A 127,100-nucleotide genomic window follows, 5' to 3' on the forward strand; every position below is an offset into this window, starting at 1 on the left:
CTCTCCCTCAAAAATAAATAAAAACATTTTTAAAAATCTTTAAAAAAGAAGTATCTGATTTTATTTATTTTTTAAAATGTTTGAAAACATCTTTTTAAACATTTTTAATGGTTATTTATTTATGTTTGAGAGGAAGAGAGAGAGGGAGAGAACAGGGGAAGGGCAGAGAGCAGAGAGAGAGAGAATCCCAGGCAGGCTCCGTCCGTCAGTGCAGAGCACTGTGAGATCGTGATCTCAAACCGTGAGATCATGACCTGAGCCAAAATCAAGAGTTGGACGCTTAACTGACTGAGCTACCCAGGCGCCCCAAGAAGTATCCGATTTTAAAACCTGGATAAAAACAGTACTTGTTTCTACTAGTCTTCTCCAAATAAAGAAGAGTATCCACACACTTTCCAAAAGGGTTACAACAATTCTCAGTAACCAGTTTATAAACATAGCAGTCCCATAACAATCTTCCTAAACCTATGATATTAGTATTCTTAAAAAAAAAAAAAAAAATGAGCCAGCATGAACACGTATAATCTAAACAGGAAAACTGAGAGGTAACTCAAGAACTCACCATCTGTTTCAGAGTTCAGTAACACCTCAGGTTTTTCTTCCTTTAAAGGTTTCTCCAGGCCCTCCAACGCAGATAAAAGGTCTTTAACTTCAACTTTCCTATCAAAGACACTATTAACAACGTTACATGCATCTTCTATTCCTAAACAGAGACATGACAAAATACAAAGATATCTAGTTGGTCAGTCTATCCAGAGAAGCACATAACAACTTGATTTGGGTGAGATGTATTCATTTTCTAGAATACCCAGTCTTGAGAGATTTTGCCTCTCTGAAATATTCTCCAAACTGAAAGCTCTACAACATTTATAGGTTTACAATGCTTATATCAGAAAACAAGACACACTGAAATAGTTTACCTTACTAGTTCAACACAGGAAGGTAAACAAAACAACAAAATACCAAAATTATCTCTAAGAAAATAGTGCCATGATGGGGAAACAAAAGGGGGCACTTGGGTGGCTCAGTCAGTTAAGTGTCTGACTTTGGCTCAGGTCTTGATCTCACGGTTTGTGAGCTCGAGCCCCACATCAGGCTCTGTGCTGTCAGCGCAGAGCCAGCTTCAGATCTTCTGGCACTCTCTCTCTCTGCCCCTTCCCTACTCATGCTCGCTCACTCTCTCTCTCTCAAAAATAAATAAACAAACATTTAAAAAAAGGCAGCCCTTTCTGTCTTTATCTAAACATTTGGAAAGAATGACAGTGTTGTTGATGACATGCCAATAATTTGTTGCTTTACTAACTTAAGTGTTATTCATTTATATCTTTTTTTTTTTTTTCAACGTTTTATTTATTTTTGGGACAGAGAGAGACAGAGCATGAACGGGGGAGGGACAGAGAGAGAGGGAGACACAGAATCGGAAACAGGCTCCAGGCTCTGAGCCATCAGCCCAGAGCCTGACGCGGGGCTCGAACTCACGGACCGTGAGATCGTGACCTGGCTGAAGTCGGACGCTTAACCGACTGCGCCACCCAGGCGCCCCCATTTATATCTTTTAATCTCCCTTGTATCCAAGTTACAACTGTCTTATTATGTCCTCCTTACTTTTTCCCCTTCATCATACTTCCTAAAGAGTTCTTTATTAGTCTTTTGAAAGAACCAACTTTTGGTTATATGGATAAGTGCGTGTGTGTGTGTGTGTGTGTGTGTGTGTGTGTGTGTGTGTGTGTTCTATTTCACTAACTTCAACTTTCCACTTTGTTAGCTCCTGACTAGCACTTTTCAGGGGGATTGTACTGCTCTTTTGTTGTTTATGCTGCTGGTTAGCTCTGTAAACTGAACGTTTAAGATAAATTGTTCTGGAGGCGCCTGGGTGTCTCAGTCGGTTAAGCGTCCCACTCTTCATTTTGGCCCAGGTCATGATCATGTCAGCTGCGCTGACAGCAAGGAGCCTGCTTGGGATTCTGTCCTTCTCTCTCTCTGCTCTTCCCCCCCCGTCATACGCACTCTCTCTCCGAAAATAAATAAACTTAAAAAAAGATAAATTATTTTTGATATTTCTTATTTTCTAATAAAAGCATTTAATGCTATAAAATATCCTGTAAGATTGTTTTGGTCACACTCTACACGATTTGATACATAGTGCTTTCACTGTCATCATTTCTAAAATCTTTCAGGTTTCTTTTATTCTTCCACCAAGGAATTACTTACAAGGCAATTTGTTTTTCATCTTAAAAGCAACACTTTTCCTTTCTTTCACAAATAATTTTAATGTCACAACATCATGGTCAGACTATGTGGTCTGAATGCCTTCTGATTTTTAGAATTCACTGAAATTTTTATTTGTGGCTTAAATACATCATCTATTTTTGTGGATATTCCATAAGTATTTGAAAAGAATGTGTATGTTTTTAGGATATAGAGTACTCTAATCTGTTTCTGAAGTCAACTTTGTTAATATTGTCACTTCAATCTCAATCTCTTTCTCAATTTCTTTCAATCCGTCTATTTCAATCTCATCTTTCTATTTAGAATTCAGTGTTTACCTGGAAATAGATATAAATATGGTTGTGTTTTATGGGCATTAGTAGAAATCCAACTTATATAAAGCATTCTTTGTTATACACTTATTCCATTTTTTCCTTTCTTCATGGAACCGTATTATTACTGAGGTCTCTCTCTGATGAAAATGTAAATCTAGTTTACTATTATGACGTGTATGTATGGACCATATTTTATTCAACCATTTCCCCAATCATGGACTCATAGATTGTTTTCATTTCTTCCCTCCCATAATGTTGCAGGGAGCATCCCTGTACATGTCTCTACAAGAAACTTCTCTGGGCTATTTATCTGAGAATAGAATTATTGGATCATAAGAAATATGCATACTGAATTTGACAAGTACTGCTAGATTGCAATCTGGAATGCTGTACCATTTTACCTACTCACTAACAATTTGTGAGTATTGCTAACTCTCTTCATACACATATTTAGCTATGTGGGTTTCTCCTCCTGTATACTAAGTCTTATATCCTTACTTATTTTTCCAATTGATTTCTTTCTTTCTACTGCTGATTTGCAAAATTCCCTTATATTTGAGATATTAATTTTTTGTTAGTTATCTTGTAATTATCTTCTTCCAGTCTGTTACATGTTTTAGAGTCCTTCATTTACCAGAAATCCTTAATTTTGATGTGATCAAATCCTTTTTTACCCCATGGTTGTGCTTTTGGGGAGTAACATCTTTAAGAAGGCATCCATAACCACAAGGCACAATAGTTTTTCTTACATTTTCTTCCAACAGCTTTATAGTTTAATCTTTGAGATCCATTTTAACATTCATTTGATTCTTTGAAGGTTATTTTTGTATATGGTATGACATAGGGATTCTACTTCATTTTCTCTGCATTGTAAGGCAATTTTCTCAAATCAGAAGCGAAATAATACATCTTTTCCCCCACTAACTGATGATGTCATTTCTATCACATTCCGAGTTCCCATTAATAGAAGTCTCTACTGGGTTCCATATTGTGATGCACTGGTCTATTTTCACAGGTCTATATTAAAACAGCATTATGCTATGTACTAACATGTGACAAAGCAAGATCTTTATCTTTTTTTTCCCAAAAGGGTCTTAGCTATTCATAGATCTATAATCTTCTATAATGAATATAGCATTAATTTGTCAAGGTTCCCACCAAACTTATCCTGAGATAGTGAGTGGAACTGCATTCCAAGTACAGATTATTTAGAGAGAATCCACTTATTTCAATACTTCTTTTAAAACCCCAGTTTTAGGACTACAGTTCTCAATCTCAATGTCTGTGGTCCAAGGCTGTTTTAGTGTCCCCATGATAGAACTGTGCTGAAATTTCAAAACAAACCGAAAAAAGTTAAGCATTTAGCCAATGTTTTTCACAAGGAGATAGAGAGCAAATGTAAAAAAATATATATATGAAGAAATAAACAAGAAAGATAAGAATACAGAGGGGAAAAGTCATTAGATGTGATTTAAAAAACCAAACCTGTTACTTTGATTATAAGATGGATAACCCCATCAGCATTAGTGAGGACAAAAGAAAGAATATAGCAATAAAACACATGACAAGGAAGAAAGAGAGACAACAGAAATTTTTTTAAATAATTCAAGAATATTACAGTATGGAAAATATGCATCTATGTGTGAAAACCTAGAGTTTACAACATCAACTGAGTTTAAATGAGAAAATGCATAAAAGGGGGGTTTGGTAGAGTATATATAAAGTCTATATACACACATACCTATACATACACCAACCCCCAAAAATGAAGTTTCTGTTCATATGCATTTTGAATTTCATACTTACTGTGGCACTCGATAAATTCATCACTGTTGTTCAATTCTCTGATGAAATCCTTAAAACTCACCACTTCATCTTTTTTTAAAGAAGAAAAAAAGAAAGAATTTAGGTATTATTGTAAAAAGGACCATTTGATGTTATAACACCAGAGCTATAAACACAAAAATAATGGAGAGGACTGGTAATCCTATTGTGACACATGTGATATGCAGAATAGACCTAAAATAAAGCTGTCAGAGATGCACTTTGAACATCAATTCCTCTGATAAAAACCCATAAATTGATAGACAAGAAACAACTTTTAATTTCTCTTTTAAAAGATATATGGCAGTATATTTCCTTTGGCATTTAGAGTGAAACTTCTGAAATATGCAAAATTTGTTATTTTAAATTGAAATAATTACTCACCGTTAGGATTAGTGTTATCCAAAGTCTCCTTTATTTTATCATCTGTTAGATAGATTCCAATGGCATTTAAATTTTGCTGAAGTACAGGAATGTCTTTAAGTTCATTTTTGTAAATGTTGATGTTGTAAAATTGATTTTTATTTCCTGGGAAGAGATAATCACCTTCAGTTAGAAAGGAATTTTCATGTTTCTCCTTTATATTTTAATTTTTTTAAATGTTTATTTATTTTTGACAGAGAGAGAGAGAAAGACAGAGCATGAGCTGGAGAGAGGCAGAGACAGAGGGAGACACAGAATCTGAAGCAGGCTCCAGGCTCTGAGCTGTCAGCACAGAGCCTGACACGGGGCTCGAACTCACAGACCGCGAGATCATGACCTGAGTTGAAGTCAGACGCTCAACCGACTGAGCCACCCAGACACCCGTCTCCTTTATATTTAAAAAAAAGTGGGGAAAAAAATCTCCCAAGATATAAAATTATACTTAAGAGAAAAGGCAGTATTTGTATTTATTTATGTACCTAAAATAATTTAAAATAGGTGACAATAGGTACACAGAAATGTATAAATATAAGTAAGGAAACTGGGGGAAAGAAACAGAAGAGCAGCAAAAATAAGACAAAAGAGAGCAACAGACAAAGTACATTTCATAAGGTCATATACATTAAATTTTGCAACAATATCAAATGTGTATGCATCTAACAAGAGCCTTCCAAATATAGCAAAAACTTGCAGAATTAAAGGGAGGAATGCATGAACCCATAATCAGAACTGCAGATTTGAAAATCTCGCACTTAGTAATTAATAGAACAACTAGAATAAACATCAGGAAGAATTAAGGGCGCCTGGGTGGCTCAGTCAGTTAAGTGTCTGACTTTGGCTTAGGTCACGATCTCACAGTTCATGAGTTAGAGCCCTGTGTTGGGCTCTGTGCTGACAGCTCAGAGCCTGGAGCCTGCTTTGGATTCTGTGTTTCCCTCTCTCTCTGCCCTTCCCCTGCTCGTTCTCTCTCTCTCTCTCTCTCTCTCTCTCTCTCTCTCTCTCTCTCCCTCCCTCCCTCTCTCTCTCAAAAATAAATATTAAAACAAAAAAAATTTTAATGTTTAAAAAGAATCAGAAATTAGAATATCCAACAAAACTAGCAAACAATCTAACCAAATGATATTTATAGAACACTACCCAACAACTACAGAATATACATTCTTTCAAGTGCACATGGAATATTCACCTAGGTAGACCACATGCTAGTCTTTGAACCAAATCTTAATGAATTTAAAAGAATTTAAATTGTACGAAATAAATTCTCTGACCAAGGTGTATTACATTAGAAATCAGTAACAAGATCCCTAGCACATGTCCAAATATTTGGAAATTAAATAATATAGTTCTTTAATTTTTTTAATGTTGATTTATTTTTGAGAGACAGAGAGAGGCAGAGCGTGGGTGGGAGAGGGGCAGACAGAGAGGGAGACACAGAATCCGAAGCAGCTCCAGGCTCTGAGCTGTCAGCACAGAGCCCGACACGAGGCTCCGACCCAGGAACCATGAGATCATGACCTGAGCCGAAGTCGGACACTTAACCAACTGAGCCACCCAGGTGCCCCTAAATAGTACATTTCTAAATAACTCATGTTTCAAATGAGATATCACAAGGTAAATTAGAAAATATTTTAGGGGCGCCTGGGTGGCGCAGTCGGTTAAGCGTCCGACTTCAGCCAGGTCACGATCTCGCGGTCCGTGAGTTCGAGCCCCGCGTCGGGCTCTGGGCTGATGGCTCAGAGCCTGGAGCCTGTTTCCGATTCTGTGTCTCCCTCTCTCTGCCCCTCCCCCGTTCATGCTCTGTCTGTCTCTCTCTGTCCCAAAAATAAATAAATAAATAAATAAAAAGTTGGAAAAAAGAAAATATTTTAAATAAGTGATTATCAAATCACAACATATAAAATTTTGTGAGATGCTGTGAAAGTGCTCAGAGGGAAATTTGTAGTTTTAAATGCTGGAAAGGTATAAAATCAGTAGTACAAAAAGTAGTGGTATGAAATTCTTTTTTCTTTTTTCTTTTTTTTTTTTTTTTTATTTTTGGGACAGAGAGAGAGACAGAGCATGAACGGGGGAGGGGCAGAGAGAGAGGGAGACACAGAGTCGGAAACAGGCTCCAGGCTCCGAGCCATCAGCCCAGAGCCTGACGCGGGGCTCGAACTCACGGACCGCGAGATCGTGACCTGGCTGAAGTCGGACGCTTAACCGACTGCGCCACCCAGGCGCCCCTGAAATTCTTTTTTCTTAATGTTTATTTTTGAAAAAGAGAGAGAGCGCCCGCGAGCATGAGTAGGGGAGGGGCAGAGAGAGATGGAGACACAGAATCCAAGGCAGACTCCAGGCTGGCACGGGGCTTGAACTCACGAGCCGTGAGATCATGACCTGAGCCAAAGTCGGACGCCTAACCGACTAAGTCATGCAGGCACCCCTGAAACTCCTTTTTAAAAAATTCTTTTTTATAGTTGTATAATACTCTACTGTACATAGAAACTAAAGTTTATTCAACTAACCTCCAATGTTTACACATTAAGTATTTTCATTCTTTTGCCATCTCAAATAATTCTGTAATGAATAGTCTTATGTATCTATATTTTCACATTGTTGGAAGGTATCTTCAGGGAAAATTCCTAGAAGCAGGATTGCTGGGTCCAAAGGTAAAGGCATATGTAGTTCTGTTAGACATTGCCAAATTCCCTCCATTAGACTGGTAGCATGTTAAATGCCCACCAGCTATAGGTAAACGTCTTTTTCTCTACAACCTAACGGAGTATGCTGTGAAGGTTTTCAATTTTTGCCAATCTAATGGGTGAGAAATTGTATCTCCATTTAAATTTGCATATTTCTTATTATGAGTAAAATCAAACATCTCTTAATATGTTCATAAGCCATTTAAGATCTTTTTTATGATTTATATATCCATGACTTTTGCCCATTTTTCTATTTTTCTTCTGTGATATACATTATAGTTTCTACCATATTGTTATTTGTTCTTTGATTTTACCTATGATATTGTATTAATAGATAAAATTTTTTTTTTCAATTTTTCCCAAGATGGATGTCAGAGAGCTTACTGCCTATGTTTTTTCCTAGATTTTTTTTTAAACGTTAAAAAAATTTTTTTTTAACATTTTTCATTTGTTTTTGTGAGACAGAGAGAGAGAAAGAGAGAGAGAGCGAGCATGAGCCGGGGAGGGGAGGAGAGAGAGGGAGACACAGAATCCGAAGCAGGCTCCAGGCCCCGAGCTGTCAGCACAGAGCCCGATGCCCACAGACCGCGAGATCATGACCTGAGCCAAGCCAGACACTTACCTGAGTCACCCAGGCGCCCTTCCAGGAGTTTTATGGTTTCAGGTCTTACAAGTGCAAGTATTTAATCATAGTCTAAGATAGGAATCCAGTTTCATTCTTTTGCATGTGGTTGTCTGGTTTTCCCAACACCACTTATTGAAGAGTCTGTCCTTTCCCCACTATATATTCTTGCCTCGTTTGTCATAAATGAATTGACTGTATATGCAAGGGTTTATTTCTGAGCTCTCTGTTCTGTTCCACTGATGTCTGTTTTTATGCCAATACCATAGAGTTTTGATTACTATACTTTTGTAATAAAGTTTGGAATCAGAAAGTATGATGGCTCCAGCTTTGTTCTTTCTCAAGACTGCTTTGGCTATCAGGGTTTTCTATGGCTCCATACAAATTTTAGGATTGTTTGTTCTAGGTGTGAAAAATGCCATTGGAATTTTGATAGGGATTGCACTGAGCCTGTATATCGCTTTGGGTAGTATGGACATTTTAACATTATTAATTCTTTGACTCCACAAGCATGGAATATCTTTCCATTCATTTGCATCATCTTCAATTTCTTTCTTCAATGTCATAGTTTTCAGTGTACAGGTCTTTCACCTCCTTGGTTAAATTTATTCTTAGGTATTTTATTCTTTTCAATGCAATTGTAATGGGATAGTTTTCTTAATTTCTTTCTGATAGTTTATTAGCAAATAGAAATGCAACTGGTTTTTCTATTTGATTTCATATCGTGCAACTTTACTGAATTTATTAGTTCTAACAGTTTTTTTTTTAATAGGGCCTTTAGGGTTTTCTACATATAATGTTGTGTTATGTGCAAATAGTAACAGTTTTACTTCTTTCTTTCCAATTTGGATGACTTTTGTTTCCTTTTCTTGCCTAATTGTTCTCAGTAGGACTTCCAACACTATGAATACAAGTTGAGTAAAAGTAGTGAGAAAAATTACGGCATAGGGAATATAGTCAATAACACTGTAATAACATTTTATTGTGACAGATGATAACTACACTTATCATGGTGAGAAGTGAGCAATACATAGAATTATTGAACCACTATGTTGTATGCCTGAAACTAATATAACATTTTATGTAAACTATATTTTAGTAAACAAAACAAAACAAAAAAACTGGCAAGAATAGGCATCCTTGTCTTGTTCCTGATCTTAGAAGAAAAGCTTTCAGTTTTTCCCCATTGAGCATATATGTGGCCTTTCATATATGGCCTTCATTAAGCTGAGGTATGTTTCTTCTGTACACACTTTGTTGAGAGGTTTTTTTTAATCATAAATGGATGTTATCTATCATAAATTGATGTTTGGCAGTTTCTATCAATTTAAATATGTATCCCAGCAATCCCATTTCTAGGTATTCAACTAGGAGAAATGAAAATATATGTCCACACAAATACCTGTACATAAATATTTATAGAAGCTTCACTCATAATCACCAAAACCCAGGAAACTTCAATAGTTTATCAATTGGTAAATATACAAACATTACATTCATGTAATGGAATAATACTCATCAATAAAAATAAACACACTGCATGCAAAAAGTTGATGAATGTAAAGTATAATATGCTATGTGAAAGAAGCCAGACTCAAATGAGCTTCATATGTTATGATTCCATTTACATGACATCCTAGAAAAGGCAAAACTTCAGAGTCAAAGAATAGATCAGGGGTCACCAGGAATGAGGGTTAGCGAAATGGATGGGCTACAAAAGGACACAAAGAAACTTCTGTGGGGATACAGTCTATGTGCTGTTTAGTAATGGTTACATGACATTATTTTTAAGAATTCAAAAAACGATATACCTAAAAAAAGGTGAATTTTACTACATGCAAGTTATACTGCAATAAATATAAATTTGCTCCTCAAAAATATAGTCAAGAGAGTAGTTGGGAATACATAAAAACAGAAAAGATAGGTATAAAATCCACTTTGCTAGGTTGGTCAAAAGTTTTAAAGTTGTCTTCTTTTCATTTTTCAATTTTTTATTTAAATTCTAGTTAGTTAACATATAGTGTACTACTGGTTTCAGTAGAATTTAGTGATTCATCACTTACATATGACACCCAGTGTTCAACGTAACAAATGCCCTCCTTAATACCCATCATCCTTTTAGCCCATCCCCCGCCCACCTCCTTCCACCAACCCTCAGTTTGTTCACTATAGTTAAGACTCTTCATATGGTTTGCTCCTCTCTTTCCCCCACCTTCCCCTATGTTCATCCGTTTTGTTTCTTAAATTCCACATGTGTGAAATCATATGGTATTTGTCTTTCTCTGCCTGACTCATCTCGCTTAGCATAATCCAGTCTGGTTCCATCCACATTGTTGCAAATGGCAAGATTTCATTCTTTTGATGGCTGAGTAATATTCCATTACATATACATATACATATACCATAACTTCTTTATTCATTCATCAGTCCTTGGACATTTGGGTTTTTTCCATAATTTGGCAGTTGTTGACAATGCTGCTATAAACATCAGGGTGCATGTGGCCCTTCAAATTAGTATTTGTGTACCTTTTGTGTAAATACCTAGTAGTGAAATTGCTGGGTCATAGGGTAGTTCTATTTTTAACTTTTTGAGGAAACTCCATATTGTCTTCCACAGTGGCTGCACCTATTTGCATTCTAAAAATTATTTTCTCATCGTTTATAATATTCTAATAAATTCAGGTCAGATATACCTAGTGAATAATCTCAGAGAACAGTATATAATCTAATATTTTTCTAGCACTATCAAAGTAAAACCACCCATAACTTTGAGTTTGGGGTAAACTTAGCAGTCTTTGCCATATAATTCAAACACAAGTTATATAAACTAATACTGTATTGATTTATCTTTAAAAAAATTTAATGTTTGTTTATTTTTGAGAAAGAGAGAGACAGGGAAACCAAGAGCGAGTGGGGGAGGAGCAGTGAGGGAGGGAGACACAGAATCTGAAGCAGGCTCCAGGCTCTGAGCTGTCAGCACAGACCCTGATGGGGGGCTCCAACTCACAGACCACAAGATCATGACCTGAGCCGAAGTCTGACGCTTAAACAACTGAGCCACCAAGGTGCCCCTATATTGTTTTATCTTTATATTGTTTCTTACTTACCTGTGCTTTATCTAATCCTGTGTGTTTTTTTAAAGATTTTGTTTGTTTGTTTGTTTACTATTTTAGGGAGAGAGAGAGCACAAGCTGGGGAGAAGGATGAAGGGAGAGAGGAAATCTTAAGCAGGCCTCATAATCAGCGCGAATGGATGCAGGTTGAGCCCATGACCCTGGAATCATGACCTGAGCCGAAGTCAAGAGTCAGTTGCTCAACCAACTGAGGGACGCAGACGCCCCAATCCTGTGTTGTTTTAACATGAAAACCACTGCCTGTCCTTCCACACAGAGCCAGTAGATACATATTAAGTGGAACTCACCTGAGGCTTTAGGCATGTTCAATGTATCACAGAACTTAATAAAAAATTCTTCATAGGTAATCTTGCCATTTTCTGTAATGCAAAGTAAAATGTAGATGAAGGAATTACTGCTTCTGAATTAATCTGTCAGCAGTTAATAGTCAAGTTATAACAAAGGTGAAAAGCCCGGGGGTCAGCCTGTACTGTTCCTTCTTCCTTAACTTCTGCATACATATGATTATCAATTTCTATTCAATTATTTCCAAATACTGCTTGAATATATCACTATATTAGTTAATGCCTATGCTATTACAATAGCATTGCTAAAAATCTATCGCATCAGTCTCATTTCTCTCCATTTATTTTAAACAATGCAGCAAGAGAGGTCTTTCTCTTTAAAAAAAAAAATCTGGTTACTCCTCTGAATAAAACCCTTCAGTAGCTCCTACTTGTCCAAAAACTACAAAAGCAAAACAAAACAAACACATGGTGGGCAGGCAAAGAGGCTATAGGCCAATATTCCTTACAAATGTGTTAACATCTAAGTGAAATTCTAGAAAATAGGGTTTAGCAGTATAAGCAGAAACTAAAGTTCTAGATACCTTTAGGACATGCATTTTCACTGAGGGTGATAGGCTTTCAGGAAGGAAAACAGGTTCTTGGAGGGGAAAAAATCTTAGCCATTACAATGGTTTGTGGCCACAGTACATAAGCAAATATTTATTTTTGGCATTAAACATTCATAGCGTGTGGGATGGTGAAAAAGACAAAAATGTCTAAAAAGTCTCCTTAGGGGAGTGATATTTTTTTTTAAAGGTTAAGAAACACTACTTTTAGGATAATGGTAACCACCTAAATTTACTCTGGAGAAATCTAAGAAAAAGGCTTAGAAATCCATAGGACCAAAGATGGCATCTTGATGTGGAACTCAGTGCATAGGATTTGGTGGTGAAGGAAAAGAAAGAAGCAGTTAAAGATGAAGTCCCTACTAAACAGTATCAAAATGTCAGAAGGCTCACTACCCCCACCTCCCACCCTCTGCCCCAAAGGTGCCATTACAGTAAACGGACTTCATTTACTTCAGTAGAAACTGAAGACAGAGCTCCACACTGAATGTGCCACCCAACACCCTCAACTCTTTCAACAAATCAGGATAGAAATGGACAAAGGAAGATTTGAGATGGGAGCCAACAACTCAGAAAATAGATTGTGTAGAAAGACCAAGTCAGCTCCAAAATAAAGACTCAAGTAAAGTAAAGGTACACAAGGTAGAATGGATATGACAAACTATAGTAAGGGACATAAAGGATAGACATGAAAAGAACCAAAAGGAAAAAAAAAAAAGGAGGGGGAGAGAGAAAAGGAAGAAAAAAAAAAAAAAAAAAACAACCCAATGCAAAAAAAAAAAAAAAAAAGTAGAAAAGTTTACAGCAGAAGTGACAGAGCCCAGAAATAAACCCCACATATGCTCAACTAATATTTGACGAGGCAGCCAAGAACATTCAATGGAGAAAGGATGGTCTCTTCAACAAATGGTGTTGGGAAACTGAATAACCACTTGAGATACTCCCCAAAATTACCTCAAAATGAATTAAAGATTTAATTGTAAGATCTGATACCGTAAAGAAAACATAAGGAAACACCTTTCAGACATTGGTCTTGGCAATGATTTTTTGGACATGACACCAAAAGCACAAACAACAAAAGCAGAAATCAACCAGTAGAACTAGATGCAATTTAAGATTTTTCTTTTTTTTAATGTTTATTTATTTGTGAGAGAGAAAGACACAGAGCATGAGCGGGGGAGGGGCAGAGAGAGAGGGAGACATAGAAACTGAAGCAAGCTCCAAGCTGTCAGCACAGAGCCTGACATGGTGCTTGAACTCAAGAATCATGAGATCAAGACCTGAAGTCGAATGCTTAACTGGCTGTAGTCGGATGCTTAACCGACTGAGCCACCCAGGCACCCCAGAACTACATTCAACTTAAAAACTTCTGTACAGCAAAAGAAACAATCGGCAAAATGAAAAGGCAACCTACAGAATGAGAGAAAATATTTGCAAACCATATATCTGATAAAGGATTATTATCCAAAATATATAACAAAGAATTCACACAGCTCAATAACAAACAAGCAAATGAACTATTTTAAAAATGGGCAGAGCAATAGAATAGGCATTTTCCCAAAGAAGACATCCAAATGACCAACAGGTGCATGAAAAGGTGTTCAACATCACTAATCATCAGGGAAATGCAAATCATAACCACAATGAGATATTGCTCAAACCTGTTAGAATGGCTATCATCAAGAAGACAGGAGATAAGGATTTGTGATGATGTGGAGAAAGGGAACCCTCATACACTGTTGGTGGCAATGTAAATTGGTGCAGCCACTATGGACAATAGTATAGAAATTCCCCTCAAAATTAAAAATAGAACTACAATATGAACCATCAATTCCCCTTATAAGTGTATATTCAAAGGAAACGAAAACAGGATCTTGAAGACATACTCCTGTGTCTATTGCAGCATTATTCACAATGGCTAAAATATGGAAACAATCTAAGTGCTCATCAACAGATGAATAAACAGAGGTAGTGTGAAAATATACAACAGAATATTTTTCAGCCATGAGAAAGAGAGAAATCCTGTCATTTGCAACAAGATGGTAGGATCTTGAAGTCCTTATGCTTAGAGGAGATAAGCCAAAGACAAATGTTGTATATATCGCTAATATGTGGAATCTAAAAAAGCCGATCTCACAGAAAGAGAGCAGAATGGTGGTTACCAAGGCCTTAGGGGGTGGGGTGATTGGGGAGATACTGTTAAAAAGTACAAATTTGCAGTTAAAATGAATAAATTCTGGAAATCTAATGCTGTGCTGATCTAATACTGTATTACATAATTGAAAGTTGCTAAGAGACTAGATCTTAAATGTTCTCACCACAAAAAAAGAAATTGTGATAATTATGTGATGTGATAGAGGTGTTAGATAACATTACAGTGATAATTATATTGCAATATATAAATGTATCAAATCAACACATTGGACACTCTAAACTTACATAATGTTATTATATGCCCATTATATCTCAATTTTACAAAAAGGAAAAGAAAAACTCTGTGGAGGTGGAGTGGTGGGAAAAAAAAGCTCTAAGTCACTAATATTGAGGATGAAAATGAAGGTATCATTACAGATGAAGCAGAAATCAAAAAAGATAAAAAGCAGATGTCAAGGACAACTTTATCCAATACATTTGAAAAGTCAGACGAAATGGACAAATTCCTATAAAGACACAGCCTGCCAAAATTGACAGGAAAATAGAATATTTTCTTGGTAATACCATACAATTTCAGAAATTAAATCAATAATCCAGAATTTTTCCATAAATAAAACTCTAGGCCCATAAGGCTTCACCTGTGAGTTCTGCTTAACATTTGAGGAAGAAAAAAATCTCTTACAGAGAATAGGAAAGTAAAGAATATTCCCCAACTCTTTTGAAAACATAGCAAAAATGATATTCAACAATACCAGTCATTAAAATAACGCAGCTATTTTGTACATTTATAAACATCTGCTTCCTTGAGCCAATGCCACAGGCAACACCCCCTGAGGTATTCCTGGATATCAGCATAGTTTACCTTTCAAAGGGTTAACACGTGGCGAAGGGCCTCACGGACTCTGTTGTACTCTGTGCATGGCATTCTGATTGAATACTGCCCGTGCCAGTCAGTTCACAAAGTGACCTCATCTCCCAAGTACCACCACCCACAGGGATAAAGTAGGCCCAGACTCACCCATCTGTTCAGTTTCACAGAGCTCAGGCTTGGCACACTATGATGGCACTGGTGCTCACCAGTCATCTCACTGCAGCCCCCCCCCAGGGTGCCCTCCATTGCTGTATACCCCATCCATACATCTCCCATCCCCACTGGTAGATGATGGCCTTTACAACTAGATGCGTTCAGACTACTAACCATGTTCAGGTCCATGTCTTAATACTTCATCAAGTAAAACATTAGCTGCATGAAAGTCATTGTTCATCAATAATGCCTTGAGGCTAGAGACATCAATTAGATCATTCTGGAGAATTTGAATAGTAATGAAGAGTAGCTGTGTAACTGAGAAAAAAAAAAAGAGCAAAAACATGCTTCAACAGCAGAAATAAGAGTACATTGTTCACTTTCACTTAATGGGCTTGAGTTGCATAAAAGAACTTTACATGAAATTACTAGTAGTTTTAAAAACCATTGTGTATTATAAAAGCCAGCAGTTACTGAACACTAAGTGCTGGAGACTCTTCTGAGTACTTCTACTTTACCTATTTAAGTCTATTATTACCTATAATAATTCCAAGATAGGCATTATTATCCCCATTTTTCAGATGAAGGAATTGAGGTTAGTGAGATTTAAAAAAAAAATTTTAATATTTATTTTTGAGACAGACAGACAGACAGACAGACAGACCATGAGCGGGGAAGGGTCAGAGAGAGACAAAGATGCAGAATCTGAAGCAGGCTCCGGGTTCTGAGCTGTCAGCACAGACTCCAACGTGGGGCTCAAACTCACTAACCGCGAAATCATGACCTGAGCTGAAGTTGGGCGCTTAACCAACTGAGCCACCCAGGCGCCCCGAGGTTTGTGAGATTAAGTGATTTACTAAAGAATATACTGGTATTAAGTGGCAGGGCCAGGATTCAAATCCAGGCACGATATTTCCAAAGCCCATGCTCTTAACTACTGTGCCTTTCAAGTAGACGTATGTAACTGGTCAACCATGATGCCTACAGCTACATAATACTTCATATGTGGACCCTGAAATAATTGTGAAGCATTACAAAGAAGTTTACATCAAAACTTTATTGCCTTATTTCACTTAAAGTTATGTTACAGAGACAAAATAAGAAGAAGAAGAAGAAGGTGCTGTTTCTGTAAGTCGTGCTCTTTATATTTATCTTATAGCCCCACAAATCTTGACAGCCTTTGTCACTTTCCAATGCCTTCAAACAGTTGTGGTTGTTGATGCTGTTTAATTTAGTCCACATTTTACTAGTTGTTCTCAGCAGGAGTGTTGGTTTCACATAAGCTACTCCATCACAGTCAGAAGTAGAACCAGGTAACTCAAGCTTTATAGGTAAATTTGATGCCCTGCTCTGGTTGAAAATTACTGTTTAGGTTATTACTTTACTACAAAGCTATAGTGATTAAGACCATGTGGCATAAGAATAAATAAAAATCAATGGAATGGAACTGGGAGTCTAGAAATAAATCCATACATTTCTGATCAATTGATTTTTTACAAGGATGGCAAAACCATTTATTTAAGGGGGAAAAGAATGATCTTGTCAACAAATGATGCTGGGGTAACTGGCCATCTGCATGCAAAAGAATTAAAGTGGACTCCCATCTCACACCACATACAAACATTAACTCAAAATGAATCAAAGATTGAAATTAAAAGTCTAAAACTATAGGGGCGCCTGGGTGGCGCAGTCAGTTAAGCGTCCGACTTCAGCCAGGTCACGATCTCGCGGCCCGTGAGTTCGAGCCCCGCGTCAGGCTCTGGGCTGATGGCTCGGAGCCTGGAGCCTGTTTCCGATTCTGTGTCTCCCTCTCTCTCTGCCCCTCCCCCGTTCATGCTCTGTCTCTCTCTGTCCCAAAAATAAAATAAAAAAAACAAAACAAAACAAAACAAAACAAAAACGTTGAAAAAAAAAAAAGTCTAAAACTATAAAATTCTTAGAAGAAACATTAGTATAAATCTTAATGATCTTGGATTATGTTTAGACATGATATCAAAAGAAGTGACAAAAGAAAATATAAACTGGATTTCACCCAATTTAAAAACGTTTGTGCTTCAAAGGACACCACCAAGAAAGAGAAAAGACCCATAAAATTGGAGAAAAGATTTGCAAATCATCTATCTGATAAAGCTATAGTATCCAGGATATAAGAACCCTAACAACTTGACAAATAACCCAATTTTAAAATAAGCAAAGGGTATATATCTCTAAATGGCCAGTAAACACATGTAAAGATGTTCAAAGTTATTAGCCATCAGGGAAATGCAAAACAAAACCACGGTGAGATACTTGTGAGACTAGGCTAGAATAAAAAAGACAGACAATGTAACAAGTACTGACAAGGATTTAAAAACTTTTTTTAAATTTTTTTAATGTTTTTATTTATTTTTGAGACAGAGACAGAGCATGAACGGGGGAGGGGCAGAGAGAGAGGGAGACACAGAATCGGAAGCAGGCTCCAGGCTCTGAGCCATCAGCCCAGAGCCTGACGCGGGGCTCGAACTCACGGACCGCGAGATCGTGACCTGAGCCGAAGTCGGACACTTAACAACTGAGCCACCCAGGCGCCCCAGTACTGACAAGGATTTAAAGAAATGTACAATGCTGTTGGGAATGTAAAATGGGGCAGCTGCTTTGGAAAACGTTCCAGCAGCTCCTCAAGTTGAATGTAAAGTTACCACGTGACCCAGCAGTTCCATTCCTAGGTAGGTACCTGAGAGAAATGTAAATGTACGTCCACACAAAAACCTGTACTCAAAAAAAATGTACACATGTTCATAGCAGCATTATTCTTAGTGGCCAAAAAAGGGAAACAACCCCAATGTCTATGAACTGATAAATGGCCAAAGAAAATGTGGTATAACCACAGAATATTATTCTACCACGAAAAGGAATAAAGTACTCATTTATATTATAATACAGGTGAACCTTAAAAACAGTATGCTGGGGCACCTGGGTGGCTCAGTCGGTTGAGCGGCCGACTTCAGCTCAGGTCATGATCTCATGGTTTCGTGGGTTCGAGCCCCACATCGTGCTGACAGCTCAGAGCCTGGAGGCTGCTTCGGATTCTTTGTCTCCCTCTCTCTCTGTCCCTCCCCCGCTCTCTCTCCCTCAAAAATAAACATTAAAAATTAAAAAAAAAAACCAAAACAACAGTATGCCAAATGAAAGAAGCCAGACACAAAAAACCACAAATTATATGATTCTAGTTATATGATGTTCAAAAATCAACACAGATAGAAAGCAGACTAGTGGTTGTCAGTGGCTGGGGAGAGTGGGGAAATAAGCACTACAGGGTATAGGGGTTTTTTTGACGTGATGAAAATGTCCCAGAATTAGAGTGTGATGGTTGCACAACTTTGTGAATATACCAAAAACCACTGAATTGAACACCTTAAAAGGATGAGATTTGGGGCTCCTGGGTGGCTCAGTCGGTTAAGCGGCCGACTTCGGCTCAGGTCATGATCTCGCGGTCCGTGAGTTCGAGCCCTGCATCGGGCTCTGTGCTAACCGCTCAGAGCCTGGAGCCTGTTTCAGATTCTGTGTCTCCCTCTCTCTCTGACCCTCCCCCGTTCATGCTGTCTCTCCCTGTCTCAAAAATAAACATTAAAAAAAATTTTTTTTTTAAAAAAGGATGAGATTTTATGGTACGTGATTTATATCTCAGTAAAAATGTACATTTGATAAATAATGCCATTGATTATAAAGGTGTTCTAATTTTAGAGATATTCAAACGTGAAGAAAAAAAGACATTTGTTTCCCCAACGCATTTAGAAATACATTGTTGGCAGGGGTGTCTGCATTTGCGGAGAGTTCTTTGGTAGGTGTTCTCTGTAGACATGAGCGTTTAGGGAAAGATGCTGGTGTTGAAATGGTTTCCCTAATTTCAAGGAGCACGAGAGGAACTTTGGGGACAAAGACCAAGCAATTGTCTTTATGCAGCAGGGGCAAAATGATGTGGTTAGGCCACAGAAATGACCTGGTAGTAAGAATGATACAGGGATTAATGGCCCAAGCATTTAAAGAAACTAGATAGATGAAGCTAAGATTTCTATAAATGAAATCAATGGCCAGTCCATTTGGGTAAACCTGAAAACTCCAAAGGCCTGTCTTGAGACAGCACAGAGGGTAGTGGTCCTTCACCCAATTTCCACACCTGATTTAATTCATAGATCCAGAACCCCTTGAGTGAAGAAAAAATTATCTCCTCTTGAGGAAGGACTTTATATTAACAGCAAAGGTATTTACTGTGTATCTTCTTCAACCCTGTTTTATTTCTTTTCCCTCCTTTATAACTTTGCCCCATTTTCACTTGTTTTTTTTTTATATCGCATAAGCTGCTTGAAATCCTTTTTGACACTATAGAGACTACAAATTAAACACTTGAAATCCATTTAGTGATTTTTTTTTAAATGTGATTTCATTATCTTTATTTTACAGTCACTTCTTTAAACTGGAAGTATTCACTTACCTACGGACTCTTTGAAAGGTGGACTTCCTTTAATTCTTTCAAAGAAATCTTTTAAATTCACCTCATTATTATCTGGAAATATCAAAATCAAGCATATTGTCATTAAAACCCTGATACTCAGTCAGTACACAAAATAAAGGCTCTGATTAACAATACCTAAAATCTCATTCTACCTTATTTTCTCTCTCAAATGGCTGAAACTATTTCAATGTAATTTTTCATACTTTCAGGAACCACACCTATTGATCAGTTAATGATATTAATAGTTCACTTTTTTTGACTTCTTACTCAAAAGTAAGAACTTAAAATAACTTTTGAGTTCCTTATGTATACTAAGTATCCTTTTATGATGCTTCACATTTATTAACTAAAATATGCACAAGAATTCTATAACATGCTTGATGTGCCTATCCTTAAAAGATGAAAGCAAAGAGAAATTAAATAACTTGTCTAGGTCACAAGAGCCAGAAAGTGCTCGAGGCTGTATTTGAACTAAGGCAGTCTAAGGCCAGAGGTGACAATGTTAACTATTGGGACACACACACACACACACACACACACACACACACACACAGGAAATAAAATGCAGTAATGTAACCACAGCAGAAAATATAGGGCTATACCTACAACGAAAAGACTTTAACTTATAACAAAATGGCAAGCTGGGTAGCACAGGAATGATTACAAATTCCTAAAGATGCTGTATGAAATACTTTATTCTATAAATGCATTATCAAGTTGTATGAAAAGGAAATAATAAAACGTTAAGTGGGCACAGAGATCCAGAGGGGAAAACCAAGTGAATACTAAGCCTACAGCTATTTGGGGATACATATTAGATCCAAAAGCAGCAAGGTGCTTGATTTAAATGTTCATGCATATTCATAAAAGAAAACTTGGGTCCTGCTACACGGAGAGTTTGAATTTAGATACCAAATGAAACTGGGATGCTTAAAGAATTTCAATCCAGTGAAAGGGAGATTAAAATATTATATTCACTGGCCCATGTAAACACCAGGGTGACCTAAATCTTCCCAATTTTGAGAGGCAGTGGGTAAAAAAGATCACCTGTGAAAAATCTCCTGCAACTCATGTGGGCTTAGGGTCTAAATTTATACCACTCTCATGATATGAAAAACTCCAGGTCAAAACATAAAAATTGATTGAGGTCAATAATAATCTATGGCAAAAGCAATAACCAATCAATGCTGGGGAGGTACTCTTAAACCTAAGACATGCTCATGGGATTCCCATAGAAAAAACAAGCTGGTTAAGATAAACCCCAAATAAAAAGCCACCTAAAACTGGTAAAACTCACCAGCTTCTAGAAGTATTCCCACACGATTTGACACTTAAGAGTGGATGTAAATAGGAAAGGAGATCAAGTTCACAATACATGAAGTCAAAGATGGAAAACAAAGATAAATATGTGACCACTTGGAAACAATGATCAAGACTAAATAATTATTCTTCTGAGATGTAATGAAACTTTGGGTATTTCCTTTGGTTAAAAAAGCAGAATGGGACAAGCAAAATAAAAGGTGAAATTGGGTCTCCTCTGAAGAAAGACTGCAGATCAAAATGAAGCTGCTGATGTCATGTCTTTGTTTTATTACATAATGGTATTTTCCCACCCATGCTTACAAGAAATGAATGCTAATTATCTAAATAAGCATATGTAGAGTATGAACAGATAGATATGGTCAGTAAATAAATTAGCAGACTATTTTGGCTCTAATTTATATCAACCTAAGCCTCACTGCGACTGCCTTTAGCATTTTACCTCCATATAAAACACTCTAAAACTGGTTCCTATAAACAGGGAAAAATGAGCAGAATCTCAAGCCAAAAAAAATGCTCACCACCGATGTCACAATATTTAAGGGCTTCACTGACGTCCTCCTCAGCTAAATTAACATTCAAACTTTTCAGGGCATGCTCCAAGTTACGTATGCCAATCTTGCCATTATCAACACTTGTCAAGATATAAGCAGCTTCTTTAAATGCTACAAAGATAAATATATATAAGATACTATTATTTTAAAAAATGCAAAATAGTTTGTCCAGAGTCCACTATAGGTGAACTCTCAATTTAAGTATATATATTTAACTAAAATCTCTGCAGAAAAAAAGCAAAGTATTTTCTACTTGTAACTGACAACCTATTTATTTCAAGCAGCATTTAAAAAAATTAAGGGCGCCTAGGTGGCTCAGTCGGTTAGGCATCCAACTTCAGCTCAGGTCATGATCTCATGGTTCCTGGGTTTAAGCCCGCATTGGGCTCTGGGCTGAAAACTCAGAGCCTAGAGCCTGCTTCAGATTCTGTGTCTCTCTCTCTGCCCCTCTTCCACTTGTTCTCTCTCTCTCTGTCTCTTAAAACTAAACATTTTAAGAAAAGAAAAAAATTAAACCAAAAAATTATGCAGAATATGATGGGTTATCTGAATCCATTAAATACTGAGTAAGCTGTGACCCTTTCTTAAATAATAGTAACGTCCTGTACATGTAGATCTAAAGACTTCTATCAACTGATGAAATAAACGCAAAAAAAATGCTAAAATTTGAGATTAAGGCTCTTGATCTCCAGGGCCACTACCAGTCTATATTGTGCTTTTGTGTGAATTGAAAAAAGGTACCCCTTTCTATGTATCAATTACAAAGAGGCATACCTTGCTCTAGGTAGCTGCAATCTAGCATTGGTGGTCCCAGCCTGGAGAGCACAGTGGAATGTAGAATGCATTTCAGTCTCTACTTGTACCCTCTCAACCAGGCATCTTTGTGCAAGCACAACCCATACAACCAAATGTAGTCCTGTTGATACCACACCAATTTAAAATATAAAACATGATCATTACTGGGAGTTTCAATTTTTTGTCAATACCATTTCTCACCCCATTTCTCTCTCAACCCCAAAATGAAGTTGTCATGTAAGTTTCCATAGTCTGAAAATCGTTGCATTATACTAACAGATCTAAACCTTCAGTTGGAAAGAATACCATAATACCATTTTAGACCTATATTCATTTTTACTAACATTTATTTTATAGCTACTAAGACCAACAATTCAGCCCTCTTAAAGAGTTTCCTTTAAATTCCTTGAAGACAGGGACTGAATTTGTCATGTCTGTAAATAAAATTATAATACATTATATAGTTGGTACTATGAGAAAAATGTGTGCCAGATATGAGCACTGAGCACTCAGATATAAAGCACTGAGACAGTTCACCTAACCTATAACTCTGAAAAGTCTTATGGGTTGAGGAGTGATGTTTGAGCTGAGTTTGGGGGAAAAATGTGAATTTGTTTGACAGAAAATATACAGAAAGGAAACAGCACATGCAAATATATGGAACCAAAAGCACATGGAAGATATGGAACCAATTTAAATTATAATAAGTAATATGGCTACAGAATAAATACAAATGCAGAAGTGATGAGAGATGAGGCTAATGAGATAAGACAGATTTATTGTCATTCTTTAATTCCATAAATATTCACAATTATATAAGTCAATAATATAAAAGATTTGAAACAATGCCTAGCACAGTAAATATCATATAATATTAGCTATTAAATTAGCTATTAATAAGGGGCTTCTGAAAGCCAAAACTGTGCTAGGATCTGGAGAAACAATGCTAGGACTTGTAGCAAAATGAAAACATGGTTCTTGGCCCAATGATGCTTCCAGGCACGTAAGAAAAAGAATCATTAACCAAATAATCAAAAATATGACTAGAAAACAACCATATTTTAACATGGGCAGAAGACCTAAATAGACATTTTTCTGAAGAAGACATACAGATGGCCAACAGACACACGAAAAGATATTCATCACCAATCTCAGGGAAATGCAAATCAAAATAACAATGAGATATCACCTTACACGTGTCAGAATGACTAAAATCAAAAACATAAGAAGTAACAAGTGCTGGCGAGGACGTGGAGAAAAAGCAGCCCTTGTGCAATGTTGGTGGAATGTAAATTGGTACAGCTGATGTGGAAACAGTATGGAGGTTCCTCAAAAAGTAAAAACAGAAATACTATTTGACCCAATAATTCCACTACTGGGTATTTACCCAAAGAGAACAAAAACACTAATTCAAAAAGGTATATGCACCCCTATATGTTTATTGCAGCATTATTTACAACAGCCATGATATGGAAGTATCTCAACTATCTATCAATAGGTGAATGAATAAAGATGTGGTATATTATGGAATTTGACAAAACCATGGAAAAGAATGAGATTTTTTTTGCCATTTGCAACAACATGGATGGACCTAGAGGGTATTATACTAAGTGAAATATGTCAGACTGAGAAAGACAAACACCATATGATTGCACTCATATGTGGAATCTAAAAAACAAATAAAAAAAAGAAAAGCAAAATCAGACCTATAAATACAGGAACAAACTGATGGTGGCCGGAGAGAAAGGGGGATAATGGGTAAAATGGGTAAAGGAGAGTAGGAGATACAGGTTTCCAGGAATGTAATGACTATGTCATGGGAATAAAAGGCACAGGAAAGGGAATATAGTCAGTGATATTGTAATATTGTTGTATGGTGACAAATAGCTATGTTTGTGGTGAGCATAGCGAAATGTATAGAGAATCACTACACCTGAAATGAATATAACATTGTGTGTCCACCGTACTCAAAAAAAAATTTAATGAGAAATTATATTATTTTGGTCTTAATGAATTAAGATAATTCAAAGTTCTCTAATATTTTTGCTACTTTTTTTCCTAAGTAAGCTCTACACCCAACATGGGGCTTGAACTCATGACCCTGAGGTTAAGAGTTGCATGTTCTACCAACTGAACCAGTCAGATGCTCCTACTTTTGTCACTTTATAAGCTAAAATATATTGAGCATTTCTAGTGTCATTTAAAAAAATATTAATGGGTATTTATAGTATGAAGTAAATGCTATGAAAAAGACATAGTTTAATGAAAGCTTATAATAAAAGAAGCTGACCTCGACTAGCAGATAATGACAGGCTCCCTAGAGGAAATTGACATTCATTCAATTTTTTTTTTAATGTCTATTTTTGAGACAGAGAAGGAGACACAGAATCTGAAGCAGGCTCCATGCTCTGAGCTGTCAGCACAAAGCTCAGCACAGGGCTCAAACTCACAGACTACGACATCATGACCTGAGCCAAAGTGAGACACTTAACCAACTGAGTCACCCAGGCACCCCATCACTCATTTGAAAGATGAGTAAACATTAACTAGGCAAAGAGTGTCAGGGAAAACTATTCCAGGGAACAAAATACGCAAAAGCTTTGTAGTTGGAGTTCTAAGGAAATGAAAGAAAGCCAATGTACTTGAAAATGCAGAAAGCAAGGGTAATGGTACAAAATTATGCCAGAGAGCTAGGACATGCAGGATTTTGATCTTTAACAACAATGAAAAATGTTTAAAGAGTTGAAAATAGGGGGACATCACACAATCAGATTACTTTTTTGAAAAAAAAAAATTACTCTGGCTGGAGTGGGAAGAATGGACTAGGAATCCATTGGCACCTGGCAATGATCCTAAAAAATAACTCTTTCATAGGGAATGCTTTCTTGTATACATATATAAAGTCCTTACCATCTGCTGTTGGTAGTTTCAGATTTGAAGACAAAGCCTCTTTCCTAAAGTCTGCAAATTTAAATAGAGAGATTATGCCATAAGGAACGGCATCCTGATTTTACCCAGTTTGGAAGAAAACCAATGGATAAATTACATACTTCATTTCTCAATAACATTTAGCATTGACCATCCCCTTCTTCTCAAAATCCTCCACTAGCTTCCAGAATAACGTTCTCTACTCATCTTCCTCTTACTTCTTAGACTCCATGGATTCGTCAAGCTCCACCAAGCTTCTTAAATGTGGCTGAGATTCTAATGTTACAAATGCTTCCTTTATCCCTAAGAGAACAGCTTAATCCCCAGGCTCATATATTCAATAACATGTTTAATTATTATTCTGAATTGTCCTTCTTTAGTCCTGCCTGCCTACCTATCTATCTAATTCTGGAGCTTTTCCTAAGGACAAGGTGCAGTTATACCCTTCATCCTATACATTTTCCACAAAAATGCAAATTGATACAGAGATCTATTTGAGGGACAAGTGATAGAAACAAAATATGTCCATTTGCATAGATGGACCACATCGCAGTTAGAGAGCAGTTTAGAATAACTCACAACTAGTACAGGTATTACCTTGAAGCAAAAGGAGGTTAGAATCAAGATACATTATATTTACATTAATTTTTAAAATGTGATCCAAGCAGGATTAAAAAAATATAACTAACCTATTAAAAAGTACTTTCAAAATAGTAGGTTTGGCACTTTTACAAGATAACTCTAAAACAGAAGTTCTCAACCTGAGCAAAATTACATTTGGGGCCAGCTAATTATGTGGGGGAGTGCTGTCCTATACATTATAGGGTGGTTAGTAGCATCCCTCACCTCTACTCACCAGATCCCAGCATTCCTCCCCCATCAGTTTTGACAATCGAAACTGTCTTTGCAGATTGCCAGTTTTCCCTGAGACACACATCTGATCTCATTTTTTAGCTGAAGTTAAATTTAAAGGCAGGAGATGGCTTTCCAAGTATTGATAAAACCCATCTGGGTATATCCCAGATAAGAATATGGATGGATCAGGTAAATTCTTTGTAAATAGAGCAAATAGCCAGATCAACACTTACACAGAATGTTATATAGACCAATGGTTTAATTGTTCAACAATAACTTGTATTTTTCAAAGAGCCTTTCACCTAAAAGAAAAAGAAAGCTAGACAACTATTAGGACCTTTCTAAAATTCATAAAAGGAAAGGGATTAACTTTGAAATGAAATTACTCTAGAAAGAAACATTTTAAAGCCATATGACAACATATATAAATACTTTCAGACCAAGTTTACAATGCAGTCCAAGAGATCATCCAGGAATTTGATATTGTAATAACTAAATCTCCGTGAATATAGAATATAAGATATATCTCTAAATCTGATCTGTAGTAAATTGCATTTCAATACATTTACAGTAGTATTTAGGAACTAAGTATTAAGATTTAATTAATTAGTATTTGGTAAAATATTTTAAAACCTTGGATAAAATTTTAGAAGAAATTTTTATTACAAGTTGCTGGTTATCTGCTCAATCAACTCACCGTCGAGCAAGGAATCATCCAACACTTCTTGAAAACTATTATCAGTGAAGTAAATTCTATTGGTGTTTCCAAGTACATCTGCATAGTTGTCCTTGCCAGACTGATCACTTTCTTCCATACATTCCAATGTACTGATGATGTCATTCAATGCTACAAACACAGAGAATATACATACAACATGTAATTCAGTCCATGGATCTAAATTTTTGGAACATAACAGTAAAACTGATGGATTCTTCCAGTTTTGCACTGTCCAAAATGGCAGCCACTACCCACATGTGGCCATTTAAAAAGGTAGAGCAATCCGTTCTCCACTATAGTTTTCTATAGCCCCTTATCTTTATTCTTAAAATTATTTTGTTAAAACTCTGGGTTCTGCGTGGGCTATTCCTTTATGAACAAAAAAGTATGCCAAAGTTTCTCTAGTGATTCTATTAACGAGCTCACCATTTCATAAAAAATACCCTCCGTTCGTCACAACTGCTCCCAAACTCCAATCCTTCCCTTTCTACTTTCTTTCCCTACACCCCTTGCTCCTGTCAGCTCACTTTACCCAATTTAGAGAATCAGCAAAGCCTATTATGTTTAGCATGATAATATCAAACATCTGAACTAGGAAATCCATGACTGACCACCCCCCCCTTAATTAAAACAAACAAACAAAAACCTCTTCACATTTCTAAAGTACATGTCTAAAAAAATAATCTTTCAGAATTCATTAAGAGAAATATATAATAAATTACTTTAAAATTAGCTAATTTATGTGAAAGTATAATTTAATATATTATGTTGTTCCATGAGTTAGTCATTAGTCATTGGTAAGAAGTTTCAAAAATAGGCCATGTGAGGAATGGTTGAAAGGAAATCTGAGTCCAGAGAAAAGATGATTCAACGTAAAAGAAAGAAAATATAAGAGCTCTCCTCCCATCCCTGGAGGGCTACTGACGGGGAAGAGTCCAAATGTTAAGTTTGGGAATGGAATTATAAGGCAGGATTTCCATCAAATATGTGGAACAATTGACTAGTTCTACAGCTGTCCAAAAATTATGGAATGGGCTGCTTCAAAAAGTCATAAGGATTTCCAAGACAAACAGTAGGATGAGTGTACATTACGATTAGCCTGTCCCTGAAGCCCACTAATGTGTTTTTTAAATTTTTTTTTAATGTTTATTTCTGAGACAGAGAGAGACAGAGCATGAGTGGGAGAGGGGCAGAGAGAGAGAGGGAGACCCAGAATCTGAAGCAGGCTCCAGGCTCTGAGTGGTCAGCACAGAGCCCCACGAGGGGCTCGAACTCACAAACCGCGAGATCATGACCTGAGCCAAAGTCGGACGCTCAACCAACTGAGCCACCCAGGCACCCCTAATGCGGTTTTTAAATAAACATGTAAAAATCGAAAAAACTCCGTATCTAATTAACACAGAAACTATCAAATCCTCTACTATAGACCTCATTCTCTGACCACAGTAAACTAAAAATAAACAACAAAGAGAGGACAATAATGAAATTCAAATTCAAATTTAAAATTTTTAAATTCATTTAAAATTTTTCAAATAATTGCTTTAAAATTTAAGGTTTTTCTCTTAGGCAACTCTTACATCAAGGAGAAAATCAAAATACAACTGAATATGCTTAGAAAAAAACAAGAATAAAGACTTTGATAAACCAAAGTCTTACTGAAATGAAAATTGATAGTCTTAAACATTTATTTCTCAGTAAGAAGAAAAAAAGTAAGTTCATAATTTAAACAACTTAGAAAAACTACAAAATGGACAAAAGGGAACAATAGAAAGGACATCCTAAAGATAAAAGCAGAATTTTTTTTTTACTACAAATAGAAACACTAAAGATAAATCTAAGATGTAGAGCTTTAAAAAGAGAGATAATTAAAAGATCTGCTAGGAAATCTAGAAGAAGATATATATATATATATGTATATATATATGTGTATATATGTGTGTATATATACACACATACACACACACACACACACACACACACAAATATATATACAAATTTAAGAATGAGAAAATAACCAGACACAAAAAAATCAAAAGACTTATCACTGCATAGGATTGTACTAATATTCCCAAAAAACACTTGAATAAAATAAATTTCCTAGGAGAATAAAAATTACCAAAACTGACAAAATAAAACAGAGGATGGCAATAAGCAGTCCACCAAAATCAAAGTCAAAGATGAATAATAAACTAGAAAAAAAATGGCAATAGACAAGACAGAACATTAATGTCCCTTATATATAAAGAGCTATTTAAAAAAAAAAAAGAGCTATTTATAAATTCATATGAAAAAGACAATCTAATTAAAATAAAAGAAAAGCATATTCGACAATCATATGAAAAATGTTTTACCTCACTAGTCATTAAAGACATGCATATTAAAACAATAATAGAATTCTTTTACCAGCAGAATTTTCAATAAATAATATCCATTACTGATAAAAGTGTGAATTTTTACAAACTTTTTGGAGGATAATTAAGCAGTAGCTGTTAACATCTCACATCTGCATATATTTCAGTCTAGCAGTGTGACTTCTGAGGGTTTTATCCCCCAGGAGAACTTTATGCACATATATACATACAACAATGCTCATCAAAATGTTTCAGTGGTGAAAATTGGCAAATTTTCAGATTTTTAATTGGCAAATATCATCAAAAGTGTTGTGGATAAAATGACAGTACATGCCCCAAATGGAATATTATTGCAGTCTTTAAAAAGAATGAGGTTGTAAAAAAAAAAAAAAAAAAGAATGAGGTTGTTTATGATACAATGGAACATGGAACAATATCTAAGATACACTGTTAATTTCTTTAAACCTGCAAGTCGTGGAATATTATGGACATGGTAATTTTATTTTAAATTTTTTTTTTAACGTTTTATTTATTTTTGAGACAGAGAGAGACAGAGCATGAATGGGGGAGGGGCAGAGAGAGAGGGAGACACAGAATCGGAAGCAGGCTCCAGGCTCTGAGCCATCAGCCCAGAGCCTGACGCGGGGCTCGAACTCACGGACCGCGAGATCGTGACCCGGGCTGAAGTCGGACGCTTAACCGACTGAGCCACCCAGGCGCCCCCATGGTAATTTTATTTTAATTAATTATTAATTAATTGATTGATTTATTTAGAGAACAAGCAGGGGCAGAGAGAGAAGGAAACAGAGGATCTGAAGTGGGCTCTGTGCTGACAGCAGAGAGCCCAATGTGGGGCTTGAACTCACAAACCATGAGATCATAACCTGAGCCAAAATCAGACATTTAACCAACTGAGCCACCCAAGTGCGTCTAATTTTTAAATAATATCAGAATACACAAATATTCATAGATTCAAATAAAAAAGGCTAAAGGGATATTTACCACACTTTAACAGGGATATTTCCAGAAGGTGACATTACATGAGCCTTGCACTTTATATCTCTTACATTTCTGGTCACTAAATTTTTTTATAACAGTTTCAAAATTACCATTATTGTATAATAAAATGTCCTTACTTTAGCTATTGGAAAACATCATAACCTTGTGATTTTCCCAATCTTTTCCATTCAAATACAAATTCTTAAATGAAAAACAAATGTAATCAAGTTTGCCATAACTGGAAGAGTTCAAATGTAGATGAAACAAACATTTGGCACAGATACTACAAAGAAGATCTGAGCACCAAATATAATGTTTGGCTACGTGACCTCTGGATGAGTCCTGTGTTATTTGCCATTCAACAGTTTTACCATAAAGTTCTTACCAACAAAAGTGGAAAATTTCTGAGTGTCCTTCAAAGCCTTCATACAGTCTTTAACATTCACCATGTTGTCATCTGTAAGAGAGAGAGGGGGGGGGGGGAACAGACAAGAATCCCTGGAAAACGTAATATTAAAAAGCTCATATGAAAATCAAAACCAGCATACAATTTCTTTACTTTACATACAAGATACTTGGGATTCATTTTCACCCACTGTGCCTTGCAATTAACCTTACAAGATTGTAGACATACTAGTTCTGATTCTACCTGTAAGGCAACTAACCTACTAAGAAAGTTGTAAGTCCAATAACTTTACTTGGTACAAACCAGCAAAGCTAGGTTTTCTATTCACAGAGCTGGAATTTCCAAACTATGTGTTAGTCACTACATCAAGATCTATCTAAAGAGAGTGGATACCAATGAGCCCACTCCCCCACAAAATTTCTACCTGCTTGCTAAGAGTATTCTCATTAACTGTAAAAAAGGACTTTAAAAGAAAGTCTCCTCTTTAAGGACATTTACAGCAATACAAGCAAATACCTATAGATATTAGCTCAAAGGAGCCCTATTCGCTTGAACAAAAACCTTGCACACTTTCTTCAGTTACTCCTACCCAAAACAAAAAAATGGATAATAATATTTAAATGCTTACCAGAAACAAGATCTGACTGAAGAATTTTCTCTACCTCTTCTTCAGGTGACTTAATCCCAATATTGCCTAGAAAGCTCTCCAAGTTCTTCCCAGATATCACGTCACCTTCAAGCCCATCAAGAGCTAAGACAATGTCTTGTAACTCTAGAAACAGAAAAAAAGTGATTCGGTAATTGAACTAACCTCTGACTTAAAAAACAACAGTAGCCATCACTCAAGACTTTTGTCAGTGGTAGTCCATGATTTATGACCACCTCTTGAATAAGAAATCTCAGTGAAGAATCCAGCCCTCAGGAAATTCTAAGTCCAGCAAAACAATATGCTTGGTCTGCCATGTTTCTTTGGTGCTAATATAAAATTGGCACAACCAAAATGGTTGCTATGGCTGAATTTTTCACTGCAATGACACAAAGTAGTTATTTTACACTAGAGCTCTAATGGTAGCAAACAAAATTAACTCATCCTGGTGGAAGTGAAATAGATTTCAGAATCATGAGAAATGTAAAATTGTAAACACAAGTATCACAAAGACTCACTCACCTTTTCTTTTCAATTCTACCAAGATCCGGTTGTACTCTGGCATCTGGAATTTTGCTTTATTTCCAGCCCTTTCAAAGGAGGCAGTGTTAAGTACATTCAAATCCTGGCTCCAGGATTTGTGACCTGAAACTATCTGACCTTGAGCAAATTATTACTATTTAACCCCTCTATCAAATTCAGTAGTCTTATATCTAAAATAATTTAATAATACTATCTACCTCACACAGTTAATATGGAGATTAAATATATGATGTATGAAAAACACTTAAAACAACATTAGGTATATAGCAAACACTAAGTGTCATATTAATAGCAATAAAGTTACTATTATTATTATTATTATTAAGCCATCAGGAATAGCTGCAAACAGTAATCACAGCTTCTTAGTACCTTCGATCCCGCTTCACTTTCTGTCCCCCTAACATCTCAGCGAGGCAACTGCAAATGACAGTCACCTAAAAACCTGTATCAGCTCTGCTTGTTTTACCTAAAGCTTGGTTCCCTTTAAAATATGGTTTCTTTGCACAGACACCTTAAGAGGAGTCTGCTCATCCTCCCATGCTCCACATAGGACCAGGAAGCAGAGAAACACTCCTAAGATTCTGCTGTCTGGCTATTTTAGTTCCACCTTCAATCAAACCTATCCCTCCCCTGAGATTCAGGCCTGTCATTGACCTACACTACCCTCCGGACACCATCATCTACTGACTTTCTGATCACTCTTTCACCGTCTTGGAGGATCTTTGGTCACCCTGCTCATAATCCTCCCTCAGCCCCATTTCCCATTATCATCTGATGACAATAAGAATGACCTTGACCTCTCAACTCCAAAAACTTTCACTTCCTTTCCAAAGTCATCCAAATCAATGGCTATCCTTAATCCTCATCAATACCTAGAACTGCCTGCCCAACCTCTAAAATCTTCAACTACAAGATCAGACACTGACCATAATCCCTTAAAACTGTGTGTATACTGAAGGAAAGCATAGAACTTGATCCACAATATGCCTATTTTCTCAGCCCCTCCAAGTTTGTCAACAAATAGTCCAGGCACAGTGAACTTACCTTATCAGTCAGTAATGAAGGGAACATTCTGAGCATATGACAGTCAACCTTGCAAGCAGACTTTTCTAAAAAGAGCAGTTTCAGGCCTGCTATGTTAACACTTTTCTTCCAGGGTGGCCCTTCCTAACTCTTCCCTGTAATTATTGGCCTTTTCTTGCACTGGCTGACAGATTCCAGTGTCAACCCCCAATCATTATGACCAGCTCCCAGATTCAGGTACCTAAACTACACCTTTCTCCTTTTTCACTGTTCTCCTTTCTCAATGGTTTAGTTTCCATTTTTTTTTCCTTCCTCCACATAAAGAGTTATCTGTCCTGAATACCAGTCTTTCTGAACTCTGTTTTCTGATTTAAAAATTAACTACCATTTACCAAGTATATAGTATGTGCCTAATAATTAGATTATGTGCTTTATATGTGTTTTTGCAGTTGATCCTGACAACTCTAGGAGAAACGTGATTTTATTAGCTTCCTTGTTTTAAAGATGAGGAAACCAGAATGACCTACAGAGACTACCCAGCTGGTAAGTCAAAAACCCACAAACCACCATGTATCAAACTCCATAGCCCATGTTCTTTTCTACCTGTATGCATTGTTTCCTATAGCACAGCTAATCTATTTCACTATACTATATTGATGCTAATTATGTTATGTGACCCAGGTAACATATTTATATGTCAACAGGGAATTATTAAGTACTTTTCTTAACCTAAAAGAGAAACAATGATGTTAAAAATTTTATACCAGGGCAGAGTGGTTATGAAAAATCTGAAAAGTATCTATCTACTTCTTTACACCCAGAAATGACTCTGCTTCCGTTTTCCTAAACATATACCTATGTTGTTATTCTTCTCCTGACAGCGCTCATTGACCAAATAGTCATTTGAATGTTATTCAAATAAATTACCAGTGATAATTAAGTTTTAAACTTATGTTCCAAATAGAAAAGTACACAAACTCCATGAGTATGATCTCCATTGGTTTTAGGTCTATGATTTTAACTTTTAAGCAAAAATGGAAGTCAAGTGGTAGGAAATAGCCATGGTACCAAAATGCACATGGTCACTCTTGTATGTTAACAAAATCCAAAGAAAGGAACATGAGGAATGTCTACTAAAGGAAGAGGTAGAAGATTTCTGAGAAATTCTATCATATATAAGCCTTTACACAGGGTAGAGTCCTAAGTCTGAGGCTAAAAATGGTATAGAAAATTTTCATATCTGAAAAATTGTAAAGCTAGTATCTGACTTTACATAAAGTCCAGAACAAAACACACACACACACACACACACACACACACACACACACACACACACAAATAACAACAACAACAAAAGGGATTTAAAATAGGTTTACACAGGCCCCATTCCAGAAAAAGACATTTTTCTTTCATCATGGATGCTGCCAACTTTTAATCAAAATCAAGTTTTGCCTGCCTTAAAACAGATCAATGCCAACATGGTAAGCAGAAATTAACAGAACTAGAAATTCTAAAAAACAAAACACAAAGACATCCATTCAATAAAAGTAAATTTAACAGTCACAAATAATTTACTAGTTACCTTTTAACCTGGAGGCATCACGAATATCCTTTACCACTTGTCCAAATTCTTCTATTTGTACTTCATCATCTTCTGCAAGAAAAACATTTTTTTTCAGTTTATTTATTTATTTTGAGAGAGGGGGGGAGGGGAAGAGAGAGAGGGAGAGAGAGAGAATCCCAAGCAGGCTCCATCCTGTCAGCACAGAGCCAGACAAGGGGCTCGAGTCCACGACTGTGAGATCATGACCTGAGCTGAAATCAAGAGTTGGACAGTTAACTGATTGAGCCATTCAGGCACACCCCCACCCCCCCCAGCCTTTTTCCTTTTTTAACATACACCATGGTCAAAAAGAGGATCCTAGGTCGGGAATGCTTACGTTCTTTCTCACGTTTCTAAAGCTCTGTTGAAATACTTAAGCAGTTCACTTGGTCATTTCCCCCACTTTATTCAGAGAAACTCAACTTTTATGATTTATATATTGAGGGACTGTGTAAGATTTCATTTAGAAGAAAAGGATTCTACTGCTTTACCAGCACCAAATATAAATACAAAACCAAAAATAACAAGGTTCAAAACTTTGCAAACCACTGCATTAAAATAGGAATTAAATCACATTGTACTGAAGGTCCAATAAAAGGTCTCAGTAAAAGAGAGGGAAAAAAACCGCTATTATCAGGTAGTATCATATTTTCATCAACCCTCCTCATCTCAAATATGTTAATAAACAAAACAACCAACACACTTAAAGTTCAAAATTACCAGTCTCACTTAAACAGGAGCTTAATGAAGAAAAAGGGGTAAGTAATCCTCACAGGGAAAGACAGTTCTTTGACAAAGACCGTAGACAGCATGCTCTTGTTACGAGGCTAGTTTTGCATAAACATTTCACATAAAAGAGTATAACAGTACATTTGTAACTTCAAGGTATGAAAAATACGAAGGAGTGGAAATTTCACCTGTGGTTGTGTACTACCTGTCTCCTACATGCAGAACATCAGCAGTAAATGATAGTCTTATTTGAAAAACTGTAGAGGTGCCTGGGTGGCTCAGTTGGTTAAGCGTCCAACTTCGGCTCAGGTCATGATCTCATGGTTCATGAGTTTGAGGCCCACAACGGGCTCTGTGCTGACAGCCCAGACCCTGGAACCTGCTTCTGATTCTGTGTCTCCCTCTCTCTCTGCCCCTCCCCCCGCTCCTGCTCTGTCTCTCTGTCTCTCTCTCTCTCAGAAATAAATGCTAAAAAAAATTTTTTTAAGAAAAATTATAGTCCATGGTCTTTGTTTTACTTTGTAAACTCATTTTTGTTTTGTTTGAATCTTTTTTTACTTGCTAACTTAGTAGTGGTGGTGGCCACCACAAAGTCTATTTTACAGTATGGATATCTGAAGTCATGTTAATAAAAAAACGGGAATAGATCTCTTAACATTTCCTAACAGTCCCCTCTGTGTTCACGGGATATGGCATTTTCCAGTTGCATGTTACACAACTTGAAGGTAATCAATGCATATTTGATCCATTTAGAGTAACAATAAATTAGATATTAACATTTTTTCTGTTGGACAACCAAACAATCTGAGGTTTCTTTATATTTTCTAAGTGTATATATTGGCATATCAACCAAGTACAAGATACAAGGAAAAAAAAAGATTGACAAAAGGCAGACCGACAGTCTTATATATCTTTTAATTGTAATATTTGGAATACTTACCATCCACTGTTGTTAATTTCAGCGCAGCTAGGAATTCATTTTTTTTCAAGTTACTATTCAAGTTAGACAGAGTGGTCCACAGGTGAGAAATCTTCATCTTCCCTTTGCTGAGATTATGGAGGTTTTCAATAGCATCAGGCAATACTGAGAGGTAGATCTCACACAAGTTTTACAACACGCTTGTCCAAGAAGTCAGTACAGTTAAACTATTACCTGGAACTGTCAGGAATTAAGGTTTTTGTGGCTAAGAAGAATAACAAATACGTTATAAATGATTGCCAATTTTCAAATATTAAAACACAATAAAATATTTAACACCAAAATTAGTGTTTCTTTGAGGATTCGGAAATATTTCAAGAACTTACAGTGACCCACTGCTGAATAACCAATATAAAGAGTCATTTTCATTGACTTATAGATTTACAGAAGTCTGAATTCATAAACAACTCCAACTGATTAAACCATGAATTAAACCATGAAACCAAAATAGCTTTTGCTCTACATCTCCCCCGAACATTGTTCCCTGGATCTGACTTTCTCTTCAATCTACTACTGCAGCCCATGGAAAGAAATTTTGTGGGGTTTTTTGTTTTGTTTTTGTTTTGTTTTTAATTCCAATGGAAAACCTCTGGAAGGTTTAAGGGGCAGGGAGTGAAATTATCTCATTACCAATGTGTAAAAGGATCACTCTACTACTGTATAGAGAACAGACTCTCTGGAAGATCAAGCAGTTAGGAAGCTAGTTCAGAGAAAAAGATGACAGTGGCTTCAGCAAGGGTAACAGTGATGAGAACAAGAGGTGGACAAACATAGGATGTGTTTGGAGAATAAAACTGCAAGTATTTTTAAAATTTTTTTTTAAATTTGTTTAAGATTTTATTTTTAAGCAATCTCTACACCTGATTGTGGGGCTCAAACTTACAACCCAGAGATTAAAAGTCGCTCGCTTTATCAACTGCACCAGCCAGGTGCCCCAAGACTGAGAGTATTTAGTGATGAATTGAATGAGAAGCTGGGGCCATGAAGAACTCCTAGGTTTAGAACTTAGCAGTTGAGTGGACAGTGTTGTCGAAAACTGAGGTAAGAGAGCCTAGGGAAAGAATAAGATCATTGGACAGCAAGAATTCTTTTTTATACATATTAAGTATGAGATACATGGGGAGTCAAAAGAACAGCAATATTATTTAAAGCAATAAGATGATTCGGGAAGAGGCTTAGAGAATGGGACTCAGAATGGATCCTGGGATCATGCTAATATAAAATCCAGTCAGAAAAGAAGGAGCCAGAAAACAAGACCAAAAAAGAGCTAGGTCTACAATGGAATATTATTCCGTATGAGAAAGAAGGAAATCCTAACATTAGGGACAAAAGAGTGACAAGCACTATGCTTGGTAAGATAAATCAGAGAAAGACAAATACTATAAGGTCTCACATCTGAAAAAGCAGAACTCAGAAACAGAGTAGAATGGTGGTTACCAGGAAATTAGGAAGAGGCTGGTCAAGGGTACTAATTTACAATTAGAAGATGAATAAGTTCTGGGCATCTAAGGCACAGCATTGTGATTATAGTTAGCAATACTATATTATATACTCGAATGTTGCTAAGAGAATAAATCTTGGTGTTCTCACCACAAAAAAAGAAATGATCATTATGTGATGTGATGATGCTGTTAGTTAACACTATGGTGGTAATCGTATTGCAATATATAAGTGTATCAAATCAACACTTTGTACACCTTAAATTCACACAATGTTATATGCCAATTATATCTCAATTTTAAAGAAAAAAAAGGAAGAGCCAATAAGGTGGGGAAAAAATGAGATGACGGTGTCACAGAAAACATAAGGAGAAGAATTTTGAAGAATAAACATATTAAATTAAAAATAATGGTTGAATCATTATGCTGCACACCTGAAACTAATGTAATACTGTATGTTAATTACACTTGAGTTAAAAAAAACTATAGAGGTAAACAAGATGAAAATAGAAAATTGGCAAATGGAGTTAACAAAGTGAGATTTAACTTTTGTAAAAAGCTAAGGTGGAATGTCAAGGTCAAAAACCTGAATGAGTGGGTTTTTTTAAGTTTATTTTATTTCTATTTTGAGAGAGACAGAGAGAATGAGAGCAGGGAAGGGACAGAGAGACAGTGGGAGACAGAGAGACAGCAGGCTCCATGCTGTCAGCACAGAGCCCAACATAGGGCTTGAACCCACGAAACTGTGAGACCATGACCCGAGCCAAAATCGAGAGTTGGATGCTCAACCAACGGAGCCACCAAGGCACCCCATGAATGAGTGTTTTTATTTTTTATTTTTGAATGTTTATTTTTGAGAGAGAGAGAGAGAGAGAGAGCATGAGCTGGAGAGGGGCAGAGAAAGAGGGAGACACAGAATCTGAAGCAGGTTCCAGGCTCTGAGCTGTCAGCACAGAGCCTGACACAGGGCTCAAACAGCTCAAACAGCACAGAGCCTGACACAGGACTCATGAACAGCATGATCATGACCTGAGGCAAAGTCGAACGCTTAGCCGACTGAGCCACCCAGGTGCCCCCTATAAAGAGAGAACTGGCAATATAGAATGACGATAGCCAGATTCCCCTTCAATTTCCAATGCAAAACACACTCTATACTGAGTTAAAATATCAATAAAAATAATATTTGGTGATGAATTGAATCAGGGAAGTGGAAGTGGTGGAGCTAGGGCCATAAGGCAAAAAAAGACCAAGAATGACTCCTAACTTTTCAGCCTAAACAACTGAGTGCTAAGCTCAATAGAAAGGAAAATCACCAGATGCCAGAAGTGAGGAAGAATTATTGTGTGTGTGCCTGAGCTGACGCCATGGCAGTCAGATGGTATAATGCATAAGTAGAGAACATAAGCTCTGAGTTGCTTTTTTTAAAAATTAATGCACTTATTAATTGTGAGAGAGAGGGCATGCGGAAGGAGCAGAGAGAGGGAATCCCAAGCAGGCTTCTCACCGTTGCATGGATCCTGATGCAGGGCTTGAGCTCACAAACTGTGAAATCATGACCTGAGGCGAAATCAACAGTCAGATGCTTAACTGACTGAGCCACCCAGGCGCCCCATGAGTTGCCTTTTTTTTTTGAGAGAGAGACAGAGTGTGTGCATATGGGAGAGGGGCAGAGAGAGAGAGAGAATGCTTTTTTTTTTAAAATATAACTTATTGTCAAGTTAGCTAACATACAGTGTGCTCTTGGCTTTAAGAGTAGATTCCCATGATTCATCGCTTACATACAACACCCAGTACTCATCCCAACAAGTACCCTCCTCAATGCCCATCACCCATTTTCCCCTCCCCCACAGTCTCCCCATCAATCCTCAGTCTGTTCTCTGTATTCAGGAGTCTCTTATGGTTTGCCTTCCTCCCTCTTTGTTTGAAACTATTTTTTTCCTCTTCCCTTCCCTCATGGTCTTCGGTTAAGTTTCTCAAATTCTACATATGAGTGAAAACATGATATCTCTCTTGCTCTGACTTATTTCACTTAACATAATACCCTCCAGTTCCATCCATGTTGTTGCAAATGGCAAGATTTCATTCTTTCTCATTGCCGGTAGTATTCTGGTGTGTGTGTGTGTGTGTGTGTGTGTGTGTGTGTGTGTATCACATCTTTTTTATCCATTCATCAGTGGATGGACATTGGCTCTTTCCATAATGTGGCTATTGTTGATAGTGCTATTATAAACATTGGGGTACACGTGCCCCTATGAATCAGCACTCCTGCATCCTTTGGATAAATTCCTAGTAGTGCTATTGCTGGGTTGTAGGGTAATTCTATTTTTAATTTCTTGAGGAACCTCTACACTGTTTTCCAGGGAGGCTGCACCAGTTTGCACTCCCACCAAAAGTGCAAGAGGGCTCCCATTTCTCCACATCCTCACCAACATCTGTTGTTTCCTGAGTTGTTAATTTTAGCCACTCTGACCTGTGTGAGGTGGTATCTCAGTGTGGTTTTGATTTGTATTTCCCTAATGATGAGCGATGTTGAGCATCTTTTCATGTGTCTGCTGGCCATCTGGATGTCTTCTTTGGAAAAGTGTCTGCTCATGTCATCTGTCCATTTCTTCACTGGTTTGTTTGTCGGGTGTTGAGCTTGGTAAGTTCTTTATAGATTTTGGATACTAACCCTTTATCTGATATGTCATTTGTAAATATCGTCTTCCATTCGATCAGTTGCCTTTTAGTTTTGTTGATTGTTTCCTTTGCTGTGCAGAAACTTTTTATCTTGATGAGGTCCCAATAGTTCATTTTTGCTTTTATCTCCCTTGCCTTCAGAGACGTATCAAGTAAGAAGTTGCTGTGGCTGAGGTCAAAGAGGTTGTTGACTGTTTTCCCCTCTAGAGTTTTGATGGTTTCCTGTCTCACATTTAGGCCCTTCGTCCACTTTGAGTTTATTTTTGTGTATGGTGTGAGAGAGTGGTCCAGTTTCATTCTTCTGCATGTTACTGTACAGTTCTTCCAGCACCATTTGCTAAAGAGACTTTCTTTTTTTCCTTGGATACTCTTCCCTGCTTCATCAAAGATTAGTTGGCCATAAATTTGTGGGTCCAATTCTGGGTTCTGTATTCTATTCCACTGGTCTATGTGCCTATTTTTGTGCCAATACCATACTGTCTTGATGATTACAGCTTTGTAGTAGAGGCTGAAGTCTGGGATTGTGATGCTTCCTACTTTGGTTTTCCTGTTCAACATTACTTTGGGTATTCGGGGTCTTGTGTGGTTCCCTACAAATTGAAAGATTGTTTGTTCTAGCTCTGAGAAGAATGCTGGTGCAATTTTGAGTGGATTACACTGAATGTGTAGATTGCTTTGGGTACTAACCACATTTTAACAATATTTTTTCTTCCAATCCATGAGCCTGGAATGCCTTTCCATTTCTTTGTGTCTTCTTCAATTTCTTTCATAAGTTTTCTACAGTTTTCAGCATACAGATCTTTTACCTCTTTGGTTAAACTTATTCCTAGGTATTTTATGGTTCTTGATACAATTGTAAATGGGATCGATTCTTTGACTTCTCTTACTATTGCTTCATTCTTGGTGTATAGAAATGCAACCAATTTCCGTACATTGGTTTTATATCCTGCGACTTTGCTGAATTCATGTATCAGTTCTAGAAGTTTTTTGGTGGAGTCTTTTGAGTTTTCCATGTAGAGTATCATGTCATCTGCAAAAAATGAAAGTTTGACTTCTTTGCCAATTTGGATGCCTTTTATTTCCTTTTGTTGTCTGATTGCTGAGGCTAGGACTTTCAACACTGTATTAAACAACAGTGGTGAGAGTAGACATCCCTGTTGTATTCCTGATCTCAGGGGGTAAACTCTCAGTTTTTCCCCATTGAGGATGATATTAGCTTGGGCTTTTCATATGTAGATTTGATGATGTTAAGATATGTTCCTTCTATCCCAACTTTCTGGAGGGTTTTTACTAATGATGCTGTATTTTGTCAGATGCTTTTTCTGCATCTATTGACAGGATCATATTGTTCTTATCCTTTCTTCTATCGATGTGATATACCACATTGATTGATTTGCGAATAGTGAACCAGTCCTGCAGCCCAGGAATGAATCCCACTTGATCATGGTTAATAATTCTTTTAATATACTGTTGAATTCAATTTGCTAGTATCTTGTTGAGAATTTTTGCATCCATGTTCATCGGGGATATTGGCCTGTAATTCTCCTTTTTAGTGGGGTCTCTGTCTGGCTTGGGAATCGAGGTAATGCTGGCTACATAGAATTAGTCCAGAAGCCTTCGTTCCATTTCTATTGTTTGAAACAGCTTGAGAAGAATAGGTACTAACTCTGCTTTAAATGTCTGGTAGAAGTCCCTTGGGTAGCCATCTGGCCCATTTGTTGGGACTCATTTGTTGGGATATTTTCGATAACTGATTCAATTTCTTCACTGATTGTGGGTCTGTTGAAATTTTCTATTTCTTCCAGTTTGAGTTTTGGTAGTGTGTGGGCGTCTAGGAATTTGTCCAATTTCTTACAGATTGTCCAGTTTGTTGGCATATAATTTTTCACAGTATTCTCTAATAATTGTTTGTATTTCTGTGGTGTTGGTTGTGATCTTTCCTCTTTCATCTGTGATTTTATCTATTTGGGTTCTCTCTCTTTTCTTTTTGAGAAGTCTGGCTAGGGTTTTATCAATTTTGTTTATTGTTTCCAAAAACCACCTCTTAGATTAATTGATCTATTCTACTGTGTTTTTTGTTTTTTGGGTTTTTTTGGATTCCATATTGTTTAGTTCTGCTCTAATCTTTATTATTTCTCTTCTTCTGCTGGCTTTGGGGTTTCTTTGCTGCTCTGCTTCTGGTTCCTTTAGGTGTGAGGGTAGATTCTGTATTTGGGATTTTTCTTGTTACTTTTAATTTTTTTTTTTTTCAACGTTTTTTTTGTATTTATTTTTGGGACAGAGAGAGACAGAGCATGAACGGGGGAGGGGCAGAGAGAGAGGGAGACACAGAATCGGAAACAGGCTCCAGGCTCCGAGCCATCAGCCCAGAGCCTGACGCGGGGCTCGAACTCACGGACCGCGAGATCGTGACCTGGCTGAAGTCGGACGCTTAACCGACTGCGCCACCCAGGCGCCCCGGGATTTTTCTTGTTTCTTGAGATAGGCCTGGATTGCAGTGTATTTTCCTCTTAGGACTGCCTTTGCTGCATCCCAAAGGGTTGGGAATGTTATATTTTCATTTTCATTTGCTTCCATGTATTTTTAAATTTCTTCTTTAACTGCCTAATTGACCCACTGATTCTTTAGTAGGATGTTCTTTAACCTCCATGCATTAGAAGGCTTTCCAAATTTTGTCTTGTGGTTGATTTCAAGTTTCATAGCATTGTGATCTGAAAATATGCATGGTATGATCTCAATCCTTTTATATTTATTTAGGGCTGCTTTATGACCCAGTATGTGATCTATTTTGGAGCATGTTCCATGTGCACTCGAGAAGAATGTGTATTCTGCTGCTTTTGGATAAAAAGTTCTGAATATATATGTCAAGTCCATCTGGTCCAGTGTATCATTCAAGACCGTTGTTTCTTTATTAATTTTCTGCCTAGGTCATCTCTCCATTACTGTAAGTGGAGTATTAAAGTCATCTACAGGGAAGATGGCGGCGTAGGAGGACGCTGGGCTCACCGCATCCTGCTGATCATTTAGATTCCACCTACACCTGCCTAAATAACCCAGAAAACTGCCAGAAGACTAGCAGAACAGAGTCTCTGGAGCCAAGCGTAGACGAGAGGACCATGGAAGAGGGTAGGAAGGGCGGAGAGGCGGTGCGTGCTACAGACTGGCGGGAGGGAGTAGGGGCGGAGGGGCAGCCTGCTGGCCGAGCAGAGGCCCCGAGACTGGCTTGCAAAAGCAGAGGGGCTGGACGGAGTGTGTTCAGACAGCAAGCGGAACTTAACATCTGGAAGGTTATAAGTTAACAGCTCTGCTCAGAGAGCGGGAAGGCTGGAGGACAACGGGAGCAAGAGTTGTTGAGCCCCGGACGACAAAGCTCATTTTGGTGGGGAACAAAGGCACTCGCCAGCGCCATCTCCCTTGCCCATCCCCCAGCCAAAATCCCAAAGGGAACCAGTTCCTGCCAGGGAATTTGCTTGCACCACACAAACATCTAACGTTGTGCTTCTGCGGATCCATCCCACCGGCGGCGGCGGGTCTGACTCCCTCTGGGTGCCGCAGGGCCCCTCCCAAAGCCCATCACAGAAGGATAAACAAACTGAGCCTGCCCCTCCCGCCCCTGTGCACCTTGCTGATCCACCACAGCTAATATTCCAGATCCCCAGCACCATAAGCCTGGCAGTGTGCAAGTACCCCAGGTGGGCCACGCCACCCCACAGTGAATCCCGCCCCTAGGAGAGGGGAAGAGAAGGTACACACCAGTGTGACTGTGGCCCCAGCGGTGGGCTGGGGGCAGACATCAGGTTTGACTGCGGCCCCACCCACCAACGCAAGTTATTCAAGACAGCACAGGGGAAGTGCCCTGCAAGTCCACACCACTCCAGGGACTATCCAAAATGACGAAACGGAAGAATTCCCCTCAAAAGAATCTCCAGGAAATAACAACAGCTAATGAACTGATCAAAAAGGATTTAAACAATATAACAGAAAGTGAATATACAATAATAGTCATAAAATTAATTGCTGGGCTTGAAAACAGTATAGAGGACAGCAGAGAATCTACTGCTACAGAGATCAAGGGACTAAGGAACAGCCAGGAGGAGCTAAAAAATGCTATAAATGAGCTGCAAAATAAAATGAAAACAACCATGGCTCGGATTGAAGAGGCAGAGGAGAGAATAGGTGAACTAGAAGATAAAATTATGGAAAAAGAGGAAGCTGAGAAAAAGATTTAAAAAATCCAGGAGTATGAGGGGAAAATTAGAGAACTAAGTGATGCACTAAAGAGAAATAATCTACGCATAATTGGTATTCCAGAGGAGGAAGAGAGAGGGAAAGGTGCTGAAGGTGTACTTGAAGAAATCATAGCTGAGAACTTCCCTATCTGGGGAAGGAAAAAGGCATTGAAATCCAAGAGGCACAGAGAACTCCCTTCAGACGTAACTTGAATCGATCTTCTACGTGACATATCATAGTGAAACTGGCAAAATACAAGGATAAAGAGAAAATTCTGGAAGCAGCTAGGTATAAACATGCTCTTAATATAAAGGGAGACCTATAAGACTTGTGACCGATCTCTCTTCTGAAACTTGGCAGGCCAGAAAGGAATGGCAGGAGATCTTCAATGTGATGAACAGAAAAAATATGCAGTCGAGAATCCTTTATCCAGCAAGTCTGTCATTTAGAATAGAAGGAGAGATAAAGGTCTTCCCAAACAAACAAAAACTGAAGGAATTCGTCACCACTAAACCAGCCCTACAAGAGATCCTAAGGGGGATCCTGTGAGACAAAGTACCAGAGACATCGCTACAAACATGAAACCTACAGACATCACAATGACTCTAAACCCATATCTTTCTATAATAACACTGAATGTAAATGGACTAAATGCACCAACCAAAAGACACAGGGTATCAGAATGGATAAAAAAACAAGACCCATCTATTTGCTTTCTACAAGAGACTCATTTTAGACCTGAGGACACCTTCAGATTGAGAGTGAGGGGATGGAGAAGTATTTATCATGCCACTGGAAGTCAAAAGAAAGCTGGAATAGCCATACTTATATCAGACAAACTAGACTTTAAATTAAAGGCTGTAACAAGAGATGAAGAAGGGCATGATATAATAATTACAGGGTCTATCCATCAGGAAGAGCTAACAATTATAAATGTCTATGCGCCCAATATGGGAGCCCCCAAATATATACAACAATTGCTCACAAACATAAGCAACCTTATTGATAAGAATGTGGTAATTGCAGGGGACTTTTAACACTCCACTTACAGAAATGGATAGATCATCTAGACACACGGTCAATAAAGAAACAAGGGCCCTGAATGATACATTGGATCAGATGGACTTGACAGATATATTTAGATCTCTGCATCCCAAAGCAAAAGAATATACTTTCTTCTCGAGTGCACATGGAACATTCTCCAAGATAGATCACATACTGGGTCACAAAACAGCCCTTCATAAGTATACAAGAATTGAAATCATACCATGCATACTTTCAGACCACAATGCTATGAAGCTTGAAATCAGCCACAGGAAAAAGTCTGGAAAACCTCCAAAAGCATGGAGGTTAAAGAACACCCTACTAAAGAATGTGTGGGTCAACCAGGCAATTAGGGAAGAAATTAAAAAATATATGGAAACAAACGAAAATGAAAATACAACAATCCAAACGCTTTGGGATGCAGCGAAGGCAGTCCTGAGAGGAAAATACATTGCAATCCAGGCCTATCTCAAGAAACAAGAAAAATCCCAAATACAAAATCTAACAGCACACCTAAAGGAAATAGAAGCAGAACAGCAAAGACAGCCTAAACCCAGAAGAAGAAGAGAAATAATAAAGATCAGAGCAGAAATAAACAATACAGAATCTAAAAACCTGTAGAGCAGATCAATGAAACCAAGACTTGGTTTTTTTGAAAAAATAAACAAAATTGAGAAACTTCTAGCCAGGCTTCTCAAAAAGAAAAGGGAGAAGACCCAAATAGATAAAATCATGAATGAAAACGGAATTATTACAACCAATCCCTCAGAGATACAAGCAATTATCAGGGAATACTATGAAAAATTATATGCCAACAAACTGGACAACCTGGAAGAAATGGACAAATTCCTAAACACCCACACACTTCCAAAACTCAATCAGGAGGAAATAGAAAGCTTGAACAGACCCATAACCAGTGACGACATTGAATCAGTTATCAAAAATCTCCCAACAAATAAGAGTCCAGGACCAGATGGCTTCACAGGGGAGTTCTACCAGACATTTAAAGCAGAGATAATACCTATCCTTCTCAAGCTATTCCAAAAAATGGAAAGGGAAGGAAAACTTCCAGACTCATTCTATGAAGCCAGTATTACTTTGATTCCTAAACCAGACAGAGACCCAGTAATAAAAGAGAACTATAGGCCAATATCCCTGATGAATATGGATGCAAAAATTCTTAATAAGATACTAGCAAATCGAATTCAACAGCTTCTAAAAAGAATTATTCACCATGATCAAGTGGGATTCATTCCTGGGCTGCAGGGCTGGTTCAACATTCGCAAATCAATCAATGTGATACATCACATTAATAAAAGAAAAGATAAGAACCATATGATCCTGTCAATCGATGCAGAAAAGGCATTTGACAAAATTCAGCATCCTTTCCTAATAAAAACCCTCGAGAAAGTCGGGATAGAAGGAACATACTTAAACATCATAAAAGCCATCTATGAAAAGCCCACAGCTAACATCATCCTCAAAGGGGAAAAACTGAGAGCTTTTTCCCTGAGATCAGGAACACGACAGGGATGTCCACTCTCACCGCTGTTGTTTAACACAGTGTTGGAAGTTCTAGCATCAGCAATCAGACAACAAAAGGAAATCAAAGGCATCAAAATTGGCAAAGATGAAGTTAAGCTTTTACTTTTTGCAGAAGACATGTTATTATACATGGAAAATCCGATAGACTCCACCAAAAGTCTGCTAGAACTGATACATGAATTCAGCAAAGTTGCAGGATACAAAATCAATATACAGAAATCAGTTGCATTCTTATATGCTAATAATGAAGCAACAGAAAGACAAATAAAGAAACTGATCCCATTCACAATGGCACCAAGAAGCATAAAATACCTAGGGATAAATCTAACCAAAGATGTAAAAGATCTGTAAGCTGAAAATTATAGAAAGCTTATGAAGGAAATTGAAGAAGATATAAAGAAATGGAAAAACATTCCGTGCTCATGGATTGGAAGAATAAATATTGTCAAAATGTCAATACTACCCAAAGCTATCTACACATTCAATGCAATCCCAATCAAAATTGCACCAGCATTCTTCTCGAAGCTAGAACAAGCAATCCTAAAATTCATATGGAACCACAAAAGGCCCCGAATAGCCAAAGTAATTTTGAAGAAGACCAAAGCAGGAGGCATCACAATCCCAGACTTTAGCCTCTACTACAAAGCTATAATCATCAAGACAGCATGGTATTGGCACAAAAACAGACACATAGACCAATGGAATAGAATAGAAACCCCAGAACTAGACCCACAAAAGGATGGCCAACTCATCTTTGACAAAGCAGGAAAGAACATCCAATGGAAAAAAGACAGTCTCTTTAACAAATGGTGCTGGGAGAACTGGACAGCAACATGCAGAAGGTTGAAACTAGACCACTTTCTCACACCATTCACAAAAATAAACTCAAAATGGATAAAGGACCTGAATGTGAGACAGGAAACCATCAAAACCCTAGAGGAGAAAGCAGGAAAAGACCTCTCTGACCTCAGTCGTAGCAATTTCTTACTTGACACATCCCCAAAGGCAAGGGAATTAAAAGCAAAAATGAACTACTGGGACCTTATGAAGATAAAAAGCTTCTGCACAGCATAGGAAACAACCAACAAAACTAAAAGGCAACCAACAGAATGGGAAAAGATATTTGCAAATGACATATCGGACAAAGGGTTAGTATCCAAAATCTATAAAGAGCTCACCAAACTCCACACCTGAAAAACAAATAACCCAGTGAAGAAATGGGCAGAAAACATGAATAGACACTTCTCTAAAGAAGACATCTGGATGGCCAACAGGCACATGAAAAGATGCTCAATGTCGCTCCTCATCAGGGAAATACAAATCAAAACCACACTTAGATATCACCTCACGCCAGTCAGAGTGGCCAAAATGAACAAATCAGGAGACTATAGATGCTGGAGAGGATGTGGAGAAACGGGAACCCTCTTGCACTGTTGGTGGGAATGCAAATTGGTGCAGCCACTCTGGAAAGCAGTGTGGAGGTTCCTCAGAAAATTAAAAATAGACCTACCCTATGACCCAGCATTGCACTGCTAGGAATTTACCCAAGGGATACAGGAGTACTGATGCATAGGGGCACTTGTACCCCAATGTTGATAGCAGCACTCTCAACAATAGCCGAATTATGGAAAGAGCCTAAATGTCCATCAACTGATGAATGGATAAAGAAATTGTGGTTTATATACACAATGGAATACAACGTGACAATGAGAAAGAATGAAATATGGCCCTTTGTAGCAACGTGGATGGAACTGGAGAGTGTGATGCTAAGTGAAATAAGCCATACAGAGAAAGACAGATACCATATGGTTTTACTCTTACGTGGATCCTAAGAAACTTAACAGAAACCCATGGGGGAGGGGAAGGAGAAAAAAAAAAAAAAAAAGAGGTTAGAGTGGGAGAGAGCCAAAGCATAAAGAGACTCTTAAAAACTGAGACCAAACTGAGGGTTGATGGGGGGTGGGAGGGAGGGGAGGGTAGGTGATGGGTACTGAGGAGGGCACCTTTTGGGATCAGCACTGGGTGTTGTATGGAAACTAATTTGACAATAAATTTCATATATTGAAAAAAAATAAAGTCATCTACAATCACCATATTATTATCAGTAAGATTGCTTATGTTTGTGATTAATTTATAAATTTGGGTTCTACCAAGTTGGGGGCATAAACATTTACGATTGTTATCTCTTCTTGATGGATAGGCCCCTTAATTATGACAATAATGCCCTTCTTTATCATTTGCTACCGTCTTTACTTTAAAATCTAGTTTGTCTGATATAAGTATGGCTATTCCAGCTTTCTTTTGACTTCCAGTAGCATGATATATGGTTCTCCATCCCCTCACTTCCAATTTTCAGGTGTCCTCAGGTCTAAAATGAGTGTCTTGTAGACAGCATATAGATGGAACTTGGTTTTTTATCCATTTTGATACCTTATGCCTTTTGATTGGGGCATTTAGCCCATTTACATTCAGAGTTATGACTGAAAGATATGGATTTAGTGTCATTGTGTTATCTGTAGGTTTCATGATTGTGGCAATGTCTCTGGTCCTTTGTAGCCTTTGCAGCATTCCACTCACAGAGTGCCTGCAGGGTTGGTTTAGTGGTCATGAATTCCTTCAGTTTTTGTTTGTCTGGAAAAGCCTTGATCTCTCCTTTCACTCTGAATGACAGCCTTGATGGATAAAGGATTCCTGGCTGCATATTTTTCCTATTCAGCACATTGAATATTTCCAGCTACTCCCTTCTGGCCTGCCAAGTTTCAGTGGACAGGTCTGCTACTACCCTTGTGTGTCTGCCCTTGTAGGTTAAGGCCCGTTTGTCCCTAGCTGCTTTCAGAATTCTCTCTTTATCTTTGTATTTTGCCAATTTCACTATGACATGCCTTGGGGCTGACCTGTTTCTGTTAATTCTGAAGGGAATTCTCTGGGCCTCCTGGACTTGGATGTCTGCTTCCTCCCCCAGATTAGGGAAGCTCTCAACTATAATTTGGTGAAACAAACCTTCTGCCCCTGTCTCTTTCTTCTCCTTCTGGAATTCCTATGATACAGATATTATTATATCTCATTGAATCACTTAGGTCTCTAATTCTCCCCTCGTGGTCTAATATTTTCCTCTCTCTCTCTTTTTCAGCTTCATCATTTTCCATGTTATCTTCTATTTCACTTATTCTTCCCTCTGCTCCTTCATCCTTGCTGTCTCTGCATCTAGTTTATTTTGCATCTCATTTACTGCATTTCTTAATTCATCATGACTATCTCTTGTGTCCTTGATCTCTGCAGCAATAGATTCTCTGCTGTCTTCTATAGCTTTTTCAAGCCCAGCTCTTAGTCTTATGACTATTATTCCAAATTCTTGTTTAGATATATTGTTTATATCTGTTTTGAGCAATTTTTCTGGCTGTCATTTCTTCCTAGAATTTTTGAGAATTCTTCTGTCTAGTCATTTTGTCTAGTTTTCTGTCTTTTACGTGTTTTAATAGTTTGTTATGTGTCCTGCCCCTGTGAGTACTACTATGTTAAAAAGGGGTCATATACTATCCAGGGCCTGACCCTTCAGGAGGTGTTTTTGGAGTGTGTCACATGCTCTCTGTTGTTGTGACTCTGGTTGCTTTATACCCCTACTCGCACTGGTGGTTTGGACTTTCCACCAGGCGTGCTTTGATTTGTTCATTGAAGTAACCCTGGAAAAAATTAAAAAGGGGAGGGGGTGGAAGAAGCCTTATCCCATAGAAAGAGGGAAATGACAGAGGCAGGGAAAGAGAAAAAAAAATTGAGCAGGCAGAGAATCAGAGAAACTATATGGCTTAATCTAGAGAGAGAGAGAAAAATAAAGAAGGAGGAGATACAGAAGAGGTGTAAAATGCATAGATTAAAAATGCCTGCTTAAACAAATTAACAACCAGAATAGAGAAGGGAAGGAAGAAGAAGAAGGAGAAAAGACAAGAAAAGAAAATATGTATTTCCAAAAATCAAATCAGAAAATGAAAAACTGCCGGACCGTTGTCCGATGGTGCCCTGGAACCAGTGGTTGTGCTGGTCTGGAGGAGGGACCCTCTGGTTGGGTAAGGGTCAATTCTCCCTCCAGCAGATATGCAGTTGCCAGGCATGGTGAGGCAGGGTTTGGTGTAAGCAGTCCAACCTCCACTGGGGGCCTGCTGTCCTGTTCCCTGAAGCCCCACCATGTTGGTGATTGGAGGAAAATGGCATCATCGCAGTTTCTCCTCCCTAGACCAAACCACCCTGTTCAGGCAGCCCTCACAGCACAGCACAGGCACGATCTGGTCAGTTTGTCCCGCTCCACAGTCTCCTGCACCTCCCAGGCACTCAGCTGGGATTCAAACCCCAACGCCTTAAAGGATCCCACTCCACACACCCGGGTTCTGGGGTGGCACCACTCTGCCAAGCTGACAAAGGGCCTCTCAGGACAGAATCTTAAGCAGGATCCATGCCCAGCACAGAGCCTGATGTGGGGCTCCATCTCACAACGCTGCGGTCATGACCTGAGCTAAAATCAAAAGTCGGACACTCAACTGACTGAACCAACCAGGCACCACTCTACCTGAGTTCTAATCTTAATTCTACCACATACTAGCTATGTGACTTCTTTAACCTCTGTGCTGTGGTTTTCCCATCCATAAAATAAAAATAATAGAGTTGATGTGAGAATTAAGTGAGTTAATAAATAAAAATTATTTAGAACAGTACTGGCACATAGTAAACCCTCAATAAATGTGAGTAATATAATAAGTATTATTGTTATTACTTGATACAGACAAGTCTAGAATTATAGAGGTGCGTACTTAACACCAGGGCCTGGGTAGCTCAGTCAGTTAAGCGTCGACTTCAACTAAGGTCACGATCTCTCAGTTTGTGAGTTCGAGTCCCCCATTGGGCTCTGTGCTGACAGCTCAGAACCTGGAGCCTGTTTCGGATTCTGTGTCTCCCTCTCTCTGCCTATCTGCTGCTCGCACTTTGTCTCTTGCTCTCTCAAAAATAAATAAACATTAAAAAAAAATTTAATACAAAACAAACAAACAAAAAAAAGACAGGGCCCAGCTTTGCACAGTGGCAGTATCATAGCCAATGAGGTTTATCCGAGGCGCGATTATTGCTAATTGAAAACTTTTCCCAAAAAAGACAGGGCCCTGGAAAATCTTTCCATCTGAAAATTATTAATAAAAACACTTTAGTCACCTTTTTAGGAATTCAAGAAGAAAGCCTGTTCTCTGCCAGAGGTATGAATAGAAGGAATAAAATCTCCAATGATAACCTAAATCCCAAGGCCATCATGTGTGAGTGTCAGGTTCCAAATCAATTTATATAATACATAAATCTCAAAGAATTAATATAAAACTGTCACCAGCTAATATCTTTATGGAAAAAAATTAAATTGGATCCCAATTTCACTCTAAACATAAAAATCAATTTCAGGTGAATTAAAGACTTAACTATGAAAAAGAAATACTTAAAAACTTTGAGGAGAAAATATTGGGAAATATCTTAACGTCCTCAAAATAGTGACAGGCTTCTATTTTCCTTTTAAAGGCTACATTATCTGCTAAATGTGAGAAGGGCTAAGGTTGGAGTAGGAATGGAAGTTTGAGAGAATGGAGACTGTTAATTAGTTATTTCAGAGAGTAAAAGAATAAACTAACTGGGAGAGGGTGGGAATCACATAATTCCTAGGTAGTGCTGAGGGCCACCAGACACTGATGGTCAAGATTTCAAAGTGTTCAATCTGCTGAGCTATATAATTTTCTCTAGAAATGATGTCAGCCACGAGGAAAAGCCAGGGTTGGGAGTTTTGTAAGACAGGTGCAACCAAAGGGCAATTTAGGGTACTGAATACTGTAGGGTATTCGAGGTACACAGACCAGTGATTTTCAAGTGGATAAGGAAGAAAAGTGAAAACAGGGAGACTGGTGGGTAAGGACAAAGTTGAGGGATAAATGGATAGAAGGTCCCAATGAGGTATACAGAACCAATAAGCTGTCTGGTGAAGAAATGAGCAGCCAGATGAAGAAAAAAGGAAAGCAGTGAATATAAATGTGCAATATTTAACAACAAGAAAGGAAATTTAACTATAGATACGAGTAAGATAATATACTATACAACTCTGTGCTAATAAAACTTTTTAACTCGGGGTGCCTGGGTGGATCAGTTGGTTAAGCATCCTACTTCAGCTTGGGTCACGACCTCGCTGTTTGTGAGTTTGAGCCCCACGTCGGGCTCTGTGCTGACAAGCTCAGAGCCTAGGGTCTGCTTAGATTCTGTGTTTCTGTCTCTTTCTGCCCCTCCCCGGCTCGTGCTCTATCTCTCTCTGTCTCTCAAAAATAATAAAAATGTTTAAAAACAAAAACAAAAACTTTTTATCTCCATGAAACTAAAATTCCCAGGATAAATGAAGTGACTAACAATGCAAATAATCTCTTCCTCCAATTAATCTATTATGTTCCACCTTGAATACAAAGCAAATTAAATTGATTTCTAGTGTAAGGTAAAATAACTGTTACTTAAAATGCACTATTACCCAACAGCTAAGCACAAAATAACAAAATGCTACTTTTCGCTTCAATTTTTAAACTAGCTTCACTCCATTTAAAATATACATATAGGACCTTGTATTTCTTTACAGTGAGCTTCTGAGTGGCCAAGACTGTCTTTCTCATCTTAACAGCTCATCAGCTTAACAGAAAGCATATATAACAATGGCTCAGTAAATATTACTGAATAAATTGGAAGATGGAAAAAAATATATAAACAAATGAAAGAGGAAATTCTGCATATGAGTACTCAGCGCTAGTCACTAGATGGCATCACTTCCCCAAATTGGGAAGACGTTTTACATCTTCCGAAAAGGAATTTTATATACACGGTTCTAGCTCTTTATAGTAAGTGTGAGGATAAACAGGAAGCTCGTAAAAACTTTCAATTCATTTGCACATGGAAGTGCTCGAGATTTAGAAATCATTAACAGAGAAGATTGAAACCAAACATCAGCAGTAAGCCAGGCATCTGTTTGGCTGATGATCTACAGGATGACTACCTCTTCTAGTCTGCTACACTCTTCTAAAGTTTGTCACACCAGTTGGTCCACTAAAAGCACAATATATGTTGGGGTGGGTGGCTCAGTCGGGTAAGTGTGTCCAACTCTTGAGTTCCGCTCAGGTCACGATCTCATGGTTTGTGAGATCGAGCTGTGCACTGGGCTCTGTAACTGACAGTGTGGAGTCTTCTTGGGATTCTCTCTCTCTCCCTTTCTCTCTCTCTGCCCTGCCCCTGCTCTTTCTCTGTCTCTCAAAATAAATAAATAAACTTGAAAAAGTAAATAAAAGCACAAAATGTGATGTTCTTACATAATTTTTCAGAGAAGCGTTCCGTATTGGTCATCATTGTATCAATGAAATCTTTAAAATTCACTTTTTTCGTTTCTAAGGAGAAAAGAATATTTTCTTCAATATCTTCAAATGTTAATTATGACAACTATAGAATTATGTAAAATAAATTATAGGGAGATAACATGATTATAGCCATCAGCTAATACCACTAAAAATATATGGTTCTAAGAGGAAAAAGCAATTCAACACACAAGGAGAAAGTAAAACTGAAAAATGCCAGGAAAGTTAATCAAAATCTTTCTAGTTACAAGCATACAACATTTTTAATTTTAACTTACATTATCTTGTCTTGGCCTGACAACGACTCAAAGATATGTCGGTAAAGAATTAGTGTATTATTTTATACATTTTAAAAAATACTTAGACATGATATCATGATTTTTTTCCCCAGGTCACAAAAGGAAATACAAGATCAGAGATTAGAAGTGAGCTTTCTTGACCTCTGGTTTCTCCCACCTCAGGCTACCATTCACATTGTTATCTTTATTCCAGTATGCTTTTGAAACTATTAAACATTTTAATAGTCATTCTATACTTAGAAAATGTCTTTCTTTGATTATATATAATATCCCAATATTAGAATGGATAAAGATTTCTAAGAATTTTCTAAGGCCGCATATAAAGGTTTTATATAAATAGGATGAGCTTTTGATAACACTACTCCTTTGTTTATGCCACTAAAAAAATCAAATTCCAATTCTAATCTATAAAAGATAAGGCACAGCCTATTGCCTATTTCCAAGATAAAGAATCTTTGAGAAGTTTACTTTAAGGAGCACCAAATTACTTTGTATTCTTAACCAAATATTTAAAGACTTGAAAAAAATGAGACTTTGAAAAATTCTAGGCGAATGTTAGAGTTAATGAAGATTTACATTCACTAACAGGAACATATAACTTTCTAAAGCAATAGATTCCCTATTTTTGATAATGTCTATTTGATACACAAATGTTTTAGCTGAACCACTGAACCCACCTCCCATTTGAAGAACATTATTGTTTTAAGGACAAAATTACTTTTTATTTTTATTATTTTTTAATATAGTTTATTGTCAAATTGGTTTCCATACAACACCCAGTACTCATCCCAACAAGTGCCCTCCTCAATGCCCATCAGCCACTTTCCCCTCTCCCCCACCCCCATCAACCCTCAGTTTGTTCTCAGTATTTAAGAGTCCTTATGGTTTGCCTCACTCCCTCTCTGTAACATTTTTCCCCCTTCCTCTCCCTCACAGTTGAAGAACATTATTAACACCACTGCATCTGCGTCTGTGCTTCCCCCATTCTATTCTACTGCTTCTCTACAGAGAGAACATTGCTGAATTTTTTAAAATTAACCAAGGTCTTGCTTTTTTACATAAAATTTTACACAGGATAAACAAAATATTCCTTAATTTTGTTTTACAGCTCTATAAAAATAATCACACTATAGCAACCTAGACTTGCTTTTTTCATTCAATATATTTCCAAGAACCATCCATATAGTATATTGCTATAGTTCATTTTCACTAACGTACACATTATCAGTATTTCATCATGCATCAGTGGTAAATACCACAATTTATTTATACATTCTATCACCGATCATGTTGTTTCTTTTTGTTCCTTCCTTCCTTCCTTCCTTCCTTCCTTCCTTCCTTCCTTCCTCCCTTCCTTCCTTTTTCTATTAGGATCAGAGCTGCTATGAGCACTTTTAACATGTCTCCTTGCACATCAGTGCAGAGATTTTCTGGGATGTATCACTAAAAAATGGATTTTCTAAGCCATGAAGTATGAAAACCTTACAGAATACTACATAATGTTTTTCAAAGTTCTTTCACCACTTTTGCCTTATTTACCAACAATTAAATTAACAGACCTTAATTTTTGCCAATTTGGTCAGCATCAAAAGGTATTTCATTGTGACCTAAATTTTGCATTTCCCTGATTACTATGGTGTATAAAAAGACTTCATATGATTATTAGCAACTTATGTTTCTTCATCTGGCAATGGCTGTTCTTGTAATTTGGCCATTTTTCTCTTGGGTTGTTAATTTATAGGGGTTTTCTATTTATTCTCCACAATGATCTTTCGCTGTTATGAGTGTTACAAATAATCTTTACTCTGGAATGCCTGGGTGGCCCAGTCGGTTAAGCATCCAACTTTGGCTCAGGTCATGATCTCACAATTCATGAGTTCAAGCCCCGCTTAGGGCTCTGTGCTGACAGCTGGGAGCCTGGAGCCTGCTTCAGATTCTGTCTCCCTCTCTCTCTGCTCCTCCCCATCTCATACTCTGCACCTCTCTCTCTCTCAAAAATAAATAAACATTAAAAAAAAATTTTTTTAATAATAATCTTTGCTACATTTGTGGCTTGTATTTTCATTCTGTTTGTATTACCTTTTAATAAAGAGAAGTTCTTATTTTTAATGTAGTCAAATGTATAAATCTTTTCTTTTCTGGTTAGTGATTTTGTATCTTAAAAATAATTCCTTGTAACTCTAAGTCAGAAAATTTTTCTTCTTTCTCTAAAGAGAATTTTAGTGTTCGTATCTGGAAATCATTACTGAATATGATATATAGGTAGGGATCCAATTCTATTTTTTACATTTGAATAATTAATTATTCCAGCACCATTTATTAACTGGTGCTTCCCCTCCCCCCCAGTAATCTGCCACCTCATTATATATGTTTCCTTATATGTGTGTAGATACATTTGGAAGTTACTTATCCTGTCCTATCAGTCAATTTCTCTATCCCTGTGCCATTTTCACACTGTTTTACTTACTGTAACTTTATAATGAGTCTTAATATCCAGGGTAGCAAGATCCCTCCAACACCACTCATACACCCTATCTACGTTTTTCTTCCTCAAGAGTGTTTTAGCTACTCTTGATCTTTGTTTATGCATACAAATATTAGAATCAATTCATCAAAAAAGTCAGGGTTTTATTAGAATTGCTTTAGATAAGTAAATTAATTATGAGAATTGGCAGACTTGGGGGTCTCTGAGTCCATTAATATGGGATATATTCCAATTTATTTAGGTATTCTATAATGTCTTTTAACAAAGTCTTATTTTCTCACGTAAGGCACATAACTTACATTTGTTCTATTCCTTTTTTGCTTTTCATTATGGAAAAATTTTAATACACACAAAATAAGAAATATATTGTAATAAAAGTTCACATACTCTTCCTGTACTCTTCACATACTCTTCATGGCCATTCTTATTTCATCGATAGCCCCACACACTTGTCTATCTCACAACCACCCTTTCTCTTTAGAAAAGATGCTGCTAAGTTATAAGGGTATAGATACTCAAAACTAGTACCTTCCTTATGAATTATAGGCTTTGGCATAATAAAGAGTCGTTTGTCCCATTTAATGACTTCTGTCCTGACCTCTTCCTTGTCAGAAAGCAAAACCACAAACTCTACTTTCTTTTTGTTTGTACTTTTGCCTATAGGAAAAAAATGTCTGGAAAGACTGTTAATACTGGATATTTCTGGATCATGGGATTTTGTGTGTTTTGTTGTGCTTTTGAGTATTTTTCTGTATTGACTTCATTTTAATGGACTTTTTTCTAATCAAAAAAATAAAGTCATTATTCTGAGGGAAAAAAATAGCAAAGTGACCATCTTTTCACATGTGTCAACCCAGTTTTCACTTACTGTCAGCTTCAGTCAACTCTGTGATCTTCTCAAATTCTGGCTTAGAAAGGTAAACTCCAAAATGCTGAAGACAAGTATTCATATCCTCATAATCAATATTTTCATCTTTAATTTTATCAATGGCTTTAATGACATCAGTCAACACTGAAAATAAAGCAGTATGCTAATGAGTATTAAATATAAGTCAAAAAGAAAACACCAATAGTAAGATGAATTTTAGTTCTAACACTAAATAAACAAGCATAGAAAATAACTTCAGAAATGTTATATATGAAAAGAATTACCAGAATCTTTAATACTGAAAACCAACAAAGTACAAAATGAGAGCCAAAAATATATTCTACTTTGCTATAATCTCTGTATCGAAGGAAGTGCCAATTTAATTGCAATTTAAGTGCACAGGAACAAAAATATTATACAATTTCCCCATTTAATTTTCTAACAATTTAAAATTTCTTAGTAGTCTGTTTCTCAGTAGCAGATACAGAAATAAGTAGAAAACTTTCAATCCTGAATAATGAATTGGGGTAAGATTTTGTAGCAATACATGGCTCAGTCCCTGGTTAATCTTAGTTTATCTTCTGTGTACATAAATATTATCACTTGGAAATAACTATCCCACATGTCTTTTTATGATACTTTGGAATATATGCTTCACAAATTTGGGCAGTATTCCCTCCATTAAATTTAAACAAATTTTTACTGCAATGAAAGCTTTAATGTTTATTTTTGAGAGAGAGAGAAAGGCACAGCATGAGTCAGGGAGGGGCAGAGAGAGAGGGAGACACAGAATCTGAAGCAGGCTCCAGGCTGTCAACACAGAGCCAGACATGGGGCTCAAACTCAGGAACGGCGAGATCATGACCTGAGCCAAAGTGGACCCTCGATCAACTGAGCCACCCAGGTGCCCATGCAATAAAATTTTCTTAAAATAACTTAGAAACACATAGAATTATTAAGGGGGTCGACAGGTATGCACGCGGGTGTGTTTTTGTGTAAATTTTGGAACAAACTAAACTCAAATAGATTTTCTCTAATAGAAGATTAGGATAGGTAAAGTGAGGAAGCTGGGCAGTGGAGGGCATTAAAGCCATTATCAGGAGTTAATCGACTTTAGGCAGTCACTGGACGTCATTATGGATTACTAAACAAAGAAATGATCAAAATGATGTCTGAATTAGATGATTCTTAAAATGATTCTTAAAAAGGTAATTTTTATGTATAAATATGTAGAACAAGATATATGATACTATCTTGTGAAAGGAATTTTTAGATGAAAAAAATTCTCACTTAAAAGTAAATAGCTGATGGGGCACCTGGGTGGCTCAGTTGGTTGGGCACCTGACGTCAGCTCACGTCATGATCTCATGACTCATGGGTTTAAGCTCTGTGTTGAGCACTGTGCTGACAGCTCAGAGCCTGAAACCTTCGGATTCTGTCTCCATCTCTCTCTGCCCCCTCCCACTCTCATTCTCTCTCTCTCTCAAATATAAATAAACATTAAAAAAAATTTTTTTAAAAAGTAAACAGCTTGTGAGTGACGTCAGTAAGATGGTTGAGTAGGATGCCCTGGACCCTTCTTCTCCCCACAAACACACTGATTCAGCAGAAATTAAAAAATAAATTCCTTTTGTGAGAAATTAGAAACTAACGGACAGGCTCTTGTATCCCAGGAGAATGCAAAACCAGACGTACTGAAGCTGGTACAGAGATTTGGGACACCCTCCCACAAGTGCTGCCTCCAATGCAGCACCATATGATCCAAAAAAGACTCTAGCTCCCAGCTTCACCCAAGGGGAAGAAGAGTTTGGTCCACATATCCAGAAATTCAGCTTTTCCAAAATGCCTCCCCAGAAGATTGGCGTCTGTTTTGCCAGCCTTGGAGCTCTGATGGGTCTAGCACAGTCCAGTATTTGGGGTAGAATAAAGCGATGGCTTGGGCTGGTAGAAAGCAGTGATCCTCCCCTCTGTTCAGCACAGGATTAGATTAAAATTCCGAGCTCTTAGTTTCCTCCTGGAGAGGTAAAGAGTTTATCCAGCACATCAACTTTTTCAGGGCGTCCCAAAGAACCATCAGCTATCTTGTCAGTCCTAGAGCCTGGGGAAGGAAAAAGGTGGTAGAGGCCTAGGGCCTATCAGGCTGGGCCGATGGGTGGGGGTCTTCTCCTGTATAGGGACAGTATGTGAGGACTGGGAGAGCTGCCTGCTTTTTCTCTTGCACAAACACCAACACAGAAAGTCCAAATGGAGATTTAATGACTAAAAAATATGATGACTGAAATTAAAAGTTCAGTGGATGGACTCAACAGCTAAAAGGAGGAGAGAAAGGTAAGAATCAATGAATTGAAAGCAACTGAAATCATCCAATGAACAACACTGAGAAAATAAACTGAAGAAAAAAATGAACAGTTCCAGAGACCTGTAGGAATATAAAAATGATCTAACATTTGTGTCCATCAGAGTCCCAGAAGAAAAGAGACTTAAAAAGGCACTCAAAGAAATAATGCCTGCACACTTCCCAAATTTTTATCAAGAGACATTAACCTACAGATCCAAGACGAAAGTGGACCTCAAACAGGATAAATCCAAAGAAATCCATGTCAAGATCCATCATAATTAAACTTCTGAAAACTAAAGACAAGGGAACATTTTGAAAGCAGCCTAAGAAAAACACTATAGGGAAAGAAAACCAATTTGAATGACAGAATTTCCAGCAGAAACCATGGAAGCCAGAAATAAGTGACACAATATTTTTCAAGTACTGAAAGTAAAGAACTATCAACGTAAAATCCCATATTCAGAAAAACTATTTTTCAGGAATGAAGAGGAAATCAAGATGTTCTCAGATGAGAGGAAACTAAAAGAATTTGTTGTCAGTAGACCTAAGAATGGATAAAGGAAGTTCTTAAACAGAAAATAAAGGATAAAACAAAAAAACTCTGGAATATCAAGAAGGAAAAAAGAAAATGGTAAGTCAAAATATGGGTAAATATAGTAGGCTTTCCTTCTCTTGAATTTTTTAATCAAGTCTGATGGTTGAAGTAAAAATAATACCACCCGATGTGGTTTTAAATATATATAAGGAAATATTTAAGGTAATTATATCATAAAGGAGGGAGGGATGTATATGGAGATAAGACTTCTGTATTTCACTTGAACTGGCAAAATGATGACACCAATAGTGTGATAAGTTATGTATATATACCTGAAGCAACAACTTTAAAAGGTATACAAAGAGATATACTCTGAAACACTATAGATAAATCAAAATGGAATTCTAAATATGGGCAAAAGATTTGAATATATATTTCACCAAAGATATATGAACAGCTAGTAAGCATGTGCAAATAAACTTGACATTATCAGTCATTAGGGAAATGCAAAATTAAAACCATAATGAAATTCCACTACACAATTATTATAATGATTATAAACAAAAAGATAATACCTAAATGTGGAGGATAGGAAGAAACCAGAATCCTTACACATTGCTGGTGAGAATGAAAATGGTACAGCCACCTTGGAAAACAGTTTGGTAATTTCTTTAAAAGTAAAACATAAATTTACCATATACACTAGCAATTATTCTCCTAGGAATCTACCCAAAAGAAATGGAAACATGTCCACAGAAAGACTGCAATGCAAATATTAATTTCAACATTATGCATACCAGTCCCAAACTGCAAATAAGCAAAGGTCATAAATTGGTGAACCATCAACAAAATGGAATATACCTATAAAATGTAATATGGACTTATTTAACCATACAAAGGAACAAACTACTGATACATACAACAACATGAATTAGCCTCAAAAAAAGTGAAGTCAGGCACAAAAGACCACATGTTTTATGATTTCATTTATATTAAATGTTAAAAAAAAAAAAAAGGCAACTTTATGGAAACAGAAAGCAGATCAGTGGTTGCCTGGGAATGGAGGTAGAGATTAACGGTAAATGGGCACAAGAGAATTTTAGGAGTGAAGGAAATGTTACAAACCTGGATCGTGTCCACTTCTGATTATATATCCCAAAGAATTGAAAGCAGGGGCTCAAAGAGGTATTTGCATACTCACATTCACAGCAGCACTAGTGACAATTGCCAAGAGGTAGAAGTAACACAGGTGTCTATTAATGGATGAATGGACAAACAGAATGTGGCATATACATGCAATGTGATACTAGCACGAAAAGGAAAGAAAAATCTGGCACGTGCTACGACATGGATGAATCCTGAGGGCATTATGATAAGTGAAATAAGCCATTCATTCATAAAGACAAATACTATATGATTCCACTCAAGTATCTGGAGTAGGCAAATTCACAGAAACAGAAAGTAGAATGATGGTTGTCAGAAGCTGGAGAGGCACAGATGGGTAGTTGTTGTTCACTGGGTATAGAGTTTCAGTTTTGCAAGATGAAAAAGTTCTAGAGATTCGTTGTACAACCGTGTGAATATACGTAACCCTAATGTTATTGAACTGTACAGTTACAAATGGTTAAGATGGCAAATTTTATGTTACGTGTTAGATACCACCATTAAAAATAAATTTTAGGGGCACCTGGCTGGCTCAGTCCAAAGAGCATGAGACAATTGATCTTGGGGTTGTCAGTCTGAGCCCCATGTGGAGTGTAGAGATTATTTAAATAAATAAAACGTTAAAATAAGATAAATTTTAAAAACAGTATAATGGGGGAAATGGGAGGGAGAAGTCGGCTACAACCAAGACACTACTTCACAAAACAGCAATGAAACGGTGACTGAGTTCGTGAATGAATGATTACAAGGTAAAGCACTCAAGAAATTTGCTAATAATTGTCTTTAAGAACACCACTTAAGCAATTCATCGTAACTGACAAATTATAATGTAGCTTTTTTTTTAAGTTTATTTATTTTGAGAGAGAGAGAGCACACAGGGTAGGGGCGGAGAGAGAAAGAGAGAATCCCAAGCAGGCCCTGTGTTGTCCACAAGAAGTCCAACACAGGGCTTGAACTCACAAACTGTGAGATCATGACCGGAGCCGAAACCAAGAGTCGGACGCTTAACGGACTGAGCCACCTAGGCGCCACAATAATGTAGTTTTTAACATGAGACTTCATGTAAGTATAAGAGAAAAATCTCTTCCTTTGGATTAATTTTTCTCTATCTGAGAAATCCTTTGGGAAGACACAAAAAGCTTATCTTTCATTTTTAGCGTATGAATAAACAAAAGGAAATAAAAACAGCAAGGCTTAGTATCTTTCATTTCTCATTTTAATCTTGCTGAAACATATTTAATTATTTGCATAAAAACCCAAAATCATTGCAAGCAAAAATTTTTAACAAACTGATTGTGGTGTTGATTGTATGACTCTATACATTTCATGAAAATTAGTGCATGAGTGAGTTTTATGTATGTAAATTATAGCTTAATACAGTTTTTTTAGAAATGTTCTAAAACAAGGGAAACAAAACCAGTATTTCATTCAAACAAGTTCCTTATAAAAAAATTAAAAATCAAATCACCCATCAGTTGCTAAAAATGGGGCTAATCACCTGTTGGAATCCCTCATTACCTTACTATACATTTATGTAGTACTTTACGGTTTTTAAAATCCATCTAACAATTCTGTGAGGGAAGCAAGTTAGCTATCACTACCCTAATACATCAAGTTTTCATGGCTTGCCTGAGAATTTCAGAACTATTAAGTATCTACCCAAAAAGCAAACTCAGTTCAGTTGAACCTCTTTTCAACCTAACCACTTCTTTCCTTCCAAATCATTTTAAAATAAATTTCCTACCTACCATCACATTCAGGAAGACTTTGCTCCTTGGAGAGAGCGCTCATAAAGTCATCTAATTTCACCATTCCATTTCCTGTAAAATAAAGACTTTAGATCATGCATTCTTTATATTTTTGCATAAAAGGTAAATTCATAGTTTCATACAACTATGAAAAAAATTACTTCTTCACTTCATCATAATTCTATTTCTCCTTTCATATCCTGTCTCCCTAGATGAGTCTCTGAATTAGGTCAGTTCGTTTCATTTTGATAATTACTCAATAATTTTTAAATACCTATTATAAAGTGCAATGGACTGAGCTAGGTCCTCAATTTTTGATAGATATAGGAAAAAGGAAAGGTGACCATATAGATGGACCATGAGAAACTTAAGGAGTCTATTTCATACCATCATGAAAACCCAGTCAAAATGCTATCCATTAAGACACCTTGACAATACTGACCAATCCTGACAGACCCAAGTGTCCCCATTACTATCAGCTGATCCAATTAACTACCTATTTTTAGATATACACCCTCCACAGTGATCCTACCAATCCTGATAAGCAACATGCAAGGGCTCAATAATTTTAGTAGCACCTACACCTTAGGTTTTTTTTTTTAATCTTCTTTCCCATTTGCCTTAGCTAAGAAATTTTGCTCAGGTTCTAAGAATTCATTTCTAACATATTCCCAAGTCAGTCTTTCCCCAAAATGTTGCCTCTGCCCTCTCCTCAGCTGAACTTCTGTTGTGGATGGGTCTTACTTAATGATAAAACAACTTCTCCAATACAAAAGCTCTTCCTGGAAACTTAAAATCTGCCTTGAACTTAGGCTGGTGACTGGGATATGCTATTTAACATCTAGATGCTAATCATCTGCCTTGATTGGTTAAGTACCATTAGCCCTAAATTCCTAGTTGTAGCACTTCCTTACCATTTTGGAATCTCCGGTTATTTCTTCTTGGATGCTTAGGCTATTTGCTCAGAGATTTTTGTACCCCTTGGATTTTGTGCTCTTATTGCCTGAACCTCCCTACAACTGGGCCAGCCTTTCCAGTACCTGTCCCATACGGGAAGGCATAGCTAGGGATAGTGATAGAGTGTTACATAACAGTTCTGAGATATAAAAGGCCTAGTCCCTCCAAACCAATGCATTAGGGCAGATTTTCCAGGAATTTTTTTTTCCACTTTTCATTTTTATATCTGTTCTTTTAGAATCTTCTTTAGCATGGCCCATTCTGTTCCATTCCTAGTTGAGAACTTACTCCATCATTTAATACTATCCCATAAAAGTATCTAATTTTTTCGAAAAGTTTGGTATTATCAGTCTCACCATTTTGAGTAGTCTTTGCCACAATCTCCTTGAACTCTTTGTCTGATAAAGTAACTCCTATTGAAGGCAAAATGGATTGAAGTTCTTCTGCAGCAATGTAATTTTCTTGGAGTTTATTAATAGCGTCACAGATGTTTTGTAAATATACAAAATGTAGAAGACTATTCAGCCACAGAATTTATGTGTCTTAAGCAATAATTAGCACCCAAAGTCTTTAGCAATTAGAAAACAAGTTTTATCTAATTATTATTACTTCATATGACTGCTTTTTTCTTCATATTTCTGTTGTAGCTTACATTATACCTAAATATTTCCCATATAGCTCAAACAGAAAACAATCTTGAAGTTCTATAAATGTTTATAAACTACTTGTTTGGAGGAACAGACTGTTCCAGTGACCCAGCCAATGCTGCTTGGTTCTGATTAAAATATAATGAACGAGTTCAAGAGATCACAACAACAAAGTGTTTTGTTTAAATTCCAGGATTCCAAGCAAACAATGAGAGTTCTTCCCCTTCCCATCATTTTAGGCTACATGTTTTCAGTTCACAATCTTCAAAATCATAAAATCTTAGCAGTAGATACGCATGGCCGTCATGAGTCCCCTAATATCATGCACTGAGATAGGCATAGTATCACTTCTCTGTAATTCCCACCAAAAATGCATAACCTGAACTTACAAAGAAATATAAGGAAAACCCAAAATGAGGGACATTTTACAAATTAACTCGTCAATACTCTTCGAAAGTGTCATGGTCATGAAACTATCCTAGATCAGAGGAGACTAAGGGACACATGACAACTGAATGTAACGTGTGACCCTAGATGAGACCTTGAACCAGGAAAAATACATTTATGGACCAATTGAAAAAAATTGAATAAGGTCTTCAGAATAGTAAATAATATTGTATCAGTGTCAATTTCCTGATTTAGTTCACTGTACTGTGATTATACAAGATCTGAATACCTGGGAAAACGAGATGAAGAGTATATAGAAACGTCTTTCCCTTTGTGTAATTCTTATGATTTAAAAATTATCATAACATGAAAAGTTAAAAATGTTTTTAAAATGTATATGAAATGACAGTCACATTTCAGAAATGTTCAACTACCATCAATTTATCTTGAGAAGTTATACCAGATAAACTATTTCACACTTCTCTTTACAAAGAATATTAAGTATGGCAAAGGTTGGCGACACCAGCAAGATAGATAAGCACTTTCTTCCACAGGCTTCTTCTACCCATGGGCTAAATGCCTACTATTCCACTGTTCCTTTAACAAGTGTTTTAATCTTACTGGAATATAAAGAACTCAGAATTAGGAATGAGGCACAGAGTAATAGTAGTGTATCAGTAAAGGAATCAGAAAGAACATTGTTGTGCCTCCTTAAAAGAGCACATTTTCTGTTCAACTGAGTTGTTTAAAATATGTATTACTGTGTAAGAACCACTAGTATTTCACTAAGCACTCATTTTAACAATTACCTTCAATATTAAATGCAATAGAAAGATAAGTTTCTTTCAAGAAAATAAACAACTTAAGTAACTTCAGCCAAGGACTATAGGAAGGAGTATTTAATTAAGTTCCACACACAGGACTTCTGTGATAGAGGTACCACGGAAGGAGGAAACTATATATTGGTTGGAAAACCTTGCTCATCTTTGAGAAAGACCATAAAGCCCTGGGGACCCAAACTGTAAAATAGTAGTTATTTTATCTTTCTTCATATTCCCATGTCCAAAAGAGATGATATCTGAAGCATTATCATATATTGGATATGGATATCATATATTTAAATTATGGAACCTGAACAAAAATTTCACATAGACTCCTTACATATTTAGTTTAAAAATTATAAAATAAGCATTTCCAAAAGAAAACAGGCCCTCTATTTCTAGGGAACTTGAGTGAGTTGAATTAATCTCTGAATAAACTTCTTGGTCAAAGTTAGGCATCTGAAAAAGGGAACACAACCATCTAAAAAGGCACAACTTAAAACCACTGTGTTGTATACACTCATCTATATACCAGAAGTGGTGATTACTCAATAGCACTGACAAATGAAATGCAAACAACTGTCTAATCAATGGTTAATTCAGCTTGTTTCTGGGATGACTCAAGAACTCAAGGACCTATATTTTGACTTACATATATGATACTGACCCAGAGCATTCACTGCAATCTTTTCTTTCGACGAAACCTGTTTTAGGAGACTGGAATGCCTTCTCACAGCTGGCTTCTGAAGTTTGGGGATACTAAAATTATCACTTTTATCCAGAGACTTTTTGAGGCTTGTAATGCTCTTCAAGCTATGTGACGTAGACTTTGAGTCATGAATTTCAATCTTCTCTGAACTTTTCTTAAAGTTTATGCCATCCTTTGAATATGGTTCCCAGAATCCTGTATCACTGCTATCAACCCCATTTAGGAATTTTTTTATTTGCAAAGGATTTTTTGATCTTTTAAGTTCAAGGTAATCATTATCCTCCATAATTTTATGATATTGGAGGTGTTTTCCATTTAACTTTGGGAATAATGATGGTTCACGTAGTCTGGAAGAGAAACTGCTTTTCATCCTATACTGTGGATAACATTCTGATATATTTGATGACTTTCTGTTTGAAGTAGATTCATCCAAGGCTGATGATTCCATACCTGCTAAGCAAGAGAAACATATTTAATTATTCTATTTACCTGTACCATTTGTAATAGTTTTTAAAAAGTAACAACTAAGTCCTCATGAAAACTATTCAAGAAATTATCAATTGCTTAAATAAACAAAGTTTAAAAAGTTAAATAAGGTTAATATGTTGAAAAACTAACAGAGCTGATAACTAAGACTGAAATATTAACTAGGTTAAATATAATCTTCTGGTTTAATATATTTAAATTCTTTTATCCAAAGCTATTTGAAGTTGCACCAAATCAAAAGTGATAGCCTACTGAAGGTTGTAGTTCTCATTCCCCACTCTGCCAATTTTGAAAGATTATAGGCTAAATATGCCAATACAGCTACAAATCCCTTAGTTATGAGCATACTGAAGTATAAGGAAGTTGGAGTGGGGAAATTTTTATTTATAAAATCAGAATACAGGGGCACCTGGGTGGCTCAGTTCGTTGGGCATCCCACTTCGGCTCGGGTCATGATCTCACTGCTCATGGGTTTGAGCCCCACATTGGGCTCTGTGCTGACATCTCAGAGCCTGGAGCCTGCTTCAGATTCTGTCTCCCTCACTCTCTGCCCCTCCCCCACTCACGTTCTGTCTCCCTCTCTCTCAAAAATAAACATTAAAAAAATTGTTTTTCATTTAACATCAGAATACAAATATTTACTCTCCTAAAGATTCTCAGTACTTGTGGGAAAAAATAGTTTGTATATAAAATAACCTCTTCAGAAAAATATTAATACAATGTCCCACTGGGGCTTCCTTTATAAAATTCATCTGATGGCTCAGAATAGTACCTTACATTTGAATAACACATTTTAAAGTATTTCAAATGTTATAATACTTGATTTTATGATAGACTATTATTCTCCTCTTAGAAGTTTAAAATATGTTTGATCATTGAGGGCAAAACTTATAAAACATTGTCTGAAGTTTTCAGTGTGTATAGTGGTAATACATAATAAAATTACAGCTTAACGGAGGGAGGGTAAAAAGATCTATATAAGGGTAAAACTTCTATATTCCACTTGAAGTGGTAAAATATTTATTTTAGTATACTAGAAAAGGTTAAGTATGTATACTATAATCCTTAAAACAACCACTGGAAAAATACAGAGATATAGTGAAAATACATATAGAATAAATTCACATACTAAAAAAATGCTCCCCAAAAAAGAAGGGAGAAAATGGTTGAAAAACAGAGGAAAAAACAGAAAACAAATAATAATATGGTACACCTGGTCTGAATGTATAAGTAATTACATTACATATGATCTAAACACTCCAATTAAAATACAGGAATTATACAAATAAATACAAAAAACATCACCCAACTCTGTGTGGTTTACAAAATACTTCAAAACTGGTGATATAAGAAGGTTAAAAGTAAAAGGATGGAAAATACTTACCATCTAAGCACTAATCAAAAGAAAACTGGAGTTATATTAGAATCAGAAAAAGTAAACTTGAGAGAGAAGAAAATTACCAGTGATCACATACATATTGCATAATGATAAAAGAATCAGCTCACCAAGAAGATAGAACTATTCTAAATGTGAATTCACCTAGCAACAGAGCTTCAAAATGCATGAACCAAAACCTGACAAAACTGAAAGGAGAAATAGACAAATCTACAATTATATTTGGAGACAGTGTTCCTTTCTCTATAACAGAACTAGTAAAAAAAATCAGCAAAGATTCAGAAGAATGAATAACATGAATTATTATGCATGGGAGTGGGTATGTGATTATTAGTAATATCTATGTCAGAAAAGAAAAATTAATGAAAAAACTTCCACATCAAAGACAAAATTAGAATTCAAAATAAACTTTGAAACGTTCAGGTAATAATAGCAAATTGAACAGCCTTCAAACACTCCATTTAAACTAAGGAATTTTGGGGATGCCTGGGTGGCCCAGTCAGTTAGGTGTCCAACTTAAGCTCAGGCCATGATCTTGCGGTTTGTGAGTTGGAGCCCCACATCAGGCTCTGTACTAACAGCTTGAAGCCTGGAGCCTGCTTTGGATTCTGTGTCTTCCCCTCTCTCTGCCCTCCCCGGCTCGCTCTCTCTCTCTCTCTCTCTCTCTCAAAAATAAACTAAAGGAATTTTTAAAACATCACAAATCCATAATAACAAAAAGAAGAGGAAAAGAAACTACTACAATTAAATTTTGGAATCTGAAAGCTGATGAACTTAGTAGACCTGAAAAGGCTGAACCATAAGGCAGAATGGGGAAAGCCAAGAAGCAACCCAATTCATAACACAAAAACTCCAAAAGCTCATAAATTAGTAGCATTTAGGTATCTCTAAAAGTGAGGGTAAGAGTGAAGCTAAAAAGAAAGAACTGGTTAAAATCCCTTTAAGTAGTAATTTGATACCTAGGGTCTCTTCACACGGCCAGATATTCACTTTTATCCACTGGGCACAGCCAGTTATTGATCTTCTCCTACACCAGCAGGAAAGTGACAATTCATCAGAAAGGGTTAAACACAAGGTCTCTGGATTATGGAATACTAAACACAATAGAGGGTAGGAGTATTACCTGCAAAACTCGGAGGGAGGCTTACACTGAATAATGGGAACTTCAGTCTTTCGTCTTATTTAACACCTGGAATTCTATGAAGCAAGGCTATACCTCCGGGAAGGATATTCAAAGTTTCTTTGAACACTCTGACCATCTCAAAAGGAAATATACCCTAAAGACAGTCATATTAAGGGTTTTCCAGGCAAATAGCCCAGCCAGACCACCCGATAGCAGGGTTTCTCAATCTCAGCAGTACTGGCATTTTGAGACAGATACTTCTTTATTGAGAGAGCTGTCCTGTGTATTGTAGGATACTCAGAAGCATCCCTGGCCTCTCACCACTTGATGCCAGTAATACAGATTGTGATGACCAAAAATGTCTCCAAATGTTTCCAAATGTTCCTGGGGGAAGGGGAAGTTTGGGGCAGGGGGCGGGGGAAATCTCCAAATCATCTCTGGTTAAGAATCATTATCCTACAGCTCATAATCAGCTAGTTTTGCCCTCAGTCTCAGAGCTTCCAAATAGCTTTTGAGTTCACCATTCTCAAATATGAGTAGACAACCAAAGATCACCAGACATTTGAGGAACACTCCTAAAATGAAAAACAAACAGAAAAAAATAACTTGGAGGAGACAGAATATGAATGAAAAAGGAAATCTCGAAAGCATTGCAACAGAAGTTCTTAGTTGCAACAGAAGATATTGTTTGTGGAACAATAGAAATGCCCATGAAATAAGAGGAGGATATTATAATAAAATAACAGAGGGGAAAGAAATTATTGGAAATTTAAAAGTACAAATGAAAAACTAAATAGAAGCATTGGAAGATAAATTTAAGGAACTCTATCAGAAAACATAACAAAGAGTGGCACCTGGGTGGCTCAGTCAGTTAAGCATCCGACTCTTGATTTCGGCCCAGGTCATGATCTCACAGTCGTGAGATTGAGCCCTATGTTGGGTTCTGCACTGGGTGTGGAACCTGCTTAAGATTCCCTCTCCCTCTCCCTTTGCCCCTCTTCCACTCTCACTCATGAAATAAATAATAAATAAATAAAGCATAACAAAGAGATAAGAGAAAAAGGTTAAAAAAAAAAGGAATCATCCCATTATGTCACATATCCAAATATCTAGAGTTCCACAGAGACAGAAAAAATAGAGGAAAGGAAATCATCAACAAATTATTTTAATTTTCCAGAATCAAAGGACGCTGTATTAAGCACAATCGTTACAAAGAAACTTCTTTCAAGGAGACTTTCAGAAGACTAGAAAATATCCTATATGCTTGGAAAAAAAAAATCAGTGTCAAAGTCAAGAGTCAGAAAATTTTGCACTTCAATGGAAATACTGAAAACTAGAAAACATAGAAAATTATTTACAATCTAGAATTCTGTACCCAAACTATCAATAAAATATGAAGACAGAATCTGTCATAGGAGGAGAGAAGTGAAAAGTCTCCAGCATGTTAATGAAGAAACATCTCAAGATGACAGTTGCACACAAAATGTAGAGGGCAACAAATTCATACTGAAGAACATCAAAATACTCTAAAGAAGATTTCTTCAAGAAGACAAAACTACTAGAATACCTTGTGCAGACAAACTTACGAAGAGGATATTTAGACAGTTGGCAGAGTCTAAGCTTCAATCAGTAATATATATACTTTTTTTTTAAACCAAGCAAATAAGTAAATAAGACAACTCAAAGAGGGAAAAATTGTACAGAAAGAGAAAGCAGCCACAAGATACTTACATGTGGCTCAGCAGTGAATAGTGTGTACATAAATATATTAACATAAATACAGAATTAAAACTTACTCAATTACCCTATGACTATATTAGGAGGATGGATAGGTATGGGAAGTGGATGTGGTGGGGACAGGGAAAATGAAACAGAGCTAAATCCTTATTTTTCATATTAAGGAGTTTACTAGGTCTACCCAAAATTTTAAAAAATCAACAAGAAGCAATACAAACATGTTATTTACAGTCATGAAAACAAATATCAGGTAATCAGCTAAAATGTTTGCCTCTGGAGAAACTGAGGAAAGGATCAGGCAAGAGGCTGCTCTATTTGTAGCAAGTTTATTAGAACTATATAATTCTTTTTTCTAATCTTTTTAAATCTTTATTTATTTTTGAGAGAGGCAGAGACAGACTGTGAGCAGGGGAGGAAGAGAGAGAGAGGGAGACACAGAATCCGAAGCAGGTTCCAGGCTCTGAGCTGTCAGCACAGAGCCCAATGCGGGGCTCGAACTCACGAACCGTGAGATCACGACCTGAGCTGAAGTCAGACACTCAACCAACTGAGCCAAATTGAGCTTAAAATTATACACATAGATAATCTTGACCAAAGGATGTCCGGACAGAGAAAGAAAAGGGAGTGACACCATGTGTAATAGGAAGAGATTTTTAAAAACATACTTAATGGAGAAAAACAAAACTAATCATGAATGATACTGAATAATATACTAAAAACAATTTTTAAAAAATGTTTTAATGTTTATTTATTTTTGAGACAGACAAAGCACAAGCAGGGGAGGGTCAGAGAGAGAGAGGGAGACACAGAATCTGCAGCAGCCTCCAGGCTCTGAGCAGTCAGCACAGAGCCTGATGAGGGGCTCGAGCTCACGGACCATGAGATCATGACCTGAGCCGAATTTGGACATTTAACTGACTGAGCCACTCAGGCACCCCTATATTAAAAATTTTTAACTGTCAATGTCAGGATGTCAGAATGACCCACAAATTGCAAATTACATTTTTTTTCTTAGTGTTATTATTTTGTTTTAAAGTTGACTTCATGTTGCAAAATATTAAGGGAAAGATAAAAGAAAGTTATGGTAGTTACATAATCAATACTGATTAGGTATATTTAGGATTTAAACTTTTATCTAAAGAGTTAGAGTAATGGGGGGGGGTGCACACGGGTGGCTCAGTCGGTTAAGCGTCTGACTTCAGCTCAGGTCGTGATCTCGCAGTCTGTGAGTTCGAGCCCCGTGTTGGGCTCTGTGCTGACAGCTCAGAGTCTGGAGCCTATTTTGGATTCTGTGTCTCCCCCTCTCTTTCTGCCCCTCCCCCGCTCACGCTCTGTCTCTGTTGCTCTCAAAAAATAAATAAAACATAAAAAAAAATTTAAAAGAGTTAGAGTTAATGGGGTCAGAGAAGGCTTTCAGATTCCATACGATAAAACCTACAAATTAGGATTTAATTTAAAGGCAATTTATTTATAAATAATACTTGCTGTAGCAACAAGAGCTCACTTACAAAAATCTTCATACTGGTGCTGTAGTTCATCCAAAATAAATAGAATATCTCTAATATCCACCATGTGGTTACCTGTAATAGAGTTAAGTTCAAGTACTGTTATTTCTTTTTTGAACACAAATCTAGTTTCCATCCCATTCTAATACAAAAACAACACAGAGATGTGTGAAAGTAGGAACAGAGGTTGTGAATAATATCTAGAATTGTTAATAGCTCAGTATACACTGAAAAATAAAAGACCATTATTTTCTTTTTCCCTTAATAAAAGAGTTTCCCATCAAAAGAAATTAGTCACATTTTAAGCTCCACAGCTAGGTAATCAGGTTAATATTTCATTCATTTAACAAATAGTGTTTTGAGGATTTACTATAGGTAGAATTTCAAGTTTTAGCTCTTTTGTCTTTCTCACTGGATTGTGAGCTCTTCAAGAGTACAGGATGTCATTTGTTTCCCCAATGCCTAGCAAATTATATACTTCCTAGCACTTAAAAACTAATTTTTTTGAGGGGCACCTGAGTGGCTCAGTCAGTTGAGTGTTTGACTCTTGATTTGGGCTCAGGTCATGATCTCAGAGTTCATGGGTTCGAGCCCCACGTTGGGCTCTGCGCTGACAGTGCAGAGCCTGCTTGGGATTCTCTCTTTCCCTCTCTCTCTGCCTCTCTCCCACTTGCACTGTCTCTCTCTCAAAATAAATAAATAAACTTTAAAAAAATTATTTTTTAAAAATTATTTTTGATAAAACAGGGAGGGGGACAAAACATAAGAGACTTGTAAATATGGAGAACAAATTGAGGGTTACTGGAGGGGTTGTGGGAGAGAGGGTGGGCTAAACGGGTAAGGGGCACTAAGGAATCTACTCCAGAAGTCCTTGTTGCACTATATACTAACTAATTTGGACGTAAATTTAAAAAAATAAAAAATTAAATAAAAAAAAATATTTTTGAATGAATAAATATACTAAAGGCTGTAAAGAATCATGCAATGTCTACATTGTGGATAGCAGTAAACCATTTACTTAGCGTCTTACACATGTACAGCACTCCCATAATTATAACTTCCTATCATTCCTGCCCTTGCCTCTGTCTAAAACCATTTTCCTTCTTGGACAGTGTATGACAGAGAATGGGGTCAGAGACAGTGACCTCAAATAATGTTGTTCCAATTGGACACCCAATAGTTCTTGCCTCCAAATGTCTGACTTCGCTTGACATTCAAGGTGAGAAAGACCAGGTGTTGACTTACCTACTTATAAAAATACTAGGTTTGTTCTTCAGCCTATGCCTAAAAAATCAACTATTCAGTTATAAGCATAAGCAAAGACCCTGAAAAGAAGATGCCAGTTTTTAATGCGCCTTTTGAGTCAAAGAATTATATACACTATGGTTTTGGTGTTGGGTAAGTGTGATTCATTCTGCTTCTTTGAAAATTGGTAAGCTATGTCAGGTCCAGGACTTTAAATCACTGCAAAGCAAGTAAGTATTTGACCCAACCAAAGAAGTGCTAGACCAATTGATGTTAAGTTGCCTTCTGATTAGAACTGCTTCTTACATTCTGGGGTTTTTTTTAATTATTTTTAATGTTTATTTATTTTTGAGAGAGACAGAGACAGAATGCAAGTGGGTTGGGGCAGAGAGAGAGGGAGACACAGAATCTGAAGCAGGTTCCAGGCTCTGAGCTGTCAGCACAGAACCTGACGTGGGGCTTGAACTCACGAGCCACGAGATCATGACCTGAGCCGAAGTTGGACGCTTAACTGACTGAGCCACCCAGGCGCCACTCTTACATTCTGTTTTTTTATTTTCTTGGTATTTATTCTCATTCTGTTCTTGATTGTGGTTCTAACACCCCAGTGAACTTCTGGAACTTCTGTAGAGTCCATATCCCAAGTTCTTAGATCAAAGCATAAGTCCTAAAATAATTCAAGGCTTCAACCCTCAAACTCGTGAATTTGATCTGTGTAAAGTTTCTGTTGGATCATCCACAAATTAATCCAATGGAGAAGGCTGTATTGTTTATATCTGGTCTCTACTTAAAGAACTCCCCTTTCTTGAAAGAGGTCCAACATTGACCAGTGAGCATGCAGTAGCCAACCATTTATAGATTTACTAGCTCTCGCTCAAATTCATTCCTTCTTCTATGCAATGACAAATACTTCTCACACACCTCTAAGACAAATACTATCCATTTATATAGTCTCTGGTGGCCAAATAAGCATTACAGAATCTGAAATTACTATTTTGACCCCTATCTAGCTTATCAAAACCTCAATGAATAATTCCTGATTGAGACTGAGACAATCAGTATAGTTACAGGTAGCATTTACTTCATAAGAGAAGTTCAAAACAGCTTCCCACTCTTACATTTGTCCTTCTGGAGGAAGCTCATATTGGAACTTTCCTTTCCATTCAACCTGGAAAATGTAACTATCTAATGTGGAAAAAAAAGTATCCTAATCATCAAAATCATATTCAAGGCAACATTACTTTGAAGGTGTAAAATGACTATTAACACATTTCCATAATCTCCACAATAGCTCCACAATATCAAAGACCTTCTCATCAAAAATCGTGCTAGTTACTACTTTTCACCCAATTCAATTACTAGATCGGTAAATACCAGGAGAGAAAAAACTACTGCACCAATATCCTATCTCAGAAACCAAACTACCAGAACTGTCATCAAGTGATTTTCCATATTCCTCTTGCCAGATCTTAATGAAGCAAATGCTTATTGGACTTCCTTGCAAATTCCAGCGGCATTCCTCTTCATCATGCATACTCATGAAGATATTCTCCATGTATCAGTATTGCTCCAAAAAACCAAACCAAATATAGAAACAAGATGTTAAAACAGTACCTATACCAGGGTGCTACGACTTCTACTAGCAGGATAACCGACTTATATCACTCCTTACTTCAAAATTCCGTTACAGAAGAATCCATATCTCTTACCGGGGTAACCCAAAACTTTTGGCATTCTGAGGGTGTCCTTTCCTTTAATGTTTAAGTAAAATAGCCCCGACCCCACACCATACATTATATGAACAGCAATCAATACTCCCTCCAAAATTTGAAGATTCCTGAGTGTTTTATACTCTGGCGGTTGATTTTCGTTTTGTTTTCTATTCCCGTGGACTCCTGATCTCTCTCACATTATCACATCCTATAGGTGCTATCTTCTCTCCACCCCAAGCCTACCTAACACAGAACCTACAGACCTTTTTCCTTTAAATCCACCCACCACATGACTAACACAAGGCTATTGTATATAAGCAACTCTTACTAGATAACTTGAAATTAATGAGAGTAAGGGATTTCTTGATAGCACAGCAAGCACTACATAGTATTGTCCTAAAGTTCTACAGCCACTCTCTATTGATTGCTAGACCCCCATCCAATCTTAGGTTCCCTCAGTGTTCCTCTTCCAGCTGCCGATTAGCCACTGTTGTATTTTAAGTTCCTGTTGTTTTCTTATATAGAGTACTTTACCTTACCTTTTTGCTCAAACTAGGTATCTCCCAATAGGCTTTAGCTCTCATAATCAAACATACCTGTTAAAATGATTTTCCTAGTCAAAAGACAAGGACCTCCCCTATGAGGAATTTTACCTTAAGTCACAACCAGGTTATTAAAAATGACAAAATGAAAAAATCTTATTCTCTCTGGTTGGAGGAGATGGAGTGAAGGGTGAGACTTATTAATTCATTCAACATATATTTGTTGAGCAGTTAATATGTGCCACAAGCACTGTATGGAGTACTGAGGATACAATATTGAGCAAAAGTACACATGATATCTGCTTTCTTGGTATTTAGTCTTATTTGAGATACAGATCTTCACAAAACAATAAGAAATAGGGGTACCTGGGTGGCTCAGTCGGTTGGGCGTCTCATTTTGGCTCAGGTCGTGATCTCGTGGTCTGTGAATTCGAGCCCCGCGTTGGGCTGGCTCTGTGCTGACAGCTCAGAGCCTGGACCCTGCTTCAGATTCTGTGTCTTCCTCTCTCTCCCTGCCTCTCCCTCACTCACACTCTGTTTCTCTATCTCTCTCAAAAATAAACATTGAAAATTTTTTTTAAAAATATAAGAAATAAAAATGGCAACTGTGATTAGTGCTGTGAGAGTGTATGAGAACTTGACCTAGTCAGAAAAGTCATGGAAGCATCCTTAAAGAATAGAGTGGAGTTTAGATCCAAAGTATGAGTCGTAATTCACTAGGAGGGAAAGAATGCTCCAGGAAAAGAAAAGAATATATGTAAAGGCTATGGCAGGAGGAAGCCTGGTATATAACTGAAACTCTAAGAAGGCACAGTAAGCAAAGCAGAATGTGGTCTGAGATGACGCTGGAGATCTAAGGTAAAGGCCAGACATTGCAAGTCCTTGTATGTGACCTTAAAGGGCTCTTCATCCCAAGAAGTATTATTAGAGTTTATGCAAGGAGGTAACATGATCAGATGTGTGGGGTTTTTTTATTTTTTTATCATGTTTATTTATTTTTGAGAGGGGAGGTGGGGCAGAGAGAGAGAGGGAGACAGAATCTGAAGCAGGCTCCAGGCTCCGAACTGTCAACACAGAGCCCAACACGGGGCCTGAAACCACAAGCCTGAGATCATAACTTGAGCCAAAGTCGGACACTTAACTGACTGAGCCACCCAGGCGCCCCACAGATGTGTGTTTTGAAAAGATCATTCTGGCCATAGTGTTAAGGGGGATAAGACTGGGTGTGGGTGGGGGCACCTGGGTGGCTCAGTCGGTTGAGCGTCCGACTTCGGCTCAGGTCACGATCTCACAGCTCGTGAGTTCGAGCCCCCCGTTGGGCTCTGTGCTGGCAGCTCAGAGCCTGGAGCCTGCTTCGGATTCTCCCTCTCTCTCTGCCCCTAACCCACTCGCATTCTGTCTCTGTCTCTCTCAAAAATAAATAAACATTAAAAAAAAAAAAAAAAAAAGACTGGATGTGGGTGGACTTGTTAGGATGAACAGTGATGGTCCTAAGGAAAAATTATGGTAACTTGGACTAAGGAAATGGTGGAAAATAGAGAGATTTAAGAGATATCTAGAAGTTTAAAATAATAGTAATTCACAACGGTTGCATGAGGAGAACAGAGAAAACAGAGTTGTCAAGGATAATTCCCAGGTTTCTGCTTCCTATTTCTTGAGACTATTCTAGTGCCAATAGGTTCTATTTAATTCCTACAACAATCTATGAAATCAGCATAATTTTTCAGTTTAGCTCCCCAAGTACAAAGCCTAGAAATCCAGACCAGAATTCCATAAGCCAAAAAAAGAAAAAAAAAAAAAAAAAAAAAAAAAAAAAGCCACAGTGGTTTCATATGTAATTTCTGTTGCTTCTGGTAGAGCATGCCCTAAAGGCTATTTAATAATATGACTTGAGATTAAGCTTTAAAATCCCTATTTTATGGGCATCTTTATGCTCCAGAACATCCCTCCACTTATGTCTATCAACCCAGAACTCACCATAAATGACTACCTACTAAAATCCATGCAGCCTGGTTCTATCTTCACACTACATCCCAGCCACCAAAGACCCCCTAAAAGCCACCACTGACAAATGACAAAAACCTGTGGAAGCCCATGGAAAAGGATGCCATGTCTGATAATGTTCCTGCCATATTTACACAAACTGTTCCCTCAGTCTAAAATGTCTTTCTCATTCTTCATTACCACCTTCAACCAACTAACCCCTATTGATCCTTCAAGATTTAGCTCAGACATCACATTCTCTGATTATCTTTCCCTGGTGTTTCCAGTATACATTTGCAGCCTAACTACATTCTGTAACAGTATTTGCTATATACGACATTAAATTTTCATTTTATTTGACTCTTTCCACACTAGAATGTGAACTCCTTTGGAAAAAGAAATGTGTTCTATTCATCTCTGTATCACCTTGCATAGTTCCAAGCACAGTAGATATTAAATGACTGACTCATTAAATACATGGATAATCAATGAATCAATCATTTATCAATCCATTATTATCAGACACCCCTGGTGACATATAAACATGTAATACAAAACATCTGCTAAATATATTCATAATGTTTTTTTAAAAATCTACATTTTGCAAAGAGTAACTGAATAGCATGAGAAGATTGTGTAATCAAAGCTATCTAATAAAGTTAAAAATTCAAGAAATTTAGGTCTCCTAATTTGTGAAGCCAATGCCCTTGACATTAAAGAAACCATCTCTCCACAAACAAGAAATGGAAAAGAGAGGAAAGTTTGAAAAGAAAATAAATACATTTTTCTCTTAGATTTTTATCAAACATACCAAAATCTAATAATTTTAGAAATTTCTCATTTAATTTTTCTAGACTATCTCTTACCACAGACACCAGTAAGCAATGTTGATAGGTGGCAAGAGGTTAAGAATCAAGAAGGAGAGATAAAGGATGAATCAGAGCACTGATATCCAAGAAAGATATATTTACATAGTAATTCAAATAACTCACTGTCTATACTAGCATGTTTTATCACTTCCTGAAAAGTTTCAGGAATTACAGGAATATCCATGCTATCCAAAACAGCAGCCAGTTCATCAGTCGCAACTCGACCACTTCTTATCCTACAGAAAATCTTCAAGGCATTCTGGAATGCTGCAAAAATATAATAAACAAAGAAGTTATTTTATCATGAGAATCAACAGCTTTTCTTGGAGGGGCTGATTTTGTGTCAACAGCCTACCAGGGTACAATACCTTTACATAGGCATAGGGTTTTCTAAAAATTTACCTGCAAGTAGGCATTTGCCCAATTCCATTTGCCCAATTTATATTAGGACCACATTCCTAATATAAAATGTAATTTTTGCTATTATCACCATTGATATAATATTAGCAAAGATAGGTGGTATTTATTGAATGCTATCTATATGCCAAACATTGTGCTAAAAGCTATAGGCATTGTGCTAAAAAGCTCTGGATTATCTGATTATTCTGTATTCACTGCTTAGTTAAGCCTTGTAACTAAAATAATTTCATATCTATCAGTGGTATAATCTATAATAGCAAGGCAGCTTAATCTAAAATTTGAGGGCATCATTAATTGTTTTAAAATGTAATTTAGAAAAAATAGCGTAAAAGAAAGAACAGAATAGATGCAAAATTTCTCTTCAGATTTTTTTATATTACAAAGAGTTTAGCAATGGTTTAACCACTATTTAAAGGTCTTCTATTTCTCCACAGAAACTTCATTTTCTTATGCTAACAGTCCTTAACATCAAAAATGAATTGGAAAGATTTGCAACAATATGGATAGAACTAGAGTGTATTGTGTAAGTGAAATAAGTCAGTTAGAAGAAGACAAATATGTTTTCACTCATATATGGAATTTAAAAACACAACAGATGAACATAGGGGAAGGAAAGGAAAAATAAGATAAAAACAATAAGAGACTCTTAAATACAGAGAACAAACTGAGGGTTGCTGGAGCGGAGGTGGATGGGGGATGGGCTAAATGGGTGAGGGGTATTAAGGAGGGCACCTGTTGGGATGAGCACTGGGTATTATATGTAAGTGATGAATCAGTGGATTCTACTCCTGAAACCAATACAACACTGTATGTTAACTAATTTGACTTTAAATAAATAATTTTTTAAAAATGAATTGGAAAGAACACAGTTAAATGAAAATATTCATATTAATGAGAGAATTTTCCCTAAACAGATGTCCTCCTTAAAATCTAAACAGATTGATACCTGTGTCCTAATGCTAAATTTAAGTGATCCTCAGACTACCGCACCCCTTAATTTGATAAGGAAACACAATTCCCATAATCAACTTCAGAGAGCGAATCACTTTTTGTCAGACTACATTTTCTCGGAATTCAGGATATAACAAGCCTAGTGATCCACAAGTTCTTAGATTTGCCCAATCATGGAGGAAGAACTGGGCATTATTCACTCATCCAACCAACCAGTTGTTATTGACCAGGCGAGCAAAAGTAGCAGAGGAAGGACCTCTGAGAATCCTCTCCTCCATAAAAGCCGTGAGAACACGGACGCAAACTGTCAGAATCAACTTTTTTCAAAACTCTGGCTATAAATCAAAGGCTTAGAGTAATCCAAAGAGTGTTTTCTTTCAGAAAAACGGCTGAACCTCAGTAATAGTGAGCTTTGTGGCATTTTAGCTGGCCATTGTTCCCATCTTACCATCCCAGCTTCCCAGGAGCCTTGAAAACTAAGAGCCTACCCTCATGATGAAAAACAGCAGCCTGACAGCCAATGGAGAAGAATGAGTTTGGAACTTCTTCAAAGCCCCATTCTCTAAGAACTGTCATTATTAGACCTGTCTTGTGGCTCCCTGGAAGACCCTACTTGCCAAGCTGCCTTATTTGACCGGACTCAAAGCTTGCCCAAGGCAAAGAGCCTTTTCCCTGGAAGTACTCCTCAAACACAATCAGAGGCAATTAGTTAACATTATAACGGTCTGAAGTGGTGGGTAATAGTTGGAGCAAGCACTGGATGTTACATGTGAATGATGAAGCACTAAATTCCACTCCCGAAACCAGTATTATACTATATACTAACTAATTAGTTTAAGTAAAAACTTGAGACAAATGAACAAAAACCAGTCAGATTCAGGAGCCCTGCTCTTAAATGCTATTGCTGCTCTTCCAATGACATACTAATATTTTTTAGGATTAAAAAAAAATTTTTTTTTTGGGAGAGAGAGAACAAGGGAGAGGGGCAGAGGGAGGGAGGGGGAGGGAGGGAGGGAGAGAGAGAGAGACAGAGAGAGAGAGAGACAGAGAGAGAATCCCAAGCAGGCTCCATGCTTAATGTGGAGCTTGACTTGGGGCTTGATCCCACAACCCTGGGATTGTGACCTGAGCCAAAATCAAGAGTTAGATACTCCACTGACTAAGCCACCCAGGGGCCCCGACCCACTGATTTTTAAAAATCAAATAAACCCACAACTGTACAAAGAAGAAAGATAAAAGCAACACAAATTTCCCAACCAGGGCATGCAAAAATGATGCATTTTGATTAATATCCTACTTGGATACCTTTCTATGTCTCTTTACGTTCATCAACGATTGTGAACATTTCACTCAATTAAAACAGTACATATAGTATACTGCCTTTTCACTAAAAATATGCCATGGACCTATTTACAAGTCAATAAATGTAGATTCATGCCATTAAAAAAAAAAACAATTGGGGCAAATAATAGGCTAGCAAACAAGCTTAAAAGGAAAATCTGGGAAATGAGACGTCTGTAGAGGCCTTTGAAAAGTTCCAACATATTCCTGAGCATCTAGATGGCCACACACATAAACAGGTCTGTACCCAGGAATACCAGAGTAGGTTCTGAACTCTCAGGTCTGGCTTACGTTGAGGATATACACACGCAGGAAGTGAAGGCTAAGGAAGAGTTGAAAACTATCTGTCTGAGTGTTGAAGGCATGCCCCAATGCACACATAGGGTCCCTCTGGTTCTCCTCTACCTAATAACTGGCAACTAATTTTGACTTGAAAGGAACTTAAGGACACAAGCACACATATATAAACTATAATGTGAAAATAAATATGTATAAAATATAAAATATAAGAAAAGATATTCATTGTGAAAGTGTCTATAATAGGAAGATAATTAGAATCAATAAAGGATTAGTTAAATAAATTATAGTACATCTACATTTTTCAGACACCATGCAGCTATTAAAAAATAAAAGGATCGAGCACCTCGGTGGCTCAGTTGGTTAAGCATCTGACTATTCTGGCTCAGGTCATGACCTCATGGATTGTAAGATCAAGCCCCACATCAGGCTCTACACTGACAGCATGGAGCCTGCTTGGGATTCTATCTCCCTTACTTTCTGCCCTTCCCTCACTTGCTCTGTATCTCTCTCCAAATAAATAAAAATAAACTTAAAAACAATTTTTTTTAAGTAAAAGGCTGACCTACACTTACTGGCATGGGGAAAACTTTCCAAGACATATTACTCAGTTAAAAAAAAAAATCATGCTAGACAACAAAGTACATAGCATGATCCCTTTCTCTTACAGTATAAGATGATCATATTTTTCCCTTTTATTTTCTTAGGGTCTCTTGATTTCTAACTGTATGCTTGATCTTTTCACTTGCCTCTATAAGACCCAGGTACTCTAGTTCTCTTCTGCCTAGTAACTGATAACTCATTTTCTCTTACAAAATATGTAAATATATACATTCATAAATGCACATAATAAAAGATGCTAAAGTCAACATTAACTTTAATATAGGAAGGATTAAAGAGGGTATTTTACATTTATATACTATTATATTGCTTGGATATTTTACTAAAAATAGTGTATTTGAGAATTAGGCATACTGTTTTAAGAGGAAGAAAAGAAATTTGGCACTTCTTGGTTGGTCTCAGAACATTTGACCATAAATAATAAATAAGGTCAAAATAGAAAACCAGAACTTGAAAAACAAAGGAATACATGATAGCTCAACTGTGGCTCGACAAGCAGGCAGTACTTAGGCACCCAAACACACTTACAAATCTAGTCAAGAAAAAGCTATAACCTGAAAACCAAGTAGACAAAGAGGAAACCCAGTGCTATAGGAGTTAATCAAAATGCCAAGTAGGAAGAAATTCAAAGAGGGAAAGCAAGCCAAGCATCACATCTATATTGCTAATTGATGCATACGGTAATGTATTAAATAACATTCACTACATTAATGAATAAACATTAAAGAGTTTTACTTGCCTCTTGCTTCTTATCCAGGTATATGAAGATTATCACATTCATATATCCTTGATTCCAAGAAAATACAGGCTGATTGACAGAAATATATAATCCCAAGGACAGATCATAGGAATTTGATCTTGCCTAATGGCAAAACCAAGGAACTGGTTTTTGTTTTGATTTGTTTTAACCCAAAGAACTGTTAAAATTAGGTCACAAACCCTAGAGATCTCAGAATATTGGAAGCACTGTTTCTATCAGTAACATGAATATTTCTTCCAATCACTTTCTTTGCTATTTATAGGAGTGTAAACTAAAAGTTGTTAGGAGATCCATCAGTGTCGGAAATTTTTAGGGAGAAATGCAAGCAGATTCCAAAGAGAGCAAAGAAAGTACTATTCACAATGGAGAAGAAAACAGATATGAGATTTCAAAGGGAAAAAAAGAAAAAAACACATGAACAAAGAAAGGCCTGGAAACAAGAATGAAATTGGCATGTATAGACATTTGTGTCTATAACTGGAGCATGGGGTTCTTGCCTGGAAAAGATTCTACCAAGAGGAAAGTGGCAAGAAAAATTATAAGGGGGTGAGGATGTCAAGCATAAGGGTTTGGACCACATTCATTTCATCACAGGAAAAGCATCTAAATTTTTGAGCAGGAGAATGATATGACAAAAATCGTGTGTTAAGAAAATCTAGCAGTTGCATGCAGGAATAAGTGGAGATTATGGATAGAAAATTAGGATACTAATTGGGGTGGACAGGTTTTTAGTGCCTTTTATGAAATAACTCGTGTCTAATTTTTCTCAACCTAGGCTACAGGGGAAAAAACTATGTAAGAGATCTGAAAAAAACATAAATTCATATAACCATCCCACCCTAAAATCAGTGACAATCAAAATCATTCTTTTCTGCAATTTTGAAGAATCATTTTTTTTTACCTGGATCCTGGGAGACCAAATAACAAACATCATTCACAGTCTTAAGGAAATCTGAAAAATCCAGCATTCCATTAACTATAATAATGGTTCAGAAACAGAAGGAAAAAAACTGCATTAGCAAACTCATTAAGAACATAAGATAAAAATGCAAACTAAAAATGTGAATAGAATTAACTGATAGTCTAGAGGAGCATTAACATTAAATATAGAATGTAAAAAGAAAACCTATCATAAAAACATAATTACACATTTTAATTATATAGTAAATAGTGCCCAGCAATAATCAAAATGATATAGATTAGAATTTAAGATACTGCAATATTCTTTACTCAAAGCTCTAATTTTTATACTTGTCATTAGGTGCAAAAAAATCATGCAATTTGTCAATTTTACATATATAATGGTTTTACCTGAAAAGAATAGGACTGATTTCATCGTGTTCTAGCTAAGACCCTCTATACCAGTGGTTTTAGGGGAGATTACAGATCCAGATGAGACTCTAATGAAAGCTTTGCCTCAAATCATTCCATCTCCTTCTCTCCTCTCCTCCTTTCTTCTCTCTCTCTCTCTCTCTCTCTCATTACACACACACACACACACACACACACACACAAAATGCATTAAACAAATGCACAAAATATTGCACAATATTAAAATCTTCATCCAAAAAATCATCTCATTTATCACGCAAAAAGTAATGCCTATTTATTAAAAGAAAGAAAGAAATCTAAATTGTACAAATGAAAATTTCAGTAAGAAATTATTGCTTGGTTTGAGTGAGAAGTTGAAATTATGGAGCTTTTTTTTCTGCATGTTAATGCACAGGTCATCTCTGATGAGCAGCTAGAGCTGAAAATCCAGATTTACAAAGTGTGACAAAACACAGAATCAGGATTCTTCTGCCTCATTTTCTAGACAAGCATAGATCTGTGTCAAGCAACATCTTAATTTTTCAAGATTCTTCAAGTTAAATAACTCTAATGTCATTTTCCTCTTCATATAGTAAATGAGGCCAATTTTGAAAGGGTTTATCTGTGTTTGGAAGAAACTTATTATAAATTTACATTTTAAATTAATGTAATCTGAACAAAGTAACTTATAAAAGAACATTTCAGTGCTTCTGGTGGTCTGCAGGCTTCTACGTTCAGAGAAATTGACAAGGCTTAGTTGTTCTCATTTCTAAACCACAGAAACACTTTCTGGATTGGAAAATTTGTCAAGTTGTCTACCTCAAAAATTTTTTTTCAGTGTAATAACTTGAGAGTGGTTTCTCCTTTCCTTCAAAGAAACAATGAAACATTTGTGCAAATTTCAATCAATTATTTTGATTTGTTTTCTGACTTCTATGTGACTTAGGTTTAAACAAAAACCTTATAGATAAAACATCAAGAGCACAATCCATACAAGAAATAGTTGTAGACTAGACTTCTTCAGAAGTATGAACTTAAGTTGAAAGATATTCTTCAAAAATTGGGGTGGCTGGGTGGCTCAGCTGGTCAAATTCCGACTCTTGATTTTGGCTCAGGTCATGATCTCACAGTTGGTGAGTTCAAGCCCCGCATAGGGCTCTGTGCTGACAGGGCAGAGCCTGCTTGGGATTCTCTTTCCTCTCTATTCCTCCCTTGCCTGTGCTCTCTCTCACATATCCAGTAAAGGACTCGTATTCAGAATATATACATTCAAAATGCAATAGTAGGAACACAAACACATTTTCAATGGGCATAAGATATACAGGTAGCAAAAAAAGCACATGAAGATATATTCAAAATCATTTGATCATTCAGGAAATGTAAATTAAAACCACAATGAGAAAACACCATACATCTATTAGAATGACAATTTTTAAAGGCTCACCAATTCCAGGATTGACAAGGATGAGAAGCATCTGAAACTGTCATAAATTGTTCATAACAATGTAAAATAATTCAGCTGCTTTGCAAGCACAGTTTAGCAGTTTCTAAAAAATTCAAATATACCTACCATATGACCCAGTTATCCTACCATCAGGTATTTACCCAAGATAAGTGAAAGTATATGACTACACAAAGACACATAAATGAATGTTTACACCAGCTTTATTTGTAATAGCCAAAAACTAGAAGCAATCCAAACATCATCAATTAATGAATGGATGAACAAATCATGGTACATCCATAAGAGAGAACGCTGCTTAGCAATAAAAAGAAATAAACCTGATATGTACCAAAGCATAGATGAATCTCAGTATAATTAAGCTGAGTGAAAGAAATCAAACTAAAAAAATGAGTACTTACTGCATGATATCATTTATATAAAGTTCTAGAAAATACAAACAATCTGTAGTGACAGAAGCAGGTTAGTGTTTGCTTGGGAAGTAGTGAGGGGGGGTTGTGGAAAGAGAATGGGGGCTTACAAAGGGGTATAATGGGATTGAGTTTTCACAAGTATATACATATGTAGAAATTTTCAAATTGTATACTTTAAATATGTCAAGTATATACCTCAATAAAACTATAAAATATGCAGATAATTTAAAATCCATTGGAATAGCCAATTCCAAAAACAGTACAGAGGTTTTGTCTAAAAATTAAAAACAGAACTATCATATCATCCAGCAAGCTCACTTTTGGATATATACCCAAAGGAAATAAAAGCACTGTCTCAAAGAGCTATGTGCACTTCAAACATTGCAGCATTATGCACAATAGCCAAGAAATGGAAACAGCCTAAATGCTCACCAACAGATGAATAAAGAAAATGTAACCTCTATGTATATGACATATTCTGGAGGGTGGAGGGAATGGGCAGATGTTTGTCAAAGGATACAAACTTTAGGTATAAGATGAACAAGTTCTGGGAATCTGATGTACAGCATGGTGACTATAGTTAATAATACTATATTGTATCTTTGAAATTTGCTGAGAGACTATATCCTAAGAGAGTAGTGTTCTCATCACACACAAAAAAGGTAACTATGTGAGGTGATGGAGATGTTCTTTACTTGATAGCTGGTAATCATTTCACAATGTATATGTATATCAAATCATTATGTTGTACACTTTAAATATATGCAATTTATATTTGTCAATTATATCTCAATAAAGCTGGACAAGATAACATGACTTGACATAAACCATGTTCCTATAGGTATATGCATATCCTATGACCCAGCTTCTTCATTTCTAGAAATCTATCCTATAAAAATATTTACACAAATGTGCAAGAATTGATGAACAAGGATGCTCTTTATAGCATTATTTGTAATAGCAAAAATTTTAGAGGTAACTTCACCATTAATCAATATGAGACCAATTAAAATGTATATAACAAATATCCAGGAAAAATACCTACCAAATTATTAAGTGTGTACTATGAAGAATTGTAGGGAAAGATTGAGGTGAAGAGATAATTTTCGTTTTGTAATTTGTAAACTTCTTTAAGCTAAAAATACTAACTTAAAACAAAAAAACCTTTATATTCAGTTATTAAACTTTTTCTTGTATTTGCAATTTTTACCAAGATATTCAATATAGGTCTACATTTTTTCAATGTAAAAATTAAGGAATAAAAATTTAAACTAACATATGTTATCTAAAATTGTTTGTATGGACACTAATAATGAAGCAGCAGAAAGAGAAATTAAGAAAACAATCCCATGTACAATGGCACCAAAAATAATAAAATACCAAGAATAAACTTAAGCAAGGAGGTGAAAGATCTGTACTCAGAAAACTATAAAACATTGATGAAAGAATGTGAAGATAACACAAACAAATGGAAAGACATTCCGGGCTCACGAATTAGAAGAATATTGTTAAAATATCCATACTACCCAAAGCAATCTACAAATGTAATGCAATCCCTATCAAAATACCAACAGCATTTCACAGAACTAGAACTAACAATCCTAAAATTTGTATGGAAACAGAAATGACTCCAAATAGCCAAAACAACCTTCAAAAATAAAAAGAAAGCTGGAGGTATCATAATTCCAGATTTCAAGTTATATTACAAAGCAGTAGTAATCAAAACAGTGTGGTACTGGCACAAAAATAGACACATAGATCAATGGAACAGAATAGAAAACACAGAAGTAAACATACAGTTAAATGGCCAATTAATCTTCAACAAAGGAGACAAGAATATGCATTTGGAAAAGAGAGTCCCTTCAACAAACGGTGTTGGGAAAACTGGACAGCAACATGCAACAGAATGAAACTGGACCACTTTCTTACACTATACACAAAAGTTCAAAATGGACTAAGAACTTAAATGTTAGACCTAAAACCATAAAAATCCTAATAGAGAGCAGAGGCAGTAATTTCTCTGACATCAGCCATAGCAACATCTTTTTAGATACATCTCCTGAGGCAAGGGAAACAAAAGTAAAAATAAACTACTGGGATTACCACAGAATAAAAAGCTTTGGTACAGCAAAGGAAACAACCAATAAAACTAAACAATAACCTACTGAATGGGATAAGATGTTTGCAAATGACATACCCAATAAAGGGTTAGTATCCAAAATATATAAAGAACCTATATAATTCAACACCAGAAAAACAAATAATCCATTTTAAATGGGCAGAAGACAGGAACAGACATTTCTTCAAAGAAGACCTACATATGGCCAACAGACACATGAAAAGGTGTTCAACATCACTCATCATCAGGGAAATGCAAATCAAAACCACAATGAGATATCACCTCACACCTATCAAAATGGCTAAATTTAAAAACACAAGAAAAAACAAGTGTTAGCAATGATGTAGAAAAAAAAAAGGAACCCTTGTGCATTGTTGGTGGGAATGCAAACTGGTGTAGCCACTGTGGAATACAGTATGGAGATTCCTCAAAAAATGAAAACTACCATATGATCCAGTAATCGCACCTCTGGGAATTTACCCAAAGAATACATAAACATTAATTCATAGGTATATAGGCATCCCTATGTTTATTGCAGCATTACTTAAAATAGCCAAATTATGGGAGCAGTCCAAATGTCCATCGATAGATGAATGAAGATGTGGTGTGTGTGTGTGTGTGTGTGTGTATATATATATACACACACACACACACACACACACACACACACACACACACACAATGGAATATTATTCAGCCATAAAAGGAATTAAATCTTGCCATTTGCAAAAACATGGATGGAGCTAGGGAGTATAATGCTGAGTGAAATAAGCCAGTCAGAGAAACACAAATAGCATATGATTTTACTCACATGTAGAATTTATGAAACAAAACAAATGAACAAAGTGGTGGGGGGCGGGGGTGGGGAACAGGACAAACCAACAAACATACTCTTAACTATAGAGAACAAACTGGGGGTTACCAGAGGGAAAGTGGATGAGGGGATGGATGAAATAGGTGAAGGGGATGAAAAGTATACTTATCTTGATGAGCACTGTGTAATATAGGGAATTGCTGAATCACTATATTGTACACCTGAAACTAATACAACACTGTATGCTAACTAACTGGAATTAAAATAAAATAAAAACAAATAAAGTAAAATAGGTTGTATGGCTTTGGAGTAGACTTTTATCTTTCTGTCCCTCAGTTTCCCCAACGGTAAATCCAGGTAATTGGAAGAAACTCCATCTGAAGTCTTGAAATCTAAAGTTCTAAAGATTTATTGCTTTGAATTTCTTTTTTTTTTTTTTAATTTTTTTTTCAACGTTTTTTATTTATTTTGGGGACAGAGAGAGACAGAGCATGAACGGGGGAGGGGCAGAGAGAGAGGGAGACACAGAATGGGAAACAGGCTCCAGGCTCCGAGCCATCAGTCCAGAGCCTGACGCAGGGCTCGAACTCACAGACCGCGAGATCGTGACCTGGCTGAAGTCGGACGCTCAACCGACTGCGCCACCCAGGTGCCCCTGAATTTCTAATAACAGTATTACTTAAAAGCCTTAAAATGTTCACAGCCTTTGACCTAGCAATTTCAATTTTAGTAACCTATCTTTTGCCTGATGAGATAAAGAGAAAAAACCCAGCTTATAACAGCAAAAATATTAGAAATAACATATTTATTTAGATTATTTGTTATATAGCTTATTTTTCAAAACAATTTGTTTTTGTGCTTTGATCTGTTCCACAGAATAATTCACAGCTGCCAAAAGCCAAGCTCTCCAACCAGCCTGATGGCAGGGCCCGGGCGGTGGACGGATCGGGACTGCATGGTGGCGCACCGACAGCGAAGCTTCTCGTACTCCTGCTTTTATGTAATTTGGCCTTAGCATTGGTCAGGGAAGCCCCCCTACCAATGAAAGTACCTGGGGATTTGTCGGTTGGGGAATTGCCCATGACAGGCCCCCTGGGAAAAGGACCACGGGGGAAAGAAATAAGATTCCGCAGGGAAATTATGCGGGCCTATATCCAGCCCTTGCCACCCCCTGTAAAGACTCCCCTACCTAAAGGAAGGATAGCCCCATATATTTCCCAGCCAGGGAGGGGGACAAATGGATTTGAAATCCCCACCCTGGCAACAAAGGAATGTATCTATGGATACAAATTACTCCAACCCCTAGGCCCACTTGGCCCCCAGGAGGCATTCCAGATGATAACTGGACCTGGTGGGTTAAGGTACAGAATGGTTCATTAGTTCCTAGGTATACACTGTCTCCCTGGGAGCGCATAAGGCGTGGGTTCCCAGGGCCCTCTTGGCTCCCTCCTGGCACCCCGGACCAAAGCGAATAACTTTTGTTCCTTATACGCAAATGGTTCAAAGAAACAATTAAGAAGTCATGTCCCTGTAAATGTTCCACTTGAGGTGTTGAGAGATAGATGACCTTTCATGAAAATAGCAAAGCAAATGCTTTATAGACTATAAATAAACATAGATACATAATGAAAATAATATGAAGAAATTAATCAATTTCTTGTAACGTTACAAGAAAATAACCATGTTGTCCCTTAATGGGTGATTACACAAAGGAACATTTTTAGAATTAGGTAAAGCCAAGAAACATAGATGACGCACGCTACAAGGAAATTGCTAACAAACATAATGCCACGTTTGCCGCAATAAAGCGGCCAGTCTAACACACTGTTGTTGTCCGTGTCCATTTGTTATTTTCGCCGACACCGTGAATCCTTCAGGAACCCCAGGACCTGCTGGGGCTGGACCCTGGCACACAGCCATTTAAAAAGGCAGTGTTGGGGTGCCTGGGTGGCTCAGTCGGTTAAGCGTCCAACCTCGGCTCAGGTCATGATCTTGCGGTTTGTGAGTTCGAGCCCCACGCCGGGCTCTGTGCTGACAGCTCAGAGCCTGGAGCCTGCTTCTGCTTCTGTGTCTCCCACTCTCTCTGCCCCTCCCCCACTCATGCTCTGTCTCTCTCTCAAAAATGAATAAATGTTATTAAACATTTAAAAAGGCAGTGTGGATCTGTATTTATTTACATGGAAAGTTGCCTAACATATAAAGTTAATAGAAAAAGGTAACAAAATTGTATGCATGTGAGTCAACATATATTTTTTCTAATTATGTGTTTATGCATATGTATATACCACAGTTACACACATACACGCACACACATGCTTAGAAAAATCCTAGAAAAATATATGTAAAAATACCAAAGTTCAGCTCTGGGTAGTGGGATTACACATAAGTTTTATTTTCTCCTTTCTATTCTCCTATGCTTTCAGAGAATAAAGTTATTTCCACTTTGAATAATTATTTTAATAATAAATCTCCAAAAAATTATATGTCAAGAGAATTAACATATGGATAAATAAACATGTCAGAAAAAATAGAGTTGCTTTTTAGTCTTTCTAAAAGTTAGATTTATATTTATTATTTTATTTTTGTACCCTCTGAAAGTTGTGCACAGTAGACACTCAAAAAATGTTGGGGTGACTCGGATAGATAGACGAATGCACGCTATTGTAACTTGTCAATTCCTGTTAGGTTGCTAAGTAACATTCTATTGGTGGTCCATTTGACTCCTAGTATTCTCCATCTACAAATTTTTTATAATAACCAATCCACATCTTTTATTTGAGTAGCTTGATGCTTTTAACCTCAGAGTATTACTGTGTCATTGTGGGTATTAAGTTTATTTTATTTCTGACCAATCCTTCAACTTATCTATACCATTTTTATTCTAAACTTATCTCTCCTCCTTAATAAGCTTGGAATGATCTGTAAATGTAATCAGTTCTCTATTTATTATTTACTTCTTTAAGTATTGGACACTGACAACAAAAGAACAATTACTTTTCCAGAGGTTTTAAAATAAAATTATTAGGATTTTGATTTGCATTTTTTTGACTACTGAGGATGGAAAATATTTTTATATGATTATTGGCTACATATATTTTCTTTTATGTGATATTCTTATCCATGTGTCTTACTCACTTTTCTATTCCATTGTTTGTTACTAATTTGTATGAGTTCTTTACACATTCTGAAAACTAATCACTAGTCACTTCTGTGAATTGCAAATATTTCCAAGTTCATAACTTGTCTTTTTACTTTAAAGTGTCTTTTGATAAATAAAAGTTCTTAATTTTAACATAAATATATTAATCTGGTCTTTTATACTCAAACACTTTTGCCTTAAGAAATCTTCCCTATCGTATGCAAGTAGCAAAAATTAAAAGTCTAAAAATATCAGATGTTGATGAAAGTATGTCATAATCCAATCTAGTAATCAACCAATCCAATTGTACCGGAGGCCCAATTTTTTAATATTATCGTAAATGTGCAAAAAAAGTTTTTAGAACATATTATAAAGCTTAGCTTTCCTATGATTTGTAATTAATCTGACCAACATAGAACTTACATCCATGTTTGCAAACCTTAAACTAATAATGAAAACACAAAACTTACCATCAATATCAACAGTCTTTAGTGCCTTTTGCATTTCCGAATCACTTATAAAAATCTTCAAGGTGTGATGGATCATTGGCAGATCATTCACATAAATTTTACCACTTTGAATTTTGCTAAAAATTTTACAGGCCTTCTGAAGTGCTAAATACACACGACAAAACGGTTAATTAATTCAAACGAATAATTATCGTCAACCCCGCTACACTCTCTCCCAATGAAAAAAACAACAATGATCAGTAAAGGAAGAAAGAGGAGCAAGTCTTTGTGTTCTAATTCTTTGCTTTAAAATCAATCTCATGATTTCTTTAGGTATGTCTAGAGTTAATGACCTCCAAGTCTACAAGTTTCCTAAACAACTCTCAGAAACTGAGAAAAGTCATGCAAAGCTCACATAGCAAAGGCAGTCACCATTTTCCCTGGGAATGTTTAAATCCTTCTTCCATGCTCCCATATCACTTGGTACATATCTCAGACAAAGCTATTGGTATTGTGATTGCTTGCATGTCAATATCCCTCACTCAACTATCAGGCTCTAGGGGGCAAGATTTTTCATTCTTCAAGTGCCAGTGTCTACTTCAGAACAGATCCTCAAAAAATGTCTGTTGAATTAAACTGAATTTAGTTCAGTGGGTACTACCCTTAGTTTTCAGAAAAAGAGGTGCTAGATGACAGTGCTAAATACCAGAGAAAGACTAACATATTGATAACAATGTGTTTTTTTTAATGTTTACTTATTCTTGAGAGAGAGAGAGAAACAGAGTGCAAGCTGGGGAGGGGCAGAGAGAGAGCGGGAGACACAGAGTCTGAAGCAGGCTCCAGGCTCTGAGCTGTCAGAACAACCTATGTGAGGCTCGAACCCATGAACTGCAAAATCATGACCAGGGCCGAAGTTGGACGCTTAACCGACTGAGCCACCCAGGCGCCCCACGATGGCTTTAATAACAGGAGTTTTAGTAGAGTATTAGGGGTGGAAACCAGGTTTCAGTGAAATAGGAAGTAAATAAATAATTAAGGAAACCAACTCTTTCAAGAAGCTTCTTTGAAAAACATAGAGTATAATATTGACACAGTCCCTGAGGAAGCATAAGAAAATTCAATGAAAGAAAATTAAGAGTGAAGGGATTAGTGACATGAAAGGGACTCTTCTCCAATGAGAAAATAGGGAAGGCTATGGATGTTGTTTACAATCCTAACAGTTCTCCTCATGAGGAAAACTTTTTTTCCTTTTTTTCTGTATCTATATGAGATGATGGATATTAATTAAACTTACTGTGGTAATCATCTCACAACATATGTAAGTCAAGTCATTATGCTATACACCTTAAACTTACACAGTGCTACATCTTAATTATATCCCAATAAAACTGGAGGATAAAAGATGTCTGGGGCACATGGGTGAGTCAGTTGATTAAGCATCCAACTGCAGCTCAGGTCATAATCTCGTGGTTCGTGAGTTCAAGCCCCACATTGGGCTGTGTGCTGACAGCTCAGAGCCTGGAGCCTGCTTACGATTCTGTGTCTCCCTCTCTCTCTGCCCCTCCCCTGCTCACGTTCTGTCTGTCTGTCTCTCTCTCTCAAACATAAATAAACATCAAAAATTAAAAAAAAAAAGAAAAGATGCCTAACATAGGGGCACCTGGCTGGCTCAGTTAGTAGAACACGCAACTTCTGATCTCAGGGTTGTGAGTTTAAGGCCCACGTTGAGCACAGAGATTACTTATGAAAAAAAAAATAAAAAGATGCCTAATATGATGATCAGAAAGGAAAAATATGCTAAATGACTCCATAAATATAAAGGAGAGGCCCAAGATACGGGAGAGTTCAGTGTCAAGAAGTGAAGGGGGAAAAAAAAGAAGTGAAGGGTACTATGTACCAAGAACTAAGTCCTAGTAAAATCAGTGACTCTAGTGCTTACTAATATATTCATTGGATGTAATATTCACACTTTTTTCCCAAAATATTTTAACTAAAATAAGCACATATGTTACATTTTGCCTATCAATATAACAGAAGATATTTCTAAAAAAAGACATTTATGAATCCTTATTTTACCTAGTTTGCTTATGCTTACTCACAGACTACAGCATTTGTCACATCATGTAATATTAGTTGATATCATATGCCATTAGGAGTAAAGAAAGCGACACTAATCACTGAAACAATTTCTAAAATGTACACAATCAGGTAATTTATTCAAGAAGTTCTAGAATCTATTATTACCGCTTAATTCTTGTGAGTGTAAGTGTCCTTGAGGTACTTCATTATATGATGTCTTGCAGAGGCTAGAAACCATTTCCCTTTTCCTGTCAAAGAAACAGCCACATTAGAAAGCAGCACAAAAACGAAACAAAACACCACACACACAAAATATTTATGCCATTTTTCCATTAAAATATTAGCAAGCCTATCAACAGTTTGAGATTCTCCAGTCTCTTACTCCATAAAAACCTTTGTTAAAAGACCATCCAAGTGATAGTGAATTATATACTCTTCATCCCAGAATTCCCACCTTGCTTCTTTTAGACATCTCTCTATGGAGCAGAATTTACCCTGGTCAGTAAGCAGTGCCCATGATTCACTATCCTTTGGCTGTCGTCCAATTTTTGCTACTCTTAATTCAAGTCACAGCAAATTTTATAGAAAGTTATTATAGAAAGGAAAAACAAGAGTATCTTTAAATAGCAAAGAATCCCAGATTCCACAACCTGTCAGTAAAAATTTTTTGAAAAGATGATTTATCTAATCACCTAACATGTAAATAACTCAAATCATAGAATGTTAGTGTTAGAAGAAATCTCAAGGGTCCGTCTAGTACAAGATTCTTGTACAGATGTGGAGACTGAGGCCCAGAGATATAAAGTGAATTGTACAAGAGCCTAAGCTAGCAAGTGAGGTCAATAAGGACCCAACGTTAAGTTTTTGAATTCCACATACAGTGATCTTAGCTCTACGCCACCCTCCCTAGAGCATAGTCTTAGTTTGCACAAACTATTTTGCATACTTTATGTGGAAATGATAGATGATTCTGAAAAGAAAAACCCAAATCTTAATGCAACATTTAAGGGGAAAAAAAAAAAAAAACAACAATGATTTAAATACCGAATAATTGAGGAAGATGTACAAAGGGGTGATAAAGTCTTGTGAACACTGTACTGATTCGGAAACTTGAGTGAAGACCTTTCTTTCTTAGTCATCTTCTCCTTCAACAGCTTCACTGAGGAAGAGGCAATCTAGAGCCAAATGCAGGAATGTTGGTGCCTGAGATCACACTGGTAAACCAGCATTACTGGAAAATAAACCTCTTAAAAAGATAGCTAATCATATCTGGGTTCCTCACTGATGTAAAATTGCTTTTTGTAATGGAATTAGAGTTTACATACACTAAAATTTTAAATAAACTATAGAATTTTTTTTGCAGAGTCATGTTTTTCTAAGTATGCAACTAAACCACCTTATTAATGTCGTGTCAATTTAAAATAGTGGATTTCACAAAGCAGGGCAAATCTATGGTATAGTGAAGAGAAGACCACCAGATTCTAGGCTACATATATGGGCTTTGACTAGATGAGCAAAATAATGTGGAGAATCAACACAGTTATTCAAATAACACAGGTACTTATGCTTTAAATCATCCTCATGACTGAGAAAATTATCCACTTAACATGTATATGCATAAGCATGATTCAAAAGTGGCAAGTAGCTGGGTAGACAGAAAAGCATCACTTTAGAAAATGAGGACTGTAATAATAGGTGTCTTCAATTTTACGTGGAGCCTAGAACCTTGTTTACATGGAGTCTAGGCCCCTTTTGAAGCACAGAAGTATGCAGAGTAAAATCTGTCTTTGTCTCAGCTCCAGGCTGGAAAAAAAAGAGAGAGAGAGAGAAGAAAGAGTACTCCTCTGGATTAGTTATAGTGATAGATCTACCCACACAAGTACAGAACTCAAATCTACACTAAATATGTGGGGTAGGAGAATAGAAACCAAAAAAGTCATTTAAAGTTGTCCCATGTTCATCACATCTCTGAAGTGCAGTGCAGAAGAGAATTCAAATTCTCTTGGAGGAGAATACTCTAGATCCAGACTCACGTGAGATTCCCACAGATTTAGATCAACAATATATGAGAAAATAAACAAAAAGTACAAAGCACCCAAGGACATAAGTTAATGAGTAAGAAGCAGACAAAGCAATAAACAGAAGATTTAGATCCACCAGGGACTTTATATTATATTTATCAGGTATCAGTCTTGAAACAACTAAAGAACATGACCAAAAAACACGACATAAGGCAGATTATAAGAAGAACCAAATGGGGGTTCCAGGGTGGCTCAGTCGGTTGAGCGTCTGACTTCGGCTCGGGTCATGATCTGGCGGTTTGTGAGTTCAAGCCCCGCGTCAGGCTCTGTGCGCAAAGCTCAAAGCCTGGAGCCTGCTTCAGATTCTGTGTCTCCCTCTCTCTCTGCCTCTCCCCTGCTCATGCTCTGTCTCTCTCTCTCAAAAATAAATAAATGTTAAAAAAAAAATTCTTTTTAAAAAGAAGAACCAGGGGCGCCTGGGTGGCTCAGTTGGTTGAACGTCCGACTTCGGCTCAGGTCATGATCTCGCGGTCCATGAGTTCCAGCCCCGCATCGGGCCCTGTGCTGACTGACAGCTCAGAGCCTGGAGCCTGTTTCAGATTCTGTGTCTCCCTCTCTCTCTGACCCTCCCCCGTTCATGCTCTGTCTCGCTCTGTCTCAAAAATAAATAAACGTTAAAAAAAATTTTTTTTTAATTAAAAAAAAAGAAGAACCAAATAAAGTTTCTAGAGGTAAAAAATATAAGCACTGAAATTAAATTCTCAATAGACAATTTAAACTAGAGATTATATTCAGCTGGAGAAAGATAAACGAGAAAGCAGATGGGAGAAATTACCCAGATGAGATAGACAGTATATCTAAGTACATCATATAGTGAATGAAGCAGGCTGAATGGTGGCCCCAAAAAGATAGGTCCATGTCCTAATCCTTGGAACCTGTATATGTGACTTTATTTGGATAAAAGGTCTGTGGAGAGGGAACAAAGTTAAGGATCTCAAGATGAGATATACAATGAAGTGTTTATAAAAATGGAAGGAGACTTGAGATATAAACACAGGGGAGAAGACCATATATAGAGCAAGATGGGGGCCAAGATTAAAGTTATGCTGCCACAGCCAAGGAATGCTCAGGGTCACTGTTACAACAGCAGAAGTGTTAACAGAGAGTATAGTAATAAAAATAAAGATCTAATGGAGAAGGAAGGGGAAAATGTCATATTCTTCTGAATGGGTTCCTTGTTACATTTTTTGTAAAAAAAAAAAAAAAAAAAAAGAAGAAGGAGGAGGAGGAGGAAGAAAAAGAGGAGGAACAGGGGAAGGAAGAGAAAGAAGAAGAAATATTTAAGATTGTGACATTTCAGGGGTACCTAGGTGGCTCAGTAGGTTAAGTGTCTGCACAAATTTCAGTTAAGGTCATGATCTCATGGTCATGAGATCAAGTCCACGTCAGGCTCCAGGCTGGGTGTGGAGCCTGCTTAGGATTCTCTCTCTCCCTTTTCCTCTGCCCCTCTGCCCCTTTCCCCTGCTCACACTCTCTCTCTCTTCTCAAAAAAAAAATGATTTTGATTGATGTGACATTTCAATACTTGGACTAAAATGTGATGGAATGTTTGAAAGCTAAAAACAATGCTCAAAAGTAAAACATTTTCAGATCATATGTACCTCAGTTCTTTCAGTATGCAACTGTACTTGTAAACTTTTCTTTCTTCTGAACTTTTTCTCTCCTGAAAAATCAGAGGATTTCTCTTCTCCACAGAGGAATATTGATGTTTCATACCTAAATTGCACAGAAAATTGGAATAATTCCTGAGTTGCTTTTTTTCTTACTTTTTCTTTTTTTCATCTTTTACCTATAGAAAATTTCAAGCATATACAAAAGTAGACAGACTAATGTGATGATTGGGGCGACTGGGTGGGTCAGTCGGTTAAGTGACTTTGGTTCAGATCATGATCTCATGGTTCATGGGTTGGAGCCCCGCATTGGGCTCTGTGCTGACAGTTCAGGGTCTGGAGCCTGCTTCAGATTCTGTGTCTCCCTCTCTCTCTGTCCCTCCCCCACTCATGCTCTGTCTCTGTCTCTCAAAAATAAATAGACGTGAAAAAGAATAATGTGACAATCTTCCCATGTACCCATCACCCAGCTTCAATAATAGGCAATCCTATTTCAGCTATATCCCTACTCCAGTTTCTTATTATTTTGAAGCAAATTCCAACATCATATTATTTCATGAGTGAAAATTTTAATATTAATTTCTACAAGGTGCTTTTTCTTTTATTTTTGAAAAAAAAAATTTAATGTTTATTTGTGAGAGAGGCAGCGCACAAGCAGAGGAAGGGCAGAGAGAGAGAGAGAGAGAGAAAGAGAGACAGAATCCGAAGCAGGCCCCAGGCTCCCAACGCAGGGCTCGAACTCACAAACTGCGAGATCATGACCTGAGCAGAAGTCAGACGCTTAATAAGCCACCCAGGTGCCCCAAGGTGTTTTTTCTTTTAAAAAACCACATTTAAAACACAATTATGACACCCTAAAAGTTAACAATAATTTCTTAGTATCATCAAACATGGTCAGTGTTCAAATTTCCAATTGTTTCATAAATGTCAAAATTTATTAACACTCTGCATAAGGATTCAGTAAGGTCACCATTACAGTTTGTTGATTGATGTGTCTTTTAGATCTCTTTTTTTATCTATAGGCTCTTTTTCCAAGTCTTTTATCATCCTCATTATCACTATTGCCAGGCAATTTGTACTATAGATTTTCCAGTCTGGATTTTGCTAATTATATCACCATAGTTGTAGAATTTTAAAGACTTGATCAGATTAACTTCAACAGATTAAGTGTTGAACCACTAAACTGTACACCTAAAACTAGTATTATACTATATGTTAACTGGAATTCAAATTAAAACTTAAAAAAGATAGCCAGGTGATTTTAACGTGTAGATAAATTTGATAGTCACTATGCAAACCACAGGCTTGTTCCTATTCAGAACTCCCATCAATTGGTCTATAACTCAGTATTTTATAAGAAATACCTTATTCTTCCTTATAAAGGAACTAAAAGCAAAACTAAAAGCTCTTTAGCAGAAGTGGCTCCTTTTTAGAGTAACCTGCTATACAAGGGCTACTTAAGTAATACAAAGGACAATGATAGGATTGAATCTATAACATCTTCAGATGAATTTGGCCCCAAGCAAAATTGTGATGTAGAGGTAATTTTTATCATGCACCTACCTCACTGCCCTTCCTTAGCAGGTACCTTGCCCTTTTGACTCTCTATCCCTTTAAATCTAATCCCATGAATTCCTGCCCTGAGAGTGCCATTACCTTGCTCTTAGCCCCCCTGAATCTGCCCTATTATTAGTCTCCTCTGCAGTCCTCCACTCACAAAGGGAATGACTTTAACTCTTTTGATTACGACCCAGAGTATAAAATACATTTCTATTGAGATGTAGTACACATATACAAAGAGAGAGAACTGAAGTAATTTCACAAAATAATACTTATTATGTGAAAAACACTCTAGTGTCTTCAATATTATTCAAATTTCTTTTTAAACAAAATACCAGTTAGTGACCTCCTAAGTTGATTTTATAACACACAAGTGAGTCATAATCTAGAATCTACTGCTACTTTATATCACCCATCCTCTCCCCATATATCTCCATTGAGATCTTCATATTTCTGGAATAATTATGATTTCCACATTACTACATGATTTTTCAAATCCTTTATTATTTTTCTAAAGTATAAGTGTGTTTATGTTATGAGCTGCCTCAAACATTTTACAGAATTGGGATGACTTACTATAAATAATGAATAAGTGAAAACATTTGTTCTGTATCCTATTCTTCTAGGGCATTGTGTCTCCCAGGTAACCTAGTTTATACAGTGCTAATGAAAGAATGTAAAGGAACACTTCCACCATCTCCCATTCCTTCCTAGGTGACAAGTTTTATTGCGATGTTCTAGAAATAATTATTTTGCCTTTTGTCACTGAACATAAAGGAATAGTGGGATTCTCCATGAGATTATCACCAGATTTGTCAGCAGGAACCTTGCAGGCCAGAAGGCAGTGGTATGGTATATTTAAAATCCTGGGGGCAAAAAAAACCAAAAACAAAAACTTGCCAACCAAGAGTACTCTACCCCCCAAAGCTGTCCTACAGAACCGAAAGACAGATAGTTTCCCAGACAAAAAAAAAAAAAAAAAGGCTAAAGGAGTTCATCACACTAGATAGACTGACCTTATAAGAAATGTTAAAGTGGGGGTGCCGAGGTGGCTCAGTCGGTTGAACGTCCACCTTCAGCTCAGGTCACGATCGCATAGCTCGTGAGTTCGAGCCCCATGTCAGGTTCTGTGCTCAAAGCTCAGAGCCTGGAGCCTGCTTCAGATTCTGTGTCTCCCTCTCTCTCTGCCCTTCCCTTGCTCACACTGTCTCTCTCTCTCTCTCAAAAATAATAAATAAACATTAAAAAAGAAAAAAGAAATGTTAAAGGGAGTTCTTCAAGCTAAAATGAAAGGATGCTAATTAGTAACATGAAAACAAATGAAAGTGTAAATCTCACTGGTAGAGGTAAACATATAGTTAAATTCAGAATACTGAAATCTTGTAATGGTGGAAGGTAAATCACATATAACTCTCACATAAAGGTTAAAAGATAAATGTATTAAAAACAACAATAATCTGTTAATGGATACACAAATATAAAAAGATGTAAGTGGTGACATCAAAAACAAAATGAGAGTGAGGTGTTAAAATGCTGAACTTTTGTATACATTTGAAGTTAAGTTGTTACCAGTTTAAAATAGGCTTATAAGATGTTTTAAATTTTTTTTTTTTAACGTTTATTTATTTTTGAGACAGAGAGAGACAGAGCATGAATGTGAGTGTCAGAGAGAGGGAGACACAGAATCTGAAACAGGCTCCAGGCTCTGAGCTGTCAGCACAGAGCCCGACGCGGGGCTCAAACTCACGGACCGCGAGATCATGACCTGCGCCGAAGTCGGACGCTTAACCGACTGAGCCACCCAGGCGCCCCAATGTTTTATATAAGCCTTATGGTAACCACAAAGCAGAAACCTACAGTAAATATACAAAAGATAAAAAGAAAGGAATCAAAGTATATCACTAGAAGGGCACCTGGCTGGCTCAGTCAGTGGAACATGTGATTCTTGATCTCGAGGTTGTAAGTTTGAGCCCCACATTGGTTGTAAAGATTACTTAAAAGTTAAAAAATATAATTTTAAGTATATCACTAGAGAAAATCATCAAATCACAAAGGGAGAGAGGAAGAGGAAGAAAGGAACAAAGAAAACAAGCAACCAAGCCAGAAAACAAGCAACAAAATGGCAACAGTAAGTCCATACCTATCAATAATCACCTTCAATGTAAATGGACTAAATTCTCCAATCAAAAGACAGAGTGGCTGAATAGATTAAAAGAAAAAAAAAAAAGACCCAAATATCTGCTGCCTCCTAGAGACTCCCTGTAGCTTTAAGGACACTTATAGACTGAAAGTGAAGGGATGGAAAAAGATATTCCATGAAAATGGAAACCAAAAGAGGGCAAATCTAGCTATAGTCATATTAGACAAAATAAATTTCAATAAATATTTTTTGTTTTTTGCTTTTTTAATTTTTTTAATGTTTGTTTATTTTTGAGAGAAAAAGACACACAGAGAGTGAGCGGGGGAGGGGCAGAGACAGAGGGAGACACTGAATCCAAAGCAGGCTCCAGGCTCTGAGCTGTCAGCACAGAGAGCAACACGGGGCTCAAACCCATGAACCATGGGATCATGGCCTGAGCGAACGTCAGTCACTTAACCAACTGAGCCACCCAGGCACCCCTCAATACGTGTTTTTTTTTTAATGTTTATTTTTGAGAGAGAGAGACAGAGCATGATTGAGGGAGGGGCAGAGAGAGAGAGGGAGACACAGAATCTGAATCTGAGCTGTCAGCACAGAACCCCATGTGGAGCTCCAATTCACGAAGCGTGAGAGCATGAACTGAGCTGAAGTTGGACGCTTAACTGACTGAGCCACCCAGGTGCTCCCATCAATGGATGTTGTTTTTTTTTTAATGTTTATTTATTTTTGAGAGAGACAGAGACAGAATGCAAGTGGGTTAGGGGCAGAAAGACAGGGAGACACAGAACCCGAAGCAGACTCCAGGCTCTGAGCTGTCAGTACAGAGCCTGATGTGGGGCTCAAACCCACGAGCTGTGAGATCATGACCTGAGCCAAAGTCGGACGCTCAACCGACTGAGCCACTCATGTGTCCCTCAATGTATGTTTTTAAGCCAAAAATTACAACAAGAGACAAACAAGAATCATTACATAATGATAAAGGGGTGAATTAATCAAGAGGATATAGCAATTGCAGTGTTTATGTATCCAATATTAGAGCATCTAAACATATAAAACAAATACTAACAGATCTGAAGGGAGAAATAGACAGCAATGCAGCAATAGTAAGGGACACTTAAATACCCCCACTTTCAACAGTAGATAGACTAACTAGAGAAAAATGAAGGAGAACATTGAACTTCAACTATACTGGAAACCAAATGGACCTAACAGACATATAGAGAGCATTCTATCCAACAGCAGCAGCATATACATTCTCCTCAAGCACACATGCAACATTCTCCAGGATAGATAATTTGTTAGGCCACCAAACAAGTCTTTAAAATCTTAAGAAGACTGAAATCATATCAAACATCTTCTGTGACCACAAAGGTATAAAACAAGAAATCAATTACAAGAAAAAAAATGAAAAAAATCACATATGTAGCGATTAAACAATATGTTCCTGAACAACCAATTGGTCAAAGAGAAAATCAAAAGGGAAATAAAAAATACCTGGAGACAAAGTAAATGAAAACACAGTATACCAAAACTTATTGGATGCAGCAAAAGCTGTTCTAAGAAAAATGTTTATAGAGATAAACACCTACATAAAGAAAAAAGAGGGGCACCTGGGTGGCTCAGTTGGTTGAGAGTCCGATCAGCTCAGGTCATGATCTCACATGACAGCTGATAGCACAGAGCCTGGAGCCTGCTTTGGATTCTGTGTCTCCCTCTCTCTCTGCCCCTCCCCCACTCACACTCTGTCTCTGTGTCTCAAAAATGGATAAACGTTAAAAAATAAAACTTAAAAAAAAGAAAAAAGAAAGATCTCGAATAAACAACTTAATTTTATACCTCAAGGAACTGGAAGGGAAAAAGGAACTAAGCCCAAAGTTAATAGAAGGAAGGAAATAACAAAGCTCAGAAATATAGACTAAAAAGACAATAGAAAAGATAAAAGAAGCTAAGAGTTTGTCTTTTGAAAAAATAATCAAAATTGACAAATCTTACTAGACTAAGAAAAAAAGAAAAGTCTCAAATAAAATCAGAAATAAAGAGGAGACATTCAACTGATAACAGAAATACTAAAGCTCATAAGAAATTACTATGAACAATTATATGCCAACAAATTAGATAACCTAAAAGAAATTTATAAATTTCTAGAAACATACAAGACTGAATCATGAAGACATAGAAAATGTGAACAGACCAATTATTAGTAAGGAGATTGAATCAGTAATCAAAGACCTCCCAACAAAGTCCAAGATGGCTTCACTGGTGATTTCTACTAAACATTTAAGAATTAACACCAATCCTTCTCAAACTCTTCCCAAAAACTGAAGAGGAGGGAACACTTCCAAACTTGTTTTATGAGGCCAACACTACGGGTAACAAAACCAGACAAGGACACTACAAGAAAAGAAATCTGCCGTCCAATATCCCTGATAAACATAGATGCAAAAATTCTCAACGCAATATTTCAATAGTACATTATATTAGTACAATATTATTACAATACAATATTAATACTAATTAGTACAATACAATACTAATATTGTACAGTATTAGTACAATATACTAATATTTCAATTGTACATTAAGAGGATCATAGACCATGATCTAGTGGGATTTACTTCTGGAATTCAAGGATGGTTCAACATAGGCAAAAAGGTAAATGTGATACCCCACAATATAGGGAAAAACCCATTCTTCTTCTGTGTTTCTCCTTTACTCCTCCATGACTACCACACTCACAACACTTCTGACACCAGATGTGTGAGGTATTCTTCCCCACCACCAAGCAATTCTCTGCCACACCAACTGGGTGTGGCACCAACTGGGTCCTACAATTTACCTCAATTCTAACACTATCTACCTGGATATACTGTCAGATTCCACAGGTTAAGGGATCAGTCCCACAAGACTGCTCCCACCCCACTTGTGCCAATCACAACTCCAGATTGTGACCTGTGCTTCGGACTCATCACCTATAAATGAGAGGCTCCCAAAAGACCCTCCTTGGATTTGATTAATTTGCTAGAAGAGCTCACAGAACTTAGAAAAATAGTTACATATGTTTACCAGTTTATTTTTTAAAATATGATAAAAGATACAGGTGAATAGCCAGATGAAGGGACACATAGGGCAATGTCTGGCAGGATCTTAGCACAGGAGCTTCTGTCCCCAAGGATTTGGGAGGACATCAGCCTCCTGGTATGTGGATGTGTTTACCAACCTGGAAGATCTCTGAATAGGCCTATACTATTGAGATTTTTATGGAGGCTTATTCATGTAGGTAGGATCAATTATTAATTCCATTTCCAGTCCCCTTCCCCTCTCTGGAGAACTTCTAGGTTGGTGAACACATCCACAGACTAGGAGGGTGACACATCCCAACCCCATGGGGACAGAAGCTCCTGTGCTTGGGACCCTCCCAAACCTCACCCAATGAATATCTTCATGTGACTATTCTTCTGTATACTCAGTCATGTCCTTTAATAAACTGCTGAACATAAATGTTTCCCTGAGTTCTGTGAGATGCTCTAGCAATTAATTAAACCTGAGTAGGGGTCATGGGAACCTCTGATTTGTACCCAAGTCAAACAGATTACAAAATCAATAGACAAAAATCAGTTGTATTTCTATACACTAACAAGAAACTATCAGAAAGATAAATTAAGAAAACAATCCCATTTACAATAGCATCAAAAAACAAAATACTTAGAAACAGATTTAACCAAGGAGGTGAAAGATGAGTACACTGAAAACCATAAAACATTAATGAAAAACACTGAAGAAGACACAAATAAATGGCAGGATGTTTTGTGTTTGTGGACTGGAAGAATTAATATTTTTAAAATGTCTTATACTACCCAAAGTGATTTATATATTAAATGCAATTCCTGTCCAAATTCCACTGGCATTTTTTGCACAGAAGTAGAATAAATAATCCTAAAATTTGTATAGAATCACAAGAGACCTCAAAGAGCTAAAGCAATTTTGAAAAGGAAATAGTAACACTTGTAGAACATAGTAAGCTCTTCGACATTGGACAATAATGTTTTGGATTTGACACAAAAAGCAAAGGCAACAAAAGCAAAATTAACAAGCGGGACTACATCAAACTAAAAAGTTTCTGGACAGCAAAGGAAACCATCAGCAAAATGAAAAGGGAATCTATAGAATGGGAGAAAATATTTGCAAACCATATATCTGATGAGTCAATATTCAAATATACAAGGAATTCATACAACTCAATAACATAAATAATCCAATTTTAAAAGGACTTGAATAGACATTTTTCCAAAAAAAGACATACAAATGGCCGACAGGTACATGAAATGGCTCACAATCGCTCATCATCAGGGAAATGCAAATCAAAACCATAATGACGTATCATCTCATACCTGCTAGAATAGCTGTTTTCAAGGAGGCAAGAAACGAGTATTGGCAAGAATGTGGAGGAAAGGAAACACTTGTGCACTGCTGGTGGGAATGTAAATTGGTGCAGCCACTATGGAAAACAATGTGGAGTTTCCTCAAAAAATTAAAAATATAACTACAATATGATCCTGCAATTCCATTTCTGGCTATATATCTGAAGGCAATGAAAACACTCTCAACGAGATATCTGCACTCCTATATTCATCACAGCATTATTCACAACAGCCAAGGTATGGAAACAATATAAATGTCAGTCAACAGATAAATGGCTAAAGATGTGTCATCACACACACACACACACACACACACACACACACAGGAATACTACCCAGCCATGCAACATGGATGGACCTTGAGGGCATCATGTGAAGTAAAACAGGTCAGACATAGAAAGGCAAATACTGGACGATCTTATATATATGTGGACTCTAAAAAAGCCAAATTCATAGAAACAGAGAGTAGAAGGGTGGTTTCCAGGGATGGAGGTGGGGGAAATAAGAAAAGGGAGAGGCTGGTAAAAGGGTAGAAACTTTCAGTTAAAAGATAAATAAGGTCTGTGGGCCTAATGTATAACATGGCTATAGTTGATAACACTATATTGCACAATGGAAATTTGCTAAGAGAGTAGAACCTAAGTGTTCTCACCAACATAGTAAGTAAATAAGGTAAACATGTGAAATGAGTAAAAGGTGGTAATCATTTCACAATGTAAACATATATTAAATCTTCACATTGTAGACTTAAATACATTATTTTGTCAAAAAAGACAAACTTGCAGGCATATGGATAATTGCTCTGCTGTAACTAGAAGCCCATGGTGGCTTATAGGCTTCCACATAGCTGTGAGAGAAATGAGGAAAAAAATGAAAAGAATGGCTACCTAGGAGTTAAAACTATACCAAAAGAAAGGCCACAAATATGCATGATCCTCCACACTTAGTACCTTATGAGAACACAGGAGCTACATTTTTGGTTCTCTCAAGCTTGCAGCAGTATAATTCCATTAAGTGAGTTCAGAGTTTAACTTACCTTTTTTTGTGCTCTAGCCTCAAACCCCTAATTTCATGTGAAATTGTCTTCTGTGTCATTTGAGAAAACTTGATGTCTTTCTTGTTGTCAATATGTCTCGATGGCAAGTTGGTTGCAAGAGAATTACAGCCTTCATCTGATAAATCGCTATTTTCTTCTGCCTGGGGAGTAACCAAGAGCCACAGTCAACCATGTTCTCTTTGCACAGGTAAGTTCAGTATGACCTTCTGGGTCAAATAATTCATTGTAGATAAATATTTTCTCTAAAGTGATGCTACCAGACAGAATTTTGTTGAAAAGGATTTAATTATCAGTGCATTAGTTCACATTAGGTACATGTTCTAAATGTCACCAACTATCCTTAGTGCATTATGTAGCTATAAAATGCCCAGCATTCGTGAACATAGCTAACGGTTGTGGAATCTAGTTCTTAAGGCATCTTTAAACTTACTTCATTAAATTAAAAACTCTTCTCCATGAACATAAGGGAAGGGAAGTGAAAATAATATAAAAACAGGGAGGGGGACGAAACATAAGAGACTCTTAAATATGGAGAACAAACAGAGGGTTACTGGAGGGGTTGTGGGAGGGGAGATGGGTTAAATGGGTAAGGGGCATTAAGGAGTCTCCTCCTGAAATCACTATTGCACTATATGCTAACTAACTTGGATGCAAATTAAAAATATATAAAGTAAAATTTAAAAAAATAATTAAAAAGAAATAAAAACTCTTCTCTACATCCACTATCAAGAGGATGAGAAGACAAGCCACAGACTGAGAGTAAATACTTAGAAAAGACATATCTGATAATGGGCTTTACTCAAAGTACTGCTATTCTGTATATTCAAAAATATATACAAAGAACTCTTAACAATAAGAAAAAGCACAACCCAACTTAAAAATGGGCAAAAGATCTTAACAAAGAAGACGTGCAGATGGCAAACAAGCAAATGAAAAGATCATTTGCTCAACATCATGTCAATAGGAAAGTGCAAATTAAAACATCAAGATACCACTACACATCTGTTAAAATGGCCAAATCCAAAATACTGACAAAACCAAATGCTGGCAAGGATGTGGAGCAAGAGGAACTCTTATTCATTGCTGGTGGGAATGCAAAATGGTACAACCACTTTGAAAGACAGTACTAAACATACTTATACCATATTTTGCAGCAATTACACCTTACTGGTATTTACCAAAGGAGTAGAAAACATATATCCACACAAAAACCTGCACACAGACGTTTAAAACAGCTTTATTCAGAATTGCCAGAACTTGGGGAAAAAAACAGTGCCCTTCAGCAGATGAATGGCAGTAGACTCAGTACATGAACTGTGGTACATCTAGAAAATGGAATACTATCTGGCACTAAAAAGAAAGGAACTATCAAGCCATGAAAAGACATGGAGGAAACTTAAATACATATTGCTAAGTAAAATAAGCCCATCTGCAAAGGCTACATACTATATGATTCCAACTATATGACATTCTGAATAGGTTAAACTATGAAGACTACAGAGACCAGCGGTAGTCAGTGGAGGAGGGAGAAAATGAATAAGCAGAGCACAGAAGATACGTAGGGCAGTGAAACTATTCTATATACTATAATAATGGCTACATGTCACTATACATTTGTCCAAACTCACAGAGTGCACAATACTGAATCAACCCCAATGTAAAGTATGGACTTTGGGTGATAAAGATATGTCCGTGTAGGTTTATTGACTGTAACAAATGTACCACGGTGGTGTAGGATGTTGATAGCGGAGGAGGCTGCACATGTATAGAGGCAGGGAGTATATGGGAACTCCCCACTCAACTTTGCTGTGAATCTAAAACTGCTCTAAAAAATAAAAGTCTATCGAGAAAAAAAATAAAGCAGCTATATTTCTTCTAAACAGACACCTCCCCCTCCAAAAAAGAACTAGGGCCTACGAGCAATGAACATGTTTAGAAAAAGAGGAATGAAGTGAGAAATATACTCTTTTGAAATGCGGCTGTTTGCAGGTCATCTGGGTAGCTCAGTGGGTTAAGCATCCAGCTCTTGGTTTCAGCTTAGGACATGATCTCACAGTTCATGAGTTCGAGCCCTGCATCGGGCTCTTTGCTGACAGTGCAGAGCCTGCTTGGGATTCTCTCTCTCCTTCTCTCTCTCTGCCCCTCCACTGTTCATCCTCACTTTCTCTCTCTCTCTCTCTCAAAAATAAAGAAACTTAAAAAAAAAAAAAAAACATGGCTGCTTGCTTAAAACAACTGGACTGCATCTAGCTGATCAAAGGTATATTAGTTTTTAACCCCTGAACAAATTACAAAGGCCATGTATAAAGCAGATCACTAAGGGAGTTTAGAGAATCTCTATTTCTACACAAAATGTAAATTAAGGGAACTATTTCAGTGACTTTTAGGGTCTGCATACATTCATCTTACAACAGAGGCACACCTTTAACAACCTGCTTCAAAAAGGCAATCTGATTTGCTGCCCTAATATTTATTAGGAATGATGAAAAGTTTCCTAGAGATGTTGAGAAAAATGACTCAAAACAGAAACCAGGAAAATAAAAGGAGGAAGATCTAAAAAGACAGAGAGGCACAAAAACCTGTTATCAAAGACCAGATGAACAGAAGCAGTCAAATAGTGAACAGAAACTTTGATGATACAGAAAAGGAAGAAAATAATCTCTGAAATTCTGTGGTTAAAGGTGAACTGTCTGTGGGGCGCCTGGGTGGCGCAGTCGGTTAAGCGTCCGACTTCAGCCAGGTCACGATCTCGCGGTCCGTGAGTTCGAGCCCCGCGTCAGGCTCTGGGCTGATGACTCGGAGCCTGGAGCCTGTTTCCGATTCTGTGTCTCCCTCTCTCTCTGCCCCTCCCCCGTTCATGCTCTGTCTCTCTCTGTCCCAAAAATAAATAAAAAACGTTGAAAAAAAAAAAAAAAAAATTAAAAGGTGAACTGTCTGTGAAGTATAAACTACACAGTCTAAGGAAGACAAACTGGTATGATATATTAATGCTGTTAATTATTTTAACTTTTAAGAATCAGCTCTTCCAAATCAGCTCATGAGGATACAATCAACTAAGTATTAGGTATAAAAAAGTGGAACAGGTTAATAGACATATCACACTTCTTGGTACTTAGCAAGAAGCCTTGAATTTTTTTTTTTTTTTTTTTTTTTGCAGGGGTGGGGGGGCGCCTGAGTGGCTCGGTTGGTTAAACATCTGACTTTTGTTTTTAATTTTTTTAATGTTTATTTATTTTTGAGAGAAAAAGAGACACAGATGAGTGGGAGAGAGGCAGAGAGAGAGGAAGACACAGAATCCAAAGCAGGCTCCAGGCTCTGAGCTGTCAGCACATAGCCCGTCGTGGGGCTTGAACCCAAGAACCATGAGATCATGATCTGAACCAAAGATGGATGCTTAACCGACTGAGCTGCCCAGGTGCCCCTAACTTTTGATTTCAGCTCAGGTCATGATCTCACAGTTTGTGAGATCCAGCCTCACACCACGCTGTCTGCTGACAGCACAGAGCCTGCTTGGGATCCTCTCTCTACTTCTCTCTGCCCCTCTCCCACTCATGTTCTCTCTAGTGCACATGTGCTCTCTCTCAAAATAAATCAATAAACGTTAAAAAAAATTTTTTTTAATTTCTTTCGGATTACAGTATAGGTACATGTCATATGGTAGCACCAGATCCATTGAAAGCGTATATTTAAAAGGTTAAGACTCTCAGTTGACAATGTTGAATTTTTCCTGAGCCTTGTGCTCCTGGAAAACAGTGAAGATTAAAGGAATCCCTTCACCCTTTTGTGTTCTGAAAAATGGCTTGCTGCAAGGAATCACCCTTTTCCCCCATAAGCTTTAGATAAAACTCACAGATGCCACCCTTGTTTACCTATGACAAGGCCAAATATCTTCAAAATTCCTTTTCTTTGCTCTACGAAATGATTTGCTAAACTGTTTTAACCCCACTGATTAATTAGAACAAAAGGATTATTAGCCAAAATGTGGTTAAGCTTTCCTCCTTCCTCCAGGCCCCTAAAATATTCTCTGATCTGTTTATCTCATCATGCCACTCTTTCATCCCACTTCCCCCAATCCAGTTCCTAGCCTTGTTGACTCCTCTCCATGAAAGAAAAGCCATTTTTGCCTAGCCCTTGAGCTCCTTGAAGATCTTATGGTCACAGCCTTCCCTCTCCTATTTCAATAAATAGTCCCTTTCCTCCCTTGGAATAATCCTTTCGAATAAAGTCTCTCCTTACTAAGTCCGGGTTTGTTTTTTGTTTGACACAATACTGGCCAATGGATAAGAACATCTCCTGAATCACAGGGGAGAAGGCTAGAGACACTTGGTATCTTTTAGATTACCTTCTGGTTAGACTCCCACATCATTAATTATGTTACCTACAACCATTTATGTAGGTTTAAATCCTTTATTCTCCTAAAAAATTATCCCAGTCCCCTACCCCGCAAAATACTCTCAACATACACCACAGACCTCTTGATATTGCTGGGATGAAAGTTCATTATATGCCCACTAAAAGAACTCAAAACTCACCTTAGTTATTAAAAGATCCTATAATTATATTGCTCTATGAATCTGCTTACTGATTATGGGTGTGAGATAAATATAAACTAAGTTTTTAATGTAAACTATTTTTAAAGAAGAAGAAGAAGAAGCAGCAGCAGCAGCAGCAGCCTTTAGAAACTATTTTTGAAAAAAATACCTGGCAGAATAAAGGTACTTTACTTTCCATTTTTCAGTTTAGAGATAAATTCGGCCCTTGAGGACTCAAAGGTCTTGATGAACAAGTATGAATGAGCACAAAAGGATTTCCTGCCAAAAAAAAAAAGATAAGAAAAAAATCATATGCCTGCTTAAGAGACTTAATTACATTTACCTACCTGGTTATCCCTGTAATGTAACACAGTATAATACCAAATAGATATTCCCCAAGCCATATATGTGTACAAAAACTAGAAAAAGCAGTTAGTAGATTGTAATTCGCAGGAGATCACACTCTACCTTAATTTTACCTTTTGTGGTATAAGAAGTAGAGAAATCCAAAACAAATGATATAAAAGGCAGAGAAATCCAGTTATATTTATTTATTCAAATAAACCCAGAGAAACAGAACTACTAACATAGCAGCAATTCCCAATGTTATTTAATGCTTACTATATACTAGACATTATGATGAACACTTTAACATAAATTATTTCATTTATTCCTTACAGATATTTTTTTAAGGAATTATCATTATCTTTATTTTACAGATGAGGAAAATAAAGACTCAGATCAAGTTGTCCAAGATTATACCGCCAACAAATAGCGGAGTCAGAATTTGAAGTCAGACAGCCTAACTCAAGAGCCATGGTCTTCAGCACCCTATAACATCGCCTCTCAAAAAAATACTATTGTAAACAAAAGATGCCTTAGCCTGTTTTAAATCAAAGATTTCCACATCACATACCAACCAATTTTCAAAATTCCTTGCATTTTCACAGGTTTTTTTTACTTATATCTGAGTTACAGTGGATGTGCTATTTATTACATTGCTAGTTATATTACATTGTTACAATTTTCAGGGTCATTTGCATACCATGAAGTTTTACTGCAAGTATTAATATTCTTAACAGAGATAGTACTTTAAAATCACTTACTTCTGAAATATTATACTAATTACTGCTGAATGTGGTATGTCCAACATTCCTGGAATTCAAACCATGTTAAAAATCAAATGAAACCTTGTGACAAATAGCCATCTCAGAAGACATTAGGTGGCTATGCAGATTTCCCCAGCAACCCACTCGATGTAACCTCTTCGAGGTCTTCTCTAATGAGCTCAATCTTTACTTAGCAACTATTTGGTATAGTATGGTCTCCACCATTGTTACTGTCTTCACTATTCAACTGGCATTAATCATTTGCCTTGTATTTTTATTTGCCACATATACATCTCCTATATCAACTATAACTTATATTTCATGGATGGACTGAAAGAATGGATTGGTATCTTATGATTCTTTGAATTATTTCTCACAATAACAAGCACAATGCTATATGTATAAAACAAAGGAAGGAGAGAGGTTCCGGAAGATGGCGGCGTAGGAGGACGCGGGACTCACAGCGCGTCCTGCCGATCACTTAGATTCCACCTACACCTGCCTAAAGAACCCAGAAAACCGCCAGAGGATTAGCAGAAGGGAGTCTCCGGAGTCAAGCGCAGACTAGAGGCCCACGGAAGAGGGTAGGAAGGGCGGCGAGGCGGTGCGCGCTCCACGGAGTGGCGGGAGGGAGCCGGGGCGGAGGGGCGGCTCGCCGGCCAAGCAGAGCCCCCGAGTCTGGCTGGCAAAAGCGGAGCGGCCGGACAGACTGTGTTCCGACAGCAAGCGCGACTTAGCGTCTGGGAGGTCATAAGTTAACAGCTCTGCTCGGAAAGCGGGAAGGCTGGAGGACAAAGGGAGGGAGAGCTGCTGAGCCCCCGGACGGCAGAGCTCAGCTTGGCGGGAAACAAAGGCGCCAGCGCCATCTCCCCCGCCCATCCCCCAGCCAAAATCCCAAAGGGAACCAGTTCCTGCCAGGGAACTTGCTCGCTCCGCGCAAACACCCAACTCTGTGCTTCTGCGGAGCCAAACCTCCGGCAGCGGATCTGACTCCCTCCCGCTGCCACAGGGCTCCTCCTGAAGTGGATCACCTAAGGAGAAGCGAGCTAAGCCTGCCCCTCCAGCCCCCGTGCACCTTGCCTACCCACCCCAGCTAATACGCCAGATCCCCAGCAACACAAGCCTGGCAGTGTGCAAGTAGCCCAGACGGGACACGCCACCCCACAGTGAATCCCGCCCCTAGGAGAGGGGAAGAGAAGGCACACACCAGTCTGACTGTGGCCCCAGCAGTGGGCTGGGGGCAGACATCGGGTCGGACTGCGGCCCCGCCCACTAACTCCAGTTATACACCACAGCACAGGGGAAGTGCACTGCAGGTCCTCACCACCCAAGGGACTCTCCAAAATGACCAAACGGAAGAATTCCCCTCAGAAGAATCTCCAGGAAATAACAACAGCTAATGAACTGATCAAAAAGGATTTAAATAATATAACAGAAAGTGAATTTAGAATAATAGTCATAAAATTAATCGCTGGGCTTGACAACAGTATACAGGACAGCAGAGAATCTCTTGCCACAAAGATCGAGGGACTAAGGAACAGTCACGAGGAGTTGAAAAACGCTTTAAACGAAATGCAAAACAAAATGGAAACCACGATGGCTCGGCTTGAAGAGGCAGAGGAGAGAATAGGTGAACTAGAAGATAAAGTTATGGAGAAAGAGGAAGCTGAAAGAAAGAGAGATAAAAAAATCCAGGAGTATGAGGGGAAAATTAGAGAACTAAGTGATACACTAAAAAAAAATAATATACGCATAATTGGTATCCCAGAGGAGGAAGAGAGAGGGAAAGGTGCTGAAGGGGTACTTGAACAAATTATAGCTGAGAACTTCCCTGAACTGGGGAAGGAAAAAGGCATTGAAATCCAAGAGGCACAGAGAACTCCCTTCAGACGTAACTTGAATCGATCTTCTGCACGACATATCATAGTGAAACTGGCAAAATACAAGGATAAAGAGAAAATTCTGAAAGCAGCAAGGGATAAACGTGCCCTCACATATAAAGGGAGACCTATAAGACTCGTGACTGATCTCTCCTTTGAAACTTGGCAGGCCAGAAAGGCTTGGCACGATATCTACAGTGTGCTAAACAGAAAAAATATGCAGCCGAGAATCCTTTATCCAGCAAGTCTGTCATTTAGAATAGAAGGAGAGATAAAGGTCTTCCCAAACAAACAAAAACTGAAGGAATTTGTCACCACGAAACCAGCCCTACAAGAGATCCTAAGGGGGATCCTGTGAGACAAAGTACCAGAGACATCACTACAAGCATAAAACATACAGACATCACAATGACTCTAAACCCATATCTTTCTATAATAACACTGAATGTAAATGGATTAAATGCGCCAACTAAAAGACATAGGGTATCAGAATGGATAAAAAAGCAAGACCCATCTATTTGCTGTCTACAAGAGACTCATTTTAGATCTGAGGACACCTTTAGATTGAGAGTGAGGGGATGGAGAACTATTTATCATGCTCCTGGAAGCCAAAAGAAAGCTGGAGTAGCCATACTTATATCAGACAAACTAGACTTTAAATTAAAGGCTGTAACAAGAGATGAAGAAGGGCATTATATAATAATCACAGGGTCTATCCACCAGGAAGAGCTAACTATTATAAATGTCTATGCGCCAAATACCCGAGCCCCCAGATATATAAAACAATTACTCATAAACATAAGCAACCTTATTGATAAGAATGTGGTCATTGCAGGGGACTTTAACACCCCACTTACAGAAATGGATAGATCATCTAGACACACAGTCAATAAAGAAACAAGGGCCCTGAATGATACATTGGATCAGATGGACTTGACAGGTATATTTAGAACTCTGCATCCCAAAGCAACAGAATATACTTTCTTCTCGAGTGCACATGGAACATTCTCCAAGATAGATCATATACTGGGTCACAAAACAGCCCTTCATAAGTTTACAAGAATTGAAATTATACCATGCATACTTTCAGACCACAATGCTATGAAGCTTGAAATCAACCACAGGAAAAAGTCTGGAAAACCTCCAAAAGCATGGAGGTTAAAGAACACCCTACTAACGAATGAGTGGGTCAACCAGGCAATTAGAGAAGAAATTAAAATATATATGGAAACAAACGAAAATGAAAATACAACAATCCAAACGCTTTGGGATGCAGCGAAGGCAGTCCTGAGAGGAAAATACATTGCAATCCAGGCCTATCTCAAGAAACAAGAAAAATCCCAAATACAAAATCTAACAGCACACCTAAAGGAAATAGAAGCAGAACAGCAAAGGCAGCCTAAACCCAGCAGAAGAAGAGAAATAATAAAGATCAGAGCAGAAATAAACAATATAGAATCTAAAAAAACTGTAGAGCAGATCAACGAAACCAAGAGTTGGTTTTTTGAAAAAATAAACAAAATTGACAAACCTCTAGCCAGGCTTCTCAAAAAGAAAAGGGAGATGACCCAAATAGATAAAATCATGAATGAAAATGGAATTATTACAACCAATCCCTCAGAGATACAAACAATTATCAGGGAATACTATGAAAAATTATATGCCAGCAAATTGGACAACCTGGAAGAAATGGACAAATTTCTAAACACCCACACTCTTCCAAAACTCAATCAGGAGGAAATAGAAAGCTTGAACAGACCCATAACCAGCGAAGAAATTGAATCGGTTATCAAAAATCTCCCAACAAATAAGAGTCCAGGACCAGACGGCTTCCCAGGGGAGTTCTACCAGACATTTAAAGCAGAGATAATACCTATCCTTCTCAAGCTATTCCAAGAAATAGAAAGGGAAGGAAAACTTCCAGACTCATTCTATGAAGCCAGTATTACTTTGATTCCTAAACCAGACAGAGACCCAGTAAAAAAAGAGAACTACAGGCCAATATCCCTGATGAATATGGATGCAAAAATTCTTAATAAGATACTAGCAAATCGAATTCAACAGCATATAAAAAGAATTATTCACCATGATCAAGTGGGATTCATTCCTGGGATGCAGGGCTGGTTCAACATTCGCAAATCGATCAACGTGATACATCACATTAACAAAAAAAAAGAGAAGAACCATATGATCCTGTCAATCGATGCAGAAAGGCCTTTGACAAAATCCAGCACCCTTTCTTAATAAAAACCCTTGAGAAAATCGGGATAGAAGGAACACACTTAAAGATCATAAAGGCCATTTATGAAAAGCCCACAGCTAACATCATCCTCAACAGGGAAAAACTGAGAGCTTTTTCCCTGAGATCAGGAACACGACAGGGATGCCCACTGTCACCGCTGTTGTTTAACATAGTGCTGGAAGTTCTAGCATCAGCAATCAGACAACAAAAGGAAATCAAAGGCATCAAAATTGGCAAAGATGAAGTCAAGCTTTCGCTTTTTGCAGATGACATGATATTATACATGGAAAATCCGATAGACTCCACCAAAAGTCTGCTATAACTGATACATGAATTCAGCAAAGTTGCAGGATACAAAATCAATGTGCAGAAATCAGTTGCATTCTTATACACTAACAATGAAGCAACAGAAAGACAAATGAAGAAACTGATCCCATTCACAATTGCACCAAGAAGCATAAAATACCTAGGAATAAATCTAACCAAAGATGTAAAAGATCTGTATGCTGAAAACTATAGAAAGCTTATGCAGGTAATTGAAGAAGATATAAAGAAATGGAAAGACATTCCCTGCTCATGGATTGGAAGAATAAATATTGTCAAAATGTCAATACTACCCAAAGCTATCTACACATTCAATGCAATCCCAATCAAAATTGCACCAGCATTCTTCTCGAAACTAGAACAAGCAATCCTAAAATTCATATGGAACCACAAAAGGCCCCGAATAGCCAAAGTAATTTTGAAGAAGAAGACCAAAGCAGGAGGCATCACAATCCCAGACTTTAGCCTCTACTACAAAGCTGTCATCATCAAGACAGCATGGTATTGGCATAAAAACAGACACATAGACCAATGGAATAGAATAGAAACCCCAGAACTAGACCCACAAACATATGGCCAACTCATCTTTGACAAAGCAGGAAAGAACATCCAATGGAAAAAAGACAGTCTCTTTAACAAATGGTGCTGGGAGAACTGGACAGCAACATGCAGAAGGTTGAAACTAGACCACTTTCTCACACCATTCACAAAAATAAACTCAAAATGGATAAAGGACCTGAATGTGAGACAGGAAACCATCAAAACCTTAGAGGAGAAAGCAGGAAAAGACCTCTCTGACCTCAGCCGTAGCAATCTCTTACTCGGCACATCCCCAAAGGCAAGGGAATTAAAAGCAAAAGTGAATTACTGGGACCTTAGGAAGATAAAAAGCTTCTGCACAGCAAAGGAAACAACCAACAAAACTAAAAGGCAACCAACGGAATGGGAAAAGATATTTGCAAATGACACATCGGACAAAGGGCTAGTATCCAAAATCTATAAAGAGCTCATCAAACTCCACACCCGAAAAACAAATAACCCAGTGAAGAAATGGGCAGAAAACATGAATAGACACTTCTCTAAAGAAGACATCCGGATGGCCAACAGGCACATGAAAAGATGTTCAACGTCGCTCCTTATCAGGGAAATACAAATCAAAACCACACTCAGATACCACCTCACGCCAGTCAGAGTGGCCAAAATGAAGAAATCAGGAGACTATAGATGCTGGAGAGGATGTGGAGAAACAGGAACCCTCTTGCACTGTTGGTGGGAATGCAAATTGGTGCAGCCGCTCTGGAAAGCAGTGTGGAGGTTCCTCAGAAAATTAAAAATAGACCTACCCTATGACCCAGCAATAGCACTGCTAGGAATTTACCCAAGGGATACAGGAGTACTGATGCATAGGGGCACCTGTACCCCAATGTTTATAGCGGCACTGTCAACAATAGCCAAATTATGGAAAGAGCCTAAATGTCCATCAACTGATGAATGGATAAAGAAATTGTGGTTTATATACACAATGGAATACTACGTGGCAATGAGAAAAAATGAAATATGGCCTTTTGTAGCAACATGGATGGAACTGGAGAGTGTGATGCTAAGTGAAATAAGCCATACAGAGAAAGACAGATACCATATGGTTTCACTCTTATGTGGATCCTGAGAGACTTAACAGAAACCCATGGGGGAGGGGAAGGAAAAAAAAAAAAAAAAAAAAAAAAAAAAAGAGGTTAGAGTGGGAGAGAGCCAAAGCATAAGAGACTGTTAAAAACTGAGAACAAACTGAGGGTTGATGGGGGGTGGGAGGGAGGGCAGGGTGGGTGATGGGTATTGAGGAGGGCACCTTTTGGGATGAGCACTGGGTGTTGTATGGAAACCAATTTGACAGTAAATTTCATATATTAAAAAATAAAAAAAAAATAAAAAAAAAATAAACCTACAGTTTTAGTCTTACTTTTGAGTTGAGGAGGCGGAGCTATGGTCTGATTCTGATCCCAACCTGGCACTGGAACCACCTCTGGGAGTCTTTGATGCTGGGTTAGCTGGTCATTCAGATCCTCATCTGGCCCTGGGGGTAGTTCTCCAAACGAAACCGTGTCCAGGAATGGAACCAAAGTCTCGGTCAACTCCTTAGGCGGGGCCAACATCTGGGCTGGAGCAGAGGACCCCGGGTAATTAAAGCCCCCCGGCTCAGCTGGGCGTGTAAGTGCCTGGGGCGATTCGGGCGGGGGATCAGAGGAGCGAGAAGACCAGGGCTCAGCCGCCTCCAGGGGGTCGGAAGTCAGCTGGGCAGGGTCCAGGGCCCACTCCGGAGGCTGAGCTGCCTGGACCAGCAGCCACAATGGTTGCCACATAAAGAGAAGCAGTGGGGCCAACAGGCGCAGCCGGGACATCACACGCGGAGGCTCCGGGGCGCAGCGACCCAGGCGAGTGGGGTACTGGCGCTGGGCCCTGAGCGGGAGCCAAACCATTATGGCAGCCCCGTGATGCGCACGCGCAGTTAGCAACTGTGCGCCCTCCCCGCCCACGTCCCACCCTTAATGACATCTTTATTTACGCCACCTTTATTAGCTCCCTGGAGATGGGCTCCGCACCAGCAGAGCGGGCCCTTTTCCCAGAATCACTTGGGGCCCAGGCCTCCCTCCACCCTGCAAAGGCCACCACTCCCCCCCACTCCCCCCCCTCCCCCCTCCCCCCCCCCCTCCCCGGCCCGGGGCTGCTCACAGCAAGGTAGTACTTGGACTCAGATCTGGGTGGCCCCGCACTCCCGCAGCTCTGAGGGGTGGAAGGGTGGGGGAGTGGAGCAGAGCTTCCAAGGAAGCCACAGGACCTGGCATCCTGGGAAATTAAAAAATGCTAGTCCAGCTCTAGCAATTTGAACTCTTGCTCTTCAAAGCTTAAATCCGAGAGACGTTCTTCCTCCCCCTGGCCATACTGCTTCCAAGAAAAGTAGCTGACCTGCAAAATAAGCACCAGTTAGGGCGATGGGGAGGAGAACACACTTCACAGTCAGATATTCTAAAATGTTGCCATTTCCTCTAAATTCTCAATACCCATGGCTGATTATTAATTCACCACTCTGTTAGATGGGGGCCTACCACTGAATCTGCGATGGCCCCTAAATGTCTGTAGGAGGAGTTTGGGGGGAGTGCTAAGCAATTCATTCTGGGAAAGAGGGCCGGAAACCAATTCTAGCCCTTTATTTACACTGGGTGGGAAAACTTCCCCCATCTCATCTTGACTGGACATAGCCATTGATCTAGAAAAAGTAACAAGGCCACTTTTCAGAGGTCCACTCTGTGCGCCCACATGGAGAAGGCACTTAGGATGTTATAGTCAGCGTGTTAAACAATTTTCTTGAAATACTGCAACTAGCACTCAGTTTACTTCCTTCACAGCCCCTTTTCTAATGTATTTTTAGTCCTTGCTTATGGTCTGGCACAACCTCTAGCATGTAAAATGCAAGAGAGAGGGGGTTTTTATCTTAATCCCAATGTCTAGCACACAGGAATAGTTTTTATATGGAACTGATTCCAAGACTGGCCTCATGCAGGAATGGATCTGTTGCTATAATCAGGTTTCTGAAATCTTTAGCATCAATGCTGAATCTTTTTCTCATCTTTTCACCTTTTTCAGGAAGCTAGACTTTTTTTAATTTTTTTTTTCCTGAGAGAGAGAAAGCGTGAGCGGAGGAGAGGGACAGAGGGAGAGACAGAGAGAATCCCAAGTAGGCTCCACGCTCAGCACAGAGCCCGACGTGGGGCTGACCCCACAAACTCTGGGATCGTGACCTGAGCCAAAATCAAGAGTCGGATGCTCAACCTATGGAGCCACCCAGGCACCCCAGGAAGCGAGACTTCTCAAAGCCTAAACTTGGAAACGTCTGAAGTTTCCTCGACTGGTTTGATTTAGATTCAATTAACATTATTATTTTGCATGAAAAATCTTCCAGTGCTTTTTCAGAAAGTAACCATCTTCTCTTTCTCCACTCTCTTCCCTTCAAAACAAACTTTGCAACTGTGGGGTGAGTTAAATATTCAGAAATCGAGGGGCGGCTGGGTGGCTCAGCTGGCTGAGTGCCTGATTTCGGCTCAGGTCATGATCTCGCAGTCTGTGAGTTCGAGCCCCGCGCCGGGCTCTGTGCTGACAGCTCCGAGCCTGGAGCCTGCTTCAGATTCTGCGTCTCCCTCTCTCTCTGCCCCTCCCCAGCTCACGCTCTTTCTCACTCTCAAAAATAAATAAACATTTAAAAAAAAATCGAAAAAAAAAAATTCACAAATCTAGCCCCAAATTAAGCTCTCAATGACCTGAAACACATTTTTGCTTTTTTTTTTTTTTTTTTTTTTTTTTTTTTTAACATTCTGTATGTGGCACATTACTATTTTCTTTTAGAAATTATTTTGGCGGGGCGCCTGGGTGGCTCAGTCGGTTGGGCGGCTGACTCCGGCTCAGGTCATGATCTCGTGGTCCGTGAGTTCGAGCCCCGCGTCGGGCTCTGTGCTGACAGCTCAGAGCCTGGAGCCTGTTTCAGATTCTGTGTCTCCCTCTCTCTCTGACCCTCCCCCGTTCATGCTCTGTCTCTCTCTGTCTCAAAAATAAATAAATGTAAAAAAAAAATTTTTTTTAGAAATTATTTTGGCAACTTAATCCCTAATTCAGGACATCCATGTGAGTGATTTACAGAAAAGTTCTTCAGCAAGATATTCACGCAAGATATATATGAGATGCCGACATCTGGGTGATACATCCTATTTGAATGGCATAATGGTTTCAAACGCTGTAGTATAATCACATTTAAGGCCATAGTTACTCTGTTCCCAAATCCTTGAGATTCTGTTTGAGGGGAGCTCTAAAAGGCTTGTGTCCTCTCCTATGTCCACAACTGTGGGAGTGCTCTGATGAAATTTGCTCTCCAAATTTCAAATAAGGGGTCAGAGCCAAGGGTCAGGACTTCAGGAAAAGCCCCAGAAATCCCCTGCAGTCAAAAGCAGTTTTTGAGTTTCACATTTCCCAAAGGATGATAGAGCTAATGCCAAAGTCTTCCAAATTCTGCTGGTTGCTTTACATTATGGCTACAGTGGCTATGTCACCCTTGAACTTTAATCTCCACATACTTGAATTAAATCCTGCAGCTCGTCTTCAGTACTGGCATCTGTGATCTCTTCACAGGGTCTGTATTCCACAGCTATTTTACCACTTTCTGAAATAAAGTGAATAAGGATTGGAAAAAAAAAAAAAAAAGAGGGCGCCTGGATGGCTCAGTCAGTTAAGCGTCTGACTTCAGCTTAGGTCATGATCTCATGGTTCATGAGTTCAAGCCCCATACTGGGGTCTCTGCTGTAAGCACTAGAGCCCACTTCAGATCCTCTGTCCCCCTCTCTCCGCCTCTCCCCTGCTTACTCTCTCAAAAATAAACATTTAAAAAATAAAGTTAACAAGATCAATTCAGAATTTTCCTTGTTCTAAAACTAGCTGTATACAATGATAGCACCCAATAACTAGACATTCTTTTTATTTATAAAAGCAGAAAATAAAAGCATTTCCCTAGAAGTTTCCTCATCTCACACTTCAGTTTTTAATCATAACTATGTGTGAAAAAATACACATGAAGTTAACAACTGTGTGGTTCAAAAATGCTATCATCTTAAGAGATAGGAACTAAGGAATAATGACACAGGAAGTTAAAACTATGGAAACAACAATGTTCAAAATCAGATGACTAGACAGTAAGGCATTAGGTAGAGGTCAGTGTGAGTTCTGGAATAGAGACCATGGACTATAGCTGATACTTCATGTTAGAAACAAGGCAAGTGTCTACTCCCCGGAAACAAAATCCCACCAGATACGATGAACAATGCTTTGGAGGGAGGGGGAGGGGGAGGGGGAGGGAGAGAATGCGCTTGGACAGTTTATTGGCAGAAATGGCCCATGTCCCTTATAGACAATACAATTCCCCTTAAGGCAAAGTACAGCTACAACATTTTGATCGTGTACAAGGGATACCATAGCATGTTAGGGAGAGGTCAGCAACCCAAAGGTTTAGTTTGGTTCTTAAAGGTTGTTACTCAGAATTGACAGCTAATGGAGATTCTACCTGATGACCAGGGAAGTCAACTTTCACTGCAAGAGCTGTCCAGGCTGGAAGCCTGAGACCAATCCAGGGTCAACTCTTATGGGCAAATAAGGCCTCTGAAACTTAGCTAGGATTTCTCAGTCTCTAAGCCTGCAAGACTGTGAAGCGGCGAAGGCGGGGTGGGGGGGGCAATTGTTTGGGGACTCGTTACTAATTATAAAATTCCCTTGGAGCACAGCCTGTAACATTCACACCATCGTAGAACTCAATAGAGAACACAATCGATGCTATTCAATAGCCTGACCACTTTCAAGGTTCACAAAAATATAGCTGACCCTAATATAAGAATCATATTCATGGCACAAAAACAGACACATAGACCAATGGAATAGAATAGAAACCCCAGAACTAGACCCACAAACGTATGGCCAACTCATCTTTGACAAAGCAGGAAAGAACATCCAATGGAAAAAAGACAGTCTCTTTAACAAATGGTGCTGGGAGAACTGGACAGCAACATGCAGAAGGTTGAAACTAGACCACTTTCTCACACCATTCACAAAAATAAACTCAAAATGGATAAAGGACCTGAATGTGAGACAGGAAACCACCAAAACCCTAGAGGAGAAAGCAGGAAAAGACCTCTCTGACCTCAGCCGTAGCAATCTCTTACTCGACACATCCCCAAAGGCAAGGGAATTAAAAGCAAAAGTGAACTACTGGGGCCTTATGAAGATAAAAAGCTTCTGCACAGCAAAGGAAACAACCAACAAAACTAAAAGGCAACCAACGGAATGGGAAAAGATATGTGCAAATGACATATCGGACAAAGGGCTAGTATTCAAAATCTATAAAGAGCTCACCAAACTCCACACCCGAAAAACAAATAACCCAGTGAAGAAATGGGCAGAAAACATGAATAGACACTTCTCTAAAGAAGACATCCGGATGGCCAACAGGCACATGAAAAGATGTTCAACGTCGCTCCTTATCAGGGAAATACAAATCAAAACCACACTCGGATATCACCTCACGCCAGTCAGAGTGGCCAAAATGAACAAATCAGGAGACTATAGATGCTGGAGAGGATGTGGAGAAACGGGAACCCTCTTGCACTGTTGGTGGGAATGCAAATTGGTGCAGCCGCTCTGGAAAGCAGTGTGGAGGTTCCTCAGAAAATTAAAAATAGACCTACCCTATGACCCAGCACTAGCACTGCTAGGAATTTACCCAAGGGATACAGGAGTACTGATGCATAGGGGCACTTGTACCCCAATGTTGATAGCAGCACTCTCAACAATAGCCAAATTATGGAAAGAGCCTAAATGTCCATCAACTGATGAATGGATAAAGAAATTGTGGTTTATATACACAATGGAATACTACGTGGCAACGAGAAAGAATGAAATATGGCCCTTTGTAGCAACGTGGATGGAACTGGAGAGTGTGATGCTAAGTGAAATAAGCCATACAGAGAAAGACAGATACCATATGGTTTCACTCTTATGTGGATCCTGAGAGACTTAACAGAAACCCATCGGGGAGGGGAAGGAAAAAAAAAAAAAAAAGAGGTTAGAGTGGGAGAGAGCCAAAGCATAAGAGACTGTTAAAAACTGAGAACAAACTGAGGGTTGATGGGGGGTGGGAGGGAGGGTAGGGTGGGTGATGGGTATTGAGGAGGGCACCTTTTGGGATGAGCACTGGGTGTTGTATGGAAACCAATTTGACAATAAATTTCATATATTAAAAAAAAAAAAAAAAAAAAAG

General features: G+C 37.6%; 1 protein-coding gene and 1 pseudogene across 1 annotated transcript; one reads left to right on the forward strand and one right to left on the reverse strand.

The window, feature by feature from the left end:
• Positions 1–15,466: 15,466 nt before the first annotated feature.
• On the reverse strand, positions 15,467–114,854 carry EFCAB13 (EF-hand calcium binding domain 13). The gene is made up of 23 exons (XM_053891235.1): positions 113,872–114,854; positions 109,150–109,310; positions 99,987–100,101; positions 97,349–97,479; positions 96,470–96,552; positions 94,247–94,390; positions 85,420–85,494; positions 80,252–80,395; positions 73,781–73,852; positions 67,489–67,983; positions 65,323–65,460; positions 64,010–64,081; positions 58,225–58,368; positions 54,531–54,605; positions 36,200–36,343; positions 34,510–34,581; positions 31,344–31,487; positions 30,695–30,766; positions 26,939–27,088; positions 25,369–25,419; positions 21,631–21,774; positions 19,769–19,840; positions 15,467–15,615 (listed from the first exon to the last, which is right to left on the reverse strand). Exons 1-23 carry the CDS (start codon positions 113,899–113,901, stop codon positions 15,467–15,469), a joined length of 2,877 nt encoding a protein of 958 aa, XP_053747210.1. The 5' UTR covers positions 113,902–114,854.
• Positions 52,229–52,355, forward strand: LOC128773749 (U4 spliceosomal RNA; annotated as a pseudogene).
• Positions 114,855–127,100: the final 12,246 nt, after the last annotated feature.

The sequence above is a fragment of the Panthera pardus genome, unplaced genomic scaffold (genome assembly GCF_024362965.1).
Source record: "Panthera pardus isolate Hobbes unplaced genomic scaffold, ASM2436296v1 HiC_scaffold_269, whole genome shotgun sequence".
Taxonomy (NCBI): domain Eukaryota; kingdom Metazoa; phylum Chordata; class Mammalia; order Carnivora; family Felidae; genus Panthera; species Panthera pardus.

Bases quoted from the DNA above. Each gene is read 5' to 3' on its own strand.
- EFCAB13 (XM_053891235.1), bottom strand. From the start codon at position 113,901: ATGGAAAGTAAAGTACCTTTATTCTGCCAG. The intron at 34,582-36,199 runs GTAAGTATTCCA...TTTTTCTTGCAG, and splicing joins GAAATTAACAACAGTGGATG to AAGATGATGAAGTACAAATA. The intron at 27,089-30,694 runs GTAAGAACTTTA...CTGTGTTTGTAG, and splicing joins GAAATTTTCCACTTTTGTTG to CATTGAATGACATCATCAGT.